General features: G+C 49.5%; 1 protein-coding gene across 1 annotated transcript; it reads right to left on the reverse strand.

Annotated features, from left to right (window-relative positions):
• Window positions 1-5205: 5205 nt before the first annotated feature.
• Window positions 5206-48089, reverse strand: LOC143435316 (collagen alpha-1(XIII) chain-like). Its single transcript, XM_076917227.1, has 3 exons — window positions 47274-48089; window positions 30193-30262; window positions 5206-5381 (listed from the first exon to the last, which is right to left on the reverse strand). Exons 1-3 carry the CDS (start codon window positions 47559-47561, stop codon window positions 5206-5208), a joined length of 534 nt encoding a protein of 177 aa, XP_076773342.1. The 5' UTR covers window positions 47562-48089.
• Between the last annotated feature and the right edge of the window lie 96090 nt (window positions 48090-144179).

Genomic DNA, 144179 nt, shown 5'->3' on the forward strand with positions numbered 1-144179 from the left:
CTTTGTCTCTCAGTTAACTACATTTCAAGCAGCTGTGTAATGTGCCCACAAGACCATAGTCAAAGTACATACATAGAACTCTGCACAGGGAGACCTAAAAACAACAACCCTCACTATGGAGGCTTGAACAGGAATGGCTCTCATAGACTCATGTGTCTGAATGCTTGGCCCATAGGGAATGGTGCTATTTGGAGGTGTGGTCTTGTTGGAATAGGTATGGCCTTGTTGAAGGAAGTCTGTCATGGTGCGGGCGGGCTTTGAGATCTCCTATGCCCAAGCTCTGCCCAGTGTGGAATCTTGTCTCCTCTTGGCAGCCTGCCGAAGAGTCTCCTGCTGCTTTCGGATCAAGACGGAGAACCCTTGGCCCCTCCAGCACCATGTCTGCCTACATGCTGCCATGCTTCCTGCCATGATGATAACAGACTAAACCAATGAAAATTAAGCCAGCCCCAATTAAATGTTGTCTTTTATAACAGTTGCTGTGGGCATGATATCTCTTCTAAGCAATAAAACCCTGACTAGGACAAAAACTTAAGACTTCCCCATCTCCCCCCCAAAGGTCCCAGCAAACCTTCTGAGCCTCACAAGTAGCCAGGATACCATCTGCTTTGTGTGCTACAGGAGGCAAGACTCTTTCCATTATCCATTTCTGACCTTAGAGGTACAACTTATCGAGTATTTTAACTTACAAATGAAACACCCAGACACCATAGAAGAAATAGCTGAGATTTATGCCTGAGCCTAGGTAACTGCAAAGATCATCCTTATTCCATGCCAGCACATTGCTCAGAGAAACAAGAGCCTATCCTTCCTCAGAGCCAGGACAGCTGTGTGGTAGCCATTGAGAGGAGCCCAACTTTTCATGTCAAGTCTACTCAGGAATAGCAAATCCTGAGTACAACCCACTAGAACCTAAAATAGGTCCCATGCAGACATAAGCAATCAATTTCATCAACTGCAATTTGGGCAGTCATAACTAATCAACCAAAGCAGCCATACCCGACTAGAGAGTCTTAGCACAAAAGTTCACATTTGAAGGTGCAGAAATTCTTTCTGTCCAGGGTCTGATGGCCAGTACATGTGATTGTCTTTGAACTGAGAGGGGCTTACGCTTGTGGAAGAAGAGACAGGGAGATGAATGGACGAGGCGGCACATGAAGCAAGGTAGGCAAGGACTGGACATCGGTGGTAAGGCTAGCTGTGTGACCTCACCATAGCATGTTGGGTGTGGATTTCTGGAGTGACTGAGGAGCCAAGTAACAGGGTCCATCTGAGCTGAAAAGAACAGAATCTGCATCTTCCACCGGAGCCTGCCAGCATGTTGTTTGTTTTCTGACATTTATTCATTGTTAAAATGGCTCTTTGAAGACATTAAAGGCATTCTGTGAAATCGTATTACTCCTAGTCCCACACCCTGTTGCCACTATGTCTACAATTTCTCCTGACCCTGGATGTTCAGAGATACTATGAGATCAGTTCACTTTTCTTTTTTTTCCCAAGGCAAATACATCTTCACATGCATGCGTCCCTCATGACTACCTAGGAGGCCTGGATGACAAGGACCTGGATTACATACAAGACATGAGGATCATGGTATCATAACATCCAGAAGAACAAAGCCACTCTGGTGGCTTCCCCTCCTGTCACACTGACTATGATTAAGAGAAGATGCTGCTCCGAGGAGATGAGTGACAAGGACAGTAGGGTGTGGTACCCTGGGTCAATTCCCATGAAGGGGCTCCTACACCTGACCCTCTGCTTTGCTCAGGCATTCCTTCCCACAAACTTTGCATCTGGACAGCTCTGGAGTATGGAAGCGTGAGAGCTGTGCGCACAGGAAGAGGCTGGATGGTCTCTGTGAGCTGTCTGCCCTAGGGGATGGGAAAGCACAATAAACAGGGTGAGCCGCACCAGACCTAGCACAGCCCTGACACAGCATCAGTTTGGCAATGGTGACTGCTGTCCGTGTTCCCCTTGGGCCTAGCAGCTCTCACTGTCCAGGAGCTAGGCCTGACAGGTTTGGGCAGTGTTGGGAGCCGACTTTTAGCAGAAGGCGGCTATCAGCTTTGCAGCCATCTTGAGCCATATACCCTGACATGAGACTTGTTTTTCAACAGCCTACAACAGCTGAAGCACACACTGATATCCCACATATTTTGTTTTGCTGTTTACTGCCCCCAGCTGCAAGGCATGCGGTTCACGTGCTATCCACGTGCTATCCATGCCATACATGCCTGTAAGGCACACGTGGTAGCCACGCCTGCAAGGCATGCAGTTCACGTGCTGTCCACGTGCTATCCACGCCATACATGCCTATAAGGTGCACGTGGTATCCACACCTGTAAGGCTTACGTCATATCAACACCTGCAAGGCACATGGTATCCACATGCCTACAAGGCACGTGGCAAAAGCGTATAAATACCCCAGATTTCCCTTCAATAAACCAGACTTGATCAGAACCTCTGTCTTGTCTCCATTCTTTGCATCTCTTCCCCTTTATCCTCTCTCTCTCTCTCTCTCTCTCTCTCTCTCTCTCTCTCTCTCTCTCTCTCTCTCTCTCCACCCTGACCGGCAGACCGGAGCGGCAGCTTGGGCCAGAAAACAGTGGCAGCCAAGCGTGGAGTGGAAAGGGCCGCAACAGGGCAGCAGGTTCAACTTCCTTCCCCATCCTGATGTTTCTAAAATGGGGTAGGTCAGAGTAGGCTACAGTGTAAGTCAGAGCAGTCTGGCCTATTGACCAGCAGTCAGGCTAGTCAGAGCTACTGTGTAACAGTTTCCTCTGAGATTGAAACATTCCATTCTACAGGGATGCTCCTTAAGCACAAGTTAAACAATCAAACAAGCTTCAGGAAGTCCCTGAAACTGACCAGATTCATTAGGCCCCTCCTTGCCAGAATAAGAAATAAAAGCTGAAAGTCCCTCTCATGCTAAAGGAAGCTGAGCTGCAAAGATAACTCCCAATCAAAGTTGCAAAGACTCTTAAGATCAGACCAGCTGCCTGGAAGAAGCAGAAGCCAGCTGTGCTGTCTGGTAGAGGTTTAGACCACCTGAGGTACCTAGAAAGGACTTTCTCCAACCCACAGAGCTGCCTACAAGCTATACAGTGTACTCCAGGTTTCCCAGGTGTCTTTGAGTCATTTCTGCTCCTATAAGTAACCCCTGACCTGTAGTCCTGCAAGTCACCTCAATAAAACTCACTGGTTCACCAAGCTGGACTCTGCTGGTATTCATACTTCGGCCTGTCACGGGTTCCCTTTCTTGGGTGAGTGTGTGTTCCATCTCCCCAGGGAAAAAATTTTGTCACAGGGCACCAGCTGAGGTCACTTAACCTCTCTAATTGCCTAGGCCTACCTATTTTCCTCCCCTGCCTTCAAAAAGGCATTGCAGACAGCAGGCAGTCAGGCTCCCAGCATCAAGAAGATCAGAACCCAGTCCTCTTAATAGTTAGTGACAGTTCAGGAGTCAGCAAACATGAATCACATCAAGTCAAGTCCTGCCCTGGCTTGACAGGCAGAGTTTCCCAACTGCAGCTTCCTCCAAATGGGGCTCACTACTAGAGAGACTCCAAAGGCCCCATGTTTGACCAGCTCCATGGAGTAGAGAATACATTCATGGCGTGGCACCCCTATGCTGGGAAGTTGACACATGCATTCCTAAGTCTCTCATGAGGTCCTTAGGAGATGTAGCCATATTCCCACCTGTCCCACTGGAGACAGAGCAAGACTTCCTGAAACTCTTATATGGCACAACTGGGATTCAAACTCATGGCTTGTTGATTCAGACGCTGCTGCTTGTAGTAGGCACTACCTTAGATTGCATAGTCAGAGCTCCCATAGAGCTCCAGGCTAAGAGTTCATGGATTACTGTAGATCTGCTTTAAGAAAGGTTGGTATCTTATTGTTGTCCTTGAGCCAGGGTATCATGTAGCCTAGGCTGGTCTTAAACTTGCTTTGTGTCTATGGATGACCTTGAACTTCTCAGCCTCTGCCTCCTGAATGCTGGGATTAATGGCATGTACCATGATGTCCGGTTTATATAATGCTAGGGACTAAAGTCTAAATCCAGGGCACTGTATTGGGCAAACACTCTAGGAAAGGTAGACAGCCTTTCAGATAGCCACGGTCCGACAGAACAGCTTCCTCCAGCTCATCCACTGAGCTCATCCCAGATGTGGCCCAGCTACTGGGCTAACAGCGGATGCTAATGTGTGTTATAATTACCACCCCTCCAGCTAATGGGGAGAGCGGTTAGTAAAGCATCATAAGAGCCAACCCACCTACTTTCCTGACCTCTGACCTTACACAGGAGCTAGTTGTGAGAGCACCACTGTCCCAGAAGGCACTGGGGTAGAACCCATGTTGAAAGGAAGCTAAATCAGCCAGGCAGTTCACCCAGAGCAAGGAGCCTGGAAGTCTGTCTGAATCATTGACATTCCTGCAGATGGGGTCCCTCAGGGATTGCTGCAGCCAGCCTCCCTGGTGACAGGTTGAGGGACTGTGGGAAGACTACAGGTAACATCATCCTTGACACAACACAAGTTGGCTTCTGAAGAAAGTTGGCTTTCTTGGCTACTAGGGTCAGAATGCTGAGCAGATAGGGGTAGGGGGTGGGGCGCTGTGCCAAGATCAAAAGAGGGAGAGAGAGGGAGGGAGGAAGAGAGAGAGAAAGAGAGAGAGAGAGCACACAAGAGCGAGAGAATGTCCTTTTCATGTCGTAAAAATAAATAAAAATGGAATCTTGCTATTAAGAGAGAAGAAAACCACAGCCTTCTGAAAGGCAGAGCAGAAGAGTACTTAGCTGGTCCCTAAACACAGGTATCCATGATGAGGGAGGGGATGGGATGACATGGAGTGACAGAGGTGGCATCCCAAGGCTTCCTAAAGACCAGGCTGGTGACTGGGACATTGTGAGGGGTGAGCAGGGGATTGCAGGGGAGGGCACTTTGTCCATCCTAACGGACCAAGAGAGGAGCTAGGCCTAGCCATGATTTCCATTGGCTTAGGGGTCAGGAATCTATCCCTGTGAGCGCTATAGTATACAGACTGTTGAGAGTTCAAGCTATTTTTTTCTTTTTAAATTTCACTGACTTGTTTATGTATTTGTGTGTATGAGTAAGTACCTGAATGTGGTGGTCAGGGGACAACTTTCGGGGTCCAGGCTGTCTGAAGCAGAGTGAGTGTGAGCCTTGTGTCAAGCCTCCAGCTTTACCCATCAGCAACCTCGGCTGCACTACCTCCATGACATCCCCGCTTCCAGGAAATCTCTGGCTGTACCCCACTTTCTTCTCCAGAACCTTCCAGTGTCTGCTTTGCTTTGCTAACTCCGTTCTTGAGCAGCCGATCAAGAGAGCCTCTGGTCAGACACAGGTGCCCAGGCACTGCTGAAAGACAAGCGAGGGCAGAGCTGGGGGCAAAAGGGTTACTTCCTGCCCATATTCCAAGCACACAGGGTCCCAAGCTCCTCTGGGCTAGGGTCCAGCCCTCTTAAGAGTGACCCTGGTCGGGAACTCTTTACTTCCTCCCTGAAGTCAGTCCCAACCTACCTTAGGGACCTTGGTGTTGGGAAGCTCATGAACTCCCTTTAGGTTTCTTGCCTGCCATGTTTTTGTCAGTCACAGATGAGAAGAGGAAATGGGCAGTGAGTAAAGCTTCCTTTTCTGCTACCCAGGAGGGGCCAGGTCCCCACCTCCCAGGGCTCCTGATGCTTCAGCCTGCAAGCGCCTGTCTTCTCAAGCTGAGATCCTGCAGAGCCCAGTCCTCGACAGAGACCTGTTATTTATTGGGAGGCTTAGGGACAGGACAAGGGCTGGAGGCCACAGAGCATCCTTGCCTGGGAGGAGGGAGGAGAGAAAGAACAGAAGAGGGGTGGAGGGGGGCGGGCAGAGGCACATGCAGAAAGAAGATAGAAGGAAAGAAACACAACCGTGTCAGGGGTGGAGGTGGGGCTGCCATGTATCTGTGCCCCCGAACATGATGCTTTCAAGGAGGCATCATTTAACAGACCACTGCTAGTGACAGAATTGTGAGCTGTTTTGGAGAAAGGATGGATGGCGCAGAGCTGGGCCTGCTCTTAGTCCCGGCCTGGCTCTTAGGGCTGAACTTATATACACAGACAAGTCCCCCACCCTTCTGGGCCTTGCTTTTGTCCTTAGTGCAACCTGGGTCAAGAAATCCTTTCTCTAAGGGTTTTGGGGGAACTGGGGTCCTGCCTAAGCCTATGCATGTGCCTTGAATACTTTAAGGCGTTCAGTAGAGGATGGCTGTAAGGAAGAGGTGGGGGAGGAGGAAAGGGAGGAGGGAGATGAGGATGACAGAAGATAGGAGAAGGGAGGAGGGAGAAGAAGAGAGGAGAGAAAGAAAGGAGGAAGGGGAAGAGGAGGTAGAGGAGGAGGGAGAAGAGGATGGGGATGACAGAGAGGATAGGAGAAGGGAGGAGGAGGAGCAGAGGAGGGCACAGATCCTACAGGCAAGGGCACTGAGAAACTGGGGAAATGGCAAAGGTTACAAGGAGCGTCAGAACTGGAGAATTCTTTGCATGGTACCTCAGGCTGCCTTCAGCATTCTTCAAGCATCTTGGGTGGCCCCACCTAAGGATGACAGCAGGTAAAGCTGGGACCTCTGAACAGCCAAGCTGTTTCTGCAGCCTCTACCCTCCCTCTCTGCACCCGCACTCCCCGCCCCCAATGCCTTCACATTGGGGTCCACCAGGACACTGCACAGAGGAACCTCCTGAGGAAAAATTCTGTGCCCAGCTCCCTCACTCTGGGAGTGGGGGTGGGGTGCTTAGGCCTCTCCAGGGACTCCTACTGAGAATTGAACAGCGTCCTGTATCTTTAAGGAGGCGCCAGTTGGGAGCGCAGAAGGGAGGAAGGTTAAGACGATTAGCGGGTGCTAACAAATTTAGGATGTGGAAGAAGTCTTTTCTTGGCTGTCCATCAAAGGAAGGATCGAATGTCCCTGAGTGTGGGGAGAGCAGAAGGGGAGAGAGAGCCGGGGGAGGGGGACAGGAGGGTGCCATCAGAATAGTGAAGCTCACTCCCTCCGCTGGCCTTCCCAGGCATTGGGCGTGCAACAAGAAAGGTGTGTAAGTGTGGCTGGCCGAGGCTGTAGGTTGCAACATGGCTGCCCCCATAGGCTTGTGTTGCCACTCCTCCCCCATGCCTAACCCCAGCTCAGGTTCTGTCCAAGCAGCTGGCTGAAAAGTGATCCTAGAGGAAGAGGCCCTTCCTGTTGATCAGAAACCGGGATGCTATCCCCGACCCCCCCTCCAGGCCCATCAGACCCCTCCCTCAATCAGGCTCCAGGGTTGGAGCCGCTGGCCTCCTTGTCCTCCAGGACTGGGCAGCTCTTCATCTGGGTCTCTCTCTGATCCTGGGAGACCTACACAGCTACCTAGAGAGACCACATACCATGCCAAGAGCCTTCCTGCAAGGTTATTTCCATCAAGGGCTGGGGGGGGGGGGGGGGATGCGGGCCATATCAGGTCCAGGGATGGTTCATTCATCCTACCCTGGGACTTGGGGAAACAGCAGCACTGTCCCTGTCCTCAAATCCCTGTCTAGTGGGAGAAAAGAGAAGAGAACAGAGACACACTCAAACGGCATACACAAGGCGTGCAGCCGCTTTTGGAACCCAGTGAGCATAACTGCTCTCAATGATTGGCTGAATGCGGGGTTCAAGGCACAGGCTTAGAGTGCCGGGGTGGGGGGCGGCAACCTGGAGGCTATGCACCTGTAGTTTTAAGAACATCGGGTGGGTCATGGTTTAAGAGCAAGTGTGGTGTCAGGAACCTGATTGCTGCTTCCTTGGGAGGAGGTGGGAGGAGGTGGGCGGCAGGCTGGGAAAGGAGACTTGGGAGTATGTAGTAGGTCCTCAGAGTCCAACACAGGGAGAAGGAGGGCTTCACAGTATGGAAAGTTTGTCTGGTTTGCCTAGTGGGGGTGCTGGAGTAGCAGTGACACAGTGGAGGGGGTGGATGGAGTGGATGAGGGTGGAAGGGGTTAGGAGGGAGGTGGGTAGAGGACAGCAGGGGGGTTGTAGTAGAAAGGGGAAGGGGGAATGTGGTGGGCAGAGCCTGGCAGAGTTGGAGGCAGGGCAAGAGGAAGGAAGATTTAGGATGTTTCTGGAGATGCTATGTTAGACAGCAAGTGATGTCTGACTGTCCTGAAACTGGGGACATACAAGGAGCTGGCTTAAGAGGAACACAATATATTTTCTCTGCAACCTAGTAATTGTAGCCTCTGTAGCCATCCTGATGGGGTTGGGGGGGGACAGGGGGTGGACAACTAGACCCCCTAGATCCACAATGCAAGGAAGAAACCTAAGCTCCAAACACAGATCAAGGAGATTGTGACTCTTAAGTTTATGAATTTCCAGATGTTAGCTATCAGCATAAGAACATCCAGCTGGGACACATCCCCAGGGACGTGCGTCGTGTCCTTCTGACACACAATGCATCCAAGATTTGAGACTTCACTTTTCTTCATCCTAATAATTTTTTTTTTTAAATGCTGATCACAAGTCATCAAATCGATTTCACAAGCCAGCAGGTTGTGACGCAAAACTGAAAAATATCCATCTCCATGGAGAAATGGGAGTCCCTAGTTGGGGAAGAAGGGGCAATGGGTTCACTGTGAAGAGGGGGTAGGAGGCAAATGGTGTTCTGAAAACCCCAAGACTTAAGGCCCTGGGGAGAGATACAGAGGCCTCAAAGACACCTGAGGAGGGAGACACAAGAAAGCCCCACAGCACCGATCTCTAGCGAGTAGGAAGGTTTAAAAGGAAATATGGACAACTGTGAGGTGTCCTGCAGAGGACCTAGATGCCAGTGGGATGTGGCCTGGCTGTCACAGACACCCAGAACTCTCAACTCAGGACAATCAACATAAGCAGAGGCCTCAGGGGTCCCCTGGAACACGCAACACAAAGGGAACTAAGTCCCACAGGAGGGTGTGGTCTTATCCAAGGAGGCACAGGACTCTTTCACCCCATGTCCCCTTCTCCCCTGGCCTGTGAGGACCCCATCTTACCCCATCTCTCAGTTCAAATCTCTGATGGTCTTGGGAGGGAGATGTATTACTCTCTCTACTCAGGTTGCCTTGCTTTGAATAAGACATGTCCCCAGGCTCAAGAGCCAGTCACCTCCGCAGAGATGCATACTATACACTTAAGACCTACTATGAGCTAGGCCTACAGGGTGAGGGATTTAACTTATCAAGGTGGGGGTGGAGACAGCACTCCTTGAATTGGAAGTGTGTTAATCCTGAAGAAAAGAGATGAGTGTCACAGGACATTGGAGCCCAGGACACTGGGTCTATGGGGATTGACTGAGTGGGCCCAGGGAAGTGGTAGAAACCGGAGATGTTATCCCTGGCTCCAAACACTGATAGTGGACTGAGGAACCAGAGACAGGAAGTGTATGATAGCTCAGAGGGACCCAAAGCTGCTTCTGCAAACAGCACATCCTTCCAACCTGGAGTTGACTGCCATTCATGATTTCTCCTGTGACCCACAAGCTACAGAAGTCAGCCAGGGGCCTGCAGACAGAGCCTGAAGTCTGCTCTACATGGCATTCTCTAAGAGAGGAGCCCTGGGAATCTGGGGGCACCCCTCGGGAGAAACCATGGGTATCTTCCACTGGATACCCCATGCTGCACAGAGAGACTGAGGGTGGAGGCTCACCACACTTACACCTGGCCTCTGCACACATGTGGGATGCTGCTGGCTAGCCTTTGTGGGAAGCCTGAAGTGAGACTGCATGTGTACTTCTCCACACCCATCTAGTGAGACTCCTGTTGGTTACATTAGCGGGTGGCACATACCCATAGTTCCAGAGTTAGGGAGACTGAGACAGGAGCATCTTGAGTTCAAGAGCAGCCTGGGTTATGTGATGAGACTCAGTCCCAAATCAATAAATAGCCATAGTGGCTATCACTGTGGCTATTATTTATTGTGGATAGTTCATGGCAATCATTGGTAGGGGATATTTCAGTGCAGATGAAGACTCCATGCCTCAAGAAACTAGAAAGTCACTAGTCTAAGCGTGTCTGGTTTTGACCTACCCCTCAAGTCCCAGTGTCCTTTCTCACCTAGAGTTGATATACAGAGCAGATAGAGAATGAATTGCCATAAGTATCTTCATGCAGTATGGGCAGGCAGTCAAATACTAACCATATGATCGGTGGGAAGGTACTGGTTCTTTGGACCCTCCTAGACTCCCATTCTGCTGTGACAGTGGGGGCTGGAGGAGACAACACCTTCCAACATGGACATCCTAGGAGCCACTGTTTCTCCCCAAGAGCCTTTGATCCTAGGCTTAGCTGCAGGAGAGCATCAACGGTTGGTTTACTGCATTGCTATGAGGATTTAATTTGGCTGGGTCTTGGCACCAGGTTCCACCCACATGGATCCGAGGAACACTTTTCTGCCATCACTTCTGCCATGGAGTCCCAGCAAGGTCCAATGAACCCTGTCCCACCCCATACGGCAGGGCCCAACAAGCATGGCGGGGAGCCTAGCTCTCTACTTTCAAAGGGGGTGGTCCCTGAATGCTGGGGTCTTGCACAATGAGTTCTGGGGTTTGTTTGGACACCCACAGCCTTCCCTGAGTAAAGAGAGGTTGTCAACCTATGAAGCAGAGCAGAACAGCATTCAAATTCTGCCCCTATCTTCCAGTACGTGCATGCGTGCGTGAGTGCGTGCATGTAGGATAGTCAGGTCAGAATGTCCCATGCGCATGAGCAGATCAGGTTAGGGATGGATCAGTCCTTCAGGGGCAGAGATCCAGTGTAACAGATCCAGGGCGCCAGTACCCTACAGGGGCTAAGCATCAGATGGCTTGGGGTCTGGTCCCTGCACAGAACAGAAACTAGTCTCAACTTTCACACCAATGTAGTCAGGTCATGGCCCTGTTTATTATCCCTCAGTGGCTCCCTATGATTCTGAGAACAAAGTTCCACGTGTTCCAGCTGCTGCCGTCCACTGTTCCCAAGTTCCCTGCTCCAGCCACCGAGCCGCTTTCTGACCCTCATTTTCGCTACCATCTTTCCAGCCTCAGGATCTTTGAAACATTGTGTTTCCTATTCCCTTTGCCTGGCCAACTGCTATTTCCATCTCAGCTCTCTGATTGAGGGCCACTTCCTCAGAGAAGCCTTCCAGGACCTCTCTCTGAGGTTTTTTGTTTGTTCGTTTTGTTGCTTTTTTTGTTTGTGTGTATTTGTGTGTATTTTGTTTGTTTTGTGTATTTTTGCTTGTTTTTTTCCTTCTTAGCTTCTTGTGACAGCACACATGTTCTCTCACGGTGCTTGTCAGCACTGTGATCTTACATTCTCTGGAGCCATGGATAGAGGATCCCCTCCTTACTAAGTTAAGTCCTGAGAGGGAAAAGATTGTGTCCTATTCTCCTAGAAGTTCCAAACACCAAGTCAAAGGTGCACCAAGACAGGTGTTGTTGAATGCTCACACGAGGGAAAGAAAAGATGCCACTGGGACTGGGTCAAAGGTAAGCCATTCTCTAGGCCTGATTTAACCTTGAACTTGGAGAGGCTTACACTAGGCCGGGTGCTAGAGAAGTCTCTGTACTGTCTTGTCACTGTCCAGCAGGAAGCATGCTCCCTCGGTACAGCCGGGTAAGGCTGTGCTCAGGGGTACTCTGGAAGTTTCTAACAGTGAGTGTCATGTGACCTAAAGCTGGGGAAGAGGCTCCGGACTGAGAGGTAAGGGCTACCGCCTAAGACGTTTCAACTAAGTTCAACTAAGGCCCCATCTGAAGGGTGAACAGAGCTTGCAGGCAAAAGCGAAGAAGAGATGTACCTGGAGCATCAAAGAGTGGGTACAGACACCTCAGGGGTGGAGGCCAGTTGTCTTAGTCCTACAATGGCTGGGGGGTAGCCAGGTCAGCAAGATAGGGCCCGATGGGGCTGCCATGGCCTGGATTAGAAGCCCGGGTGCCACTGTGGGGTTTCAGTAGAGGGGCGATGGAAGAGAATACTTCCTAGGGCAGTCTGGGTCCCTTCCAGCTCTGGCGCCTGGGGTCTGGGAGCCCAGGCTGGGCTCGGATATGAAGGTTCCCTCCTCACTGCCAACAGAGGCCCCAGGAGACTGATTTTCCTCCTTGACGTCAACTGAAAGGTCACAGAAATCCCAGCTTTCCTCTCAGGGCCACTCCAGGGTCCCTCAATCTGTTCCCTCACCAGGGTCTTGTAAGCACTGCAGAGACACCCGGGAGAAGCAAAGCTTCCTCCAGTTTGTCCCAAACTCACCTCGCTCAAGTTTCAAAGGTGGCCTCATCCTAGTATCTAGGGGTTGGCTGGAGGAGGAAGGGCAGCCTGCTCTCTGCCAGGATGGGAAGGGGATCTCAGGCCAGCCCCTCCAGCCCTCCACATAACAAATGCCCCTGGGAATGCAGACAAGCAGCCGGCACTTTCTCCCTGGCCTGATCTTATGAACCTAAGCCAGCATGTGCTGATGACCTGGAAGTGAACCAAAGTGTTCAGCCACTGACTACTTCCTCTCACAAAAGGATCCCACAGCAGGGGACACAGCCTGCCAGACCTGGAAGACACCAGCCACTTCTATGCTGCTCCTGCACCTTCATATCCAACCAGGGTGCAGTTTCATCCCTGCCTGGAAACCTGCTTCTACAGGTGAGATAGTTTCTTAGCCATGCTCCCTCATGCTCCACTCCCTGACGCTCTATCTCCACTTAACCCCGCTCACTCGAGGGTGCAAGTCTGAAGGCTGCAGTCTATTTTTCTGTTTCACTGCACAGCGAACACTCTACAAGGTCTGCCAGTGCCACCTGAAACCACTACTTCTTGAGTCTCCCTCATCGCCCACCCGTGGGACTTTTCTCCCCACTCTGCTTGTTGTCCACTCCACCCATGTTAAAGGAACAAGAATCAGAATCAAGAGTCTGTGGGTGTCTCCGTGTCCCTTGTCTCCTCTTAAAACTTTACAGGGCTTTCCTGGTTCACAGGAGACATTTCCAAACTCCACAGACCGGATCTCCACTGACCATGGTCGTAGGGCTGGCCCTACCACCTCTGAGGGCCCCTAGAACCCCTCATCCCCACTATTCATCTCCCCAAACCTTTCTTTCCTTCTTCAGACATGCGAAGCTAATTCCTACCTCAGGGTTTTTACGTGAGCTGTTTCTGCTGACCCAAAACTTCCAGATACCGTGCTTGGATTCAGTTATCTGACATATTTGACCTTCACAGTGGCTCACTGCACATCCCACTCCCCGCAGGAACTTCTCACAGCCTAAGAACATCTGTTAACTCTTGGAGTAACGGGCTCACTTGTCAGTTCAAATGCCCCCTTCTTGTGGATTTCCCTGAACACTGCCCAACATGAATAACACTATGCCCCAAGACACCCTGCTGGAGTTTCCGCTTTGATCCAGGTGCAAACTTAAATATATACAATGTTTATCAGCCAACTGTATTCCAACAAAACTAGGGGGAAGACATGAAGACCTTAAAAGGAATCCCCTTGGCTGGTATTTTCCCCAGATAGTCAGTGGTATTTTTCTCTGCTCTCCCATCCCCTCCCTCCCTCTTCCCCTTCCATTTAGTTCCCCACCTCCCGAAAAAAAAAAAAAAAATCTCATATAGCCTAGGCTGACTTCATAGTTATGCAGCTGAGGATGACCTTGGATTTCTGACCCGCTTGCCTCTGCCTCCCAAGTGCTGGAATTATAAGCACGTACTGCCAGAGTCTGTCTATGTGATGCTGGGTATCAAACCCAGGACTCCATGTATGGACAGCAAGCCTTCTGCCAAAGGAGCTCTATTCCCAGCCCCACCCCCTCTTCTTTCTTGCTTGCTTATTTTGTCTGTCTCTCCTGCTAGACGGATGGCGGCTCCAACAGGGAAAGCTGTGCTCATTGAGCTGGTGCTCAGAACCCTGGTGCCTAAAGTCTCCTCGTGGCAGGTGTCGACAGATTTTTGCCCAGTGACTAAATGAAGTGTCACCTGCTGCAGGGCTGCTGCTGCGGCCAGAGCTCTCAAAGCACCACAGCTGCCACGCACAGACTACAGGATATAATTGGTGAGACATTTCCGGTGGACACTGCTCAGAGGCCCAGTTGGGACGGGTTTCTATTAGGCACGGGTCAGGTCTTGTCCATCACCCTGTAAATAACAGCTGGCCCATTTGCCGCAATCCAGTTTAGGTCTTTCAAAGGTGCTTAGCCCTTGTGAACTGACTTGCCTCTCAAAGCTACTGGCTGAAGCTGACGGAGCCCCCATGGCTAGCTCCAGGAACCAGAGGTCACATGGTGCTGATGAGATCCAGGCTTAGCCATGTCTCACGGTGTAGACCTAAAGCCTTTACCAAGGCCCCATCCTTGTGAACACCCTGTTCTGTGGTCAACAGGCTCTGCATACAGCTGTCTTTACTACAACCAACTGGCAGCTAAGAGGCTCTCTTGCCCAAATAGAATGTTCTGGAAGGTCAGTGTCCCCAGAGCCAAGGTATTGTCAAAAGCACAGAAAGAAAGGCAGGAGTAAGGACAGAAGACTGAGCTGGGGATCAGCATCACTCAGTACCATTTACCAGGTACCACCCATGTTCCAGGCTGACTTCCTACCCCCATTTAACAGATGAGAAAGCTGAGACTAACTTACTTATCCATAGTAGGACAACCTTGATAAAGCCCCTCATTTCTTGCCTGGGTTTAGTTCCTACCAGATCCAATCCAGAACTGTCCAGTTCTGACAGAGTATGATAGGGAAGGCAGCAAGCTGTAGATACTATTGGTTCCAGAGGACCCTGAGACAGAGGAGAGGCCGCTTGGATGGCCAGAAAGGGGCAGATGCCTCCCTGCCCAGGACACTATGAGTGAAGGGGAAACCAACTCCCAGGGCCTCAGCTCTCTGCAGGAGCTGGATACAGAAGGACCAGGAGAGTGTAAGTTTTCCAAGACTGAAAAAGTGACTCATCAAATCCCAGGGATGTTTGAGGGCTCCCAGATGCTCTGAGTAACACAGCCCCGCCCCCACCTCCACTCCCAAGGCCCCAGCCTGAGCTGCCTTAGAATAAAATCTGGTTCCTGGGGCTTGGTTGGTAATATATACTTGCCACACAAGCACAAGGTCCTGAGTTTGATCACACCCATATTAAAAGCTGGGCGTGGTGACTCCTCAGCCCATCAGCATAGTCAGGGAGCCTCAAGTCTTAGTGAGAGATTCTGTCTCTGAGAAAAGGAAAGGAAAGGAAAGGAAAGGAAAGGAAAGGAAAGGAAAGGAAAGGAAAGGAAAAGAAAACTCACACAGTAGACAGTACTTGTGGAATGATACCTCTGCTCGCTTGCGCTCTCTCTCTCTCTCTCTCTCTCTCTCTCTCTCTCTCTCTCTCTCTCACACACACACACACACACACACACACACGCACACCTGGCTCTCTCCCCAGATGTCTATTGACTTCATTTGCTCTCTGAGTCTTTCTATAGACACATGCTCCTAGCACCCCAGGCCCAGCCACAGGGGTGGGAGTGAAGAAAGGGTCAGAGTCAAGGCCAAATAGTGTCTATCCAGGGACCTGCTTTGCTCCCTGAACCCCAGCAGATGAGACAGAGGATTGACGGACAGTAACAGGAGAGATGGCTGGCTAGGACTTCACTCCTAGAAATAGTTGCTGGGTAGGTGGTAGTTTCTGAGGCCAACTGGCTTCAGGGATGTAGTAGTGTCTTTACCCAAGGTGTCACCCATCAGGAAAAACAGACATCCAGGGGACAGAGGAGCCTGGAACCAATAGCCTGGCTTAGCCCTAGGAACCATCCAGGGCCTGTGGTGCTGGCTGACCCCAGCTACTGAATTGTCTCCATTTTTCATCCAGTTCCTGCCACCATGAGACTCTCACACTGTCTCTGGCCATTTCTGGGACAAGACTTGGTGGAAAGCCTTGTCAGATTAACACACACTTCTGTCCCTGTCTGGCCACTGGGTGGGAGTCCCTTCCCTTACCTGGCCACCAATTCCTGTCAAATGCAAATGTGGATGGCACCTGTGAGCTCTGTATTACATTCCCTGCACCCTAGAGCCGTGCACAGATGCACACAGGGAGCTCCTAGTCCCATCCTAACCAGGGGTCTGCTCTTACCTGTTCCTGCTATACATTTGGGGCTTCCTGTAAGACATCCTTTGAAGAAAGGCCTTATCATGGTCCTGTCCTGCCTGAGATGACCTCTGATGCCCACCTGGTGTTCACAGTCAGAAGTCCACATCTGTGAAGAGGCTTGTGCTCTGTGGATCCCTGTGGGACTTGGGGGGGAGGGTCCCTCCTCCATACTGGCCAGAAGGGCTATTTGGAGCCAGAATGAAGGCAGCATTACTCTGTCATCACTCCCATCTCCTAATGAGCAGTTTGGGTAGCCCCTGATCCTTCCCCAACCAAACTGGGGGGAGGACCTAGCAAGTTACACTGAGCCAGACAAGGCTGGGAGCTGGATTCTTCCATAACAGATTCTCATCTATGCACCATAACCCCTTCAGAGTTGAATGACCTTTTCAGAGGGGTCGCCTAAGACTATCAGAAAACACAGATGCTTACATTATGATACATAACCGTAGCAAAATTACAGTTATAAAGTAGCAACGAAATAATTTTATGTTTGGGGGTCAGCACAGCATGAGGGACTGTATTCAAGGGTCACAGCACTGGGAAGGTTGAGGGCAAGCATTGTTCTAGAATTTAGTGGATCTCCCAAAGTCAGTTCTCTTGCTCTGATTCTAGTTTGGTGAAGGAGAAATAAGAAAAGAGGTGTTGCTGGGTACCAGACAGTGAAGCCTCAATTAACCAGAAAGGACACAGTTCCCTGGACCACCACCAGGATGTGCAGCTATGAGGCCCTCTTCCACATCAGGGTGCAACTCTGGAGTACACACAGCCAGTCTGCTTGCACATGCTGCCTCCAGGACATCCAGGCCCTGCCTTCCCCTCCCCGACCCTCCCTGATGCCAGCTTGTGATAAGATACTAAGTAGGTAGCTGACATCTGCTTATACCCACTGGGCATGCTATAGTGAGTGCCAGACTAGACTTTCCTCCCTCCCAACTGGGGTTTAAGGTGGTCTTCGTGGAGACAAAGATTCTAGTGAGAGTCACGACCTCAGAAAGATAAGAGGGTGTAATGAGCTGGCAAGGTGCACACTAGCCACCAGCAGAGGCCACAAAGATGCCGGGATGACTGAAGGAAGTGGGAGCAGCTGAGGTCAGAGGTCAGCAGGGACTCTGACTGGAAGTGGGGACAATGAGGGAAGCTGAGCAGAGTTGGGAGCTATGCCAATGTGCTAGATGCACCCTGCCTGTGGTCCCTTGTAATCTCCTGAGCATAGGAGGCCCCTGGACCCAGAGAGAGTTCCTTTAGTGTCACTGTGGGAGCCTTCCCTGGGGACCCTGTAGGGGCAGAGCTGGCCATGACCAACAAGGTGCTCTCCGCTGAGTCATAGCGGGGAGCTTCTTGCTTCTGCAACCTGGTGTGAGTGCCATAACTTCTGCGGATAGACATGGCCCTGGACCCCTGCTTGTGAATGGCTTCGCGAACAGGAACGTAAACGAGAAATGAAGCCCACACTGAGTGAGGCTGTGGGTCCTCAGCTGACAGCTGCTTTAGACCATTTTCTCTCCCGGAACATCTGCCCCCCATGACCCCCAGCATCTCTACCTGTGCTTGCTGCATTCCCTAACCCTGACCTCCAGCTTGCTCCAAATCCAGCCCCATAACCTCCCTCTCTGGCTCCCCCATTCTATTCCCTCTCCCCTGAGGGCAAAGGTGCTTCCATGCTGTGTTATGGGCCTCAGCCTGGTTCCGAGTTTAGCTACGCACTTGGGTCATCTCATAACTTGTGACGCTGGGCCTCAGTTTTTTCAGCTTTGCATAGCCTACATCACAGGGTGATGGACTAGAATAGAATCAGTGGTGTGTTTAGAGCAAGAAGTAGGAAGTAGTCATAGTTAAATAGATACCACAAGAATCATGGCTACTCAGGCTTCCTCGCCCACACCTAACAGGTGACCAACGCCTGCCAGTTCTCTCTCTGAAGTCCCCTCACCATCTTGTCATCTCTCCCATATGCCAGATCTTCTTCTGGTGGGACCCTCAGAGTCTTGTTTTGTTTTTGAGACAGTCTTATGTAGCTGAGGCTGGCCCCAAGCTTCCTATTTGATTCAAGATGTCTCCTGATGCCCTGCCTCCACCTCCTGAGTGCTAGGATTCCAGGCATGTACCACCAGGCTCATCTTCTTTCGTAGCCTCTTGCTGGCTGCTCATATTGCTTCTTCTCATTCTTGCTCTTTTCTATAGTTACAACTGGGCCATGTCTCATCCCTCCTCAGAGACGTCCTCTGGATCCCACTGCCAACCAAATGACAGTCACTTCCCAAGATGGTCTCCAATTCCCTCCACAGCCTGTCTCTTCCAACATCCAATATGTCTGTGTGGTCCGGGCCACATACTCCACCACTGTGCGGTACCCCAGCCCCATATGACTGCAATCTGTCTTGTCTTTCAAGGCTTGCTTCAACTGTTGCTTCTTCCTGGAGGTTTTTCCTGATCCCCTTGCAAGAGGGACTAGAGAGATGGCTCAGCAGTTAAGGGCAGACATTGGCTGCAGTTCCATAGAAGCCAGGTTTGGTTCCCGGCACCTATATGGCAGCTCACGGATAGCTTTAACTCTTGTTCCAGGGGATCCAATGGTGCCTTTTCTCCTCTGTGAGCAGCAGACAGGCATGCACATGGTATGCAGACGTCCAAATCACCTCTCCACACTTAAAAGGGCCTATCTCTGCCTCTGATTTGTACCTGCTAAACCCTGTTGAGCACAAGAAGGACTGACTATCTGGGTGTCTGCTACAGAAGCATCGAGCATATCCTGGATCCACTCTGTCTCCACAGACTGGCCTGGGTAATTTGCCAGTGCTGCTCACAGGTTGCTCGCAGCCAGCTTAGAGCTCCAAGAGTACATAGGCAGGTCGAGTCCAGCCATGCACTCCTGTAGTGTCCTGATGGGTTTGGGTGCGTGGGTGGCAGGAAGGAACTCATGCTGCATTGGCTATAATTTCTGCCCTCACACTGCAGGGTCTAAGGCTCCCAGCAGGTAAATGTGACACACACCTGTGGATTCCTAACAGGTGCTGGTCCTTCCTCAGTTGTGGGACAAAATGGCTTTTCTGTTCTCCAGGCATTTCCCCCACTGATCTCTCCAGGTAGGAGCTCAATGAACAAAGAGACTCACTTGTGAGCTCACCCACAGCGAGCTGTCAAACTGGTCCCTGTGACTCTCAGATGTTCTAAGACAAAGGGGTTCTACAAAAACACCATCACACCCATCCTAACAAATTGCTGTTGAGAACTTGGCCCATGGCCTCTGTGTGAATAGTAGGTCTTCAGGAAGAAGGGTAGGGAGATGGCCTCTGAGGATACCCTGTCCTCCAGAGGCCCCCAGGTCATGTTGTAGCTGGAGGGTAAAGAAAAGGGGGGGTCTTTCTTCATAGGCCAGGACCTCAAAGCCCCCAGCCTAGCTAATCAGCATCAGTGAACTCCGATGGAGGTGTCAACTGGTACCCTTACTCATTAGCACAGGATCCTTTCTTTGTTTCCCATGGCAACCTACAGTCTATCTTCTACTAATAGCTGGGATGTAGCTGAGTCTCCTCTCCCTAATACTGCTCATGTGCACAGCACAGCTGGTCAGGAACTGTCAGTCAGAGCATATTAATATGCAAAGGATGGAAGCTCAGAGAGGAAAGTAGATTTTCCAGGATTGGGGAGCTAGAGTCATGGAACCGAGACTCCAACAAGGGTGCCTCATGCCACGGCAAATGCCACTATCCCATCCTGGAGAGCAGCAGACATCTCGCATGCTCTAGCTCTCGGACGGTGCCTTCTAAATGATCTCGCCTCCAAAGGTACAGAGAAGGAGAAAGGAGTGAGCTGGCAGCCGCTTGGGCAGCCTAGACCCTGTTTTTCCACTCAATTCTGTGATAAAGGTAACCCTGCCTCACAGGACCCCGTGTGGCTGGATGCAAGTGGACAAAGGCTGTATCTTCTCCTTGTGGCTCCGTGTTACCGGAAGCTTCTTTGAACTCCTACCACCATCAGCCTCACCATCATGCTAATTAATTTCTTCTTCCTCCTCCTCTTCTTCCTCCTTCTTCCTCCCCCTCCTCCTCTTCCTCTTCATCATCATCATCATCAGACATTGCCACCACTGTTGAGAGCAACAATTATTCAGAGTCCAGTATCTGTCAGGCTCCATGCTGACACCGGCAACCCCAAAGGTTCTGTACTGTCACATTCTCCCATTTTCATGAAGTCTGGAGATGGACTCACTCACAGCCCCAGGACTAAGAGGGAGTAGAACTGGGGTTCTGAGATTGGAATGCATGGTGTTGGAGGTATGAGCCCTCACTCCCATTGCTACCCATTGCCACTGCCAGGCAAGCAACATTCTATAGACAGCATAGCACTCACAGGACCATCCTCTCATATGATGGGCCAGCCAAAGACACTCAAGCAGGCCCTTGCACTCATTGACTACTGCATCCTAGGCTACTGGCAGGTCTCGGTATCTTTGTCTCGACAATGGAGACTGACGCTCACAGACATCAAGGACCACACTGTGCTGGGAGACTGGCTGGCTGTTCCCTCACGTGGGTTCAAAGCACCACTGAAAGGCATCTATAAGCAATCCAGGAGGCAGAGGCACCAGCTGTGCCTGGAGGATGGTACAGAATTCAGAACCTTAGAGGTAGTAATCCTGAGCAGAAGAAGATGGGTGGGGCAGAAGGGGGCCCATGTTGGGGGTCTGCTGAACCCAGGCCCAATTTGTCCCCTGGCGTCACCAGCCCAAGGTGGAAACAGAACCCAAGCCCCAAGATGGACACACATATCATGCTTGTTAGAGGATCCCAAGGGAGTAATTATTAATAATATCCACTAATCCAGTAATATTCTCTAGTCAACCCTTGGATAATCAATGTTTTATCTTGAAATATTTCAGCTAACCAAAGAGACTTAAAAACCATGCAAGGGAAGTCCTGACATTGGCTACAATGTGGCTAAACCTTGAAAAAATATTACATCAAATCCACAGTGGCAGGAAGGAGGCACAGGTAAGGAGAGCTGAGGGGGGAGGGGGGAAGAATGATGAAGGACTGAACAAAAAGGCTTCTTTTCATGGTGATAAGAATGTCCTAAAATTGGTTGCAAAGATAAAGACAGAACTCTGCAACTATACTAAAAAAATGTCAAATTGTACAATTTTTTGTTTTATTTTTCGAGACAGGGTTTCTCTGTATAGCCATGGCTGTCCTGGAACTCACTCTGTAGACTAGGCTGGCCTCAAAATCAGAAATCCGCCTGCCTCTGCTTCCCAAGTGCTGGGATTAAAAGCGTGGGCCACCACAGCCAGGGAATTGTACAATTTAAATAGAAAAATAAGAAAATACTTAGGTAAGAGCTCTGGAATATTTAGCACCCAGCTAAACAGTCTTCTAAACACTGAGTTCCTGGGGTCTTCAGTTCCTACCATGTCCCCCCTTTGCCAGAGTCTGAGACTTATCATGATACACATTTATTTATTATTTTTTTGAGACTGGGTCTCCCCAAATTGTACAGGCTAGCTTTAAAAATCACTCTGTGACCCAGAAGATCCTAATTTGTAATCCTGTTTCTGCCTTCCACTCGCTAAGATTCCAGGTGTTAAGTCACAACACTGGGTTACATGAAATAGTTACACATTTATGACATACACCTATGTACACTGTGCAGTTTCTGACTTTATATAAATACCTACTATTGTAAGCCCCCTCCTGCCATTTATTTTATATTGTATCATAAGATCCATCCCTGGAACGGATTGGATATAGGTCCAGCTGACTCATATTCTCTGTAGATGCCATCTCTTTGATGCCAGTGTTACACTGTAATACTCTGACATCTCTGGACACTCTCTTGTCAGATCATAGCTGCCCTCTCTCCTGTCCTTTACCTTGCAGCAGGCACGGTGGGGCCTAGCAAGCGTTTCCTCTCCCACGCATGCGCACTTTTCTCTTCAGAGACTTGGTAGAGAGCTGCTGTCATACACATGCGTACTTCTCCAGGTCATGCCTAGGAGGGGAGCCAGGCACGCCTTCCCTTCACCAAATGCTGACAAGTTAGGGCTCACCATCATCCACTCTTCACACACACACACACACACACACACACACACACACACACGCGCGCAGGAATGCACGCACGCGCCAAGGTCCAGAGACAGAAAGCTACCTGAGTCCTTCAGGATCTGGAACAAGCTTTCTGGGCTTTTTTCCCTAGTACTTTCTATTTTGTAATTTTTATTTCCTTACAAATCTCTACAACCACCCAGGTGGACATTATCAGAAGTGATCTAGGAGAAACACAGTATCAGTACCGTTTAGGGAATCTGGAAATGCTTTCAGGAAGAAATGGTGATGAAATGAGCCTCAGCGGATTCCCCCAGAGGCCTTAAAATAGGCCAAGAACAGAGGGGAAAAGAGCAGACATTGCACTCTTGCAGCTAGGCACTCAAAAGCTGTGGGCTGCTGGGGCTCTCCCACGCTGACCTTCCTCTCTATGAGCGGGACAGGAGATGCTACTCGAGGGCTTCTGTAGCACAGAGCCCTTTCCACACTAAAAGCCAACCTCCTCAGGGTCCATAGGGCTGGGACTGACATAAGGAAACATCTTAACTTTGCACCTGCTTTCTGGGCTGGTCATCTCTGAGGCCCGGCATCCCTGTTCCAGGTGGCCAGGGCTCCACAGCCTCACCACTCTCAAGAGTGGTCAGGTCATCAGGAATACAAATGTCCCCAGGGGCTTGCTGGGAATGCATGAAGGACAAGGGTTAAGGATACTGCGGATATTTGTCGCTATCCTAAGGGTCACGTGGGATGCTGAAGTCTGGGTTAGCGAGAGCTGCGCGTTAACCTTAAAAACACCATCTGGCTTCTGTGTGATGTGGGTGGGGGAGTGGCAGGTAGTAGGTTCCTGCAGTACATGAGGTGTCACATAGTGGCATAGTCTGGACAAAGCGGTGCATGTGGATAGGGAAAGATCAACAATGGAACCAATGGTTCTTTTTTTCTTTGAGGTACTGTCTCACTCAGTAGCTTAGAACTCACCATCAGCCTGGAATGGTCTCCAACTTGCAGCAATTCTCCCTGAGTGCCAATGCTACAGAATTATAGCCGTGGGTCACCAGGCTATCCTTCAGTGGCACTTGTGACTGATGGGATGTGAGGAGGGAAAGACGTCCTCCAAGAGCTGTCCTAAGTTCAGCAAAATGGCTCAGCAGGTAAGGGCCGTGATCAAGACTGATTACCCGAGTCTGGAACCCCGAGACCCATGTGGTAGAAGGCGAGAACTGATCTCTGCAAATTGCCCTGTGACTTCCACATCACGGCGCATGCATTCATGTACACGCACGTGCCTGCAAGTATGGGTGCGCATGCGCACACGTGCATTCACGTACAGGCACGTGCGTGAGGGGGGTGCGCATGCGCACATGTACATTTGTTAAAACCTGCTTAAATATTGGGTAACTTGCAGAATTTGGGGGAGACCTGATGTGGGGGAAGATGCTGACTGAAGCTGTGCATCCCCTGTAGAAGAATAGCCTATGAGGCATGGCTGTGCAGTGCTGAGGAGGCCGCCAGCATGATTGATTGGCTGGCAGAGCATCTCCCAGGCTGGGAACCCATCAAAAGGGCTCCCACTTTATCATCCCCATGCTGATATTGCTCTCAAACCTCTATAGCGCTCACATCAGACAGCTAACGAGCTAGTGACTGTAGCCTAGGAGAAACCACAGCAGGCGTGGGCCTCTGGGTCTGTTTATGATTCGTGTTAGAGACACTTAACTGAACATGCACCAGGTATTCAACATGATCACACAGAAGAAGTAAGGGACAGGGCTGAGGTGGGAGATGATGGATGGAAGGGGTGATACTGCAGGATGGGAGGACTGAAGAGCACAGCAGGGTAGACGTAAGAGAAGAAGCAGAAGGCGGCAGGCAGAAGGCAGGGCGATGCAGGGGAGATGCAGGGTCCAGCAGTTTCAGCCCAGGTTTACTGATAGAACAGAGGAATAGCAGGAGGCTGGCAGAGCTCAGGGTAGAGACAGAAAGCAGGCGTAGCACTGGGTTATGAGTGCAGGGCAGCCACAACCTTCAGGCTGCTGCAGAAGCAGGGCAAGTTTGAATATCAATGGTGTCAGCAAGCACTAGTAGTGTTCCTTACTAGCTGAGCTCAGGGGAATCGCTTCAGGACCTAAGATGACTCAGAGTAACCTGGCAATTATTTGCAGGCTCAGCAGAGTTTTGGAGCTTCCGGAAGATAGCACCTCTCTAGTTTGAATGATCTCCCTGGTACAACCGCCCACTCTACACTCATCTTTTGCAATCGTGCCAGAAGATCCTCTGGTCTCTAGTCTACCATTTCTTGGTTAAGCTAAAACTGAAATAAAAGCCTTGAAGAGAGGGCCCTTGGCTGTGGATTTGCTCTGCTGCCACTCAGAGGTGGTGACAGGAACCTAGTTGAGACCAAAGCCCTGGCCACAGGCTCTACCCATTTTGGCTGTTTGGGGTAACAATCGGGAGCCAGAAAACAAACAGGGTAGGCCTGGCCAAAGAAAAGGTTTAGGGTGTGTGGCAGCAGCTGTCACCACCCATGGAAAATAACCAAGGCTGGGGTGGTGGTGGAGGCGCACTTTCCCGAGCCAGGCACAAATAAGGGGTCATGAGAAGACAAAGTCCTATTCCTAGGATCACAAGTTTTGGTGCTGGAAGGGGCTGTTCCTGCCTTGGAGGCATCATCCACAGCACAACAACTTATTGTTCTGAAGTACACATTGGACTGGACCACATCCTTCCTCCCCAAACCTTCCCTGATGCTACATTCATGCTCTGTGGGAAAGCACAGCCTGAGAGCAAGATGCAGCTAGTCACCATTTCTGCACCCACAGCAGACATTACTAAGCGATTACCACATCTTCTGCTAAGCAGACATTAAGTGATTACCACACGTTCTGCTACTCTGGATGCAAGATGATCCAGCACTGGCTCTGGTTTGGATGTGAAGTGTCCCCAGTGTTTAAACACTTGGTCGCCAGCAAATGATGATGTTTGGGGAGGTTGTGAAACCTTCAGGACGTGGACCTATCTAAAGGAAGTGATTTAGTAGGGAGTGGGCCTTGGGTATTACAGCCCATTTTGATACTTCTGCTCTCTCCATGTTTGGGCCAATGCCATGTGAACAGGCAGTCACTCCCATTCCTGGTGCCACCAAACCTCTTTAGCTGCCAGGCTTTCCCCACCCTGAGGGACTGTGTAATCCTGAACTGTGAGACAAACCAAAACTCTCCACTGTTAAGCTGCTTCTGTCTCATCAGAGAAGGAAAGTGAGTAACAAGCTGTCAATCACCCCCCACATAAACAGTATCCGGACAGAGCCTGCCTCTTTGCAGCTCTCTTTCTACCCCATCCCTGCTCATCTGCTTCCTATCACCACTCAGGGCTCCAAGTTCCTTAAACTGCTGGTCCGCTCCAGATGTACCTAACTCCCCCTTCTCCTCGAAGCTTTTGTTCTGTGTGTTCCCTACAACATCCTGTGATCTGTTGGTGGATCTTCAGTGTTGTCTCTCCTACCTTCATGGAAATACAGATTTACTTATTGCCTTTTTGAGACAAGGGCTGGTCTTGAACCCCTGATCCTCCTACTTCTGCCTCCCCAGCGCTGACAGTAAAGGCATGGTGTTTAAAAGGCTTGTCTGTACATAAACTGCCTAGTAGAAGTCTGGCTTTCTGTGCTATCCCATTACTAAGGTCTTGCCAGAGGTAGGTGAACAAGATTGGAGCATGGCTCTTCCTCAACTTCCGACCATCTACTCCCCAGCCATCCCCCCCTCCCTTCATGCTGGCAAAAGCCCAAGAACCTGGCATACTTCAGAGAAAAAATGACAGGACACAGACAGCAGAGCCACCTCCCTGCCCTGCACCATGTTCCTGTGACACACTCAGTGAAAGGCATTTACCCTTGAAGTCCCTTTACTTAGACTTTGGTCATGGCAGCAGGTGAGCCTGTAGCCTTACTGTGTGTACCCTCTAGCTTGCTTTCTTCGTTCTCTATGGTAAACTGCAAAGGTCACCTCCTAGGTGACATTTGCCCTGTGTTCCAGACCTCTCAGAGCTCTTCGGTACCTCACAGTGTTCCTCACAGAATGTCTGAACCTCTCGGTGGTGGCTGTGGCCCCATCCACTGGCCTGGCCAAATCATCTTTTCTTCTCCCCTTCCACCCCTCTTCTATGCATGTGCCTGTACTGGGGCTGGCAAGAACTACATCACCCTGCATTCCCACTGTTGCTGCCTGAACCTTCCAGAGTGATATTCATGGCTCTATCCTCCCAGTCTGCTAAGAGACCAGTCTAAGGCAGAGGAGATGGGTCCCACAGCGGCACTCCTGTCTCCAGCCCCACCCAGCCCCAGCACAACAACGACAGCGCTCCTGAAGGAGCTGTTTCCTTGCCAGCCGGAGCCTATATTGTCCCATTTCTTATTTGTTAGTAAGACAGAGAATGTATGAATTTCCCTGGTCTTTGTACTGGCTTCAAGTGGTCTAGGAAATTCCAGGGTATGTATATCTGTTCTCAGGACCCTCCCCGCTACTCAGTGTGCTTTGCAAAGGGTCCACACCCATTTCTCAGCTTCTGGCCCTCCTCCCTCAGGCTTGACCTCTGGCATCCTGCCCTGAGCCTGTGAGCCCATCACTGCCCTGGCAAACAGTGTCTGTGGCAGGATGCTGGGGGAGAGCTATTTTGGGGCAGGGAGGATCTCAGGAGGATGCTGGCAAGGTCAGTGTAGGAAGGGAAGGAGGCAGGTTTTCTGCCCTCGATTGTGAGTCCTGAGCCTTCTGGATGCTGCCCAGGGACCCAGGGCTGCCACAGGGAAGAGCACACCCAACGCAGGACTCCAGCTTTGGATTCTCTTAACCAAAAAGCCAAAAGGGGCAGGCATGGGTTTGGAGCTGTAGGATCTGATCCATTAGCCACTGTAGGCAGAAAGAAAGTGTTGTTTACTTGCTGTGACCAACAGAGAGAATTTTAGGGCAGGTAAGCCTAGAGGTATAGTGCAGAGTAACACATGTGAAGTATATTAATGGTGGGTGAACTATGGGAAAGATTAATAAATGATTAAATTAATATGATTAATAAACCACTTGTTTATGAATAACCATTGAGCACCTACTGTATACAGGGACAATATTAAGTGCCAGTAGGAGAATAGTGTGTAATCCTTTCTGTTTGTCTATTTTACAATTACAATATACAATCAGGAGCTATGGAGAGATTTGTAAACTCTGACCCCGAGACAGTGACCTAAACTGAAGGACTCAAGCACAGGTAGGGGTCAGGGAGGGCTTTCCTGACCCATCTGAGGACTTGCAAGAATCTTGAATGCTCAATTCCTCTTTTGACCATGAGTTCTGTTTTGTTCTTCACAAGAGGGTCTCATGTCATGAGTCTCAGGCTAGCCTCTCTGACTCACTATGAAGCAGGGGATGGCCTTGAACCCCTGATCCAGTGCTAGAATTATAGAAAAAAAGCCATCACACTGGATAGATTATATATATATAATATATATATATATATATATGTGTGTATATATATATATATATATGGATGTGTATGTATATATATGTACACATATATATGTATGTACGTATGTGTGTATATATATATATAAATCAGGTAGGAATATATGCTAGGAATATATATATATATATATATATATATATATATTATATTATATTGTTCATACTCATACATACACATACACATACATATACAGTAGGAATGGAAGCCAGGGCTTCATGCATGCTAGGCAAGTACTCTACATTCCCAGCCATTGTTTTAGCGTCTTGAGAGAAGTTACCCCCCCATATGAAGTGCATACTGTCTGCACACAGTAGGTGCTCACCTGGGGATAGTGACAGGAATGGCTGTTAGGTAGAGGAGGTGTGAGGTTCCTATCAAGGAAATTCTTTCACTATGGGTGGGATGCCTTTGCTTTCCCTAGTCAGCAGGGGCAGGTGACTACCATGGCCTTGAACATGCAGCCAACACTGCCCCCAATGCCAGGATATGGCAGTTTAGAAAAGAATTTTGGTATATCATTGACAGACAAGAGACAGCTGGGGAAATAAATGATGATGATGATGGTGGTGGTGGTGGTGGTGGTGATGATGATGCTTCATGGCAAAGATAACAAGTCAGATAACAAGCCCATTGATCTCTCCCACATATTTGTCGGGTGGCCTTTATCCTTGTTTCAAACAAAGCAAATGAGGTGCAGAAAAGATCACAACTCTGAAGGGGTCTACTCAGCTGGCAAATGGCAGAGACAGAATTCAAACCTGTCTTCCACAGGTCCACTCCTGTCTAAGACAACAGACACAGTCACACAGAACTTGTGTATCCCCAGAAACCTGTCCAGAGCCTATCACCCCACCATTACTGGTGCCTCAGCTTGTTAACCTTGGCAGCACATGCATCTAGCAGAAAGCTTTCTTGGACTTCAGGGCCCAATCTCTTGAGCCCAGAGAGAAGAGCTGGCTTCCTAGGGCTCTGGACACCTTTTTAATTAATCCAGGCAAGTAGCTTGTGATGGGACCAGTGACCCTTATGACAGCCTCACATCTGGATAGCGCACCAGCCCATTCACACCTGGCCGCCATGAACCTCCACTGCACGTGTGTGTGTAGCAGGCTGGCTAGTTATCACTGTCTAGTGGGTTTAGAATCATGAAGGTAGGGGAGTGGGAATCTCTGGGTGTATCTGTGAAGGCATTTCCAGAGGCTCAGCTGATGAGGGCAGACCCTCCCTGGGCTTCATCCCACAGACTAGAATGACTAAAAGAAGGAAAAGACAAAAAAGCAAGTTGAGAACTAACTTTGCTCCCTCTCCGCTCTGCTGAGATGTGACCAAGCAGTCACTGCTGCCACAGACAGGGACTGAGTCTGTGATCGAGCCTTGCCCATCATGATAGACTGTACTTCTTCCTACTGTGAGGCAAAACAAGCCCTTTGTCCCTTAAAGTGCTTCTTGAGAGGCATTTGGTCACAGCAAGGAAAAAGTCGAATAACACACATCTGCCCGACTGTCTTCCTTGGCTCACGGAACCTGTGGAGGGTTTCTAGGGGGTTCTGAAGCCAGGGGAGGACCTTCCCCGGAGCTCAGAGGCAGCCTTTCCAAGGGCCATTTGCCCTCCATAGTTACCTAAGAAGCTTCAGTATGCACTAGGAGATCCTGAACAGGGCAAGGCCTCTAGCAATTATGTAAGTACGTCTCTCTGTCGCTCTAAAATCTTTTTCTTTCTGTTCCTTCAAAGGGTTATAGCTGAGTCCAGTTACTCAAGCAAACAGTGACAATTCACCATCTGTCATTAGCTTAATGAACATGGTCAGAAGCCTGAGGAGTCTTTCGTACACACACATACCAATGTTTTTCACGGGTGACAGTGCACTTGAACCCAACACCAAATATGAAGTCTGCACTGACCAGGCACTCTGTGCCCAGCTTTGAACACAGAGGGAGACAGTTGAGGAGTAGACTGTATAACAAGGCTCCGTGGCATCCCAGATCTACTCATGCAAGATCAGAAAATAGCCAAAGCAGAATTTGAATCCAGGCTATACGTTCAGCACCACAGGGCCATCCATCCATCCATCCGACAGATATTCTTGTATACTTATGGTGCCTTAAGGAACTGAAGATACCACAGTGGTGTGCTATGATGAGGTCCCATATTTGCTGGGCTGATTTTCCCTCGGCCTCTGTCATGAATTTCAGAACGTGGTGACATCCACCAAACCATATCACTTTCAACGTAATCACTTCAGAGACTGCCGGGTGTGCAGAGGAATTAATGAATGGGTGTGGGCCGAGATTAATGAATGGTAGATGGTGTATGAATGGGTGGAGGGGGAGAGGAATGGAAGAAAGGAGGGATGGAGGGAAGGATGAAAGACAAGCAGCCGCATGCACGAGAAGATGGAAAGTAACCAAATGAGAGGTGGTAGCCTAGCTGGGCAGTAATACAAGGAGGACTTCTGAGAGGTGGTACCTGGCCAAGATCGCCGGTGTGACCTCAATCATTTGCAGGGCTCCTTACCTGGTGGGCAGTTACATCCTGGAGGCATCTTCGGGGCCTCCCGGCGCCTGCGTGAGTAGAACTTCCATTTCTGCACAAAAAGACAAAGAACAATCATCAGGAGCTCATAAAGCTACAGCCTTGAAAATCCAGCATGAACGGAAGTGCATGGGGGGAGGGGCCAACCAAGGGTGCGAGGGTCAGGGGTCAGGGGTCAAGGGGAAAAAGCCTGGCAGCTCATGGTCCTCCATGGTCCACATGAACAGTCCTGATAGTCTTCGAAGAGCTCTCAAACGATCCTCACATAGAAGACAAGATACAGGATAAGGCTTCTCATGGTCATTGTAGTGTCTGATATCTACAGCAGGCTCTGCCTAGGGCCCTATAAACTAGTCTCCTATGGTGACTTGATGGCACATGTTCCTTAACTCCTGGCTACTGTTTTCCTCCTCCAGCTGGGTACCTGTGCAGGGACAAAGCCTTCTGTTCTACTCATCCCCACAAGGCTAGCCTAGGCAAGAGGACAAGGGTGGGTGATGGTGGGCTGGGGGCGCAGAACAGCCCTAAAAAACCCCTCTTCATCAAACCTCTTGCATCATACTTTGGAATCACAGACTCAATCAGGAAGGCCCCAAGAGATGGGATACCTCAAACCCCAAGAAGTTGCGTGTGCATGACAACAGTGAAACATGTTTGTGCAAAATGGCTGCGCACATGGTAGACTGCTTCTGGAGGTCAGTATGTGTGTGCCCCCTCTGAGGAGGGGAGTGTGCTGTGTGCTTTACCTGGGGCTCTTAAGGGAGCCTTGTGCCTTAAGGTTTCCATTGCTGTGAAAAGATGCCACAATGAAGGCAGCTCTTAAAAGGGCAAACATTTCATTGGGGCTGGCTTACAGATTGTTGAGGTTTGGTCTTTTGCTAGCTATTGTCATGCTAAGTACGGCCCCCAAGACCTGGAGTCTGTAAGTAGCCCCTGTGACCATGGCCCCAAGTTAATTCTGATGGCAAAAAAATATGTCAACAGCTAATAGCTGGGCAGAAGAGACATAGATGGGGTTGAGGTTTCCCAGGCTTGGGGTTGGAAAAGAACCATGAGGAAAGAAGACAGAAGGAGGGAGGACAAGCCATCATTGGTTAGGAGTCAAGAACAGCCCAGATAAAGCAGTAAATAATAACTCGGGGTTATCAATAGGAAGGTAGATTCTAACAACATACAGGTGTGTGTCTTTTACCTGGAACTTAGTGAGCTACGGCGGGGTAGAAACCCCGGGGTTGGTATTAAATAATTTTTAAGAAGAAGACTGTGTGCCACACTGAGCATAGCTTGAACATGTGTGTGTGTGTGTGTGTGTGTGTGTGTATTCTCAAAGCCTGTCTACCCAATGACATACTTCCTCCAACAAGGCCACACCTCCTAAAGGCCACACCAATAATGGGCCAGGCATTCATATTCATTCATATTCATATGAGTCTATGGGACCATTCCTATTTAAACCACCATACCTTGCTAGGAGGTTGGCCTGAGTAGCACAGGGAATGATTGAGGCCCCTCTGGAGGCTCCATTTCTCCAGCTCTGCCATTCACAGAACACACAGTGAATTCCATAGACTTACACCCGCTCAACACTACAGCTGCTTCTGTCCTTGGCGGTCATCCCATGGCCCTGGCATCTCCACAGGCTGCACCTTTACCAATGGCCTGGGGTCCCCTATAACCCCTTCAATCCTAGGGTCTCCGCTACAACTGAGGCTGCACCTTCACCAATGGCCTCTTCTGGCCTCTGCTAGTAGTCAGCCTTAGATGCAATGCTTGGCTCTGTGAATCCAGAAGCTCCCATGTTGCCAAGGGCAGCCATACGCGGGTGACTCTAATGCGTTCACCCAAGTTTGGCTGCCAGGATGAAGTGCAGCCTTGGCCCCCTCTGGACAGTCCCCAAAGACAATGCTGGCTCTTCTTAATGACTGCTACTTTCTCAGCTCTAGCTAAAGAGCTTCTATTGTCTCCACGAGATAAAGGTTTCACCTTAGTGGTGCTTTAATCACAGCTGACCAGACACCAAAGAGAGATGCTCAGTCCAAAGTATCACAGGAACAGCACCGACACAGGGTCTTTGAAGAACTCACACACTTCCCTCTGAAACTTCCCAAACTGGCCTCCACTGTCCACACTGGCATCATCATCTCTTCTGTGCCCCTCCCTCCACAGAACAGCCCCCAACAACCCCACACAGAACAGCCCTCCAAACTACCCCACACAGAACAGCCCCCAACAACCCCACATAGAACAGCTCTCCAAACTCCCCCCCACAGAACAGCCCCCAACAACCCCACACAGAACAGCCCTCCAAACTCCCCCCCCACAGAACAGCCCCCAACAACCCCACACAGAACAGCCCTCCAAACTCCCCTCCCGCAGAACAGCCCCCAACACCACCACACAGAACAGCCCTCCAAACTCCCCGCACAGAACAGATCGCTGAGCTCAAGTATTCAACAGCTTTTCCAGCTCCAAGTTTCAAACTCCTGTCCCACGAACCTGGCAACAATGTCTGTCCTGGTAACAGTGTCTGTCCTGGTTTGCTTTGTATTGTGGTCAACATCTTGACTGAAGGCAACTTGGAGAGGAAAGCTTTTACTTTACTTGTCATCATGAAGGGAAGGAAGTCAGGGCAGAAACTCAAGGTGGAACCCAGGGGCAGGAATGGAAGCAGAGACCCAGAGGCAAGAGCTGATGGAGAGGCCATGGAGGGATGCTGTTTACTGGCTTGCTCTTCCTGGCTTGCTCAGCTTGCTTTCTTATAGAACCCAGGACCACCAGCCCAGGGATGGCCCCACCCACAAGAGGTCTCCACCATTGATTACTAATTGAGAAAATGCCTTACAGCTGGATCTCATGAAGGCATGTCCTCACCTGAGGCTCCTTCTTCTCTGATGACTCTAACTTGTGTCAAATTGACACAGGAAACCAGCCAGTACAGATGGCTACCTTCCACCCCTCCCCACCTGGTAGAGGCTTTCCCTCCAGTGGCTGACCAGCCCTCTGGGACGCTGAGTCTGGTGGTCAGTCCTTGTCCTCCTGACCTGGGGCAGTATTTACACACTTCTCCTCTGTATACTTTCTGCACTTGGCTCCCAGGAAGCCACACTTTGTACATCCCCATTCTTCCACTCTGGCCAGTCCCTCTCTTTCTCTTTTGCCAGTCCCATCTTGTCTACTCACTACCTAAATGCCGAATGCCATAGGGCCATCCATGGTCGAGGGCCTGACCTTTGTCCTCTACACATTGGCTCTCCAAGACCTTGCCTGGTCTAAGACCTTCAATATTGTCTATCGATGGATGCCTTAGCCAGTGTTATTGCTGTGAAGAGACACTATGGCCAAAGCAACTCTAATAAAGTAATTTCACTGGGAGGGGGGCTTGAGTTTCAGAAGGTTAATTCATTATCATCAAAGAAAGCATGGTAGCAAGCAGGCATGGTGCTGGAGAAGTAACTGAGAGTTACATCCTGATTTTGGGGGCGGGGAGGAGGAGAGAAGGTGGGAGAGAGAGGGGGGAAGAGAGAGGGAGCACCTGGGCTTGGCATGAGTTTTTGAAATCTCAAAGCTCACCCCCAGAAACACTTCCTCCAATAAGGCCACACCTCCTAATCCTTCTAATCCTTTCAAATAGTTCCAGTCTCTGGTGACTAAGCATTCCAATATTTGAGCCTATGGGATCTATTCTTATTTAAACAACTCTAACGATCATAGACAGTCCCATACCCCCATCTCTAGCCTGGACCTTCCTCAGGGGTGTATGACCAGCTGCTTTTCTGACAAGTGACTCTTTGACATCTTGGAAGAGGGTCCCAAGACCAAGCCCCCAGCCTGCAGCCTGTCCCTCTCATACATGTCCCTCAGAGCCAGCTCAGTTTCTCCCCCTGCCTCACTCAGCCAGCAAACACCTCCATCCTGACTTGTAGACATGGAGCATCAGAGCCCTTTCCCCAGCCCCAGTGCCACCGCCGGCTCCAGACACAACTGGACCTCAGTGACCTTGGTAACCTTCTGCCCACACCCTAGATCCAACCTGGGCCCAGCAGCCCCATTCTCAACCATTGCTAGAGCCACGATCTCTCCAGGCTTTCCCCTACCCCAGGGACTTTGCACTAGTGATTGCTCCCTTTCTAGAATGTTCTTTTTCTAGTTGTCCACTGGGCGTGCTCCTGATGAGACCCTCCTTGCTTCCTGTCCCCTTCCCTACTTCATTTTCTCCTTTATATTTTCCTCTCTCCTTTATTGCCTCCCCTTTGCCAACAGAAGGTAAATTCTACAGGAAGAGGAACCATGTGCTCTGTGTTCTTCATCACCGTGCGCCCAGTTCCTGACATTCAGTAACCCCCGGCTATTTACAAATCAGACTTCACAGTAAGCTTGACTCAGGCCCTGTTGCGGTGGGCTGTGACTCACTCAGTCAGGTGCTGTGTGCCTGCCAACCCCTCTCAGATGGGAATGAGTGACCCAGGTCACCAAGGCACACCCTCCAAGTGGCCAGCATTGGTTGCTTAACTTCCTAGCTCTGGCCTCTTGGTATCAGAGTTGGAGGCCCTAGTGAGAGACTCCAGACTAAGGCTGGAGGTGGGTGGGGCACTCTGCAGTCCTAGTTGTGGGGGTGGACTCCGGCACTCTACACAGAGGGGGCCCTTCTGCTCTCCTGGCTGGTAGCCAGGGCCTCCTGGAATGCCCTGTGTGGCCAGCGCTGAAACATCACCGGCCTGATGGGTCACAACAGCTATTAAAACACCGGTGTCAGTATCAAAGGGAAGATGCCAGGCAGCCACTTGCTTCCCTAGAGCCCCAGCTTGGGTTTAGGGGCCAGTCACTCCCACTCCCAGTGTCCTAGCTCAGGACCTTTAAAGGGACCAGGCGCCTGCCCAATCCATGCATCTGTTACACATGAGTCCAGATGGCAACAGAGGGGAGTGAGGCCAGGGGCCCAGTGTGACTGTCACTCCAGTGTCTGCCCTCAGGCGGAGGCTACAAAATAAGACGTCACCTCCTGTCAACTGCCCAGGTGCCGAGGTAAACAGGGCAGCAAAAGAACAAGCATCAGGGATGATCACCAGCAGCCGAGAAAGACACCTTCCTGTGCTAGGCTGTAGCTCTGTGGCATGAAGTGTTTGCCTGGGGTATGCATGAGGTAGTGGTTGACATCCTCTGTGCTAGAAAGAAAAATTAAAAAGCCAGGTGCAGTAGGCGTATGTCTATAATTCTAGCACACAGAAGGTAGAGGCAGGAGGATCACTGCAACTTGGAGGCTAGCCTGGGCTACAAGATGAGACTGTCCCCCACAAGATGTCAACAAAACAACAAAACAAAGTGGGTGGGGTATAGCTTTGTTTGCAAAATACTAACACGTACACGGTTCCATGGAACATGTGCATATAACAGGCACGTACAGAACCTTGGGTTAAATTTCCAGGAGGCAATAAACTGGGTACAGTGGTCCACGCCTCTAACCCAAATACTCAGAAGGCAATAGGATCAGAAGTTCAAGATCATTCTCAGCTACATACCAAGTCTGAAGATAACCTGGGCTACATGAAACCCTATTTCAAAAATATTTGAGACCAGGCTTGGTGATGGAGACAGAACCAAGCTGTCTTTGTGATTTCAAGGCTAACCTATAAAGCAAGTTACAGGTCATCTCTCAAAAAGATTTATTTATTTGCTTACTTATTTATGTACATATTTATTTAGTTAGTTTTTTTTTTTTTTTTTTTTTTTTTTGAGACAGGGTTTCTCTGTGTAGCTTTGGCCATCCTGGAACTTACTCTAGACCAGGTTAGTCTCAAACTAATGGAGATCCCTTGCCTCTGTCACCTAAGTGTTTGGATTAAAGGTATTCACTACCATCACTTGGCTGAATTTTTTTTAACGACCCATATTAAGCAATCTACACTACCCATAGTGATAAGCATTTTAGAAGAAAAATGTCACATAATAATTAATTTTGATAAATAATCGTATGGCTCCTACCAGCCCTTGGGACTACCTGGAGCGGGCACAGACTCCAGTGAATAATCTATTCTCTGTGGGGCTTTGTGGTGTGGATAGGAGTGTGAGGTGAGGTGGTGGGGCCCGGCTTGTGCATCCCACCCCAACTTCCTCATTAACAGTTCTCAGCAACAAATAAAACATCTGGGCTTCAATACACTCAGCCATAAAGTGGCCTTAATTATCTGCTGCATCAACGGGATGGCAGAAAGGACACCAGACAAGAGGAGACACTGGCCTTGGGGGGAGCCTAGTTACTACTCAGCAGGTGTGGTGTGAGCACCTGTCCTGAGCTGACATGGGTCTGCCTCTCCTGCCTGTCACATAGGGGCTAGTATACCCATACCACCCATGGGTACTGACGGGGTGCGTACTGAGTTGTCCTGGGCTTGCCATGGCCCTCTCCTCCTGGGGAAAAGAAGAGGAAGATGATGCCCTGCCTGTGGCCCTCCTGTTAACTCTGGGTATCAGAAGAGAAAATGGCGGTGGACAAGACCCAGTTAGGCATCTCTCTTCCGGACCTGGTCCCTGTGGCTTTGGGCTAGGCCTGGGCTGGACCCGGGCAGTACCCACAGTGAAGAGCAGAGGTTCAAACCAGCAGCCCAAAGCCAGCTGTGTAGCCCAGTCCCAGAACAGCACGGGGTGGGAGTGGGAAACAGAAGAGGGCTTGGGAGGGAGAGGCCCAAAAGATGGTGGGGGAGGGGCATAGAGAAGGGTCTAGAAAGGGAGAGGCCCATGAGCCGCTGCAAGCCCTGGGGCTACAGCCGATCTGCTAGCTGGGTGAAATCAAAGCAGAGGAAACTCAGACACCCACACACCCACTCAACCCCAAACAGACTCGCCCAGGCCACTCTAGAACTGGGGGGTGGGGGGGGGGAGCGCACAAGGAGCTCAAAGAATTGTCTTCCTCCCTCCAGGCCGTGTAAGAGCTGGGTGCCCGATCACGGATGACGGACTCCAGGGCTGGGAGGCTAGGCGCAAAGGTCTCTGGGTGCTGGTGGCAGCCTCTTCCTAAGCTCAGGAAAGGGAGCTAGCTGCCTTGTACCTGTGTGTGAGAGCATTCCAGACTTGATATAGGGAAGTCCTTCCGTCTAGCTAACCCAAGGTCCGCCTGCTGCCTCTGGGGAATCAAGGAGCAACATAGGTCCTACAACTGGCTGTGAGTTGTCTGTGGATTGTCTTGACATGGGTGTGCAGCACCTCAGGGACCCAGAGAGATGAAGCCAGGCCACTGAGGGGCAGGTCCAGGGACAACGGTCCTGGATATGGGGAGCTGAGACTGCTTTTCATGACCGCTCTTTTCTCCCTTCCCCATGCAGGAAGGGACTGGGGTGCATCTATGTTCTTTGTAGAATAGTCAGAATCAAGTGGACCCAGAGGCGGGCCCGGGGCGCCGATACAGAGTGACACAAACTATCCACAACCCCATTGTTATCGTGTCTGTAGTTGAGAAGAGTGAGCTAATCACAGACCACGTGGCTCGTCACAGGGAGGTGACACCCGAGCTGAGGCAGCCGGCCAGGTGAGGGCACTGGAGATGACTGGACGCCAGCACCATGTCATGCGTCTCAGAAACCACGCAAACTTCTTGTCTAGTCATTCGTTTGGCAGATCTCACAACCCATTTCACAAGCAGGAAACTGAGGCACAGAGGGTTAAGTAAGAGGGCCAGACTAGAGCCCAGGAAGCCTGACTTGGAGCTCATGTCTATCCATGTCTGTGATAGAGGGAGATAAAAATATCTGTTAGCCAAATACCAGGAGTGTCTCAAAACACATTCACTCTGTGTGAGTGATTGTGTATGTTATATATGTGTATGCATGTATGTTTGTACATGTGTGTATATATGTATGTATGCATATACATGTGGGTGTGTATGTGTAAATATGTGTGTGCATGTATGTTTATACATATGGGTGTGTACGTATATATATAATGTGTTTGTGTGCACATGTTTGTACATATGACTGTATATATGTATATATATGTATGCATGTTTGTACATATGACTGTGTATATGTATATATATGTATGCATGTTTACATATGAGTATATGTGTATGTGTATATATGTATGTATGTTTGTACATGAGTGCATGTGTGTCTATATGTATGAGTGTATGTCTATACATGAGTATGCATGTGTATATGCATGTATAAATATATACATACAAGTGTATATGTGTATATGTAGGTGTATTTGTATGTATATATGTGTGTGATTATGTGTATATGCATATATATATATATGCGTGTATGTGTGAATGTGTATATGTGTGTGTGTGTGTGTATGTGTGTGTAGGCACAGGTGCATGTGAATGAGTATAAAAGACCACAGGCTAACACTAGTGGGGTCCGCAATTGTTTTCCAACTTACTTTTTATGGAAGGTCTTTTGTTGGACTTGGGGTTCACTGACTTGGTTAGGGCGGCTAGGCAGAGACTCTAGGGATCTGCCTATTTCCAGTCACCCAGGGCTGGTGTTACAGACACACTCCATCATGGCTGGCTTTAACAAAACAACAACAACAGACAAACAAACACGGCTGCTGAGCAACCATGTTTTCTTGGCAAGCACTTTACTGACTGAGCCGCCTCCCCGGCTCCTAATTTTTAAGTCTAGGACAAGCCCTTGTAGGTGATGCTCTTATGATTATCATCCCCATTCTAGAGAGGTGCATCTCAAGGCACAGAGAGGTCTATCGACTTCCTTGAGTTCACACAGCCCAGCTGGACTTGAACCCACTCGTCTGTGAGTCATGTCTGGGCTGAGGGCGACGGGACTAAACTGTATCAGCTGTGACAGGATGTGATTTTTAAGGATACGTGTGGCGTGAGCAGGTGAGTTGGGAACAGAGCTGGGCAGCGCAGTGATGGGGGAAGATAGAAACAGGTCTGAGGGAGGCTGGAGGCCAGTTGATCACAGAGGAGCATCCTCTGTAAGGGAGCAAGTCCCCTCTCCCTCTGGTTAACTTTAGATGCTTGTCATCCATGCTAGCAATTGGTGGTGGCAGATGGGTCTGGAGCTCTGACAAGATGAAGGACCCACTCCAAGTAAGATTTGACCAACCCTGGGAATAAAGTCCTAATAATATAAGGTAGTGAACTCCTCATCGAAGGGAGAAGGTAAGCATGAGAACCAAGGCTTCTTTCCTTTTCTGTGTGAAACTTGGGATGGGTTGGCCTTGAGGCAGCAGACTCTTGGTCCTCCCAGGTAGCCATTCCTTTTTCAAGGCCAAGGAATCTTATCACTGTTCCAGAGGGCAAGGGAAGAGAGGTCCCAGTGAGTTCCTTTTCACCCATTCTCTTCAGCATCCTTGTCTCTACAAGCCATCCAATCAGAGCCTGACTCTCTGCAGCCGCTCTGTGAGAACACCCAGAGTGCAGCTGATAACCATGATTGGACTCTCTGGGGGGTGGGGGGCTGTCAGAGGCCCAGGACTGCAGTTGGGGCATCCAGGCCTCTCTGTGGTAGCTTAAACACCAGGTAAAAATGAGAATGTCTGAGGAGGCTGACAGGTAGGGAGAGTCTGAGAAAGGAGAGTCAGGAGGAGGGAGAAGACAGGGAGGAGAAGGCAGAAAGACCAGGCTGCCTTCCTCAGAGGTCATTGAGTCTGGGGTTGGGTCAGGAAAGGAAGGGGCTAAAGAGACCCATCCGGAGTGGACTCCAGCCACATGGGGTTTCCCAGAACCCCACAATAGCCTCCAGAAGACAGAAAGAAGTCTAGTGTTCCCTAGGAGGCTGGGCCTGCCTCTCTCAGGCAGTTCCGCTCCTTTTGTGCCCAGCGGCAGGCCCAGGGAACCCAGCTGCCAGCAGCCCCTTTCTGAGTGTTCCTAGCCCTCCCCAGCCCTGGGCCTCAGTTTCCCCCGTGGGAGCCTGTTTATTCCCCTCACTGGCTGAGGAAAGACCAGCTGCTCAGGGTATATTCAGAGAGAGAGACAAAGACACAGACACACACACAGAGACAGAGAGAGACAGAAAGAATCAGGGAGAGACAGAGAGACAATCGGAACTGGGAATGTGGCTCCAGCCATCGGGTGAGCCCACACTTGGGATAAAGCAGTTCCTGGTGTGAGCAGTAAGAACCCACCCTCGAAGAGCCTAGCACGGCTGAGGTCAGGACAAGATGAAGACACTCCTAAGGATTTTCCTTACCAAGGCTAGAAGGAAGAAATAGCACCCGCCCGTGCAGCCATTCACTATGGCCAGTAACACAAGCCAGTTCAGTCCAGCCTCTCCTCTGTAGGGGCCAGAGCCGCCGAACACCTCCCTAGTCTTCTTCGTGCAGGCAGGCACATGCTAGTGGCTGTGCTGTCTCATCACTACTAGTCAGGAGCCACGTGACCCTGAGCAAGTCACTTGACCTCTGTGGGTTTTCAACTTCCCCTCGTCTCTGAAAAAGGAATGGCGGACTCAGAAAACACAGGCGGGGTTCCTGCACAGCTTCTGGGGATCAGTAGATGCTAAGCTCCGAGCAGCGAGTGCCAGGTCCACAGTAAGTCCCAATAAATGTAACTATAAATGCAGAGATTGGCTGCGTCGTCTGTCTAGTCACCCTTGATGGGGGAGGGGGGTGTCAGTGGCTAACACATTCAGCACGCCTGGATAATTTCACCCGATCATCCATCATCTCCGTGCAGAGGGCTCTGCCATCTGTATTTTCCTAATCAGGATCCCAAGGTTCACCCAACTAGTGGCTGGGGGCCCTGTGAGGCCAAATTCTGCACCCCTCCCCCACCCCCTGAAAAATGTTGCCAAGCAGCCTGGGAAGGAGTAGATGGAACGCTTGACCTTGGAGGCTGGGGGTCAAAGGTGAAGCTGTCCAGCTGCCCCATGCAGGCAGAACTGATCATGAGGAGCCATCCCCAACCTCCAGCCAGGGTCAGGCATGCCCCCCCCCCAAAAAAAAAACGGTACCCTCGGCTGACTACTATGAAGTCCCTCTCCCAGGACACTGTGGGAGCAAATGCTAAGCCACGGCTGGGCTGGAAGTATGCGAGCCTCAGTTGGCTGGAACATTTTCCCCAGCTTCTAGCAAGACACGGAATCTCAGTGGGGAGAGCTCAGGTGCTAAAGTGTTGTTGTAAGCACGAGGACCTGAGATCAGACACAGGGACTGGGTGTGGGAGTGTGTGTTTGTAATCCCGGTGGAGGTGGAGGCGGAGGCTGAGGCAGGAGGATCCCTGGGGATCAGTAGCCAGTCAGCCTAGCCTAACTTGGCTGACTTCCAAGCCAGTGAGAGATCCTGTGACACACCCAATACACATACACACACACACACACACACCTGAGGAATAACAGGTTGCCCTCTTATTTCCATATATGTATAAACCTGCATACACATACATGTGCACACACACACGTGATCTTTAATCAATTGGTTGGTGAAATCTGCCTACCACTTCCAAAGTCCCAGACCATGGTCAATAACAAGCCTGGAGACAAATGAGTCTCTGGCCCTCTTACTAGGTTGTGTGGACAAATGGAGAGACAGGGCATTTAAAGGTTATGCAGAGGGGGACACTTGGCCCACGTGGCTGGGGCTAAGTCACAGTTGGTCGGTAGATTTTTCCTTGTGTATTGGCTTCAATGGGCTGGGGATATAGCCTGGTGTCCTGGATTGGAGAAGGACTGATAGGTCCGACCAGACTCAGGGAAAGCTAATCATTGAGTGATTAGTAATGTCTGCCACCATTGGACAGGGAAGCCAGCACTATGTGCTATGTCTGCTTTTTCTTTCTCTGCACTAAATGTCATTTTAGGCCCATCCAGGAAGTGCCCCTGGGGCAAATGAGAGAGGAAAGGGAGTTCTCATGGCTTCAGAGATCTCTCCAGAGGACACTGAGAAGAATCTAGAAGGATGTGGAGTAAGAGGGAAAGACATCTTCCTGGGAGTGAGCAACAGGCCTTTGTTCTGACACTTTCACTTCTTGCTACCTCCTGCATGGGCTAGCTACCCGGTGAGCCTTCATTCTGCCTGGAGTTACCTGAGAAGTCTCTGCACACAGACGGTGAGAGCTCTCCCTGACTTAATGCATCCTACTAAACTTGCTATTTAAAACAAAACCAAGCCGGGCGGTGGTGGCGCACGCCTTTAATCCCAGCACTTGGGAGGCAGAAGCAGGCGGATTTCTGAGTTCGAGGCCAGCCTGGTCTACAGAGTGAGTTCCAGGACAGCCAGGACTACACAGAGAAACCCTGTCTCGAAAAACCAAAACAACAACAACAACAACAAAAAAAAAAAAAAAAAAAAAAACAAAAACCAAACTTCAGGTCACAAAATGGCTCTCTTCACATTGGGCGCCGACTCTTGCTAGCTCTCCGAAGCTTCCTGGAGAATAGCTGCAAGACTCAAGGCCCCGCAAAGCTTGATGGGAAAGCATCCTGTGATCAATGGGCCATGTCTGCTGAGAACCCTGGAACTGGGGCTAGACACACATGTAACATGTACTGGTTACCAGTGACCTGCCAATGAGCCAGTAGTTAACTGGAGAACAGAGTGAGTACCACGGAAGAACAAACCTCATAAACCTCTCCAACAGGATCCCATCCTGATGCTTTGATGTAGTAGAGGAGAATCTTCTGGACCTGTCTCCCCATTGCAGAGGGCCCCAGGCATATCACCCCCCCACACACACACACACACAAAGGGAGGCATGATTTGGGATGGACTCAGTGGTATGCTGGCCTTTGAGGATTCCCTAAGACCTGTCCTGAGGCTCAGCTGTCTGGTACCCAGGACACTGCTGCACAGGCAACCCACCCTGTGACACAGCCTGCTCCGTTCAGAGCCCACCTCTCAGTCCACAGCCTAGTGTATTAATCTTCCTGCCACTGCTTTGATCTCTCCTCTCAATAGCCCAATAAAAGGTCCCTGTACACATACCCTATAGACGTGAGACATTCTCATAAACGGGTCTTTCTAGGGGTGGTGGGGGGGAGGTCTGCTGGCATTCTGTCAACATCTTGTCCTGGAAGTTTCTACTACTTCCTTTCCCAGGGATTCCCCAAGGTGGAAGAAATGAGTCACAGGGAGCAGGAGGGCAGTTCAGCGACACTGGTTTCTTTATCTATATAGTGGGGTAGGATAGTGGCAGCCACTGCAGAGTGGGGAGGATGGGAGGTGCCATCCTGGCCATATATGTGGCCTTGGTATATCCTATGAGCCACTCCAAGGGACAATACAACAAGGGTACTGGGAGCAGCATTGTAACTGGGGTGGGAGTCTATCTGGCCTCCTTCAGAGTCCACAGGCCAGGGGCTGCAAGACAAACTGAATTTGGCTGTTTTTAATTGCAATCCTGCCTCCCCTCCCCCACTCCCCTTTCCCCTCTCTCCTCCATCTCCTGCCCAGTCTAGCCTAGGTGTCATCTGATTTTCTCCATTTGGGACATTCCAGTTTCTTTCTTCACAGCAAGGAAATCAACTGTCAGGCAGCTGGAGTACTCATTAAGGGTCCCACACCACAGAGAGGTGCTGGCGGGAAATCAAACCCAACCTCCCAATCCCCAGGTCTTCTCCTAGTGGTGACCCATCCACCAGTGGCCGGGAGCCCCTCGGATCTGACCTTACGCACTTCCACCCAAATGTCCTCTCCTACTGGGTCCTTCTGCTTGGCCTACCCTGCCAGCCCCCTCCTTCTCAGACCTACAAACCCAGTCTCTGTCTTCTTCATACTTCATGTCACCCTGGATTTCAGGGGACCAGCAGATCATCGCACAGGCCCCTTCTGAGGTCCCTCTCTCCTTTAAGGAGGGGCTCAGGCCCATCTGCTCCAGGAATTGCTACCCTAGGACCCTGGAGCCCTTCTTTGGGGCATCATCACCTCCTGCTGGTGGGGCCATTCCTTCGTGCATCTTGCTGTCTGCCACCTTCTGAGGGTCTCACAGCAGTCCCAGGGTGGACTTGGAGCCCGGATTTAGCAGCCAAGAAACCTAACTGCAGGGGGTGGTGAGGCCCACTCTAGGCCCCCAGCAGCAGGGGATTTAATCTTAGTCCCTAAGGCCTCTAGCTCCTTGTGTCAACATAAAGGCAGGAACTCCCCAACCCTTTCACAAATCTGTTTTGAAACGAAACTACATGGCCCTCCCTCTCTCATCCTGGCCTAGCCTTGTCCACTTTTCCTTTCATTCATTTTTTTTTTTTTTAGTTAAAATTATTTATCATCACTGTGTGTGCACACAGGTGCTCTTGTTTGAGTCTGTATACACATGCATTCCTGTGCTAGAACATAAATAAGTCTGTGGGTTTAAACTCAGGTCTTAGGCTGACTCAGCAAGCCCTCCCACCCACTGAGCCCTCTTGTCAGGGCTCACCCTTTCCTCTCTTGTTCTTTGCTTAGAAGTGGGAGAATAACCATGGGGAAGGAGAGACAAAGGGTGGGTCCCCCTCTAGTTTCTCTGGAGACACTTCCACGGCCGGAAGCTGCATATTGTGTTTAATCTTATCAACCTGATTGAGTTGAGAACAGCCTAGAAGATTGAACCTACCCCCACCCCCACCCTGTGTGTCTGTGAGAGTGATTCTGGAAAGGGTTAAGTTAACCCAGAAGAGCCTGACAGAGCAGCACCTGCAGCTGGAGGGGCACAGAGAGTTGTTCTGGCCCCTCTTACCAGAGACACTGAAACCTCCAAACTGTGAGCCAAGGCAAGCCCTTCTCTCCTGTGTTGCTCTGGGCAGGCTATTTTTTGTCACAGAAACAGGAAACTCTGCTGCCCAGCCAGTCACCAGCTCTCCCATGTGCCAAGTGCTTTCCGTGAGACTAGAGTGTGTGACGGACTCCAGTCTGATTTTTTATTTAATTCCAATAGAATAAGTCACATAGGCTAGTGATTACTGTATGAGGCCAGGTGGCCTCTGAGTGCCCCTCCAGCAGCCCCCAGACTGCAGACCCTGTATTTGCCAGATTCTGTGACAGGAAGCTCCCTCCAACACTCCCAGATGACTGCCTCCAGGTGTCCCCTGCAGCTACCGGGTCCACTTAGCCTTGTCCCCAACATCACCCCCATCCATGGTCCCCAAACAGCATCCTGTCAGCCTCAATCCCCATTTAAGGGACATAAACATCCTCCATTAAATCCTTTGATAGCTCCCCATTTCCCCAGCTAGCAGTCTCTAAGGACCTTGGGTTGCCCATCGCATCTTGCTTCAACTTCCAACTATGCCCATATGATGGTCTCCCCAGCTCCCATCACATCATTCACGTCATTCACAGCCCCAAAGCAGCCCCGCCCCCACCTCTAGCTCCATCCTCCTGAACCTGTTCCCTGAGTGGTGGTGGAGTTGTCTTAGCACAAAGCCTGATGCTTACCCCCTTGCACCAGGCAAACTCCTACTCACGCTGGGTCTTGCCCTGAAAATCACTTCCTCAGGAAGCCCACCTTACGTTGTATATAAGACATTTCCTGGTCAGTTTTCCTCCATTATTGTAACGTTTCCCTCCAGACACGGTGTCTGCTCATTTTCTTTCTATGTCCCACTCAAGTTCCGGAAGACTGAAGTGCTCCTCAGGGCAGTTGTCCCCCACCCCTCTGCAGCTAGCTCTCAGCAATGGATGCAGGGTAGGGAGGCTTAGCTCTAACACTGGTGTTATCATATAGCCCTGAACAACCTGCTGCCCATCTCAAGAACTCGGTTTTCCCCTCTGTAAAATGGGTTCACTTCTGATCATCTTTGGAGTGCTTCTCAGTTCTAGAGGCTAGGGTCAAAGAGTCAAGAGGGTAAACACGAGCTTTTGCTTGAAGCAGGGAACTCTACATGAGAGGCAAACGGGAGGCCTGGAGACCCGGCACAGGGAGGGGTGGGTGCACATGAGGAGGTGTTTGCCACCCTCGACATGGTCCACACGGTGCCCTTCCCTCACTCAGACAACTAGCCAGAGCCCAGCTACTGCCCCCAAGCCCAGGGAACTGTGGGAGGCCTGACTGAGCGTTCTTAGTTATGGCCAGTCATGGCAATGGGCTGTAGCAGCAGGCATAGGGCACCCTCTATGCTGTGGCCTGTGACTTCCCCCATGGGGCCATCTAGGGAATTACTATAAAAGAAGCACCCCAGAGAAACCTAACTGCAGGATCTGGCCAAGGCTTGCCATCATTCTGTAAGCTCAGAGAGGTTAACAGTATGTGTCCCGTCCCAGTTTGCACAGCATCCAAATAAATCCCAAGCTGGGTGCAAAAGCCCAGAGTTGCTTGCTGGCTTTTCAGCTGCACCCGTTTGGTTGGGCTCCCACACACCTCCCACTGTGCCGTTCAGATTCTCTTCAGCTGGCTGCCACTCCATCTTGTGGTGTTCAGCTTTGCCTCCTTATCGCTCACACCCACACTCCGCCCCACTAGAGTCTGCGTTTCCCGCCTCCCCAGGGAGGATGCCACTGCCATGCCCACTCTCAGGATTCCCCCATTGAAGACACGCATTAGTAACTTGTGAACTACCTGGGAAGGAGGACGTTTGGGGACAAAAAGAGAGAGCTGCATCCTTTCCCCAGTTGCAGGGATGGAGTTGGGACCATTTCAGAGGCCACAGCCGGAAGAACCATAGGTTAACGGGACCCTGAGGAGGACGGAGCCAGGCAACTCACACTTGGGTCCCAGGGGACAGAAACAGCAAACAGGGACCAGCAAAGAGCAATCCGCTTCAGAAACTGTCCCTTTAGGTCCTTAAATGGCTCACTCTCTTGCCCTGCTTTCCAAATGTGACCATAAAATCCAGGCAGCACCCACCCTCGTGGAGCGGACAGGACCATCAGAGTCCCCGCCAGCGTACCCCAGACTCTTTCCTGCAACTAGCCCAGGCGGCCTCTGCGCACCTTTTGCGCGCCCTGCCTTCCGCCACCTGACCGCCGCGCGCGTAGGGCGCCCCCAGCGCAAGACCATAGGTCTCCGGGAGCTGGGAGGTCCCGCGTATGCCTATTTCTGGCAGCTCAGCTACGATCCCTGCCCGCAGATCTAGCACAGGCAACCTGGGCGAGCGTGCAAAAGAGCGCCAGCCCGCACCGGCTCGTGGAGTCCCGGGACTTCGGGAGAGGGCGCCTCGGGGTGGGGATAAAAGGCAGCAACAAAGGGCACAAACCTCGTCCAGCAGTTGGTTGACTCGTCCCAAAATAGCTTTCTCCATCTGCTGCTCCCCGCGCTCCGCTTCCAGGCGCAACACTCGGGCCTGCAGCTCAGCGGTCCGAAAGTGGGCGAGCAGGCTGAGCGCCAGCGAGCACAGCGCCAGAGCCAGCAGTCCGCAGCACCCGGGGCTCGGCAGCCTAGCGCACTGCTCAGCCAGCGCCACTGTCCCGGGCCCTGGTGCGCCCAGCTCCCCCGGCCCGCGGTTGCCAGAGGCTGCCGCTTTGCGGGCGCGCTCCGCCACCATCCCCTCGGGACTTGAGAGCCAATAAATAAATAAATAGAATAAATAAAAACGAGATCCAAGAGGCGCGATCCAAACTGATAGGCAAGGGGAAAGGGGGCTAGCGTGGCTAGAGGACGTCCCTTTCCTTTGCTCGCCAAAGAGGACTGAAAATGAGCAGTCGGAGTGGGGGGAAGCCAAGAGCCACCAGCAGACGCGATCGGGGTACGTCAAAGTAAGAAAAAAGTTATTTCGAAGAATGTTCCAATCCGGAGACCTGGCCCCGCTCCCCGCTCTTTGCCTTCTCGCCTCTGCAGAGTCCTCGGGCTGGTGCGACGCTCGGGGTCCTTCTGGGTGTTTGGTGTCTTCGGGGAGAGCGGGTGTCAGTCCCCGGGCGAAGGGGCGCGCATGCAGGGCCCCATGGGCAGAGGTGGGTTGTGGCTGCAGTGAGCCGCGCTGGGGCCGATTCCGGCGCCTCTGTAACTTGACACAGCCGGCGCGGCCGCGCGGATCGGATGAGCGCCGGGCGCTACTTCCCAAACTAATCTCCCGCGCCCCTCCCTCGCCCTCCTCCCGCTCCTCCTCCGCCTCTTGCGGGGCCGCGGCTGGGGTTTGTTTATTTATGCAAAGTCGCCTGGGGTAGGGGCGTGGTGTGCGGGGGCCCGCCGACCTCGGTAGCCCCTGTCCCGGGCTCCTGGTGCCCTTTGAAGTGACACTTGGGGTTATTTATAGGCGGGAAGGGGGTGTGGGGTGGAGCGGGGGCTGCACGCCTCTTCCTTTCCAAAGATTCACACTCAAGAAAGATCTCAAAGACATAGGGACCGGGCATCATAGCATCCCGCTTTCTCGGGGCCTCGGGGACCCTCCTGGCACCCAATGCACAGCACCACAGCACTCCCCTTTCCCAGGGCCTCGGGGACCCTCCGGCAATCTGTTGAATCACTGCCAGGGCGCCTGCATGGTCCTTTAAGTCCCGAGTTGGGAGATCTAGCTACAGCAGACACCTCTCCCTCACCGTTTCTATCCAGGTCTCCGCTCTTTGCAGGTGTCTCTACCGGGACCTTGCCACCAACCACAGATTCACTCAGAGTAGAAAACCCAGAGCCCCGAGGCAGCGATATTCACGCCCCTTTTCTCTTTCAGGACTAGACTTAAAGAACTACAGAACGGAAGTTTATCAAGAGTCACGCCCACCGCCCAGGTTTATCCTTTAATGTCCAACAGGCGGGGGGTGGGGGGGCTCTCATTTATGTTGATCTGAGACCCATCGCAGACTAGTCGACCTAGGAGTGCAAGCCATCAAAGGCAGGCAATTCTCATACATTCACGCGCCATCTCCCCTTATCCCCTTCAAAGCTAACACTATCCCGCCTGTGTGGCTTCCTCGTCTGTAGAAGAGCTAGTGGCCTTTGGTGTTTCTCCCCCTACCCCTTCTTAACCTGCCCGCTACTACAAGTGACCTCTGTCAGTAGAGTTATTTCCTTTTGCCTCTAGACATTCCTGCAAATGAGGCTGAAGCATCGGGCAGGGGAGGGTAGGCTGGCCCTTGAACTGTGAATCAGAAGTGGGGGGTGGGGGGGGAGGGAGGGATGATGACAGAGGTGTGGGAGTGAGCGTCCTTTCCTAGTAACAAGGCAAACTTTACATTTTGCATGTTGACCAGTGAGAAGGAGCTTTATATGCAATGCAAACATTAGTGTGTTGTGCACATCTACGGAATGGAAGCTACAGTACTTATGGAGGCTTAATGTGAGACTGACTGCTAGGTAGTTAGATACTACGGACAACTACAGGGCTAGAAAGCAATGCAGCGGACAGGACTGCTGCCCAGGAAGTCTCAGTGTCAACATTTCCTTGATGTGTCTCATTAACAAACAGGCCTCTAGGGCCCCAACCTGTTCAAAGGATATCTGCTCCCAGCACGAATGCCTGAGGATACAATGCCATTCAGGACCACTAGGGGGCGCTGGAGAGTTTCTCAGCTGCAGGAAATTAAGCGAGTTGAGGCTTCTTCAGCACCCTGTCCCAGTCTGTCTGAAAGGCAGCTTGAACTGAGGTGTTCAAATCACTGAGCTGATGCAGCAAAACAGAAAACATCTGGGGCTGCAGTATTTTTGAGATTGGGGTTTCAAGGCTCAGATAGCCTTGATATGGTAGCCTGAGCTGAGCCCAGCAATGAAAAAAAAAAAAAAAATGTCAAAACCCAAGGCTCTGAGAGACCCCATGCAGTCAGAAAAACCAACGAAAAAAGCCCTTTTCCGACAGTGGGTTTAAAATAAACCAGGTGTAGTGGTATAAATCTGTAATCCCAGCACTTGGGAGACAGAGGCAGGAGGATGGTAAATTCAAGGCCACTCATGGCTACATGGTGAGTTTGAGGGCAGCATGGGCTATATGGGATTGTTTCAAAGAAAAACTGGGTTTATAATAAAGGATCTAGATTTTTAGGAGGATTTAAAGAAGAGGTGAATGTAAAGCAAACAGAAGGCACTCCGTAAGTAAGTAGCATCTCACAGGAGCTCATGGTTGCTAGTGCTGACTGACACACACACACCCCTGCTCCCTCCCGCATCTACAGAATGGCAACAAATTGGACCCAGAAGGACAAGATGATAACAGCTTCCCACTCTCTCAGCGTTTATTGCTTACTCTGGCAGGGAGGGGCCTGGTGAATCTGATCAGTTTTAGGGACTTCCTGAAGCTCATTTGAGTTGTTTACCTTCCTGATTAAAGAGCTTCCCTGTAGGATGAAATGTTTCAATCTGGGAGGAAACTGTGTTACCCAACAAGGTGAGCCTGCACCTCTCCATAGCTGGAGGGAGTTTTGCAACAAGCAAGCCTTTGCCTTACCTTTTCTTCTGCATTGTTTCAATGTCTTCCTCTGGAGATTGTGTGTGTGTGTGTGTGTGTGTGTGTGTGTGTGTGTGTGTGTGTGATAGTTTGGTTTGGTTTTGGTTTTTCATGGTAGGCATCACCCCCTCGGATCAATGTTGCAGAAAAATTAGGCTTGGTTTGTATCCTAGAATCTAGGGAGTTGGAGGTGAGAAGCAGCAAAGCCATGTCCACACACAGCTGATACATAAGGCTGGGCAGTGGAGAGAAGGCACTGAAGAAGGACCTTTAGGGATGTCCAGGCAATAGAACAGGAATGTGATGGTCCGGAAAAGGTCCCTAGGAATTTCAGCTTTGCAGCAAAATAGGAGCCTCCACTCCTAACCAAAGAACTTGACTTTGATCTGGAGTCACAGCTTGTTGGGTAACAATTTCCTCCCAGATTGAAACATTTCAGGTTAATAAGGAGAAAGCAAGCTGATTTAGCTTCTTGACTGGACACAGTGTGACTGAATGCCAAATGTTCTTGCTAGCATGCTTTCCCTGACATGATGGACTAGACTCTCAAAACTCTGGGCCCAAACCAAACCTTTGTGTCCTTAAGTAGTTGTTGTCAGGGAGTTTGTCTGCAGCCACACACACACACACACAAAGTAAGGAATATAGGAAGTAACCTTCTTCCTTGGCTACAGGGATGGAGTCCAAGATGGAATCAAAGACTGGCCAATTCAGGTCCACCAGAAAGAGGTGGGTGGAATGGGTGGGGCAGAGTTTATTTGGGAAGAACCTGAACAGACAGCCCTCAGGATTTCAGGGTGTTGTGGCCCTGGCTAGGTAAGAGGAAGCCAGGGTTGAGAACCTCACGCTTGAGATATTCGTTGAGTCCTTGGTCTCTACTAAACTCGAGGTTCATCCATGCCTGAACTCTCCCAACTCTGGGCCAGGTCTGCTCAAGCCAGTTTGAGCTAGATTGCACAGATATGTCCACCCACCTCTGCCTAGGAAAGTCTTGGCAGACCAGAAAGGCCCACATTCCCATCATGCTCTTGGAAGACCCCACTTGTCCAGGAATTGGAGGGGTCTTGATACTCTGCCCATCCCTCACTGTGGTGGGGATGGGGGTTAGTTCCTATGTCCTCCTGGGCTGGTTTGTGTCCCACAGAACCCCCAGTTCACATGCCCCTGTTCCTCTCACCCAGCTGCCTTCCTGGCTCTCTGAGAGCTCCCCTTTCTCTCCTCCACTGAGCCTCTTCCTCAGTTCTATCTGCTTTTCTTCCCTCAGCTGGAGCCATCACCAGTGCCCCGTGGCTCCTGCTGGATGCTTGATCTTGGCCCATGTGGCCCTGGTGGCTGACATCACTTGATTTGGCCCAAGCCCACTTTTCACCCAGGGCCCAACAGTCTCCCCTGTAGTACCCATGTCAGGCTAAGCAAAGCTAAGCAGGAGACCAGACTGAGAACTTGCCCAACCTTCTGGTCCATGTTTCTTTCCAGGCCTCATGTTCCCCAGCAGAGTCCTATGTGGAGGTTACATGGATGAACATGGATAGCTTTGTGGTCCTGCTTCCAAGTCCTGTGTGGGGTGAGCCACAAGGGAGAAAGGGCCTGGATCCTGTTGGCTTTGTGGAGTTCAGTTACCAAATGAGATGATAAACTTTTACCTAGCAGGTGGGAGCCACTGTCTGTGGCCTAAATTCTATCTGGCTTAGGGTTTTACTACTGTGAACAGACACCATGACTCTTTTAAGGACACTATTTAATTGGGGCTGGCTTACAGGTTCAGAGGTTTAGTCCATTATCACTAAGGCAGGAGCATGGCAGTGCCCAGGTAGGCATGATGCAGGAGCTGAGAGTTCTACATCTTGTTGCAAAGGCAGCTAGAAGAAGAATGGCTTCCAGACAGCTAGGATGAGGGTCTTAAGGGCCATGCCCACAGTGACACACCTACTCCAACAAGGCCACACCTCCTAATAGCCACTCTCTGGGCCAAGTGTATTCAAACTACCACACTATCTTAACTTTTCTAACTCCATCCATGTCTGGCTTCTCAGAAGTTGGGAGTTACTAAGTCAGGCAGGTGGGTCCTTAAAGCTCACCCTAAAAAGAGTGGTGGGCTTGAACAAGAAATCAAGTGGTGCATGGGTGGGTGAATTTGAGTCTCAGCTATCTCCTGGTGCCTCTGTCCTCTCATGGGACACACTGGTTGAGGACAGAAGGGGAAGGACAGTGGAGTGGATAGGAACCAAAAATCCACTCATCCACCAAATATGCATGGAGCCCTTTTTGGGGCAGGGCTCTGTGATAGGGTTGGAGACACAGCCATGGATAGGATGGATCAATGTCTGGGTGAGACCATTGGATGTGACAAGGCAGGACACAGTGGGCTTGGGAGGGACTGAAAAAGAGGGGTCCTTGTAAGACTTGCAGAGTAAGAGCTGAAAAGTAAGCAGAATAGCCCCCCAAAGGGGCACAGGGAGAGCATAGCAGGTAGAGAGGCCTGCCTTGCAAAGGCCATGGGATTGAGGAGGTGCCTGGAGCTTTAGGGAAACTAGGCGGCTCTTTGAGGCTGAAGCTAGCACGCAAAAGAGAAGGGACTGAGAGAACCAGGCATCTGGAAACATCTCAGAACACCCACTTCTTTCCCACACAGCCATGTGGACCAGGTAATCAACTGTGTCCAGAACAGGCTTGCATTGAGGGCCAGGAGCTCAGGTACATGGGGAAAGAGGTCCAGCAACCTTATTGAATGAAGCCATACTGAACTCCAAAAGTTAAGAGCAGAGTCGCATGTGGAGGTTACATGGATGAAAATGCTTGGTGCAGTTGGGCATTTATGCCTTCAGGGAGTGTGGGTGCATGTGGGGGTGACCCTCGGCTGTCACTTAGTTAGGCTCTTGCTACATGTTCTTGTCAGCTGTGGTGTTTGGGGATTGTGGTGGTTTAAATGAGACTGACCCCATTGGCTTAAATATGTGAATGCTCGGTAGAACTGTTTGGGAAGGATTAGGAGGTGTGGCCTTGTTAGAGGAAGTGGGTCACTAGGGCTGGGCTTTGAGGTTTCAAAAGTCTGTGTAATTTTCTAGTCTCTCTCTCTCTCTCTCTGCCTTGTGCCCATGATCAGCATCGTGCCTGTCTGCTGCCATGGTCCCTGCCATGTCTTCATCTACTCAGCCACAAAACAATGAACTCCAAATTAAATGCTTTCTTTTATTAGTTGCCTTGGTCATGGTGTCATTTCATAGCAATAGAAAAGTAACCAGAGGGCTGGAGAGATGGCTCAGTGGTTAAGAGCACTGACTGCTCTTCCAGAGGTCCTGAGTTCAATTCCCAGCAACCACATGGTGGCTCACAACCATCTGTGATGAGATCCGATGCCCCCTTCTGGTGTGTCTGAAGACAGCTACAGTGTATTTACATAAAACAAATAAATAAATAATTCTTTAAAAAAAAAAAAAAGAAAGAAAGAAAGAAAGAAAGAAAGAAAGAAAGAAAAGTAACCAGAATAGGATCACATGCATTTCTGCATGTACATATAAGCAGACATGTGCAGGATGAACTGTCTTGACTCAACAGGTACACAACAAACTTTCTTTTTCTGTGTGTGTGTATCTGTGTGTGCATGCACATGTGTGCGTGTATAAATGTGCATGTACGTGTGTTGGGAGTACACTCATACACATTCACAGAAAGGACCTCTGTGCATATGAACTTTGAATATCTGGAGTCTGCTTTGGGCCTTCACATGCTCTGTGCTGACCTCTGTGCATATCCTGCAGTGGAATACATACATAAGCAAGAACATGTACCTGCCTCTGAGCGGTCAGGAATTAGCTGTGTCAGGAATGAATGAGAGCAGAGAGAGAGAGAGAGAGAGAGAGAGAGAGAGAGAGAGAGAGAGAGAGAGAGAGAGAGGGAGAGAGAATGGGAGAAGCAGGAAGAGCAGAAGCTCTCGGTTAGATGAGCTGGATCAGGAAGGAGCATGCAGCCGGCCAAGGAAAGAGAGGCCCGATTGAAACAGGAAGTAACCGGGGAGTGCAGAGGGAACTAGCCTAGTCTAGCATAGGAAATAGATTAGGGATAGTCGCCCAATAATTGTGCTAAAGCTGATTAAGTAAATCAACAGGACTCAGCCTCCATTACTGGGGGGGTTTGCAGGGTCATATTAAGAACTAATAGAATCAATAGCATTTACAAGAACAGTGGAGATGTGTAGCTGGGGGTGACAGTTTAGAAAGGCTTCTGGAACAGGAGGTCCTGAGTTGGGTCTTGGAGCACAGCAGGAGGAGACTGGGAGAAGAGTTCAATGTTCCCTTCCTACCAGGGTACATCACATGGCTTCTGGTACCAGGGGCTTCAACCATTTCTGTCTTCCATCAGTCCTTCCTCAGGCGGGATGGCTGGATATGTTTAGTACAAATGCTAACACTCTTATTCCTACACCATTGGCAGACATCACTAATCAACTACGGGGTAGCATTCTCAACATGAATGCGGACACACACACACACACACTCACACACACACACACACTCACACTTGGGCTTTTCCAAATAAGAGGCTCTTACCGATCTATTGAGGTCGATACTGGAGATAAAAACATTATGTTGATTCAGATTTTGTTTGAGACATGGCCCCAGGTCTCTGGGTGCTGGCTTCTGTCTCTTCTGACCACGTACCTCTCTTCCAAGTTTGGCCTGAGCACACAGCCTCCTGGCTGGCAGGAACGGGGAAGAGGCCCTAACAAAGCAGAAAACCCAGGAGAGAGGATAGTAAGATCTGCAGACATTGGGACCCATGAGCAAGTGCCTCCACTGGGCTGTTCGCTGCTTTTCGGAGGCAAAACGATCATCGTGGAGTTCAAGAGTCCAGATCTTCAGAGCTGTCCATCGGCTTTTAGGAAGGGCTTAGAATCTAAGCACCCCAATCATGGGCTCTGAAAAGCAGCCCAGAACTGAGTGCTCCCTGACAGACAGGAGGCCTGTGGGAGGGACAAGCAACTGGTGTTCAAGACACAGATGTTTCTGGCCGAGGACAGACAGCTCACAAAGAGCCCGATTCGTGTGCCGCAGCCGATGAGTGTTTACCAGCATTGGGCATTTCTTGTCTTTTACCCACCCTACATTTCCAGAACCCTTTGTCTTGAACATGAACCCAGCCTTTGTGTCTCATCTCAGGGTGGTTCTCCTTTGAGGTGCCCAGAAGCACCTATCCAGAGGCCATTTCTTGTGGGGGTCATTTCTGAAGTGAGGAGGGAGGTCGTGTTTATTTTTCTTGGGCCCCCCTCTGCCCCCTCCCCCATCAGGGTCTTCCTTTCTGAAGCCTGGCCCGTTTCAGAGGCTAGCTCACTGTCGACAGGCGGGTCTGCTGGAAACAGATTAGCCCAAACTCTGCCTCCACTTTAGAAGGTTCTGGGACAACATCTGGAAACAGATGTTTGCTCAAAGATGGAGCAGGAATAGGAGGCACAAAGCCAAAAAGATAAAGCTACAGTCTCCTGGGAGAGGGGCCTGCGTGGTGAGGGCTCTGGTGAGGCCTGGGCATTGGAATGGGGTGGGGGCTGGGCACACATGGAGGATTAGCTCTCACCTGGGCTATGGCATAGTGGCTGTTTGCAAAACATTCTGGCCCATCAGAATACAACCTGATGGTTTCTAAGGATGCCAACCTTCCCATAGCAGAGCTATAGGCCTTGAGCCGGAGGATTCACTTTTCACTCCTATCTGACAGTCAAGGACCAGAGCCCATCTCTTTGAGTCAGTTGCTCTGGCTTCCTGGAGCCAGTGAACTCCTGCAGGACTAGAAGGCTCATCCACCTCGAATCGGTTGCGGCTCCAAGTTTGATGCTCAGGGTTGGGCATGTTGTAGAGCTCAAACGAGTGGTGAAGGTGGAGGTGATGATGCTGGAGACGTGATGGTGATGGTGGCGGTGATGGTGCTGAGAGTGGTGAAGGTTGTGGTGGGAAGATGCGGTAGACGTAGACAAAAACTAGGGCGACTGATTATTCACCAACTTTTCCCAGTTGCCCTGTGCTTGCTAGGCACATGACTAGGTCAGATCAGTCAGGATCCCACACATTCTGGCCACTGTGATAGACCAGATGGTGTGTACGCAAACGTCAACAGTGACTACTTTTGGGGGGTTTTACCTTGGCGCCTGGAAGATGGAAATTAATCTTTGAGTCACTATGCAGCCAGCATAAGAACCCATGAAGCCCGTGTGGACCAGTTCTGGGTGCAGAACAGGATGGAGTAAACAGTGGGGTTAAGGTTTGATCTGTCACCATGTATTGTGATGCTAAGTGTGGCTACCCCCAAGACCCGGCTACCCCAGAGACGAGAGAGTCCACACATAGACCCAAGTGATGCTATGTGATCTTGCCCCCAAGTTATTCCTGATTGATGAATACAGATTCTGACAGCCTATTGCTGGGTGGAATTGAGTTAGGCTGGACCTGATGTTCCCAGCCTAGGGGTTGGAGGAGACCACAGGGAGGAGAAGAAGATAGAGAGAGGAGAAGAAGAAGATAGAGAGAGGAGAACGACACCATGGGTTAGGAGTCAAGAAAGCGTGGCCCTAAGTGCTGGCCAATCAGGGTTTAGAGCAGCTCATATGAAACATAGAAAGTAATAACTCGGGGTTATCAATAGGAAAGTAGATTCTAATAGCATAGAGGGTAGACGTCTGTATGGCTCTAGTGCTGATTATGGCTTATTGTAAATAATAAAAGTTCTGTGTCTTTTATCTGGGAACTGAATGATCAAAGGTGGGACAGAAACCCCAGATTGAGATTAAATATTTTCTACAAGTATAGAGGAGAGATGAGAGACAGAGTGGAGTAAGCTTCCTCTTGGGTTTGAGTGTTCGACCCCGCTTGGGCAGTCATCCATAGGATGCCTTTCCTGTCCATTTTGGGCAGTGAGCCATAAATCTCAGTTATATCTTTCTTGGATTAGTTGACCTGAGTTTCTGTCTCTCGCTAGGAAAAAGTTCTGACCGATCCCAGCAACTGCTGTTCACAGGAGTGTCCAGATGTTCTTGAAATGGCAAAGATGGCGGAGAGGAAGAAGAAAAGACTGCATCAATATGGAGGGGGCTGTGGGGAGGGATAGTGCTGTCGCTAACAGAGGTGACGTGGATGATGGTTTGCTTCTGATGGTGACATTGACCAGAATGATGATGGTGATGGTGGCAATGACCATGAGACCAACAGTCCAGTCAGGATAGGTCTCTTAGAAGCATGGGCCCTGCACAACTGAACAAAGATCCTTAGAAAAGAGTCTGGCATAACGGTCATCTGAGGAGCTCTACCCAGCAGCCAGTGGAAACAGATGCAGGGACCCACAGCCACACATTAGCTGGAGCTGGGGCAGTCTTGTGGAAGAGTTGGGAGAAGGATTGAGGGACCTGAAGAGGACAGGGACTCCACAGGAAGACCAACAGAGTCAACAAGCCTGGACCCTTGGGGGCTCCCAGAGACTGAACCCTCAGCCTAAGAGTGGGCATGTGCTGGACCTAGACCCTTCCACACATATGTGGCAGATGTGCAGCTTGGTCTTCACATGGGTTCCACAACAGCTGGGGTGGGGGGGTGTTTTGTGTGTGATATGGGGGGAAGGGGGGATCACCCTGTCCTCTGAGAAGGGAAGGGAAGACGGGAGAGAAGATCTGTGTGAGGGTGTACTGGGAGGAGGGGGCTGATACTGGGATGTAAAGCAAATAAATAAATTAATTATTAAAAAGGAAAGAAAGGGGTCCTTGGCAGAAGCAGGGACTCTTCCAGAAGGTCTGTTGCTGTCCCATTTCAAAGCTTGGTCACTTCTACTTGAAGCTGACCCGGGGAGGTAGGTCACTAATGGTACTCTGTGCAAAGTTTCTAGAATGGAGATGCTTGCTTATCAGCCCTGCTAGGTCCTTTGGAGGATCCCAAGAACCTCTAGTCAAGAAGAGTAGACTGTGTCCGGACATCAGGCAAGATGATAAAGCTGGGGCCCACATCTTGTGTCCTGGCACAGATCTGTGCAGTTTGTCCACTGCATTCTAAATGGTAGAAGTGAGTCACCCCGGAGAATAATAATAATGGCCCATTTCTGTGAGACCTTGACTACACGCGGGCACTGTTCTGGACACACTATCACATGTGTCATACATAGAACATGATGAAATACTAACAGTAGGTTTTTCTATGCTCCCATTAGACAGATGAGAAAATCTTAGGTATGGAGGCTACACAACCCACCAGGGTCACACTACCAAAAAGAGGAACTGGGAAGCCACGTGGCCATGGGCTTAGGATCTCAGCTCAACACTTGGGAACAATCCTCCCAGACCCACAGAGCAATGCTCCTGACCCAGCCTTTTCCTCCTCCTCGGCCTCTTTGCCATCCCCTGCTACTAGGAAGAGAGTTTCCCAGAAGGAGCCTGAGGCTAAACTGGGACAGGAGGAAGAGGCTATCTGCTTTGGGGAACTGACTGGCCCTGGTACCCTGCATCTCTCATATGGATGAAGGATGCTGAGGAGGGCGGGGTGGAAGGAGGGGCTCAGCATCCCTTGGAGTTCAGTCTATCCTGCTATTCACAAGGATTTAGCCCACAGCGGTATGCACAAAGCTCCAAAACTTTAACTTAACCTATGACAAAGTTAAGTCTGTGGAGTCAGGGGCTGGAGAGATGGCTCAGTGGTTAAGAGCGCTGACTGCTCTTCCAGAAGTTCTGAGTTCAATTCCCAGCAGCCACATGGTGGCTCACAAGCATCTGTAATGGTATCTGATGCCCTTTTCTGGTGTGTCTGAAGCTACAGTGTATTCATATAAAATAAATAAATAAATAAATAAATAAATAAATAAATAAATAAATAAAATTAAAAGTCTCTGGGGTCAATCAAACTGGTGTAAGTCTCCATTTATCGCTCTGGGCTAGTAACTAATTATCTTTGACTGGATTATTGCATGTGTAGAGGTAATAATAATAAGATACTGAGAGAGAGAGAGAGAGAGAGAGAGAGAGAGAGAGAGAGAGAAGACCACAGTAAGCACTCAATAAATGTCAACCAGGGTCACTGTAACTCTGTTTTAACTCTCTGGACCTCAGGTCTTTCCCTCTCCAACCCTCTCCTGTATGAACAGGTTTCTCTCCTCTGCCTAGGGGAGGGGCCCAGTGAGGAAGGATCAAAGAGTGTGGCAGCACAGATCCCACATTAATGGTAAGTGGGAGGGTCACTGTGGGCCTCTGAGCGGATGACATTTCACAATGGAAAATTTTCTTTAAAAGAGGAGAGAGAGAGAGAGAGAGAGAGAGAGAGAGAGAGAGAGAGAAGAGGAGAGGAGAGGAGAGGAGAGGCGAGAGAGAGAGAGAGAGAGAGAGAGAGAGAGTTTTCTCGTCTCCCCTGCTGAGAGAGATAAATCAAGCCATTTGCTCAGACACACCCAACCCTGTCACTGCCCTAGCTTTGTTGGAGACTTCCTGTGGCCCCAGGAGCCCTCTCCCCAGGCCTCCTCCCCTACCCCCACCCCTAGAACTAGGGTTACTGTAGGGTTATAGTCCTTTGTCCCAGGAAGGGTGTCCCACCTTCCTACAGTTAGGGGGTATATACACACACACACACACACCATATATATATATGTATATATATGTGTATATATATACATATACACACACACACACACACACACACACACACACACAGAGTCTTCTTGGTGCCCTCTTCAGGTAGCTACAGGCACTGCATTCAATCTTTTTTTTTTTTTTTTTTTTTTTTTTTTTTTTTTTTTTTTTTTTTTTTTTTTTTTTTTTTTGTCTATTCCCTTGATGTTGTCAGGGACTCCGCCAGGTGAACATACTGGTTTGAAGTCAATCAGCAAGTGGGCTGCAGAGCCAAGGCGAGAGAGGGGTTTGGTTTCCTGGCCCAGGCACCTTGCTTTATATCCACACCTTCTGTACATCAAAGCGTGAGCTCGGAAACTCTGACCTGCTGGCTGGGGATAGGGTGAAGAGTCAGAAGCTGGAGTCAGAAGCCAGAAGCCAGAGAGGGCTCTGGCTGCCCTGCCCTCTCTGTACCCCCACTCCTCACCCCAACCCCCTATCCCCTACCCCTACCCCACCACCACCACAGCCAGAGCTGAGGGGAAGATTTCATTAATATGTAGGGAGTGCGAAGGGCCTAATACATATGAGGGAATTGACACAAACCATTCTCTGTTCTCAAGGGAAGATGCGTGAGTCTTTGGGTAAGCCATTCATTTACGTGGATATTTGGAGTTATCAGTGTTTTCCTCCTTAGCGAGGATACATTGCTTTTTTTTTTTTTTTTTTTCTAAAAGGGGGGTTTCTTGTTGTTGTTGGGGTTTGTTTTATAATTTTACATAAAACCCAAACGAGGTATGTGCTTGTTCTCAACTACATTGTTTTTCTTAGTGCTATTTTCTGCAATCCAAAAAGAGAAGTACCGCCATGTCCTGAAAATTGGGGTTTCAGTCCGCATATAGGAAAGGGTGTCCTGGACATATATCCTCTCACGGTGTTCGGGCTGCCTTTGTCTATAGAATCACACTCTAGGACAGCCGCAGAATGGGTGTGTCATCCAATGACACAGTTCCCGGGACATCCTCACCATTAAGGAGACTAAACTGAGAATCTGGTCTGTAATAACGTACCATGTGGACAATCGCCTGCTCACCTGGGGGCCAGAGCTTGAGTTCTGAAGAAGACAGGTTGAGACAAGCTGTACATGCAGCAGAGGGTGCTGGGAAATGGGTGGGACACGGCAGAGGCGTGTGTGTGTGTGTGTGTGTGTGTGTGTGTGTGTATGTTTGTGTGTGTGTGTTCTTTTAATACAGTAACCAGAGAGATTTCAGCCAGTCTCTGGTGCAGCTGGGAGCTCAGATGCCCATCAGGCCAACATAAGAGTGGTTTCTAAACCTCCACCGTGCATCAGTCATGGGAACTGTAACCTTGGGCGAGCCCACATATGAGCTCCATCCCATCAGTTGTATCACAGGATTCCCTTTCCTCGACTTCCCCTTCTGTGTCATTCAAAGGACACAAGAAGTGGAGGTACAAGGCTGCCTGGGGAAGCAATTCTAACTGTCCCCCCCCCTCCAGGCCACAGAACCCTAAAGGAGAACTTTTTGCTGGACATCCCTCAAATACTCAGATACCTGCGGTCCCTTAAGGAAGCTCCACCTCTCTCACACCTGGAACCCCTCCCCAACGCTGAGGGGCCGCCCTCCACCTCTGGTCTGTTGGGATATACGAATTAGACATCCCTGGATGGAGCAGTTCCCCAGGCTGCCCAGACTTGGAAACAGCCCAAATGTGATTGTGTGAACTACTAGTCATTGATCTAATGCTGTAGGTTATTGGTTATAGAAAGCCTAAAGCCATCTGGTTGGAAGAACAATGGGAGACATTTATTTAATTAAAAAAAAAAATCAACTGAATCTGGAGCTTATTGATTAGGTGCGGTTGACGGGCTGGCAGCTCTAGAAATGTGCTGGTCCTCCCACACAGCATTGGGGTTGCAGTTGTGGGCCAGCATCAAGTCTTTATGAGGATGTTGGGTATTCAACTCAGAATCTCACCCTCTTGCTTGCATGGTACTGTATCAGTTGAGTCATCATCTCTGCACTCCCCCAAACCACACTTCATTTCTGTTGGATTTGAACCTGGGTTTTTGGTGCCCTGAACACTTGGAACGAACATTCAGAGGGAACACGGCTGAGACATAGGCCGCAACTGTTTCCTAGCAACCATGACACCCAGAGCAAGCTGTATCTGAGGGTAGAGGTATCCTGGACAGTTTAGAAATACGTTCCAATTACTTCCTCTTTTGCTCAGGCCTAAGGAGTCACCTCAGCTCCTGGCAATTCTAAGTCCTAACGAAGACACTGAGCAACCAAGTTAGTCCTCCCTAGATGTGATGGTTTGTATATGCTTGGCCCAGGGAGTGGCACTATTAGAAGGTGTGACCCTGTTGGAGTGGGTGTGTCACTGTGGGTGTGAGCTTTAAGACTCATATCCTAGCTGCCTGAAAGCTAGTATTCTGCAAGCAGCCTTCAGGTGAAGATGAAGAACTCTCAGCTCCTCCTGCACCATGCCTGCCTGGATGCCGCCATGCTCCTGCCTTGATGATAATGGACTGACCCTCTGAACCTATAAGCCAGCCCCAGTTAAATGTTGTCCTTTAGAAGACTTGCCCTGGTCATGGTGTCTGTCCACAGCAGTAAAACCCTAAGTAAAACACTAGAATAACCCAGACCAAAAACTCCTGGTTGGTCTTGTACAGGACTCCAGCACTCAGGGAGAAAGTCACTTTCTGAGTCCACAGGAGTCAATGAAGGAGAGCAGTTGTCATTGTGACTGAACGAGTCAGGCAGTTCCCTGGCTCCCCAGCTATGGAGGAACAGGTTCCTTCCTGCAGTGTACAGGGTTGGGAGATGTGTAAAGGGAGGCAGAAGAGAAAGGCTGAACCACCTCCTCATGTGAACATCGCAGTGAGGGTGGAGTGCCCTGTGGGTCTGTCCCTGGGGAGATGAAGCCTGAATTCTGGGAGTGTTTCCCAAGAGAACACGCATGGTCTCCCTGCTCATTCCCACCCAAGCCCTTCCTCAAATGGCCAAATCATCCGAAGGGCCTTGCTCCATAGTTTTCATTCCACATGCCATTTGCCTGGCCTGCTTGTTCCAGACGGCCAAGTTCAACACTCCGGAGACATTCTTCAGCTGGAATTCACGTGAACAGAATTCCGTCACTCAAGGGAGGTGGCAGCTGCAACTCTGGGAGCGCCAATGATATCGGATCAGCAGGTGTGTCTCCCAGGTTGTTGTTTTATTTGTTTGTAATCATTATTAGAGTCCCAGAGCTCTGTCCAGCGTTAGGCTGTGAATCTCTGCAACATCGTCTGGCCTCAGTGGGAGAGGATGCACCTAGCCCTGCAGAGACTTGGAGGAGAAGGGAGAGGAATATTGTGTGAAGGGGTATGAGAAAGGGGGCAGCAATCGGGATGGGAATTGAATGAATAAAAAAGTGGAAAAAATTATTACATTTGAAAAAATTATTTAGTTAGTGGGGGCGGGGTGTAAAATGCCACGGCTCACACGTGGAGGCCAGAGGACAATTGTAGGATGAGCTGGTTCTCTCCTCCACCACATGGCATCTGTGGATGGAAGGAACTCAGGTCAGCTGTTAGTGGTAAGCCTCTTTACCTGCGGAATCCTCTATCTGGACCTGTCTCCTTCTGCTCCAGTTGGGCCTTAGGGCTGTCAGGACACTCTGTGACTACTGATGGCCCGTTAGGCAGAGGTGAAGCAGACAAGCAGCTATTGTAGGCAGGGAGAAGGAATTGACACCTTGTGTATAAGGCTCTTGAGAAAGATAGAAGCAGCCTTGGCAGGATCCGTGGGAGGTCCTTCTTGGGACTCACTCACTTCCAATGCTGAGAGGTTTGCCTCTGGAAGAGCCTGGGAGGTTCACTGAGCTGAGGGAACCAGGGAGGGTTGGGATTAGAGAAGTAGAGACCAGAAGGTGCAAGGCTGTAAGGTCGTATTTCCTGTTCTCTCCCCTTGGACTGTGTTTCTTGTGGCTGTTTTTGTCTCCGAAACTCAAGAGGGGCTTTGAGAGCATCAGACTCCAGGATTAGCCATGGAAACGGCCTCTGTGTGCAGATGACAGCCTTTGGCTCAATTGTGTACATTTTTTTTTTAATGGCCAAAGTTCTTTCTTTGAAACAATCTGACAAGGTCACAGCAAAGCCAGGAACCTCGACATCATGGTTTCTAGAACACACTACTGCACAAGCATCTGCAGTTGGACATGTGCATTGAGGGACCTCATTCGTCTCTATTGGCCAGTCCAGGCGAGTTAATCATAAGCAGCCGTGTCAACACTTTTCACCAGGAGTTAAGTAAGCACACGGGATCTGAGAAGGAAGGCTGAACCTGTTTGCAAGAGATGGTGTTGGGGGCAGAGGACTCAATTGGTAAAATGCCAGCCATGCAAGCATGAGTTCGGAACCTCAGAACCCATGTGAAGGCTGGGTGCATGTTCCAGTGGCATGCATCTGTAACTCCAGCATTGGGAAGTAAAGCCCAGCACTGGGGAGGCAGAGACAGGAGGATCCCTGAGACACGAGGGCCAACCAGTTTAGCTAAACTAATGAACTCAGGATTGGTGAGAGATTCTGCCTCAAAAAAATAAGGTGAAGAGTAATCAAGAAGGGCACCCAGTGTTAACTTCTGGCCTACGCATGCACATGAGCACGGACTAACACATGCATACACACGCATAGGTACACACGCACACAGAAATGCATACACACCACACACTCATAAAGAGACGATGGATGTTGAGGCCTGAGAGAATGAAGGCAGGAGTTAATGAAGGTGTGTCCCAGGAGGCAGAGAGGCTCATGGGATGGCAGCATAGCTTCAGGAGCTCTACATGGGAGTTAGAGGCTAAGAAATGTAACAGTGCTTAGTAGCTCTACGGTATAACTTGGGAGCTGCCACTCAAACCTTCTGTGCTTCCTTGAGGAGGGATCCAAACACTGAAAGCTCTGAGAATAAGGAGGGTGCTTCAGGAGAGCACATACACTATCATGACTTGACAAAAGCCTGTTGGTTTTAATTATTTCATTCATTCTTTATCCATGTCTGTGCATCAAGATGGTTGGTAGCTGGGAGCCTCTTGGGAGGTGGCGGTCGGATCTGACCTCATCTTAACATTTGGTGGGCTGCTTCAAAGATCCATTTCCAAGACGGCTCAGTGGCCTCAGTGGCAGGACCCAACGCCACTCCTCTTAGGTCTCTCTATGTGGTTGCTTAAGCATCCGTACGACGTGGCCTTCTGAGGTGGAAACTTAAGGGGTCTTTGAAAAGTCAGTTGGGTGGTGTTTTGCTGGGGCAAACATGTGAAGGAGTGTTTTCCTGAAGTGGACACAGGTGTGAAAGGCTAAGGCAGACTCATGAAGGAATGTTTAGCTGAAGCAGACACAGGAGAGAGGATATTCAGCTAAAGCAAGCACATGAAAGGACACGTGATAAAGAATTCTTTGCTAACAACATGCATGTATTGGTCTGCCGTACATGGTGTAGTTGAGCTCCATTTGTTTCTAGAGAGAAACTTACCAAAAAACTTTTGATGGTGTGCTGCAGTTTCTTGCTGCTCCCGCAAACTTGGGCTGATTGGCAGAGTGATGTCAGCTGAGGCAGACGCACATGCTGAGGCAAGACCCATAGAGGACACGAGATGTTTGGAGGGTATACATAGAACTGGACAGACAGTGATGGAGGAGGCTGAGCTTAGCTTGCTGGTGCAGCTCGCTGTGCAACGCTTGTGGGTCTCGAGTCTTCACTGATCTTTGCTTCCCCGAGAGAGGCACAGCCAAGAACTTCTCCTGGCCTTCCTCCTGGTCCCTCCTTGCTGACTTGAGCTGAGCCTGAGGCCTGGCTGTCTCTGCTAGGTGCCACCATTGCTGATTGATGTTTGCTATCCTGACTCTACTGAACTGGACTGCTGCTGTATCTGTGAAGTGTTTGCTAGTGGATCAGGCTGCCGCTGCTTGCTAACCTGGGAACTGAACTGCCGATTTCCAGACAACACAGACGGGAGTTTCTCCAAAGAACCTTTCTAAACAGGTCCACTTCCCCCTTATTTTTTTTCTGTCCCATCACCTCTGGTGGGTAGTGGGCTAAAAGGGAGGTTAAAGTGTTTAAAAACCATCACTAAAAATAGGTTTTGAAAAAAAAAATCAAAGTTACAGCCTCCAGCTTCCTCTGGTGGGAAGGATCTAAGTGTACCGTGGTGGAGAGCTCTGACACCTCTGGAGTCTGCCTTTGGCAAGTATACTCCATTTTCTGCTGTGGTCCATTGATGACAGACAGGTCAGTCTTGATTTCATGTGGGAGGTCCCACCAAAGGCATGTACACCAGGCCATGAGGCCATAGGCACCATCTTGGACGCTAACTCTCCAGTGCTTCTCAGCTCAGCCTGTATCCCATATCCTTCCCCCAGTGTGGTGTCAGCACTGTATAAAGAGTCTTGTCATTCACTGAAGATGTGTGTGTATGTGTGGACAAGGCTCTGAGGTGTGTCTATGGGAACTGTGCAGAAGATGCTGGAGTATGAGGAGCCAGGGCAAGGTGGGGCAGAAGACAAGGGAAGGTCATCTTGTAGACTGTAGTTGGTAGAAGGCTCACACTTGATGTCTGACTATAGGGTGAAGTGACCAATGTCAGAATCCATAGACCCTACTGCCTTGGTGATCACCAAACACAGAAGACACACCATGTTTCCAAATGCATCCTTCCCCTCCCCTCCCCTCCCCTCCCTTCCCTCCTCTTTCCTTCCCTTCCCTCTCTCCCTTCCTCTTCCCCTCCTCTGTCTTCCTCTTCCTTCCCCTTTCTTTCCTTCCCCTTCCCCTTCCTCCCCCTCTCCTCCTCTCCCTTCTCCTTTCCCCTACTCTCTCCTCCCTCTCTCCTGTTGTTTGAGACACTTCAGGCTGACCTGAAATTCACTATGTGGCTAAGGCCGTGAATTCCTGATGCTCTTGCCTTTGTCTCTTGAGTGCTGGGAACACAGATGTGCACCACCACAATGAAGCATTTTGTACTCTGTTGCCTCATAGAAAGTCTGAGAGAGGAGCTGAGGGGTCCGGAACCTTCTTACACAAGAGATGGAAGAAACAGAAGATCCTTTCTAGGGGAGACTCATGGAGGAAGGGCTTGTGTGGGGGTCTTGTTCTGGGACTTCCTGTAGGACAGAAGAGACGTGGGAAGCCAGACTTCAGCCCTCCTGAAGGAAAGTCTTAAGGCTTCTGTTTGAACACAGAAGGCCTCCTTAGGGCTCCTGAGTTCCCCATCAGAGGTGTAGCAGGGTGCGGACGAAGTCTTGGTGACACAGACCTTGGCGGTCTCTGCATCATGCCTCTTCACATCTGCTGAGTTCTGGTAGTCCCCACTTCGTTCATTTCAATCTCACTAACTCATACCTTGTGGCAACTCAGACAGGTGCTGTCTGGAGACACCACAGACGATGAAAAATGAGCCTGCTGAGATATAAGAGCACATGAGATCATGGGGTGGAGGTGAGGCTCACCCAGCTCATGAGAACAGACTGCTCCAGCGCCTCCCTTCACCTGTGAGCAATCACCTCGATAATCAACATCATGGTGCACAGAGCTCACTGAAACCCTGCCTCCCCAACTTCCCGAGAAAATTGAGGCCATCGGGTGTGAGCTCCCAGATCCCAGGCATCCTCACCCTTGGGCCTCGCCCCAGCCAGACTCACCCCACCTCCCCCACGGCAGCCTCAGAGGATGAGGTGTCTCCATGCTCAGAGCCAAGCAGCCCACCTGTGTCCTTGACCTTCAGTCTTCCTGTCTCCTCCACGAGATAAACTCATCCATCATCCCTCTCTCCTGAATCTTCATCTCTTCCAGCCCCACTGGCTGTTTCTCCTCCATCTAAAAATATCTTCAGCCTTTTTCTGTCCAGAACCCTGAGCGTCTCTAATTTCTGTGCAGATGTCTGTTCTTCTTCTTCTTCTTCTTCTTCTTCTTCTTCTTCTTCTTCTTCTTCTTCTTCTTCTTCTTCTTCTTCTTCTTCTTCTTCTTCATCTTCTTCTCCTCCTTCTCCTCTTCCTCCTCCTCCTCCTCCTCCTCCTCCTCCTCCTCCTCCTCCTCCTCCTCTTCCTCCTCTTCTTCCCCACCCCTGTTTCTCTTGTAGTCCATACTGGTTCTGGTTCCCTGGCTCCACAGCCACTCACATCTCTCTTCTCTGTAAACTGGTCAATGAGAGTTTCTCTTAACAATTCCAAAGATCCAAAGACCCTAGTGGACACGTTAGCAAGCATCATACTCTGCTCATGGAGGTATTGAAAAGTACTGAATGCTTCTCCTCTGAGATGTTCTCCTTTGTCCTCTGATACCAGGCTTTCTAGGCTCAATATCAGGCTTCATCTTCCTTTCTGTCTCTCCTTGAAGGGATCTATGATGTCCTGTTTCCACAATGGCCCTCGAAGACGCCCACCTCCTGGGGATAAACTTACATGGTCTCCTTCCATTGTGCCAGGGCTGGGGCACGTGAATAACAAATATGGTGTTGTAGTAAATATTTAATCTCAATCTGGCCTTTCTACCCCACCTTTGATCCTTCAGTTCCCAGACAAGACACACAACTTATATTTTTATAATAAGCCTTAATCAGTGCTAGAGCTGGGCAGATATATACCCTTTATGGATATCTACCCTCTATGCTATTAAAATCTATTGCCCTGAATTAAAATTTGCCATGTTCCATCTGGGCTGCTCTTAACTCAGTTGGCCAGCCCTCGTAGTCATGGCCCGCCTAACCCATGGCATCTTCCTTCTCTCTACCTTCTCTCTCCCCCTCCTTGTGATTCTCTGACCTTGGGTCTGAGAATCCCAAACCCCACCTATCTCAATTCTGCCCAGCTATAGACTATGGGCATCTTTATTCAGCGATCAGGGATAACTTGGGGGGCAAGATATGTGAAGATTAATACATATCAAAAGACCAAACCTCAACATATGGGCGTTGTGACGGCATGTCAACTCCAAGGTCAGGTGATTGAAGATGCAAAGTCTTCATCTTGATCTTTCATTCTGCCTCACAGTTGCTCACTCTAGAGGAAACCTACAACTATACACCATGTGTGGTCCTCCCTTCTCCTTGGGGTTGTTGGCTACCAGACTATGAGGATGAAGAGAACAGAGTGGAAGAACAGGTTTTTGGATGCCCTGTGAGTACAACGGAAATGACTACTGGGATCAGCTTCAGAGGCAGCTCAACTTTAATTGGGGTGAATCAAGGGCTATATACTTTGGGGGGAAAGGGGAAGGGATTTCTAAGGTGGGTGTGTATCTTTGGCTACAGCTTATGGTACCAGATAACACTTTATTTGCATGAAGAAGCATTTCAGGAATTCCAGGTGCTTGCTGGATGGTTTCTTATCAGAACTGATGTTGGGGTTTTGAGATCCCCAGACAAGGTCTGAGAAGGAGAAGCCCTGCTGATAAAGGGAGTCTTCTATTTTATGAGTTCAAGAGAGCTCTCTGGACAATGGTAGACTTTGACTGTAATTAGCAGGGCCCAACAACTATGAACGTTCAGGCTGTCTGTGAAGAGTCTTACTTGCCAAGAAACAGAGTCTACTGATTATTATCCAGTGAGGACCTGAGGACACTAGCCAATAGCTAGTGAGGATCTGGGGACACTAGCCAATAGCCAGTGAGAACCTGAGGACACTAGCCAATAGCCAGTGAGTAAATGAAGAACTGAGGACCCCAGCCAGTAGCCAGTGAGGAACTGTTGAGGACTGCACTGCCCCACGCTTTGGCGCTACTGTGTTGCTGTCCACACTGCCCCACACTTTGGGGCTAAGTGCTCTGGTCAAGAGAGAGAGAGAGTGGGGATGGAGGGGCAAGAGACTCAAAGAATGGAGACAAAACAGAGGATCTGTAGTCAAGTCTCGTTTACTGTCTCCCATAGACTATATTCACCTCCTATTGACCTCTCCTATTGACACTATTACAAGGAAATCCTGGGTATTTATAAGCACAAGCAGGAGAACACAGGTGAAGACATTTTACCACGTGCACCGTGCAGCTGGGGTCACTAAACAGCAAAACAAGCTATGTGGGATAAACAAGATGTTTGTCAGAGTGTGCTCAGCTGTTGTAGGCTGTTGAAAAACAAGTCTCTATCAGGGTATATGGTTTGAGATGGCTGCAAAGTTGATAGCCACTTTCTAGCCGCTTTCTGCTTAAAGTTGGCTACCAACAAGGAACTGAGGCTCTTAGCCAACACTCAATAGGAGAACTGAGGTCTACAGTCACCAGCCAGTAAAGAATTGAGTATCTAGCCATCAGTCAGTGAAGAACTAAAGACCTCAGTCAATATCCACATTTGTGAGCTTTCCTGAGATGACACCTCATGAGACACTTTGAAATAAAATCATTTGGCCAATCTGTTCCCAGCATCCTGACCCTCAGAAGTTACTAGAGAAAAAATGTTTGCTTCCTGAAACTGCCAGGTTGTGTGGCTTAGAAACAAACTAGACTCCCTTTCCTTGGCCCTATAAATAAAGCTCTATGAAATGACAACTCATGGTGTTTTCTAGGGTAAATTGAACACTGTGGGGTTACCTATCCAAAAGTCATTAACCCAATCCCCTTTTTTTCTTTCATTTTGAAAATTTAACTCCCATAACTGAGGGTAAAAATACCACACACATGATTCTTTACTAGCTTCCCTTGCAGCTAGATTCTCAGCTGATAGAATTAAAAGGTGGCCTGATGGGTATTAGGAGAAAGGGTTTTCTCCCTAATTAAAGAAAAAGAAACCAGGAATAAAGCCCCCCTTTTTCCTTCTTGTTCTTAAATGTCACCATGAAAGGTATGATGCTCAGAGCAATGGTTACTTTCTATTGCCAGCCTGAGAGTCACCTGGGAAGAGGGACCCTCAATGGAAGAATTTCCCTAATCAGATTGGCCTGTGGCCACATCTGAGAGAGATTATCTTAATTCAAGGTTGATATGAGGACGCTTGGCCCATTGTAGGTGGCACCATCACTAAGAAGGTGGTTCTAGGCTGTATAAGATTTCGGGCAGAGAGCAAGCCAGGAAGCAGAGTTCCTCTGTGGTTTCTCTTTCAATTCCTACCCTGAGTTCCTGTTCTGACTTCCTCCACTGATGGACTGTGACCCTTTCCTCCGCAGGTTGCTTTTGGTTGTGATGTTCATCACAGCCACAGAAAACAAACTAGAACACACAACACTGGCCATTTTAGGTAGCTCAATCTCCCTCCTCCATGGTCCCCATTGTCCCCGTCACAAGAGAGCATGGGAAAGTGTGCCCTCCTTGAACACTGTACTAGTTACTTTTCTCATGGTCTAGACAAAATGCCCAATAAAGGCTTCTTAATGAAAGAGGAGCTTATTCTTGCTCACAGCTGGAGGTTAGAGTCCATCAAGGCAACCAGAGTGTAAGGCGGCAGGTCACATTGTAATCCAGTCAGGAAACAGAGTGATGAATGTTGTTGTTCTTTCTTTTTCTCTGAGCCTCAACTCACATGTGGGCTGGGTCTTCCTTTCTCAGTAACACCAACTGATAAACTCCCTCATATACCTACCCACATAAATGAACTCATGAGGTGACTGCTAATCTCAACCTTTACAGATGCTGAGTGTTCGTATTAGCCTGTAGACTTTGGAAAGGACCAGGCCTGGAGAGAGGTCTCAGCAGTTAAAGCATGTACCCCAGCAAGTGAAAGGACCAGAGTTTAGAACTCACCTTGTAATTCCAGTCTCAGAAGACAGAGACAAGGGATCCCCAGAACAAGCTGGCTAGTAAGACCAGCTACCTTGGCAAGGTCTGGGTTTTATTGAAAGAGCCCGACTCACTTAATGAGACAGAAAACTATTTTAGTTTGGGTTTCTATCGCTGTGATAAAACACCATGACCAAAAGTAACATGGGGAGGTAGGAGTTTACTTCCGTTTACAGTCCCATATCACAGTCCACCATGGAAGGAGATCAGGGCAGGAACTCAAGATAGGAACCTGGTGGCAGAAACTACTGAAGAAGCCATGGAGGAGTGCTACCTGCTCAGCCTGTTCTCTTATATACTCTAGGACTAGCAGCCAAGGGGGTGGTACCGCCCACAGTGGGCTGGGCCCTTCTACACCAACCGTGAATCAGGAAAATGCCTCACAAGCATGAACATCTGGCCCTGGAAGCCTGATGGGGCAGTGAGGGAACAAAGAAAGGACCAGACACATAGACAAATGTATAGGAAGTAAAGTGGGTAAGTGCTCTCTGATGGAGTGACACTAACTATACAGCAATCCAGAACCTCAGCCTGTTTATTATATACAGCATGACAGGGAGGACTAACTAGCCTCTATAGGAGGTCTCTGTAAGTGAGCAGTCTTAGGCTGTGAACATCCAGGAGGAGGAAGGGGCAGTTGCTAATTTTTGAAGACACTGTCAATATTCACTCTTGGACCAAAGGAAGGTGATGCCATCTGTCTGTCACTGTCGAGGGTTAGGGGTGGGTGGGGAAAGGTTCTGCCAATGCCCATGGATCTGAGGTATTGGTTCTTGATATGCCCATGACAGCAATACACATTCACTCTGGATTGCATCTACTCTTTACACATTCATACTAGGTGGGTCTTGCTTGTCATGTGTGCATGGGCATGTGTATGCAGTCATGTAGGCATGGGAATGTGTACATAATCATGTGTGCATGGCATGTGTACACAGTCATGTGTACATGGGCATGTGTACACAGTCATGTGTGCATGGGCATGTGTGCACAGTCATGTGTGCATGGGCATGTGTATGCAGTCATGTGTGCATGGGTATGTGTACATAGTTATGTGTACATGGCATGTATACACAGTCATGTGTGCATGGACATGTGTGCACAGTCATATGTGCATGGGCATGTGTGCACAGCCATGTGTGCATGGGCATGTGTACAGTCATGTGTACACAGTCATGTGTGCATGGGCATGTATGCACAGTTATGTGTGCATGAGTATGTGTGCACAGCCATGTGTGCATGGGCATGTGTTCACAGCCATGTGTGCATGGGAATGTGTACAGTCATGTGTACACAGTCATGTGTGCATGGGCATGTGTTCACAGTTATGTGTGCATGGGAATGTGTACACGGTCATGTGTGCATGGGCATGTGTACACAGTCATGTGTACACAATCATATGTGCATGGCATGTGTACATGGCATGTGTACACAGTCATGTGTGCATGGGCATGTGTACATGGCATGTGTACACAGTCATGTGTGCATGGATATGTGTGCACAGTCATGTGTGCATGGGCATGTGTATGCAGTCATGTGTACATGGCATGTGTACATAGTCATGTGTCCATGGTCATGTGTACACAGTCATATGTACACAGTCATGTGTGCATGGACATATGTACATGGTCATGTGTGCTCTGTTATGTGTCCATGGGCATGTGTGCACAGGCATATGTGTGCAAAGGTGCATGCACACATGCACGCGCACACACACACACACACATATACACAAGAATGGAAAAAGAGAATAGAAAGCCTAATTTTTAAAGCTTAAACAAATACCTTTCAAATTCAGAGCTGTGACTTTTCCCTTCTCCCAAAGCACTGACTTGCAGACACAGCAATCTTATCTACTGGCTCCTGGACACCACTGGTGCCTTTTATTTTAGACATACATTTTAAAGTTTCTGAATTTCTCTCTTGCTGCCTGTAGTTCCCATCAGGAACTTTAAGCTGCTACAGGAGTGGGGTACTGCCCAGGTCAGATTGGCATGTGAAGGCCACTGGCTCAGATGCTAACTGGAAATATAGTATCTAATAAAAACTGGCAAAGAGATCCACCTTCAGCCAGGCCTGCTGGCAAGTATCTGTAAAGTGAGCGCTTGGGAGGCAGAGGCAGGGAGATCTCCATTAAGTTGAAAGTCAGCCTGGGATACAGAACAAGATCCTATTTCAAAGAGCAAAGAGGGAGGAGAGGAAAAGAGAGGGAGAAGAGAGAGAGAGAGAGAGAGAGAGAGAGAGAGAGAGAGAGAGAGAAAGGAAGAGAGGGGAAGAGAGAGGGAGAGATGGAGAGAGGGAGGTGTCTCTCACTTCATTTAGAATTTCTAGCAACAGTCTTGCCAGCCGCACCATCAACTTGATCCTGACCACAAGGCTCAGATCTTTCTCCCATTGCATTTAATTAAAAGAAAATTTCCCCATCATCGCTGGCCTTTTGCAACTTGATTGCAATGTGCCTTCCAGTGGTTTTCTTTGTATTTTTCCTGATTGAAATTTGTTTGAGGTTGTTTTTTAAAAGTCTATGAGTTTCTGGTTTTTATCAAGTTTGGAAAATGATTGACCATTGATTTTCAAATATTTGCCACCGCAACCCTCCTCCTCCTCTAGACTCCGTATGTATTGAAGCCAGTTTGTCCTGTGTTCACTGAGTCTTCAGTAGTTTTTCTCAGATGCTTCTTTTCCTGCCCTTCAATTTGCCTGAACATTTACCGATCCTTCTCTGTCGGTAGAACCAGCTATTTAGCCAGCAGATGAAATCTTCATCTTAGCTACTGTCTTTTTTACTTCTCCATGATTCTGTTTGCTTTTAGTACATTTCATTATTTCTTCATTGTTGCCCTATGTTTTGTTATTTGTTTTTGGAGACAGAGTCTTTCTGTGTAAACTCAACCGGGGCCTTGAACTATCGGTCATCCTCCTGCCTCAGCCTCTCTAGTGCCCAGGTTATAGATGTTTCCCACCATCCCTGCCTTGTGTTTTTCTTTAAATACTTCAATCTATTTTCTGTTTTAAGGGCCTTACCTACAAATTCCATTTCTGTTGCTGTGATAAAATACCTGGAGAGAAAACAAATCAGGAGAGAAAGGGTGTATTTTACACTCATCATCCATTTTCAACAAGGTGGCAGCTGCAGAAACCTGGGGGACTTGGTCATATCACATCTGTAATCAGGAGTAGAGAGGAAAGAATTCATGCATGTCAGGGCCCAGGTTGATTTTTCCTAGTTTACACAGTCCAGGCCTGAGCCTATCAACTGGAGCTGTCGACATTCAAGGTGGGCCTTCCCACCTTAGATAAGAAAATCCCTCTGGATCATGCTCATAGGTCAGTCCAAACCAGATGATTCCCCCTTGAGACTCCCTTCTCTGGTACTATATTGTATCAAATTTACAGTTAAAACTATCACACCATTTATCTATCTGTCACCCCAGGGTCTCTTTCTAGCTGGTGACTTTTCTCTTGGGTTATGATCATTGGATACAGTTTCTTTGTTTTTAACTAATCTATTTTATGTGCATTCATTGGTGTTTTATCTGCATGTATGTCAGTGTGAGGGTGTCAGATCTTGGAGTTACAGACAGTTGTGAGCTGCCACTTGGTTGCTGGGAATTGAACCCAGATCCTCCGGAAGAGCAGCCAGTGCTCTCAACCACTGAGCCATCTTTTTAATCCCTGGGTACAGTTTCTCATAGCCAGAATGTTATGCCATTGGTGTTGAGGTTTTAAAAATTCTCTCTTGAAAGAGTATTGAATTTTATTCCAGCAGTTTTCTTGAAGGTCAGCTTGGTCCTTTCAAGGCTTGCTTTGAAACCTTCTAGAATAGCCTTCGATCTAGGAATTCTAGGATTAACTCTGATAAAGTTTGGCCTTTCTAAAGTTCCTGCTCAGTGCAGGTTATGATGGCACATGCCTTTAATCCCAGCTCTGGGGAGGCAGAGGAAGGCAGATATCTGTGAGTTCAAGGCCAGCCTCGTCTACATAGTTCTAGAACAGCCAGGGTTATGTAAAGAGACCTTGTGTCAAAAGGTAATACATGAATAAAGTTTCCACTGAACATCTTCATTGCTCCCCAAGGCCTCTCTACTCTGGCTGCCCTAAACCTGCGCCTAGCAGAACACTGTTCAGTTTACAACTCCTTAGTCATGAATAGTTCTTTGATCTTAAGGGCACAAACGTCATCCACACGGTTCAACTTTACCATTGACTCAGTGACTCACAAACAGGCCCTAGGCTGTCTGCGAAGCTCTGTCCCTGTGTCCGATCCCAGCCACTTCGATTCTCTGAGCTCTCATCTGGCTCGAAATGCTTTGTGGATTTCTACCCCAGAGCACAGCCTGAGAATCCCAATGGTCACATAGTTTATCTTACTGTTTTCATTTTCTCAGGGATCATTGCCTTATTCCGGTCACTCGGCGTCTGGAAACAGATGTTTCTGATGTTGGATCGTGCTTTCTCCTTGTGTGTGGTGGTTGGAGCCTCGTTCAGTATCTATCACTCCATCAGGGCCTGAAGCAGAAGGTCCACCCTGGGCAGATGTCAACCAGCCTTTCTCCCTGCAGACGTTTCTCGAAGTCGCCTTGTTCCATTTAGGGTTAAGAATTCCCTACCTCCTCCAACCCCACAAGTACTAATTAGTGGAGATTTAATTTCCTCCTACGCCCCCTTGTTAACCAGCCAATTCTTTTATGAGCCTAATCCTTCTTTGTGCGTCTTGCCAAACATAGCCAAAGGCAGGCATTACATCTATTAAGGAATTGTTTTCTAACTTCCTCCCCCGGAGTTCACATCCTCCAGGTACTTAGCTTGCCCTCCCTGTCCTGCAGAACAGACGCATGCAGATGAATGGAGGTGACAGAGTAGATGTGTGCCCGGCTGTGGCTACAGCTCAGTGGTAGAGCACTGCCTAGCGTGTGCAGGGCTGTTGGTTTAATTCTCCACCCATGACAGTCCCAACCAACCAAAAACCAGTCCAGATCCGGGTCCTGGACAACATTGCGATGATGGCAAAGCTTGACAATCACTTGTATAAGAAGTGAAAAAGGTCAGGGTCATTCTCATTAGAACCACTTTTGTTTTTTTGTTTTTGAAACAGGATCTCAGGTAGCCCAGGCTGGCCTCAGGTAGCCCAGGCTGGCCTCAAACTCAAAACATAGCCAAGGATGACTTTTAAACTCCTCATCTTCCTGCCTCTATCTCCTGAATCAAGTGTGTGCCACCACACCCAGTTGTACGGCATGCTGGTGATCCGGTACAGAGCTTTGTGTGTGCCAGGCAAGAGGTCTACTAACTGAGCTACCTACATTCCCTATCCCTAGAGTTATTTCTAAGAGTGTTCTGTTTCCTGTAGCTTAAACTGTCCTGGAGGGCACATGGCTGCCCCCGCTTCTGTAGCTTCTAAAGCTCCTACCTCAGACCTTCATCTTCGACCTAGAGCAGTGGTTGTCAACCTTCCTAATGCTGCGACCTTTTAATACAGTTCCTCATGTTGTGGTGACCCCCCAACCATAAAATTATTTTTGTTGCTACTTCATAACGGTAATTTTGCTACGGTTATGAATCGTAATGTAAGTATCTGTGGTTTTGAGGGTCTTAGGTGACTCACGTGAAAGGGTAGTTGGACCCTCCAAAGGGGTCATGACCCAGTGCCCTAGCTTGTGTTCCAGGCCACCTGCCTGTTGGTCACACCTGCTAAAAAAGTCAGTCTCCCTGGTCTCCATGCCCATACCTCCCTCCGACTCAAACATTTCCTTCCAGAGTTGCTGTCTCCAAAGTTCTCTGTTTTAGTCGGATACCACCATATCCTTGTAAACCTAAACTGTAGTTCTGGCAGCGATTCTAAAATTAGCCCTCTTCTCCTTACTGACCGCTGTGTTCTGTTTTCAGCCTCCAAACATCTATCCGCTGTACATGGGCATTCCTGTTCCTCATCATGGCCTCATAGCCGAGCTCATATGCCCTTCTCCCAACTCTGCCCCCAATCCCAGAGCCTCCAGACAGCCTTCATATGGCTAGCGATAACGTCATTGATGCCCACGTGGCTGCGCAGAATCTTCCCGAACGTCCATCATTTTTGTGAGAAGCTCAAACCCTCATGAGTGTTCACAGGCCGCCCGGGCTCCCCCTCGCTGCCTGATCCCATCCCCACTCTTGTTGTTTCCCATCTTCTGGGTCTATCCCAGCCTCACAGACAGACTCCAGTTCTCTGTCCTTCCGCTGTCTCTACCCTGTGCCCGCTACCAGAGTGCCTCCCCCACAGCTCTCTCCCTGTCCCAGCTTTTCTACCGAAAGTATCAGTTTCTCCTTCGGGGATCCGAGCTCCTCAAAGGCCTCGCCCCTCTTCAGTTATCTTCCCCAGGAACTAACGCTACTTGCTTCTCTGTCGTGTCCCACCTCCCCTCTGCTTTCTCACCACAGCCTGCGTCTGTCCCCAGATCTTCAAAGGCAGACATGAAGACCAAACCTCTCTTGTTCCTGGGGCCTCAGCCATCCATGGTGACATGAATAGGCAAATAAGCCGCAGGCAGCTGGTCCCCTGAAGATCGTCCTTGTCTTCATGCTCAGTGCTAGCCCTTCCTGGTAAATGGATTAACTCAAAAATAATAAAACCTCGTTTCTCAAAGCCATTTTTTCTTCGAGCAGCCGTGGCTTTAATTAGCAGGACGGGGAAGGCTGAGTGTTTGTGGGAAGGTTTCCATAGCGCTCTCGGAAGGCCTATCGTGTTTCTAGAATCAAGGATTTATGCTCGGGAAGGCAGACTGGTGACAAGAACACATTGAATCCAAGGAGCTGCTGGCAGACCCCGAGCATCAGGATGGGTCATGGCAGCCATGAAAGGCTGAGTATGCATGAGGGGAATTTGGTATCTGATGGCCCCCTGTCCAGGTGCCACTTGGAGAAGAATTCCACCTTTAATTGTTCAGAATTTCTTTCTCCTGTAAGCATTTCAATTTTATTATCGCATGTGGGTGCATGTGTGCGTGCATGTGTGTGTGTGTGTGTGTGTTGTTCATGTATTGAACATTTTTGTTGCATGAGTATGTAAGTAGAGACCAGAAGTTGACATCAGCTGTCTTCCTCAGGGACTCTCACAAAACTTGGAGATCTCTGGTTAAGCTAGGCTGCTTAGCCGACAAGCCCAGGGAATCCTGTCTCCAACTCCAAGTGCTGGAATTATACATATTCCCTAGAGATCCAAACTCAGCTCCTCATTTTTAAACACAGGGTGCTTTACCACCTCTCCAGCCTTCCTGTGAGACTGTCATCAGCCAAGCTAACTGTGCTAGAAGTTTCTCTCTGACTCTTGCTCTTCTCCAAACCAGGTCCTGCCATGGCCCCCATTGAAGTGTGGTGTTTCTGATCTGCTTGGTCAGAGCTTTGTGTGCTGCCACAGGGCTTGGTCTGTGCCATGAGAGGGGTATGTATGTGCCCATTAGCCATTGTCCTAGGATAGTGAATAACATGGTGGTGGCTCTGAGGGCAGTGCATCCCTTGTAGTGAGCAGGCTAGAGCAGAGCCATGCAGCCCAGCCTAGAGCATTGAGCTTCAGGCAAGCTCCTTGCTGTGTTAGAACAGTGAAGTCAGGGTTATTTATGCAGCAGGCATGGCGATAGCTAGCTGATGCCTCTCTCTTGCCTGAGAAGCAGAGTGAAGGACTGAGCAGATGCATGGTACTTGCTGGGTATTGGTTATCAGTGAGTCTTCTTGGTAGGCATCATAAATGAATTCTAGGCTGTCAGAAGAGGAAGAGCCCTGAGTGAAACAATGGGGGTGGATGGGTGGGGTAACCATGTCAGACCGGGGCTGCAACTTACCCAGAGCCACACAGGAGTCTGTGACAGGGCTGGATGTGGCTCAGTAAAGTGCTTACCTAACATGGACATTAGGCCCCGCATAAGCACCATGCAAGCTAGGCTTGGTGGTGCATGCCAACAATCCCAGCACTTAGGAGGCAGAGGCTGGATGATCAGAAGTTCAAGCCCATCTTGAGCATAAAGAGTTCAAAGCCGGGGCTGAAGAGATGGCTCAGCGGTGCAGAGCACCGACTGTTCTTCCAGAGGATCCTGGTTCAATTCCCAGCACTCACATGGCATCTCACAACTCCCCAAGATCTGACACCCTCACCCAGACATACATGGCAAAACATCAATGTACATTAAAAAAAAAAAATCCCACTTCCAGTCCAGGCTAGAGAGACAATGGCAAAGCAAAGACTCTGTGGCCCAGTTTAGTTCTGTAATCAGAGACAGCTGGTTCTCACCTTTCTTCCAGACTTCCCCAGTCTACATCAAACTCGGGCTAACTTTGTCCTCTGCTTCCTCCGTAACCATGCGTGTTGCTTCTGTGTCATCTGGCTGGGGATGAAACCGTGGCAGGGAAGAAGCTGCAAAGAGGCAGGAGGAGGGTCAGGCAGATGCAAGACTCTAGACACAACAGGATATTCTGTCTGTCCCCGTGTGCCCTATGTGTCATAAATCAGTGATGGAACCCCCAGCCTTGACCCCAAGCTGCAGCACCTGGCTGTCTTAGTCAGGGATGCTACTGCTGTGACAAAACATCATGACCAAAAGGCAAGTTGGGGGTGGGGGGGGAAGGGTTTTTTTTGGCTTACACTTCCAGATCACATAGTCCACCATGAAGTCAGGACAGGAACCCAAGCAGGGATGGATGCAGAGGCCATGGAAGGGTGCTGCTTACTGGCTTGCATCACATGGCTTGCTCAGCTTGCTTTCTTATAGAACCCAGGACCACCAGCCCAGGGATGGCACCACCCACAGCGAACTGGCCCTCCCCCATTGATCACTAATTGAGAAAATGCCTTACAGCTGGATCTCATGGAGGCGTTTCCTCACCTGAGGCTCCTTCCTCTCTGATGACCCTGGCTTGTAGTCAAGTTGACAAACAAAACCAGCCAGTACACTGGGAGCTTGCTCTCCAGGGAGCTTGCTCTCCAGTGCTGGAGGCTCGTGGCTGCCTCATTATATTGACATGAATTACAGGCTGACTCTGGAACCTTAGATGTGACATGTGAACATCACAGGTATAGGGGGGCTGAGAAAGGAGAGGAGCAGGGGTCCAGGGAGACAGCAACTTAATGTCAGTACCTTCTAGAAGATGCTGTTTCTGGCTTCAGGGCTGGAGAGACATAGCCAAGACCCTAGCCTTCCTAGGCTCTCAGCTCAAGGGCTGGGGAGACATGACCAAGCCTTTACCTCTCTAGGCTGTCAGTGGAAGCACCTGCGGACACTTGCTAAGGACAACCCATCAATCTCCCAGCTGTGTTAGGTGCTAAAGGAGAGACACACGAGGATGAAGATGCCTCTCTGAAGCCACCACACCAGAAAACCTAGTTGAAAGAGGAGAGGAAACCAGCTGGGGACTTTGACCTTGTAGCTCACTAGCAACCCACATGACCTTCCCATATCTGGGTTTCTTTCTTTTCTTTTGACAAATGGCTCCATTGGAAGACTAGTTTTAGATGAAACTTCAAGTCTAATATTGGGGCTAGGGCTGGGGCGGTCCCTTCCTTCCAACAGGAAGATGATAACAGTTGTTATCAGCCCAGCCCTTGGCATAGGCTGAGTTCTAAGATCCTGCACAAGTCAGCTTGGTTCAGCCTTGAATGTGGCGGGTACTGTCTCCATGGAAACTGGAGCCCAGCATGGCTCGGTAACTTGCCTACAGACACATAGCTTGTCAGGGTGGAGCTGTGGTTTAAGCAGGGCCATCTGACCCTAGGACTAGCTGTCATAAACTCTCCGATGTGTCCCAAGGAATAGAAGTTGTCCTCTGGTCCCTACCCTGAACCCTAAGCTTGGCTTCCTGTAAGTTTCCATGGTCAGGCATCTTCTCTATCACGGTGATGATACAGTCTAACCCATCCTTGGAGGGGAGGCCTCCACTGGGACAGATGGAGGAGGGTCACTGCCATCAGACAATATTTGGACAGCCTGTCTGGGGATTTTAAATAGGGACCTCCCCTCCTCCGAAAGAAGCTAGTCCCTTACTTGTTGGCAGTCACTGGCCAGGGGATGGAGAAGCAATCATGACAGCCATAGGACAGCCCTTTTAGCTTGGGAACCTCAGCTGCACTCTGGTTATGCAGGAGCAAGAGAAGGTGCCAAGTCCCCTGGGAGGAAGAACACAGCCGTGCAACTCCATAAAAATAGCTCTCTGTATATTGGTGGTGATTACTGGGTCTTTCAGGCATCGTCAATATGGAGATGAGAGACATGTGTTGTAGAAAATATTTAATCTCAAATTGGTGGTTTCCACCCCACCTTTGATCATCAGTCCCCAGACAAAAGACACAAAACCTTTATATTTATAAAAAGTCTTTAAAGCAGTATTGCTGGGCAGATCTACCCTCTATGCTATTATGTCTACTTCCCTGTCAATAACCCCGAGTTATAACTTGCTGTGTTCTATCCAAACCTCTCAACTCCAACTGGCCAGCCCTCGTGGCCATGTTTTTATGACTCACCTACCCCATGGTGTCTCTCCTCTCTTTACCTTCTCTCTCTCCTTCCCCAGGGCCTCCTCTCTCTGACCCCAAGCCTGAAAATTCCAAATCCCAGCAATCTCTCCTGCCTAGCTATAGGTCATAGGCATCTTTATTCACTAGGGATAACTTGGGAGTCACTTGGGTCTTCCAGCTGATTCGCTCCTCCCTGGGGGCAACCAGGTCTTAAGGGCCAGTATTTGGCATTATAATAATATACAGCAAAAGACCAAATTTCACCAGACTTGCCTGGAGGGACCTGGGCACTGGCTCTTAGGCTCCTGCAGTTTTTTCTTATTGGTGTTTTTTACATGTGTGTTTGTGTGTGTGTGCTTTGTGCATACCTCCCTCAGACACAGAGGTTAGAGGATGACCTTGACATGCCCTCCCCTTCAGCCTCCTTTGAGGCAGAGTCTCTCTCATTTGCCTCTGTGGTAAGTACTATAGGCCAGCTGACCTGCCGGTTCTCCTGTCTCCAGCTCCTAGCTTGCCAGAAGACATTGGGCTTTTCCATGAGTTCTGGGAATCCTGACTCAGGTCCTAAGGCTTCCATGGTAAGCACCTTTACCCAAGGAGCCATCTCTCTGGCACTGTTATTTAGTTTTTGAGATAAGGTGTCTCGCAGCCCAGGCTGTCCTTGAACCAGTTATGCAGCCAGCATGACCCTTAAACTCCTGATCCTCCCTGTCACCAGTGCTTGGGGGTGATAATTCCAGGCTCACAACCCCTCAAGCAGCTCCCAGATTCACTGCTCTCTAATGCCCTTCTAAAAGCTAAGCAACTGCCCAGAGCACTCCAGCACTGTGACTCCCTTTAGAGGGAGCACAGGGAGCCCACAGGCTGAGTCTTCCCTTCTGCTCTCCTGGCCTTCTGCTCTTCTGGTAGCCTCTGGAGCCCAAGAGACAGCTATTCTAGAAGCTCCTGAACCCCACTCCTTCACCTCCCCATCCCCCACCCCCATCCCCCATGCCACCACAGCCAACCTGATCTGCCTAACTCTGATTCAGCTCCTACCCAACTGGCCTTGCAGCTTCCACAGCAAGCTCAGTGGAACTCCTGGGAGGGGGCAACTTCATCCTGGATCTAGAACAAGGCCACACCCACTCAACAAGGCCACACCTCCTAAATTCATTCTAGAAGCTCCCCTTTTCATTCCTGGGTCATTCTACTTTTTAAAAAAGAGCCAGGCAGTGGTGGCATATGCCTTTAATTCCAGCACTTGGGAGGCAGAGGCAGGCGGATTTCTGAGTTTGAGGTCAGCCTAGTCTACAGAGTGAGTTCCAGGATGGCCAGGGCTACACAGAGAAATCCTGTCTGGAAAAACAAAAACAAAAACAAACAAAAAAAAAAAAACCTGGGGAAAAACAAAGAAAGAAAATGAGAGAAAGGAAAAAAACAGGGAAGAGAAGGGAAGGGAGAGGGAAAGAGAAGAGAAGGGAGAGGGGAGGAGAAGGGAAGGGGGAGGGGAAGAGAAGGGGAAGGGAGAGAAATGATAGGATAGGAAAGGTGTGCATTGGCCAAAAACTTGAAATGGGATTCTTTCCTCTTCTCCCCTCCCTCCAAACGCAGAAAGCCTTGGACTCTGCAGTGGAGGGTGAGGACCACCCTGCTTGTCAGAAGCTCCACTTGGGAGGGCAAGGATGACAGGCTTCAGCGACCACGACTGGGCCTCTCTGGAACACTGACGAGCACAGACCCATCCACGCTGCTGAGTGTTTCTGCAGTGTCTCTGATGTCGCCTTTACTATTCAGCCTGCTGCCTCTCTACATCACAGAGAAGGAAAGAGACAGGCCGGCACTCAATACAACTCTGTCTTGGTCTTTTGCCACCTCTCTTGGTTTACTGGTATAATCCAACTCCCATCACCAGGATGTGACCCCATGAGGCAAAGAATGGGGGTTGTCCTAGTTAGGGTTCTATCACTGTGAAGAGACATCATGACCTTGATGTCTTTTATAAAGCTAAACATTTAATTGGGGCTGGCTTACAGGTTCAGGGGTTTAGTCCACTATCAGCATGGTGAAAAACATGGCGGCAATATGCAGGCAGACATGGCATTGGAGAAGGAGCTGAGAGTTCTACATCTTGATCCATAAGCAGCAGAAGAAGACTGAGTCACACTGGGCACAGTGACACACATCCTCCAACAAGATCCCACCCACTCAGCAAGGCCACACCCACTCAGCAAGGCCACACCCACTCAGCAAGGCCACACCCACTCAACAAGGCTACACCCACTCAGCAAGGCCACACCCACTCAACAAGGCCACACCCACTCAACAAGGCCACACCCATTCAACAAGACCACACCCACTCAACAAGACCACACCCACTCAACAAGGCTACACCCACTCAACAAGGCCACACCCACTCAACAAGGCCACACCCACTCAACAAGGCCACACCCACTCAACAAGACCACACCCACTCAACAAGGCTACACCCACTCAACAAGGCCACACCCACTCAACAAGGCCCACCTCCTACTAGTGCCACTCCTATGGGCCTACAGAAGCTGTTTTATTCAAACCATCACAGAGGTCTTTCTGATCCCATTGTCCCCATGACACCTTCAATGGTGCCTGGTTCTAGGACTGAGTGGATAGAAGACAGGGGTGGAAGATGCCAGCCACAGTCACCAAGCCTCTAAAGGCTGGTGTCTAGATTCTTCCCTACATATAACACATAGGGGCATATGGACTGCATGCATGCTCACACGCACAAGCCATTACATACACATATGCAGTCACACTCCTTTATACACACCCAAGTGGAGAGGCACTTGCCTTCTCAGCCCTAGAGAGATCTGAAGATGGAGTTGGGGCAACAACTGGCCTAGTATCCTGGACATGATGCTGAGGTTAGAGCCCTCTGCTCAGGACCTTTGCATGAGGAGCAGGAGAGACTCAAGTCTCACTAGGGTCCCTCAGCTCAAGAAAGTACAGAGTAGCTGTGTCCAGTCTGTCTGTTCTCCCATATTCCCAAGAGCCCATTTGAACAGAGTTGAGGAAGTACGGATGGCATAAGGTACCCACAGCCCAGGAGGGAGAGACCTAAGCACAGAGGGCAGCCGGTGGCTCAGCCAAGAGGTTTCTCCACTCACTCAGCTCCCTGGCCACTTCTTGCCAGTCTTGGCTAGGAGCAAGACATTGTTCAGAGGAACAAGTCGAGTTTCTGCCAAAGTCTGTCTGGCTGAGCTGCACCAAGTCAGGACCCCCATGAGCTCCTCTAGCCAAGAAGTGTTGAGTGGTGGCCAGCTCTGCCAGAGGCCATCCCAGGGGATTGGGGAGACTACAGATGCCCCTGCTACCTGCTGCCTGCCCCTTCCAGCTGGCTCTGCCCAGTTTATTTCCTTTACTCCAGCTAGGGTGGCCACACCATGCATATATGAATAAACAGGGGCTTACACACACACACACACACACACACACACACACACACACACACACACACACACACAGAGGCGCACACACATGCTCACACACCGTGTGTGTCTGAGTTTACTGGATCGAGAGAATCCCATGAACTATATTTCAAATTCTGCCGATGGGGCTGTTTTAACAGGTGTGGATCTATGGTAGGAAAAGGAGGGATTGGGGGTGTTGTATCGTGTGATATCCAGTGGAAACGCAAGGAGTGTTCCAGCTGGGATTCAAACTCAAGGTGGCCAGTCTTTTTGGCTCATTCTCCTTCCTGTGTGGGCATACCTCCTACTGGCCAGGTTCGCACTTGGCACAGAGACTTCACTGCCGCATCCACTGCCTTGCCAGCAAGGCTAAGAGGGGAGAACTTGGGGAAGTAGCCCCTGGCTGGTCCCCTTTCCCAGCCACACTGGTTCACAGGGCCAGGAGGCTCAAAACACATCCTTCTCTGGGCTATCCTGCAGCCTCATTGCAAGGGTCTCTGCTGGAATCTGAGGTATCCCCACAGGCTGTTTTATGCCTTTGCTCCCCAGTTTGTGGCTTCTCTTTTGAAGGCTGTGAGGTCTGGGGGATGGAAGAACCCTATCTGGGCAGGCTTTTGAAGGTTAGACCTGCTCCTGCTTCTGATCACAGACTCTGCTCTTAGTAGGCTACTGTAGAAGAAGCCTCCTCCCCCTCCCCCTCCCCCTCCCCCTCCCCCTCCCCCTCCCCCTCCCCCTCCCGCTCCCCCTCCCCCCTCCCCCTCCCCCCTCCCCCTCCTCCTTCACACACACACTCCTGATGCTACACTGTCACTCCGAGGTGAGCTGAAATCTCTTTGAAACTGTGAGCTGAGATTAAACTCCCCAGCCTTGTTTCTTTCAGGAATGACAAAGGTTCCTAGCAGTGTCTCATTTCTTTTATGTCTTCAAGGCACAGATTGCCTCTTAACTCTTTCTGCTAATAAATCAGGCAGACTCTGGTGTCTACAGCCACTGTTCCTGTCTCACTTTAAGACTCCCCTCCTAAGGATGCAGGGACCGGTTTAAACCAGTGCTTCTGTGACTAGAATCAAAGGGCAACTTCGATTCTTCTGAGACCAGAGACCAGAGGAAGACCAGCTTCTATCCCCAGCTTCCTTGGATCTTCCCCAGGCCTCAGTTTCCCCACCTGGTCCAGCATCCTCCAGGCTGACCCTGGGGGCTGGCCACGCCCATCACATGCACCCCAGCCTCACTGAGCATCAGGCTGACCCTGGGGGCTGGCCACGCCCATCACATGCACCCCAGCCTCACTGAGCATCCGTTTTCCCACATCAGTGATTCTCAGCCATGCTTTGTTCAATATGTGGTCAAAGCAAAGAGCGGGCGGGGGCCCAGGAGTCCCTGCTGACAAGCAAAACAGACAAACACCCAGAGAGGTTATGTGACTCGTCTCAAGTCACCCAGCAGCTGCAGCACCAGAGTTCTGCTTCCCTTTGATTGTGTTCCAAGTGACTAGCTTCAAATTGTGGATGTGAGGGAGCCATGCCAGGGGCTAAAGGACATTCATTCCTGTCCCTTTCACAGGGCTGGGGGCTCGCCAGCTAAACAGGGAGGGGAGGAGAGAAGGTTAGGCTGGGGAAGAGCCCCAGAGTCTGAAACTCAGCTGTCACCACAAGCAGTCAGTGTAGAGTGTCTAATGACTCCAAGCTGTTCTGGAACTGTTCTCTCTACCCTGGGGAGCCTCAGGGCAGTCTGACTGCTATGCACAGCAGCTGTGTGGGCTGCCTATAGGCAGCAAGCCCAGCCTCCAGGGACCCCAGTGACTACAGCCCCAGGCCACAGTGGGCGAGGGGATGGCAATGTTCTTTCTCCTCTGCCAGAGGAGTGGAGGGCAGGGCTATGTGATCAGAGGGGCCAGAAGCCAGCTCTGTCTTTCCCTTCCCCTCCCTCCAGGCTGGTAGAAGGTACTCAGGGTAGGGCTGAGAGGAGCTCAGAACACATCCCCCCACACTGAAACAGCTAAAGACCCAAGATGGATCAGCTCAGGCTAAGAGGAGCTGAGACCCCCTCCACACCCTTCCTTCCCTCAGCAGCTCAGGTATTAACCTAAACACTGCCATTTGTGAGCTGTGTGACCTTCAATAAGTTCCTGAGATCTCTGGGCAAATCACTGAAGTGGCTGGAGCAAACACCTAGCTCCCCAGGTCTCTGTGAGGAGTCAATGAAAAGAGACCTTGGAGCAGGGGGACTGCCATCAGCCCCTGCTTCCTTCTGCTACATCCATCCCCCCCTCCCTCCTCCCCCCCCCTCACAGCCAACCTGAGCTTTCCCCATGTCAAGGGAAGGGATAGGTTTGGCTCAGACCTCAGGGATGCAGCCAACACGAGGAGACAATGGGCCAGGGTGTGGAGCAGATATATCGACTCACACAGGGACTGAGAGGAGGAATGACTAAAGGTATCCAGGGTCCTTCTCTCATATGCCAAATAAAAGGGGGAGAGGGGATATCAGAAAAAAGAAGTTGGCCAGGCAGGCAGGCAGACAGGGCAGGAGTACTGGCTGCTGGCTACCTTGAGGCTCCTTGGGTGCTATCTTGGGGTTTAGGGGGAGTCTCAGGCGTTCTGCTTTCACCACTGGGTTACTCTGTGGACCTGAAATATGAGAGCATGATTGAGAAGCAAGAGGAAAGGGAAGCAAGGCCTCGGGGGGAGGAAGCGGGTCCCTGGGGAGTGTTCTGGGAGGGTCTCCCTCCTCTAACCCTGCACTGTCTCTCTCCACTCCTTCTGGCAGTCATGAGGTGAGCAACTTTGCTTCAACCACGTGGCCACGCCTCCATGATGTCCCATCTCACTTCCAGGCCCACTCCTCCTTCAAAGAGTTTCAGCTTTTTACTACTGTGACAAAAAATGTCTGATTAACATAGAAAGTGTCAGAATATAGAGAGCCCATATATGATATGCATATGCGTATCTCTCCTCTCTCTCTCTCTCTCTCTCTCTCTCTCTCTCTCTTTCACACACACACACACACACACACACACACACACACACGCACACACACTATATTAACTCTGCTCCCCAATTAGATTGAGCTCGCCACTCACAATGCTCACCTGCAGGAAGCACACTGCCCAGCAACCTTCTGCTTCTCCTTGCTCATCTACCAATAACCATCCCCCTCCCCCAAAACAAAACCTTACACAGGGGCTCAGCGATGTGACTCAATTGTTAGAGAGCTTGGGTAGAATGCATGGAGACCTGGGTTTGATCCTCGGGCTCAGGAGGTAGAGGCGAGCAGGGTGGGGAGTTCACGGTCATCTTTGGCTTAGATAATGAGTTGAGGGCTAACCTGGGCTACAAGAAACACTCTCTCAAAACAAAACAACAAACAAGGTAAACAAAGAAACCCTATGTGGAAATTATCTGGAATATTTAGGAAAAGGCATTGGAAAGGCAAGGCCCACAGAAGGAACACCTATCCATCCCCTCTTTTTCCTAAGTATAACAAGGAACCCCAGCATCCCCAGAGGAGCAGATCCTAGCAGTGAAAGCTGAAAAGAAGGGTGGCTGCCCAGGAGAGGCAGCAGCAGCCAGGGGAGCTTCCTGAAGGACATAGGCAGGGAGCAGGCCTCAGGGATGGGTTGGAATAAGATGGAGGGTAGGTAAAGCTCATGGGTATCAGTGGATGCGAGGTCCTCTTTCCAGGCAGGAGCAAAGGAGAAGAGAAGGGATGCCTGTGCATCCTGGGATGCCCAACGGTGCTGCTCAAGGGCTCATGACACTGGTCAATAGCACAGGTTTTCTAAGTTTCACCTCCTCCCTGTACAGTGAGCATCCCAGACATGTCTGCCTCTGAGGGCAAAAGAAGACCATACAGGCAAAGGCCTGACCCAGAGGGTGCAGGTGGGGTCCAACAGTTGCTGTCTGGTGAGTGTGGGGATTGTAATTGAGTCTGTCTGAGTGACTTGGCAGTAGTACGGCCTTCAGGTCAAAAGCTGCCGGGACAGCCCCTGAACTAGGCTACCCACCACTCCTCTCAATCCAGAGTCTGGGAAACTCCATGGTCTCTAGAAGCCGCAGGACCCTCATCATAAGTAGGATTCAGATCTCGGCCGCATTGGTCCCCAAGGCTCTAGGGAAGAAATGGATGTGGACACCGGCAGGAGAGATAGTTTATAAACTGTTGAGTGTCAGCACTTTGCAGAGATTAAGGAGGGTGACTGTGGAGCTTCAGGTTCAAGATGAGAACCCCGCAGAGATTTATCCGACAGATGTTCCCAGAGGGGTCAAGCTGAAGAGGTCAAGAGGGGAGAACTCTCTAGACCAATCCCCACATAAGACCTGTTTAGTAGATGCTCAAACCAAGGCCTGGAAAAAGAGGAAGATCCTCCCAACTCCCCCAGTCAACAATTGTCAAGAGACAGAGCCAGGTCATGACTGAGGCTCCTATGGCCAGCCTGTCCAGGATTCCTCCAATCCCTGTACAAAGAGACCCTACCAAGCACTCCCTCTACTTTCTTCTATTCCTCAGCTCTGCCTGGTTTTGCCCACTCCACCCCACCCACCCTGTACAACTTCCATGCCCCAACAGCCTGGTCTCGTAGGCTCTGCTGTGTTTGTCTTAGGAAGTTGTGTTGCCAGGGCCCTGTTTGTCAGACTCCTCACCTCTGTTTACTGGTGTTTATCCATGTATGTCCCATCCATCCTGCCAGCAGCAAAGCCAGAAATGCAGGTCCTGCTTTACAACTCCATGGCCCACCCTCTGGGAGTGGGGGGCACTGACCTCTGTGACCTGTGACCAGTGTGAGGCCCCAGCCAGCTTGACATGGTGCCTGGACCTACCCCAACGATGGCTAGCAGGGGGAAGGGCTGCAGAGAAAGGGGGTTGTCCTCTGGGGACAGGATGGAAGCATTCACTATCACTAATGATTCTGGATATCACATATTCTAGATAATCACATCCAGGATCAGGATAACTCAGTTCCAGGCTGGAGAGATGGTTTTTCAGTTAGAGCTTTCCCTCAACAAGCCGGGCCTCAGTTTGATCATGGCAAAACCATCAACTATTATTATTGTTTGGTTGCGGACTCAGGAACATGGGACTAAAGTGCATATTTTACATATCAAAGCAGACCTGGCCTCCAGGTTTTCCCAGCATCCCTCAGTCCCTACCTGGCATACCCTGCCAGCTCAGGGGCTGGCTGGGCTGCCCTTCCCCCAGAGGCTCCTCCCTACATAATCCAGACATTTTGGTCTCTCTCTTTCCCCCCTTCACCTTCTCTTCTCTCTCTAGGTGCACACCCCCTTTCTTTTTCTTCCCCCCACCCCCTCCTCACATTGGTGGCTCTCCTAGTCTCAATCCTTGGGACCAGTGAACCCCCCAGAGAGCAGCTTCCCAATAAACCTGCCTTTAATATAATCTAATCTAGCTTGAATCGGCTCATTCACCAGCAGAGAAATAACCTATCAATTATTATTATTGTTATTATTATTTATTATTATTATTACTATTATTTTTTTTTTTTGTATTGTTTTTGGTTTTAGTCAGGGTCTCACTGTGTAGCCATGGCTATCAGGAAACTTGGTTTGTAGACCAGGCTGGCCTCAAACTCAGGGATCTGCCTCCCAAGTGCTGAGACTAAAGGTATGTGCCACTACTCCCAGCTTAAAACAATTATTATTTAAAAAGAGTTTTTATATCCCTCTCATTCACTGCAGAGACCAGAAGAAAGACTTAAGCCTTGGGATCCCTCTGTATCTGAATGATCACTTCATTTCCCCAGATAAAAAAAATACGGGAGCACATACGTGGAAAGAGCTCGAATGCTTCAAACTCACACTTCTTGTTTGAGCCACCATAGTCAAACTCTGCCACCTCTGACTTATACACACCTAGCTCATGCTTCTCCACACGGCTTATTCCCCCAGCGGAGCATCCTGGGAGTATGGGTCCCTATCAACTTGAGACCCCCCACTAGGAAACCCCTGGGGCCCCTCAATTGTTGAGCAGACTCTGCTCTTCTGAGGTTTCAGTCAATTCAGAGATTAATTTGGCCAAAGGCAGCAAACATTTTAAAATCTCATAGCCCTCAACCGGGCCACACTCCTTCCCGGTCCCCCACGGGGAGTCTGAGACTTAACGACTGTACAGATGTTCACAGCAGTGACGGACAGGCGTGGCAGCTCATACTTGCGTTCCCTGGGGCGTGGCTCCGTAAGCCCCCATGTACGCACGGGTGGCTAGAGGTGAGGTGGGAGGGAATGAGGCGGGCTTCCGGGAACCAACTCGGGAAGGGCTCCAGGACATATGGTAAGCAGGAAAAAGCAGGCTGCGGAACGCTCTGTGAGGTATGTTCGCAGAGGGCCTACAACAGAGCCGATGACACACGAGCGTAAATAAACAGCAAGAAAAACAGGCCCCTAAGATGCATGTTCCCATGTGAACATGGTTACTCCAAGGAGAGACGGGGGTTCTGAGTATGTGATTTGGGGTGGACTCTTCCCTGGTCGTTGCATACTGGGGTTTTGAGAGGGGTTATATTTCTATATTTAGTGGAGGTGGGGACATGTAGGGGTCAGAGGACAGCTTTCAGGAGTCAGTTTTCGGATCCAGGAATTGAACCCAGGTCATCTGGCTAAGCTGCAAGTGTCCTTAACCCTTGAATAACCTGGTCTGCTTGAGCGTAGTCTTTTTCTTCCTCTGAAATGTGTTCTCCAGCCTAGTTAGCTTCAGCGCGATCCTCCTGCCTCTGCCTCCTCTCAGGTCTTTGGAGTACACCATGGCTTCCAGTTTTTTTTTTTTTTTTTTTTTTTTTTTTTACCTGAATTTGGCTTTCAGGCTTTGGCATCACGGGCCTTTACCAGCTGTGCCATCTTGCTATTGCTTGTCCCTTTCTTTTCTATTGAGAATGTGCCTGTGGCTCACTCAGGCAGCAAGCAGAGAGCTTGCGTCTTTCAGCCTTTGAGGGCAGTGGGTGGGTGATATCTGAAGAGATGATCCAGCCATCAGCCAGAGCCCTTTCCAGACCTGATGCTGCATCCCAGAATAGCTGCCTGATATCTCTGGAGGGTTGTCCTGCCTGACTGCTGCGGGTCTCCCTGACCTCAGTCTGCCTTGTCTGAATGAGTCTCTTGCAAGAGCCCAGGCCACCCTACAGATGAGGCCACCCAGAGTCACAAAGAGCGAGAGGGCAGGGCTGGGCAGATCAGAGAGGGCAGAACCCCAGCGAGGGGGAAGGAAGCAGGTCTCAGTCACCTAGGAGACCGAGAAAGAGTCAGTCACCCATGCAAAGACTCCTGGGAGAAGAGTCAGGCACTTCTGCATCGAGCTGAGGAGGGTCCTGTGGTGTGGTCAGCCCTTCCCACGCTCCATGGTCTCATGAAGGCATTGAGCAACAAGCCTGGCAGACAAGGGGCGGTTGGGTCATAACCAACAACAAGGTGAGGAGACTTTTGACAATGGTTGCTTCCTGGATGCAGAAATGTGTTGTGGCCCGAGCTGCCTCACATTTGGGGGCCAAAATGTCACGGGCCGCTCTATCAATGTTGGGACCCGAACTGCCAAAAGCCTTGGGGACTAACTTGTTAGAGCCTGCACTGCCCCAAGCAGCTCCGGTCCGCGGGTCAGGGTTCAGCAAGAGAGAGAGTGAGGACTGATGGAGACCAGGTAGAGTGTGATTCAATCCCGTTTATTCTTCAGTCTCTCTTCTTCTCTCCAAGTCCCAAGTCTTTAGTTCCTAGTCCCTAGTGCCTCCAAGTTCCAGGTTTCTTCTTCCAAGTGCTAAGTGCCTAATGTCTAATAACTAACTCCAAATTGTTCTCCTAATGCCTAATTCCTACTCCCAAGTTGTACTCTCTAACCTAATTCCTAGTTCCAAGTTGTACTCCAAGTTGTACTCTTAGTCTCTCTTCCGAGTGCCTAATAATCTGTTGCTTTCTTTTGTCTGCCTCTCACCTTTTATATGTCTCACTTCTAAGCCACACCCTTAAGTCACACCTTTAATCATGCCCTTAGGTCTTGTCTCTAAATCTGATCTCTAAGTCACACACCCAAGGGAAAATCCTGGGTATCTAAAGCAAGATGTTATCAGAGTGTGCTCAGCTGTTGTAGGCTGATGTAATCAAGTCTCTGGTCAGGGTATATGGCTCAAGATGGCTGCAAGGATGATAGCCGCCTTCTGTCAGCTCCCCACAGAAATGAAAGCTCAGAGAGGTACTATGCCTTGCCTGAAGTCACACAGCTGGTCTCAAATCTCCCACAACCCCAGACATCTTTCTTCATCTTCTAGAAAAATACCTTCACTTCCCCGATCAGATCCCCTTACAGGGTCTTTCTGAACGAAAAGCTTAGGTTGAGGCATATTCAAAAATACACCCACCCCCTAGAGGGGTGGTCCTACTGAGTGCTGAGAGCTCTTTGGGAAGTCCAGGGATAGTCACAGCAACAGGGCTAAATCAATACCATGGCAAACGACACAATTTCACTTTCTCGGGCTCCAGGGCATTGTAGAAATGTGAATTTGAGATTGTGGGTCTGCTTTGTAAATCCCTGAGAGACTCAGATTATTTCCCACACCTTTCCCTCTAAATTACCCTTGGCTGCACTGAAACTCTGAAAAGAAGGTGCTTTTGTTCCCCGCTTTCCCAAGTGAAAGCTCAGAGAGGTAGTGTGCTTTGCCTAAAGTCACACAGCTGGCAGTGTCACTGTCTAGACTGGGACCTGGGATCCGAAGTTTATCTTGAGGAAGCAAAGCTGGACAAGCAGAGGAACTTCTGTCTTTTGGCCACATCAAGATCCCTCCTCCCCAATCCTCCCCAATCCTCCCCCCCCCCCCCCCCCCCCCCCCCGCAGCCAGCATAACTCCTTGGCCCAAGCCCAGGAAGCATGAGGCATGTGTGTGCAGCTCATGGCTGCTCCATTCAAGCTACTCACTACACATGTAGCCTCAGACACCCGGCCCCCAAGTCTCCCTGTCTGCCTGCCAGTTCCTAAAGGTGACAGTAATGAAGCTGTAATGGATGAGTTTTCACTATGCCCAAGTGTTCTCACTTCAACCGTTCAAGCCAGATAGTTTCTGGCATCTGGGTCCAATTGCAGGCGGATGGGGGTGCTGCCGGCGGCGGTGGCGGAGGGGAGAAAGACTACAGAAAGCGAAGGCTGGGCTTCCCAGTCCCTCCTCAGATGTGCCCCGAGCTATGACATGCCCTATCCCCTTTCCAGTCACTGCAGCCAAGACCAGGAGGAAGCCGGTCGGGCGCCAGGCCAGCCAGATGAAGTGGACAATTGGAGTGGCAGCCTTGTGTGTAGACAAGGAGGAAGCTGGGCAGGCCTGGTGGTCTGTGTGGGGCCGTATCCTGGAGTAAGGTGACTGTTGGTGGAGGCGGCTGGGTCCTAGCCTGGAGTCTCTTAGATGGACAGACTACTCCCTGGAATAAATGAAATATACTTGGGAGTCACTGGGTTATAGCTGAGTTGTAGGGACTGGCTGGGCTAATTTACACTTCCTCTAGGGAATCCCAGGAAGCTGGGGGTTTATGCTGAAAGCCCCAGAAGTGTCCTGAAGCCTGTGCCCTATCTGTGCCTCTTCCCTACATAGGGAACTGCCACAGGTACTCAGTTCTCTCTCTAACCCGGCTCTGTCTTGCTTTATAGTACAGGATGGGTAGAACTGGACCGAGGTCCTCAAGAGTCTGTGTGCAACTTGCCCTCCATGCCCCAGAGTATATTCTCTCGGGAACACCAACACGCACCCTGACAGTCAGCAACAGATTGTAAGGTGACCTTGTGTACTGTTTCAGAACGCAGATCTGAATGACCTTTGAAGTCACCCAAGTCCCTGGACCAGAGATTCTAACAAGTGGCAGCAGTCACCTCTCACAATCCTGTGCAGAATGGCTGTTTGACAGCCAGCTCTCTACAAGTCAAAGCTACCACCATAGTAGCCCAAGCTGGGAGAGGCCCTGAAATCAAACAGAACACTTCCCACCTCCTGCCCACGTCCCGCTGATGTCACCAGAGACCAGACATGGGAAGCAGCATCTTTGGCATACAGCAGGTCCTGGTCATACCTGCTCTCCACCAGTCTTCCTGTGTTCCCTCTGCTCATCCCCTGGCTCAGGTCCATCTCTCATAGGCTTGGCCCTTCAAAGCTCTCACGACCTAACACTAAATAAAAGCAAAGGAACCAACTGAAAAAGAGGTGCTACCCTTGGAAAGAACGTAGACCTGTGTAGAGGGTAATTCAATTAGTCTGCTCCTATAAAGTGAACATTCACAGGCTGGGGATGTGGCTCCGTCTAGCACACATGAAGCCCTGGAACTCCACCAGGTGTGGGTGCGCCAGTATGGTGCTGATGTGTAGTCCCAGTACTCTGGAGATGGAAGCCAGAGGACCAGAAGTTTAAGGTCATCTTCAGTGACTCCAGTGGGCCACTTCCCAGGTGTTTTGGATTTCCTAAAGCCTGGCTGTCCATCCCTACCTCATAACTTCCTCCTGGCATTCTCTTCCTCTCTCCATCTCTGGACCAGTCTTGCTGTTTCTCCAGTCGCCGGAGTCTCAGATTCAGTCCTTTCTCTAGAAGCTTCTGGCTCTGCTGGAGTTTCTGAAAGAATTCCTCAAAATTGACTCATGTATTAGTTACTTCTGTGCTTAGTTGCTCCCCCCCCCCAAGCCCAGGATTTCTTCTTCCCTTTCTTTTGGGGTGTCACTTGATCCTAGACCCTGGCTTTGTGGAAAGACAGGTCTATCCATCTCTTCCAATGTCTCCTCTGAGTCCTGCTCTTGCATTAAGTGGAGACACCACAGCTCCTCAGAATATATCATTATGGGAAAAAAACATCTTATCCGCTTGGACAGGAAGCCAATATTCTACAGAATATTTTTATTTTTACAATTCCTCTGTATCCTGCTACCCCAAGCTCGAGCACCCACCAGAATGCAGAAACCAGAGCCAAGGAGACAGCCCGGTCCAGATACACTCACGCCTCTGCCGACTGAAAGCAAGGGAGAGAGATGGAGAGGTGAGAGAAATTGAGGGTGACAGAGCCAGGTAGGGTGAGGCTCAAGAGAAATAGACAGATATGTAGCAGGCAAGTGTCCCCATCTCTCTCCTGAGTCTTCTGCACTCCCCAGTAGGTGGTTCTGGTATGCAGGTTCCCCACACTGTGAGTCTGAGTCCATAGAGGGACTTCCTCTAAGCTGGCTCTGCCAGGTACCAGAAGATTCCTTTCCAACAACCTTAGCCCCCTGATCTAGTCAACAAACATGCACGTATATACCCGCACTGCCAAAATGGAAACACAGCAAACTGTATTTGAATTTTCTTGTTCTCCTAGATTCTGGTCCTAAATAAAAGCATCTAGAGATAAACCTTCTAGAGTATTCCATGGGATTCTTCTCTCCGGTTCCCCCCAGCAAGAGCTGCCTCCGTGAATGTTTTCAGTGTGTACCTCTCCTACCTGGGTCCAGGCATGTCCAACCTCCACCCTGTTGTCCCGTTCCTGTCCCCCTCCCCCACACAGTCTACTTGTTAAGCCTCCATGTCTAACCGATTATGCCTAGAGAGGTCAGGTACCCCGCCTCCTCGCCACAGAGCTACCAGTGTGCCCTCAGATGTCACTCAGGAGGCAGGCAGCCACATCTGCTGCTGTGGACAGTTGAGGAAAGCAGTTTATGGCCTCCGTGTTCTGCTCAATTAAGCAAGCAGTCTCCGGGTGTTTTGAAACCACAGCCCAAAGTCGGGAACTCACTTGGACTAACTGTTTACGGCTGCAGACTTATTTTGACTATTGCCATTAAGATGCTGGAAAATATCTTCCCTTTAAATATACAACTCAGCTCTGGGAGAGGGAAAAAAAAAAAAAAAAAGTCATCTCATGACATCTTGGAATGGCAAGTTTCCTTCCAGAGGCATCCATCGCTAATAGGACAATTAAAGTCGATGAGAAATTTGAATTCAATATGCGCAAACTGTGGAAGCTGACTTTCCTTCCTCCTGGTTCACATCTGCTGGAACCTCCCCCCCACCTCATCCATTCTCCAGACCCTTTGGCACTGAGGGCCACTGCCAGTCGCTTTCTGGAACTTTAACAGACAACCGTGAAATCCCGAGTTTACCTCCGGAGAGAAAAAATGGCCTGGGGGGAGCCTTGAGGATTCAAGACACTGTATTCTCTTCTTTATATGTTTATAATTCATTTGTTTAGTTTTGCAATTCTAGGGACTGAAGAGAGTCTTGTGCATCCCAGGCAGGCACTCGACCGACCCCTTAACCTCTTTATCTTGACAAGAGATCTCATTAAGTCTAGCCCTGAATTTCCAATCCTCCTGCCTCAGCCTCTCAAGTCGATGGGAGTAAAGGCATATGCCACCACACCAGCTTCATTCAAGTTTGAATGTAGCCAGATTCTCACAACACAGGCTCGGTGGGGAGCCTGGGATGTCAACTGAAAGCTGGCAGCAAGCTGGATGGACCCTTATCCACCTCGTGTGTGTGTGTGTGTGTGTGTGTGTGTGTGTGTGTGTGTGTGTGTGTGTAGAGAGAGAGAGAGAGAAAGAGATCAGAGCACATACTTATTACAGTGCATGTGTGTGGAGGTCAGTTCTGTTTCTCCTGAGGATTTCCAGGAGCAGAACTCAGGTCACCAGGCTTGGGCAGCAGGCACATTCTTATTTATTAAGCCGTTTTGCCTGTTTCAAAACACCTCTGTTCTTTATAAAGCTCTATGGTGTGTGTGTGTGTGTGTGTGTGTGTGTGTGTGTGTGTGTGTGTGTAAATGTCATGGCCACCTTTTTGAGAATTTTCTGGCTTTTTCTATGACTTATGCAATTTCACCAACTTCATCCTCAGGTCTAGAGTCCCCAGATTCCATTAAAAACAAAACTAAAATAAAATAAACAACAACAACAAAACAGAAACAGACACCCAGAGCTGGAGAGATGGCTCAGTGGTTAAGAGCATTGGCTACAGGTCCACAGGTCCCAGGTTTAATTCTACAATGAATCTATAAATAAATAAAACAAAATACAGACAATAGACACACTCCCTCCAACAAGGCCACACCTCTAATCCTTCTAATCCTTTTAAACAGTTCCACTCCCTGGTGACTAAGCCTTCAAATATTTGAGCCTGTGGGGGCCATTCTTACTCAAACTACCACAGTCTTCGAAACATGACCTTTAATTATACAAGTGTCACGTGGGCACACTCTCTGTTTTAAAATATGAAGGAATTACACTGAGGGTGTGGCTCAGTAGATACAGTGCTTGCATAGCACACAGTCAGGAGCTGAAGGCAGGGGGATTAAAAGTTCCAGTTCACCCTCAGCTCTGCAGTTTGAGGCCAACCTGGGCTACATGAGACCTTGTCTCAAGAAACAAGTAAACAGAAAGAAATCACAAACAAAGCCAGAGACTTTTGTGTTCTTCACCCAACCGTGTCCCCACTTCATCTTTCTGCCTTCTGCCATCTCCACAATGATCTCCATAGGTGTAGGCTACTAAAACAGTGCAAATAAATGAGTGTGTTTCCTTTGCCATATAGACTGTGTGTGTAACAGAAGCTTTGACTGGGAGCCAGATGAACATTTTCTCTCTTAACTTAAACTTCTTACAGTGTTTTACCTCAGCAACAGGAAACAGAGCTGAGATACCATCTCAGGACCATTCAGGAAAAACCCAGTGGAGTCACTGGCTTATATAATTTATTGAGCAGCTGTGGCAAGCTCAACAATGGTGATTTCTGAACTACACAGTATCCGAGAGAAGCAAATCTCCCTCTTTTTAAACTACAACAGACTGTAAATAAGCAAACGCTTATTTAAAAAAGCAAAGGAATGCTGACTGGGTTAGAATATGTGGGCCTGTGGCTTGCCCCACTCAACGGCCATTTTGAGATCTAGCCATGGAAGGACGCGGGGATGTGGGGATGTCTTTTAACTAACTGCAAGATGCACTAGACTGCAATCTGGCTGGGAATATTTGATGTCCTCACCATTTCTCATTTGCTGGTGATGAACTCCCTGTACACATGGTAGTATTTCTTTTCCTTAATTATTGTTGTGTGTGTGCACCTGTCCATGATGTGTGTGGTGGCTATTCTTGGTTGTCAACTTGACCACTTCTGGAATTAACTAAAATCCAAGAAGCTTGTGGGGTTGTTGGAGTAGGTTTGGCCCCATAGACTCCAGTGTTTGAATGCATGACCCATAGGGAGTAGCACTATTAGGTGTGACTCTGATGGACCAGGTATAGCTTTATTGGAGGAAGTGTGTCATTGTGGGGGCGGGCTTTGCGGTCTCCTATGCTCAAGCTCTGCCCAGTGTGGCACACAGTCTCCATCTGCTGCCTGTGGATCAGGATGTAGAACTCTCAGGCCCTTCTCCAGCACCATGTCTGCCTGCACGCTGCCATGCTTCCCACTCTGAAGATAATGGACGGAACCTCTGAACTGTAAGCCAGGCCCAATTAAATGTTTTCTTTTATAAAAGTTGTCATGGTCATGGTGTCTTTTCATAGCAATAAAACCCCAACTAAGATAGCTAAGTGCACCTATGAGGAATTGTTCTTGATTAAATAATTTGAAGAGGGAAGACTCACCTTTAATCCAGACCTTTTGAAGTGGGAAGATCCACCTGTAATCTGGGCCACACCGTCTGCTGGCAGCTGAAAGGACATGGAAGAAGGAAGCTTTTGCTTTTTGCCTGCTCACCCTCGCGCTCTCGCTGATGAGTTCACTCCATCACCGGCATTAGAGCCGACTTCTCTGAGACTCTGGTGTGTACTAGAGAACAGCTGAGACATCCAGCCTCATGTTCTAAACAACTGCTGGGTGCTTGGACTTTTAGTTGGTGGACAGTCACTGATGGACTACCTGGACCACAGCCTATAAGCCACTCTAACAAATCATATGTATGTTATATACGTATTAAGCCATTCTAGTAAATCCCATATATATTTATATATAAAATATGTGTATTATATATGCATATATGTGTGTATATATATTCATACTATCAGCTCATATATGTATTATATATATATTCATCCTATCAACCCTAATATACTTTGTATCTGTTTATGCGATACAAAGCGCATGTGAGAGATCATGCACGTGACATCTGCTGTCAAAAGCAGAGATCTCTGAAGGAATACATGCATTCTAGGGCCAAGCTCACGCTCTGTCTCTTTCATTCCGTCCAGGACCTATGAAACAGTGCAGGCCACATTCATAGTGAGTCTTCCTGCCTGCCTCAGTTAACCCAAATAAAAAGGAAGATTCTTCCGCCTTTCTGTGGGTTCTGGGACTGAACTCAGGCAGCCTTACTCACAGGCACCTTTACCAGCTAAGCCATCTGACTGGCCCATGTGTTAGTCTTTCTCCAGAGCAGGTGTCCAGAGCATGCTGTGGTGGTTTGAATATGTTTGGCCCAGGGAGTGGCACTATTAGAAGGTGTGGTCTTGTTGGAGTAGGTGTGTCACTTTGGGCATGGGCTTTAAGACCCTCATCCTAGCTGCCTGGAAGCCAGTCTTCTAGCAGCCTTCAGATGAAGATGTAGAACTCTCAGTTTCTCCTGCACCATGCCTGCCTGGATGCTGCCATGTTCCTACCTTGATGATAATGGACTGGACCTCTGAACCTGTAAGCCAGCCTCAATTAAATATTGTCCTTGTAAGAGTTGCTATGGTCATGGTGTCTGCTCACACCAGTAAAACCTTAACTAAGACACATGCCTAGAGCAGTCTCTAGGCATTTTGGGGGTTATCAGATGCACACAGCTGTGTCAATGACAAATGCCACTCAGGAGTGTGCCTCCTCAGCTCCACACACAACCTTCTCTTTGACCATTTGAGACCCAAGGGCTTGCTAAGTTGATGCACTGCATTGGGTTTAAACTCTCTTTGTTTCTAAAGGGTGGCTGGCTTCTGGGGATGTGCCAGTTGTGTGCAATTCTTTTCTCTTGGCAGTTTCTATTGAAGGCCTCTGCCTGTGTTTCATTTGGACTATTTGTCTTTTTCCTTTTGATGCATATTTATTTGTCTGTTTACAGTGCTGGGGATGGAACTGAGGAACTTCTGTATGTCAGGCAAGCACTCAGCTACTGCACAATACTCCCTGCCCTGTGGCCTGGCTCTGTAACAGGATCTGTCTTTTGCTCTAGCGTATATGTTTTCAAGTCTATCCTTCGTGTGTGCTGTTTGTCTGAGAGTTGGGCCCTGTGGCACAGATCCTGCTGACTCCTTCCGTTTGCCAGAGTCTTAGATGCCCAGGCTTTTCTGTCACCTAGTACTGCCTAAATAGCCTCTCCTCCCCAGCCTGTACCTGGTCCTGCTGTTCGAGAGGAGAACCACAGTTTTTACACTCACAGCTCCAGAAATCCTAAGTTCTCTCTGCTCTGACCCAGATCTTCTCTGTGCCCTTGGGCAGTGTGGTGGTTTGAATATGCTTGGCCCAGGGAGTAGCACTATTAGGAGACGTGGCCTTGTTGTTGGAAGAGTGTTACTGTGGGGTGGGCTTTAAGGCTCCACCCAATGTGGAAGAGACAGTCTCCTGGCTGCCATCAGAATCAAGATGCAGAATTTTCAGCTCCTTTTCCTGCCTGCATGCTACCCTGCTTCCTGCCTTGATGACAATGGGCTGAACCTCTGAACCTGTAAGCCAGCCCCAGTTAAATGCTGTCCTTTATAAGAATTGCCTTGGACATGGTGTCTGTTCATAGCAATGGAAACCATAACCAAGACAGGTAGGCTGATTGACCTCTTTGGATTCAAAGAGCTCTGCTCTGGAAGGGAGGTTTCAGACCTCACTATCGAGGAGGCCTTGTTTCTGGTGTGACCAGTTGCCTCACTCTTCCTCTGTCCCCCTACCTCAATTCTCTGGGGCAGTGTGGGTGTTCTACGTTGGTCTGAAACCCCTCGTTCTGGGGATCTGCCCCTGCTCTCGCTCCTAGACACAGCCTAGTTCTTCATCTCTCTTCTGTTTCCTCCTCTCTCTGTTGCTTCCAAGATGTTGCAGCCACCAGCCTGAGGGTTGGCCCTAGAGCAGTGGTTCTCAACCTATGGATCACAACCCCTTTAGGGGATACACCGACCTTTTCACAGGGGTCGTATATCAGATAACCTACATATCAGATGTTTATATTATGATTTATAACAGTATCACGATTACAGATGCGAAGTAGCCAGGAAGTAATTTTATGGTTGGGCATCACCACAACATGAGGAACTGTATTAAAGGGTCACAGCATTAGGAAGTTTGAGAGTCACTGCCCTAGTGGGAGCAGCCTCTGTCAGAGGTCTCAAGCATGTATGCGCGTACACATGCACCTCCCTCCGGGGAGTCACATCAAGACTGTTCCCTCCAGATACTGTTATAGCACACTGTATCTCCCCAGCAACCCTACCCCAGAGTTAGTTTCCTCTTCTATAAGTACATTGTATCTTCTTGTTATTCATTCACTTGAATTGAGAGTAAGCTCACTGCAGACGTGGTAAGGGGTTTATTTTTGTGGCATAGAATGAACAGCGACACGTTAGAGAAAAACGTTCATGAAGGGCATAGCATTCTCCCACTCTCATAAGGGGAGGCTCAGGAAGGTAAAGCTAGGTGCCTAAACTCAACATTTTAAAGGCTCAATCCCAAGGCCTAGACATTTACCCAGAGTGCTCTGTGGGTTCTCAGAGGCAGCCTCCCAGGGACTTCAGACCCATGTTATTATTCTCTTGGGCATTCTTTGCAGAAAATAACAGGTGTACAAAGTCTTGAAAAGCTGTGTGACCCAGGATGAGTCGCTTAACCTCTCTGGGCCAGCTTTTTCTGAGTCATACATGGTTCATATCAGCTTCAGGCTGGAAGAGGGTGATGACAATTCTGCTCCCCCAGACTCCCAGGTGGGATTCTAATCCATATATACACAGAGCGGGTCCGCCAAGCCCAGACTCTGTTTCCCCTCAGGGGACGCCATCTCTCTGATCCTCACCTATTTGCCTTGGAAGAGGAAACATTCTGTCCAAGGAATCCAGCCAGATAGGGCTAGCTGGTGGCCCCCCTCTCTCTGTTTTTTTCCTTTTGTCACCAATAGGTGTTGTCACATTCTGGAAGCAGCCTCAGGTCTCTCATGTCCTATTTCTTATGGTCAGTCAGTTGCCTGACCTTCGATCAGTGGAATGGAAAGAAGGCCTCAGTCAGGCTCTGCCTGCCTGCACTTAGGAACTTAGCCCCAGGAGGCTCTGGCCTGAGGAAGGAAGCAGCATGGACAAAGGTGGGAGTGAGGCCCACCAGCACCCTCTAGCACATCTGCTACCTGACAAGCTTGTTGTCTGAGTACAACCTCCCAGGGCCGCAGGCCTGCACTGACATGCTCCTGGCCCAGCTGACATGACTGTGTAGGAGGCAGAGACTGAGAGGCTGAGAACTTTTGTTTACTGATCCAGTAATGGCTCATGGCTCACGGAACAGGAGGTGCCAGGCTGTGTGTCCTACCCAGAGGGACAGGCCCAGGCCCTGCACATAATTTTCTTCTGGCTTTCATGATTTGATCCCTCTTTCCCGCTCCCCATTGCCCCTCCCAGCTCTGATTGCTTAGCCAGCTTAAGAAGAAGACAACCCACATCAACATGTTGTCAGATATGCATCTTTCACCCCTGGGAGGAATGTGGCATAGTCCCTGCCTGTACAATCAGCTGGAAACACTGGAGTACATGGCTTCTAAAAGATCCTGAACTTCTGGCTATGCTCAGGGTTAAAAGTTTGGTAATTGATTGGTGATGTCTGCAGTGGGTATAGAAGTAGGATTGATTAGTGATGTCTGCAGTGGGTATAGAAGTAGGGAGGGAGAATACAGATGCCATGGAGGACTTATCCCAGTTCAAAGTGTGTCCTCCTCAGAGGCACAGGGCAAGTCTTCTTCTCTACTGCTCTTGTAGTGCCTGGAATGACACCTGGTGCTTAGCAACTATTCGTGAGATAGGTGAGAGCAAAGAATGGTGGGCATGTTGAGTTCTAGCAGCAAGGGGTGAGGCTTGTCCAAGGACTCAGTCAGTCAGTCTCCCCTGGCTACCCACCCTCTGTTATCCTGTTGAGCCCCATGCTTTCTCCACCCACTCAGTGAGTGTGACCTTAAATCTACCAAATGCAGTGGCTTAGAGCCTCTACTCTCATTCTTTTTTTGTGTTTTTGGGGGTGGGGGTCAGTAGTTCATGACTTTTATTCCTAGCACTTGGGAGGCTAAGGTGGAAGGGATTGCTTTGAGTTCAAGGCCAACCTGGGGTACACAGTGAATTTCAGAGTAAACCTTGTCTCAAAATAAAATAAGATGGGGGGGGTGGGGGGGAGAGGAAGGGAAGGAAGGACAACTCTTGAAAACATTATTGGCTGTAGGTTGCACTTCCTGGTGGGCACTCACTAATTAATCTAGCTAGTCTCCCCAGCAGAATGAACAGACCTGTCTGCCATGCCCTTTTTCATCTGTCTCTGAAGACTGTAACCTGTTTTTTTCCTTAGCACACAACACGATGCGTTTCATTACATTAAATGGCTGAGGTACATATTTAACATACCAAAGCAGACGCTGGCTACCAGGTTCTCCCAGCATCCCACAGTCCCTACCTGTTACATGGTCCTTCTACAGGCATACCCTGCCCCATACCCAGGGGCTGGGCTGCCCTTCTCCCAGCTGCTCTTCCCTGTATAATCCAGACATTTTGCTACACTGTTCCTTTTACCCTTTTGGTCTCTTGGTTAACCATCTTGATTGCCTAATCACACACATTCATATACATATACACATTCACACACACACATAAATATACACATACACACATTCACATACATATATATGTACATACACATTCACATACATATACACATTTATATACATATACACATTCACATACACATATATATTCACATTCATACACATATATATAACATGTATATACACATTCATATACATATATACATACACATTCACACATACATTTATATACATATATACAAACTTACACACACATACATATACACATATACATTCACACACACATACATATACACATACACATTCATATATATAAAACATGCATATACATATTCATATACATATACACATTCACATACACATACATATTCACATTCATATATATATATATAACACATATATACACATTCTTATACATATATACATATACATTCACACACACATTTATATATATATATAAACATACAGACATATACACATACACATTCATATATTAAAACATATGCATATACACATACATATACACATTCATATACATTATATATAACACATATATATTCATATACACACATATAACAACACATACATGTTCACATACACATACAGGTACATATACATTGTGCCTGGTTCATACTTATTTTTCTAATACCTCAACCTCTCCTCCCCATTTTCACTGGCCCAAGGACTATTTTATTTACTTACTTATTTATTTATTTATTTATTTGAGACAGCCAAGCTGACCTCAAGCTTGCTATGTAGTCAAGAATGATCTTGAACTTCTGACCATTCCGCCTGTACTTCCTGAGTGCCAGGATTATCATGCCCATTTTATGTAGTATTGGTCAACCTTCTCCCCCATTCTAACCATGAGTCTGAAAGTCAAAGCTTCAGGTAGCCTGGACTTGGGGAAAAGCTGGTCACCAAGTCCTCTACCTTCAGGATGGGTATGATGGATTACACATTGGACTCCTTTACAGAAATGTTTTCCCAGTGTTTGGTTTTTGACCTAGGACAAGGGACTGAGGTGCGTATTTTACATATCAAAGCAGACCAGGCCTCCAGGTTCTCCCAGCATCCCTCAGTCCCTACCTGGTGTGCCCCACCCCAACCCTGAACTTCCTAGCCCAGGGGCTGGACTGCCCTTCCCCCAGAGGCTCATCCCTATAATCCAGACATTTTGGTCTCTCTCTCCCCCTCCCCCTCCCCCTCCCCCTCCCCCCTCCCCCTCCTTCTCCCTCCCCCACCTTCTCCTGCACTCGCCCTTTCTCTTTCTCTTCCCTCCATACCCCTACTTCTCCCCATGGGGACTCCTCTGACCTCCTTTCTTGGGGCCAGTGAACTTCCCCAGCCCGAGAGCAGCTTCCCAGTAAACCTGCACTTTATATAATCTAATCTGGTTTGAGTTGGCTTATTTCATCAGCAGAGAAATAACATCACTCAGGCCTTCAGGCTGCATCCAGAGAGACTACAAGATGGCAGGCCATTCTCCTAATATCTCCTAAAGGAGGGACAGTCTTGAGGCACACTACCCAGCCCTAGACAGATCACTACCCATTCCCTCACCCCATTCTCCAAAAACCCCAACTTTAGGGCCCATCTGGCCCAAACATTCTGAAAACAGAAAGTTAATGATGCTTTTAGAGAACACTTCCCAGCAGCCAAAGAGGAGGAGCCAGCCCCATTCCCAACACACTCAGTTCAAAGGCATCTCTTCTGGACTTTTATTCTTCCGAGCAACTGGTACCACTCTTGAAGCAGGAAAACTGATAGAACAGGGCTTAACCTGTTAAATAGCTGAGTCTAGAGATGGAAAGTGCTGTGATTGATTAGTGATGTCTGTCGTGGGCAAGGGTAAAGAAAGAGAAACAGAACCAAGCTGATTTCTTCACAGGACCTTGGCTTTCCTCACAACAGTTGCCTGTTAAAGGACTCGAGGATTCAGTCCTGGAACAACTGAGAACTGTAACAAGAATGAGGGGAGGCTAAACAAGCCTTGGGGCCACACCCCAGCCCCTCCCTTAAGCTCTTCATCCCTGGGGTAGGGCCCACAGCTGTCCATCTGTGCCAGGACACATCCATACCACCCACAACTGCGTCTTCCTTCCTTCATTTATTTTTAAATATTTTGGGATTTGTTTTTTCATCCTTTATGTTTATAAGGGAATCCACATAAACAGTCTGGGAAAAAGGCCGCCAGCTCCAGCCAGCTGCTTAGGTTCAAGGCCTAAGGGCTGTATTTTGGGGGACGGGGGAGAATGGGTCTTTCCTCCTGCCTTTCCCCTCTCTATCTGACCCCATTATTTAATGGACCAGAATGGGAAGAGCAGGTGGCATTTTTCTCTCCCCACCCCCACCCCAGAAGACGTAAGGGGCTCCATTTTACACACAGGGAAATTATCTTATGGCGGGGCACTTGGCCAAAAATGGAGGAGTCTGGATTTCAATCCGGGCAGTTAAATCTCTATTTCTTTGTTTAAGTGGCCTTCTACAGTGGGGCTGGGTTTCAGGGGTAGGGGTCAGGTGGATTTAGGGAGCAGAGTAGCAAGGCATTTCTAAGAAAGGGAGTGTAAGCCAGAGAGTCACATCCTGTCTACACCGCAGATTACTGCCATGCACTGTAACACACACCTCTAGGGCACACACACAGTCTCTTCAGAAACTCCTTTGTCCTCATTCCTCCATAGACCCACCTCACACAGGACTAACATCAGGACATACGGGGTCCTTTAGTTGTAAGTAGCCATGGATCTTGGCCTCCAGTGCCAGGCTGTACTGACCCACATGCTGGTTCTCCTGGCCCCCTCCTTGGATGACAAACCAATCCTGCGCTCTGAAGCTCCCACCCACCAATTCATCTGTGACTGTGAAGGTGTCAACCTGGGACAGGACAGTAGCTATTCAGAGCTATGGCCACCTGGGCTGACATAAGCCAACCCAGAGTGACCTCTGGCTCTTTCTGTAAACCTCTGGCAAGCGCCAGCCCCTCTCACATTGCGCAGACTCAGCTGTTTGGGGAGGATGAGAAGCTCTGGAGGCAGCCTCAGGCAGCTTTCATAGGAAGGGTGTCACTGTGGCCCCCAAAGCCACACTGGCTTTAGATGCTATGACCTAAGGTAGGGGTGGGGGCCTAAAGGATCTAAAGAGTACATTCATTGTTGGTCTGTTTCAAATAGCCTGGGACTGGGGAGATGGCTCAGCCAGGCTCTGAGTTTAATCCCTAGATCCTAAGTAGAAATAAGCAGAGTAAACCGGATATGTTGATACATACACTTACAATTTGTACTCTGATAAGGCAGAGACAGGAGGATTCATGTGGCTCATTGGTCCCTCATGTGTCATGACTCTCCAAGTTGTCCTGTGACTTCCATGAACATCTGCCTGAGCATAGCAATGCAGGAGTCTGGATGCCAACCTGGGCTGGCAGAGGATTCTGTACCATCCAGGACTCAGTGGGTCCCTAGGTGGGTAGCAGAACCGTCTTAAGCACACACAGGGCCGTTTGCAAAAATGCTTCATAGCAAGGCTGAAGAACCCCACAGGACCCCAGGCTGTGTGATATCAGGCATGATCCTTGACGTCTCTGGGCCTTGTTTACCTCCTCCGTGAAGTGGAGCTAATACTTTGTCACCATCACATAGGACTCTGAGGATTACCATCCCAAGCGGCTGGCAGATGGTCAGTGGTCTACGAATTAGCTGTGATTGTTACAAGGCCAGAGTTAGTAGGAAGATGGGCTTGCCAACCCTTCCCACACGCCAGCCACTTACCTGCACTTGTCCCCAGACCTAGTCACATTCTTACTAACAGGAGCCCTCAAGAGTGGCCCGAGTAGATTTGTCCTGACATAGGTGGACCCTTCTCTGCACCAGAGACAGTCCCTCTATCCCTAGTAGCCACCCTGTCAAGTTGTCCTATGGAAGATTGAAGGCTCTTACTAGTCTCTGCCCCAAGGCATGCCTGGACAGTTGTGGGCATCACAGATGCTGGAGCATAATCACAGAGAGAGCAGAGGGGCAGTTGGCTAGCCTCCTGACCAGTCCTCTTACCCTGAAGGCCTGGCACCAGCTGTTCTACTGAGAGTGGCATCCATGGCAGGGGCTGGCCGCCAGAGAGGAAGCCCAACGCATGCCAATCCGCCTGAGGTCCAGGGCAGAGGTTCAGCTTGGCTCTACTGCCACAGCTGTTCTGCTGGCCTGTCCCCAAGGACTGTTGAGTGCACAGTCACTCCAGCTAGAGCCAGGCTGTCCACTCGGAAGGTCCTGCTGAGTCTAGCCACCTCCTCTTCAGTCTCAGTCCTTTGCTTGTCCCTAGCTTTGTCTCAGGAAGCAGAGGCAGGTGGCTATCTGTAAGTTTGAGCCCAATAAGTCCCTGTAATAAACAAACAATCAAAGAGAACTTGTGGCTGAGTATGAACCTGTAACCCCAGAATTAGGGAGATGGGGGAGGGGGGCAGGGAGAGCAGACATTTGATGAGATCACGAGACTCTGTCTCCAGATCTAAAACAACAATGAAAATTACTTAGGATTTTACAAATGTGTTGATTACTAGAGCCAGAGGACCACAACTTTGAAAAAAAAATTTTATTTTATGAACATGTAGTCTGCGTATGTGTATGTGCACCATGTGCATGCAGTACCGAAGGAGGCCAAAAGAGGGCACTGGACCCCTGGAATGAAGTTAGAGGTGGTTATGAGTTGCCATGTGGGTGCTCAGAACAGAACTCATGTCCATCATAAAAGCAACCTGTGCTCTTAACCACTAAGCCATCTCTCTAGCCCACGGACTACAACTTTTATTATATCTGAGGTATTATGAACTCAGCCACCTAGTACAACATTGCCCCTCTTGATGGTTGCCTAGCACATGATATCTGGGCCTCTTCTCTTCTTGTATGTAAAAGATTAAAAATTCTGACTGACTTCGTGACACTGAATGGTTGTGAACAGAAGCCAGGCAGTGTGTCTGCATATGCAAGTCTCTCTCTCTCTCTCTCTCTCTCTCTCTCTCTCTCTCTCTCTCTCTCTCTCTCTCTCTCTCTCTGTGTGTGTGTGTGTGTGTGTGTGAATCTGAAGTTCATGCATGGAGTGAACTCTGAGTTCTCCTGTGACACCCAAGTTAGGGATCAGGGAGGGAGGCCTGCTGCCTCACTCCCTCTCCTCCTGTCTGAAGTAGGACAATACAGGAAGACAAAACCAATAATATTTCTGGCATGCTGGTATGGTGGTGCACACCTGCAATCTCAACATTCAAGAGGCTGAGACAGGAGGATTGTGAGTTGGATGTGAGCTTAGGCTTGGTTTTTAAAAAGTTGTTTTTTTTTTTTTTTTAAAGTTTTTTCAAGAAGAAACTAAAAATGCAAAGAGAACATTTCTGGCCTGGAGTCACCAAGTAGAAAAGAACCAGGGTTCAGCCTCAGAGGCCACAGGTCTGGAGTGATTTCCTGGAAAATTCTCATTGCGGGGTTGTTCAAGGCTGCTGCTGGGCCCCTCCTATGATCTAGGGCCATCTAGGGGCTGGACTCCCCACTTGTTCCTTGAGAACTTGGCCAAATGGGCATTAGCCAGCAGCTCTGTGGCAAGCTTGCCCTCCAGGACCCTGTGGAGCAAGCTGAATCCAGCCTGACTGATGAGGACCTGGTCTCTGGTGGCAGGAACGTGGGGCAAAGACACAACACATAGCTGTTAACCCTAGAAATTAAGCATGTGCTCGCACACACACATACATACCCATACATACACACATAATGCATACACACACATACACACTCACACACATATATACACAGCATATACACATGCATGCATATCCACACAACACATGCATACACCTATACATTCATATATACATGCATACACACACATATACACACATACATATATATGTACATATATGCATATATATACATATACCTCACACATGCACACATGCATATACATACACAGACACATGCGTACACACATTCATGAACATACACACTCATATACTCATACAGTCATACACATACACACATGCACACGCGCACGCACACACGCGCACACACACTCGGATGCCCAGTACAGTTTGGAGGACAGAACCTGGATCCCGATGGCTACAGCTCTTCTGGGATCCAGGGTTGCAGATGCATACTGACCCACCATCATGGTTGGGGCAGCAAAGACAGGGTGACAAAACTCCTCCAAGATGAAGGCCTCGAAGCACTGCTCAGGGAGACACTTGTCATCCTTTGCCATCAGATATATGCAAACAACTGTGACATATCACTGCTCCCAGGGACAACTCAGGGGTCAGGGGAAGACAGAGGAGGCCCCACTCTTAAACATGACCACTGTGTAGAGCCTTGTAGAAAGCCCTCCATGGCAAGCGGTCAGTTCTCCCTCACCTGATCTAGAACAACTCAGAGGTGAGGTAGGGCATTTCAAAGGATACCAGAGGATAGAAGACAAGGCTGCGAGACCCACCCTCAGCCAGGAACCCTTTTTGTTATCCCACCAAGAAACACAGTATTCCCAGCAAGGAGAGGGGACTCCAGGCCTGGATGGAAACATTTCTCAATCACGCTTGATGCTTGTGCTGATCTGGCCCCATAGGCTCATAGATTTGAATCCTTAGGAGGTGGCACTATTTGTAAGGATTACGAGGTGTGGCCTTGGGCTGGAGAGATGGCTCAGCGGTTAAGAGTACTGACTGCTCTTCCAGAAGTCCTGAGTTCAATTCCCAGCAACCACATGGTGGCTCACAACCATCTGCAGTGTGATCAGATGCCCTCTTCTGGTGTGTCTGAAAACGAGGTGTGGCCTTGCTAGAGGAAGTGTATCACTGGGGGTGGACTTTGAAGTTGCAATGGTCCAAGCCAGGCCCAGTGTCTTTCTCTTCCTGCTACCAGAGGATCTGGATGCAGAACTCTCAGCTCCTTCTCCAGCACCATGTCTGCCTGCATGTGGCTGTGCTTCTGCGCCACATGCAGGCAGTGGACTAAATCTCTGAAATCTGAAACCGTAAGCCAGCCTCAGTTAAACGCCTTCCTTTATAAGAGTTGCCATGGCTACAGTGTCTCTTCACATCAATAGAACACTGGCTAAGACAGTACCTCAGTTTCCCTCTGGAAACAGGGTCACTTTTTCTTGATGTGCTCCTCGTTAGGAAGCTGTGGACTCTGGAAAGGGCTCAGTGCACACACGGCCTGTCCCAGTTACAGAGCTCAGTGCTCTTCGGCTCTTCAGCCTAAGCTCAGTAAACTCGTGCCCACCTCTGGCCTAGCACGTATTTTTGGAGCTAAGCAAGCCAACAGAGGGTGTACCCTGTCATGCTTAGAAGCCAGAGACCACAACCTACTCCCATTACTGACCCCGAGGACCCTCATCTTGCCTTCCGCTTGTCCTGTCTGAGAAAGGACTGGGCCTCTCTCTAGGCAGGGATGCAGCCAGGCTGCGGAGGGTTTGCCTTGTGCTATAGATGGTTGCCATCCCAATGCTGCTGGTAGTGGGGGGGCTGTCCTTTAGTTGGGGTAAGGATGGAGAGAGAAGACCCCACAGGATGACACTGGGAAGGAGGAGGCCATAGAAGGAAAAGTTGGATGCTGTGTGCAGCTCTGTGCATGGCCCCATTTCACCTAGATCCACAGGTCTGAGGACTCCCCTGAAATAGGAGAGATAGCCAGACATAGCTAGCACACCCCCCCCACACACACCTCTGTGATTCCAGACCCCAGGCCCCTTCCCTGTTTTCTGCCACTAATGGTTGTTGGGGTCTGTGGCTCTGCCTATGAGGCCTGGGGGTGGGGTGGGGTATGGGGGGAGGTCTGGGCAGGGACAGCCGGTCCAGCTTCTTGTCTTCTCTGTGTCAACAAAAGACTTAAAGGCTTAGGGACAGAAAAATAAATAGCCCTGCCTGCCACAGCCAGCCGGCCCTGGGAGCTCACTTTTCCTTTGGGAAAAGAACTGTGGTCTCGGAAGCCTTCAGAGGAGTGGCATCTGGCCGGCCACCCTTCAGCCTGACTTGGCTCTCCGCTGTGTTTCCTCCTCAAACCCAACCAAGGAAATAGCCTTTTCCCAGGAAACCACTCTCCCTACGCAAGGGCCACTGTAGGTATATGATGTTGAGTGAAGCGGTTCTGGGATTCCCCAGAGATCCTTGTGTGTGCGTGTGTGGGAAGGGGGGACTTTGTGGGACAAGGTAGCGGTACAGGGATGACATGCATGAGTTCCCATCTAAGCTTGATACTGCCACTCACTGGGTGAGCCTAAGCCAAAGACATAACCTCCCTAAGCCTCAGATTGAGAACTGTCATAGAATCTTCCCCCCACCCCCTTTTTAGGGTTATCGTTAGGGTTAAATGAGATACTATGCAGAAAATGGAGCCAGGTATATAGGGACTGTTTGAAACAAGGTAGGCCAGCCAGGTAGGGGCTCAGTTTTGAGCCAATGCTAGCCCGACTCCCTCTTGACATGAGCACGATCGCCTCACACAGGTGTCTGATCTCTGCCAACACCCAGCACTGAGCTTTAAAAACATCTGCATGTGCATTTTGGCTTTCTTCCCTGTCCAGATGTTTGGGCAGTTTGTGAAACACCCCTTTCCGGCCTCCCTAGGAGCAGGGTAGGGGCTGGGATGTTGCTGGGAACATCTGTGCTTACCCCAAGCCTGGCCCAGCCTTCTCTGAGGCAGGCCTCCTGACTGGGACCCCCTACCTGGGAAAGCGGAGGAGACCTTGGCTGCCCCTGAGGATACTGTCGTCTGTGAGCTGGCCCCTGGGTCATACAAAATGGAGAATCAGCTAGCTACCTTGGGATCAGTCAGGGATGAGCAAGCCTTTATGAACAACCTTGTTGGGGTAACAAAATGCATGGGGTCTCTGTGGACCTGAAGCCTGGAGACAGGGTGTGAGAAGACCTGAGCTCTAGTCCTGTCTTGTCCCTGTGTGTTCTTGGGAGATCACTTTCCCTGTCTCAGTCCTGACTCCTACATTTGGGCATCTGTGGAATAGGCTAGCGGGAATCCCTAAACTGTCTGGTGATAGGTTAGGGCCCAACAACCCTACCTGTTTTCCATCAGCAGAAACCCTTTCCCCAAGTCTGCGCTGGGAACTGGGTTTGTTTGCTTGGTTGATTGTATATTCTGGGGTAGGGTACACCTGGGGTTAAATCCAGGGCCTCTTTCCTGCCAGGCAAGCACTCTCTCACTGAGCTATAACCTCGGGCTATTTATTTATTTATTTATTTATTTATAGGCAGAGTCTTGATAAATTGCTAAGGCTGGCCACAAACTCAAAATCCTCCTGTCTCAGCCTCCCGAGTAGTGGGTATTATAGGTGTGTAGGACCATATCACACACCACCATACAGAGTGGTTGCTTCTGCAGGAGGATCGGGAGTTCAAAGTCACCCTTGGCTACAGGGCAAGTTGGAGCTAGCCTGGGCTATAAGATACCTTATCTATTCCTTCACTCTGCCCCCAAAAAGGCAGGCAAGGTGGCTCCAGAATTAGGTAGAGGCGATTGCTACCAAGCCTGAGTCTGACCCACACCACAGAGGGTACTGACTCTTGCAAATTGTCTCTGACACCCACGTATACTGCTGCACAAGCACACACACATACATACATTTTGATGTCATGCAAATAGGTAAATAAGGCTGGCAGGATGGCTCAGCAGATAAGGTTTGCCCAGAAAGCCTAGTGACCTGAATTTAGTCTCTGGAATACTGCAGTTGTCTTCTGACGCCACACACAGCACCTGTTGTGACACGCGTACCCACAAACACACATCACCCACGCACACAGTATTAGTAATAGCTAAATAATAACCAAATAATAATAACCAAATAGATAACAACTAAAGAAGCCTAACTCAAGCAGCCAATAGTCCTTTCAGATGACCTGGCGAAGGCCAGGATGTATAGCTCAGAGGTAGAGAACTCAACTGGTGTGAGCGAAGTCCTGGGCTCCATCTTCAATACTTTGTAAAAGAAGAAGCCGGGGAGGAGGAGAGGAGGGAGAAGAGGGGAAGAGACAGAGGGGAGAAGAGAGTGCGGGATCAAGAGGAAGGGAGGAGGGAAAAAGGGCGGGTGGGAGGAGGGAGGAGGGGAGGAGAGAGGGAACTGTGGTAACTGCAAAGAGAAGGCAATAGGAAGAGAGAGAGTGTCCAGCCTTTAGACGGTATTGGTACTGATATAAGTAGTTATCTTCTTTAATTGTTCCCCTTATCCCTCCACACACAATAAATACACATGAGGGAAAATGTATGTGGCATATGTGTGTGATACACATGCACATGCAGAGGCCAAAAGAGGACACTGGGTATCCCAGACTCTCCCTCTCCACTGTATTCTTTTGAGACAGGGTCTCTCACTGAACCTTGAGCCAGGCTCTTGGTGAGCATGCCCCAGCGACCTTCCTGCCTCCCCCTTCCCCATAGTGATGAGGTTACCGGTGTGGTTGTGGCCATGCCAAGCTATTTTTTTTTTTTTTTTATGTAAGTGGTGAGTTCTGAACTCAGGGCCTTGTGCTTGTGCCCAGGCACTCTCACCTGTTGCTGAATCCTCTCTGCAGCCCCTCCCCCAGTCTTTTTCTTGCAGTGAAATTGCTCACAGTGCTCACAGAGAGCTAGTCACCAGCCTCACTGCTCCATAAGTGTGTGGGTTGTGTGTTCACAGTATGTGTGAGTTCTAGTTTCATTTTCTGTTGTTGGATAAAATATCCTGACAAAAAGCAACTCAGAGGAGAAGGGAGTTCATTTCAGCTTATGATTCCAAGGTGCACATCACCACTATGGAAAAATCAGGGCAAGAACTTCAAACAGCTAGCCATGTCACATGCATGAGCCAAGAGCAGAGAAAATGCATGTATGCTTGCTATTTTAGTTACGGTTTCCATTGCTGTGAAAAGACACTATGACCTAGGCAGCTTTCATAAAGGACAACATTTAATTGGGGCTGGCTTATAGGTTCAGTCCATTATCATCATGGCAGGAAGAGTGGCAGCATCCAGGCAGGCATGGCGCTAAAGGAACTGAGAGTTCGCATCTTTATCCAAAGGAAGCCAGGAGCTTCAAAGCCCACCCCAACAGTGATGCACTTCCTCCAACAAAGTCACACCCACTCCAACAAGGCCATGCCTCCTAATGGTGTCACTCCCTTGGGCCAAGCATATTCAAACCACCACACTTGCTCACAAGCTTGCTTAAGCTTAGCTGATTTCTCCACTCTTACGCATTTCAGTACCCTAGGGAATGATGCCACCCATGGTGGGCTGGGTCTTCCCACATCAGTTAACTTAATTAAGACAGTTCCACATAGACATTCCTACAGTCTTCACTGTAGATAACCCCATTGATTCTTGTGTCAAGTTGACAATTAACACTAACCCTCATAGTATCTCTTACCATCATCCATCTCCACTGTTTTTCCATCTTGCAAAAGTACATCTCTGTTCTGTCAAGGTTAAATAACTTCCCAGGCCCCTCAGTCTATTCATTTTCTCTCTCTTCCTTAGCTGTCTACTATAAGTGGAACTGTGTAGCATCCTGCATGACTCTGCTCTTTCTGTCATTGGTTTCTTTTCCCAGTTAACACAATGTTCCCGACATTAGCCCATGTGGTAACATAGGTCAGAATGTCTTTCTGTCTAAGTCAGGATCCTATTTTGTTACACGCAACCTTCCTCTTGTTTCACAAATTAGAAAAACAAGACCCTGAGGAGTGAAGTCACTTTACAAAGAAAAGACCAAGACAGGCGGAGGCCTACAAAGAACCCATGGCATCAATGACCTCCGATCTCTGCTTATTCATATCATGGCTGCAACAGTTAATTTCTGTTGTCAGCCTGATGTTTTAGAGTTGCCTGGGGGAATGGGGATAGCACATGCCTTTAATCTCAGCACAGAGAAGGGGGCACCTGGATTTTGTGAGTTAAAATCCACCCTGATCTACATAGCAAGTGTCTGGACAGCCAGAGCTACATAATAGAGAGACTGTGTCTAGAAATAAACAGAAAGAATTGCCTGAGGGTTGGTGTACTTCTGCTTGTGTCTGTGATAGTGTTTTAGAGAAGGTTCAATCTTGAGGGCTCTGACCTGGTCAATGGGTTCATCTCTGGATAGATTGTTATATCATTGGGAGGTAATGAAGAATAGGAGGTGGGGCCTAAGTGGAAGAAGTTGGTTACTGAGGGCTATATTCTGTCATGGTCCCTTCCTGTGTCCTGTTTCCTGTCCATCATGATATGACCATCACCATGTGGTGAGCCTCTATGCTCCACCATGGCTTCCCCAGCTTGACAGAGTGACAACTCTGAAACCATAAGCCAACATGAGTCTTTGCTCCACTTTACCTGTTCTTGCAAGTATTTTGGCCACAGCTATGCAAGCATAGCTCACATCATCCCCTTACCCTGGGCAAAGGAGATTCTTCAGTCCTGCAGAGCAGAAGCCCAGCCTGGTCCAAAGCCGGATGGAACCCATCTCTTTCACCATCTCAGCCCCTGCCCACCAGGACTAACATGAAGCTGACTCACAAACAGAACAACTGGTTTGTGAGGTATCTTGTTCCTGTTGAACACTCCATTAAGTGAATATCATACCTAATAGTAAGGACCTTGTGGTGGTTTGAATATGCTTGGCCCAGGGAATGGCACTATTAAGAGGTGTGGCCTTGTTGGAGGAAGTGTGTCACTGTAAAGGTGGGCTTTAAGACTCTCATCCTAGCTGCCTGGAAGCCAGTCTTCTCCTATTTGCCTTCAGATAAAGATGTAGAATTCTCATCTCCTCCTGCACCATACCTGCCTGGATGCTGCCATGCCCCTGCTTTGGTGATAATGGACTGAACCTCAGAACCTGTAAGCCAGCCCCAATTAAATGTTGTCCTTCTAGGAGTTGCCTTGGTCATGGTATCTGTTCACAGCAGTAAAACCCTAACTAAGACAGACTATATCTACAGGAAATCATGGAACCCTCCATTCAGGGAGCAGGTGCCAATATCATCATGCATTATCATCAGAGTCTAGGGAATGCTGGGGCACAGAGAGGTTAAATATTCTCTGCACAACACACAGCTCATGAGTGAACAAACTGGTTTGTTGTGTCCACACTGAATCCTAAAGTGTCTCATCCAGAGGGTGAGACAACCAGTCCTACACATTCTGCTGACCTGCTCAGCACTGGGATGGCATCAAGTTAGCACAGGGAGCCAGGGGCTCCTCTCCTTGCAGAACCAGAGAGTTGACAGTTTGGGGAAGAAGCAGAGAGTGTCCGGAGATGAGATAGGCCTGACAGGGTGTATTCAGTGGGGGCGGGGTAGTGGAGCAGGCAGAGGAAGTATGTGTTGTTTGTTATTCTGGAGGTGCTGAATGGGAAGGTGGCAGGGCCCTGTGTGCGCGCTCATGTACACACACACACACACACACACACACACACACACACACACACGGTGTCTCAGTTGACAGGAAGAGGAAATGCCTCACATTTTCCAACCCCTTGTCCCCAAGCCAAGCCTAAATACCAGCTCTAAAAATACAGCCTGGAAGCAGGGCAGTACTGACAGCTCCCTCCTGTCCCTGTCACCCCCTCTCCTTATCCCTCTCGGGTTTATTTTTGAATGAGGACTCTGTAGGGAAGTAACCTGAGCTATGGCAACCTGAGCCCTCTCCTTTCAAGTCTCTCTCCATTCATGTTTCGGGAAGAAGGAAAGGAGGGAAGAAAGCTGCCTCTGGCGGCAGAAAGAAGCTGAGGGAAGACACCATGGACCCTCTCAGGACAAGTCTATGGCTGGGTGAGCTGAGCGCCGTACCCAGCTGAGTCACTGGGGAGTTGACCACTGCTGCCATCAAGACAGTGGCAGCCTTCTTGGGGGCTCCCATGAAAATACCAGAAAATATAAGCCCCCCCCCCCCCCAGCAATACCGCATCCTTCAGCCACGCACACAGGTGAGACTCCCTCACTCTTCCCCAGCATCACCCTGTCCAGGGTCACCGAGGTGACACAAGCCAAATGACAGTGAGACCAGTAACCTGCCTGCTTCCCATGCCTCGGGAGGAAACAAGAAAGCCCACCCTTCCTACTCCAGTTGGGCTTTCTCTGGGGTTGAAGCCAGAGCAATAAGACAAGAAAATGAAATTGAAAGTGTCCAGAGTAGAGGGAGAGAGACAACACTTTATTCGAGGATAGGGTGAGATCCTGTAGAACCACCAGTCTAGAATTCCTGAGGTAGGAGATTATAGAATTCAACATTAGGATACAGAATTGAGCTGTGCCTTCATCCAGGCAATCATTTATAAAAGTGTAAAAAGCAGAAAGCATATGGGATAAGTCTGAAAAAGCATGTGTGAGGCTTCTCCATGGAAAACCACAAAACCTAAGAGGTTAAAGGATTAAAGCAACAGAGAGAGAGTCACTGTGCTTGTGGATTGGAAAACATAAGGTCATGACAACGTCATTTCCCCCAAGATTGATGTATGGATTCTCCAATCAATCATTACATCACCTGAAAACGCCCAGTCTCTTCTGAAGTAGAGACTCAGTGAAATCCCAAGCAAAAGCTCACCGGATTTTTTTTTTTTTTTTTTTTTTTGGTAGAAAATTACAAATGGGGCCAGAGAGATGGCTCAGTGGGTCACGGTGTTTGATGCTTAAGTCTGGTGGCCATATAAGATGGAAGGCGAGAACTGACTCCCCCGAGTTGTCCTTTGACCTCCACATGTACATCAGACATGTGCATAATAATAATTAAGTTATTAATTAATAAAATATAATAAATAAAATGTTTAATTAAAAAGAGAATTAAAAATGGATTCTAAAATCTTATAGAACCACAAAAGACTAGACTAGCCAAGAGAATTTGTGAAATGGAACAACACTGGGAGACCTGATTTCATGACTTATTATACAGCTATGATAAACCAGTATACTTGGTGTTGTAATCAAGGCAAATAGTTCAATGGACAGTAATAAGAAGTCCAAACACAAGTCCACAGGTCCATGCTCAGTTGATTCTCCACAGGCAGGCAGGCCAGACAATGGGCTGGGTTGATCTCTTCAAGAGACAGATGATGAAGCAATTAGATGCCCAAATCCAAGCAAGGGGGCAAGGAAGTGGGTGAGAAGGAAAGGGAGGGGAGACAAGAAAAGAAAAGGAAGGAAGACATCTTGTCTTCTTAACCTAGATCAGATACAGAAATTCCTTCTAAGGATCTTGGGCTTAGAGGTAAGCATTCAGTTTATAAAACTGACAGGAGAGATCTTAGTGACCTTGAGTTTGACAAAAACAAAACAAAGCCTCAAAAATATGGAGCAAAGCAAATCACAAATTGGGCTGGAGCTGGAGAGGTGGCTCTGAGGTTAGAGCACTGGCTGATCTTCCAGAGGACTTGAGTTTAGTCCCCAGTAAACACATAGCAGCTTGTAACTGTCTGTAACTCCTCTTCCAGGGGATCCGACACCCACGCACAGACATACACGCAGTCAAAACTCCGATGTACATAAAATAAAAATAAATAAATTATATTAAAAAAGAAATCACAAACAAATTATACATTTAAAAAATCAGACTGCATCAAAAATTTTAAAGTTTGAGCCAGGCACGGTGGTACACACCTTTAATCCCAGCACTCGGGGGAGGCAGAGGAAAGTGGATCTCTGTGAGTTGGAGGTAAGCCTGGTCTACAGAGTGATTTCCAGGACAGCCAGAGTTACACAGAGAAATCCTGATTTGAAAAAAAACAAAAGTAAATAAGAGTAAAAAAGTTTGCTCTTTTCAATAGACAAAAGTCACAGAATGAAAACAGAAATGTAAGTCAGATACTGGGAAAGATTATTTGCATTGTGTATTTATCCATCAAAGGCCTTGGGTCAAGTCTATGTAAGGGATCTCAGGCTTGGGGGATGGCTCAGTGAGTAGAGCACTTCCTATGCAAGCATAAGGACCTGAGTTTGAATCCCCAGAATCCAGGTAAATTTGGATGTTGTCCCGTACATATGTAACCCCATGGGAGGCAGAGGCAGGAAAATCCCACAGAAGCTTAAGGACCAGCTAGCCTGTCCTTTATACAGCAGTAAACAAGAAACTCAGTTTCAGGGCTGGAGAGATGGCTCCATGGTTCAGAGCAGACACTGCTTTGCAGAGGACCTGCGTTCTTTGCCTGGAACCCACATCGGATGACTCACAAGTACCTGCAACACCAACTTTGGAGGGATTGAACTCCCTCTTCCTCTTGTGTAGACATTGCATTCATGTGTATAAACCACCACATATGCACATGTGATTAAAAATCAAAATACAATATGAGAGAGAGAAAGAGAGAGGGAAGAAGAAGGAGAAGGAGGAGGAAGAGAAGGAAGAGGAGGAGGAAGAAGAGGAGGAGGAAGGGACCCTGTTTCTTGTTTTTTGTTTTTGCTTTAGTTTTTGTTTTGTTGTTGTTTTATTTATTTAATTTTTTTGTTTTGTTTTTCGAGACAGGGTTTCTCTGTGTAGTTCTGGCTGTCCTGGAAATCACTCTGTAGACCAGGCTGGCTTCAAACTCAGAAATCCTCCTGCCTCTGCCTCCCAAGTGCTGGGATCAAAGGCGTGCGCCACCACCGCCCGGCAGGACCCTGTTTCAAACAAGGTTGAAATCAAAGGCCAACACTCAAGACATCTCTGACCTTTACATATGTATATGTATGTCTGTGCTTACATGCAGGAAAACATACACACACACACACACACACACAGAGAGAGAGAGAGAGAGAGAGAGAGAGAGAGAGAGAGAGAGAGAACTCTTTTAACTTGTGAGAAGAAAAAAATGACCTGTGTTTCCCAATGGGTAAACATAAAACCGAGCAGGCCACTCACCAAGGCTAAACACACAAGCAAGCCCATGAGAAGATGCTCGGCATCACTTGCCATCAAGAACACGCAAGTCACTGCACGGCACAAGCTCATATTCAGCTGCTACCTTGACTAAAATTGGCTCAGGTGGGCTAGCCACAGCCATTGGACCTCTGGTGAGAGGCTAGGTCATAGGCCACTTCTGAGAAAAGTGTAAGGGTCTCTTTTTACACCTAGGCATTTACTCAGGCAAAGTGAAAGCGCACGTCCCCACGAGTAGGCCCCCTGTGTGGTCATAGCAACAGATGTCATAGATGTGCAGATGGTGGGACTTCCACTTGTTAATAAGAACTGATTAACTATGGATGTAGGCAATGGCCTGGAGACTGTCAGGGTCATCAGGCTAGACCTGGGGAGGCTGCTCTGTGGGTAAAGTGCTGACTTTGCAAGCTTGGGTTCTCAGCATCTGTGTGAGAGCACCACGTGGCTGCAAACAGTGCCACTCCAGCGTTGGAAATGGACAGATCCCAGGGACTCAGGTTCAGCCACTCTGGCTGAAACAGGGAGCCCAGAGTTAATAGGAGACTGTCTAACATTCTATGGTGGAGGGTAAAGACCCTTGCCCTTGCCCTCTAGTTTCCACATGCACACATGTGGGCATGTACATGTTCACACACATGTGCATACACACACACTTTTTTTAAAAGGGGATAATTAGGCTGAGTGAATGAAATCAGACTCCCCCACCCCGCAAATCAAATCAAAAGTACACTCTGTAGGGTTCCATTCATAGAACATTCTAGAAAATGTAAACTTAGCCTATACTGGCAGAAATCAGCATTTGAGGGCAACAGAGAGGTCCTTTGTTTTGTATTCAACATTTTATACTATTGACACCAAATCATGTCCAGTGGGGACATTTTGGACACGTGAGATTCATGTTCACCAGTCCATGTCTTGGGGTGACTTGTGTTTGCTTGGTTGACTTGGTTTGGCTCTGGCCCTCTGACCCGATGGGAAATGCAGACAATCAGACTTGCACCAACCCCATACAATTCCAGGTGGGTTTGCCAGCAGCCTCTCGGAGGCCTGTGGAACCCATCCTCAGACCTTTCATATCCTGTCTACAGTACTGTAGGCTGCTTATGTGCTAACCACCTCCCGCCCAAGGAACTGAAGAGACCCTCTTCGTGGGTACATTTACATGGTCATCTTCCTCCTCCTCTTCTTCCTCCTCCTCTTCTTCCTCCTCCTCTTCTTCCTCCTCTTCTTCCTCCTCCTCCTCTTCTTCTTCCTCCCTCTTCTACCTCCTCTTTCATGCAGAGTCTCATGTAGCCCAGGCTGACCTCAAACTCTTGATTTTCCTGTGTCTACCTCCTGAGTGCTGGGAATACATACATACATTGTCTTACCACCCCCTGGCTAGGGTCAAGCCCAGAATACTGTGCATATCCTTCAGATACTCTACCAACCTTGACCTGGACTTTAAAAACAAACGAACGAACAAACAACCTAAGAAGCCAATATTCATACACTAGGGTTCTGTACCCTAGCATGGTCTTAACAAAGCAAGCCCAAGGTACTGGTTTAGATGTCTTGACAACTGGCCATGGCCTGCTAGCTTGTAAATCCTAAAGACTCAGAGAAGTCATCTTGCTGACTTGGGGGGATGGATGGATAGGGGATGGGCTATTTTTTCTCTGTCATCTTCTCCTACCACAGGCCTCCTGTACTTGCTGAATTGCATGGCTATGATCTTGACTGAGAGGTACCTGGCCCTGGCACTTACCTGGTGACTGGCCCTCCATGCAAGCTGACCCCTGCCTCTGTAAGAATGACCCTAACCCTAATCTCCAGACTGGATTCTAAGTCCCACTGCCACAGATGCTAAACTAGACTCACAGGGACCCAGGGTCATTATGCATAACAGAGCATGAGCTGTACCGATCAAAGCAGGAGCCTCCTGGAGACACAGGAAAAGCCAGACTTCAGACTTCCATTTGTAAGCACGAGACACTGTGGTTCGATGATGCTGGTACTGATGGTGCTGATGGATGGATGTGGAAGAGGAGGAAGAAGGGGAGGCACTCAGTTCCCCTGTAAAACCATAACCTGTGACCCCTTGTCTAACCTGGATTTCCCATCTGTGGACTGCAGAGTCTGGTAACAGAAAAGAGACATGGGTTGGGTTTCCCTGGCTTAACCTCCGTCAGCATGCTTTGAACATTTGGAAGCAGTATTTGCCTTTCTATCTGCTTCCTCAGAATCCTAATCCCTTCCCTCCTGGGACTTAACGGTGAAATAGCTCCAGCATCCAGCAGAGGGCGCCCGGGGCCTTCTAGCCACACCATTTCCTGGGTGCCCAGATCAATGTCTGTGTCTGCTAGGCTGGTGGTTAGAGGCGGCGGCTCATGGTAGATTCACTCCTGAACCACCCTCCTGGTCTTTCCTGAGCTGTGAGCTGTCTGTGGCTTAGAGTGGGTGGTGGTGAGCTTACAGAGGTCTTGGACTGGGGGCTTTTCAGGTTGGGCACCCTTCCTTGATATCCTCAAAGTGCCTGACAGAGAGAATGGACACCCACCCAGAAAAGCTATAATGCTTTGATCTAACTCTCTACTCTTGCATCTGAGATCAAGAGCCCATCTTATGAGGATTTTACTAAGTATCTTCAGTCATAAGAACATACCTGCACAGGTAAGGGAAGTCTTCCTGGTACTCCCATCCTGACCACCCATCAGTAAGCACATGCCCAAGTCTAGTGAACTGAGATGCTGTGGCCTGGACCTGCTGTTTGATTTGGGTCCTGGGGTCTAGAGGCTCTGCCAAGTGATCAGCTTTGGTCATCCACCCCTAGGCAAGGGCACAGGTGTGGTCACATAAAAAGTATCGGAATCACCTGGGACCTGGCTACCAATGTGGCCTCCGTTCCACTCCCAAATCACCAGAATCAGAAGCTGCGTTCAAACAAGGTATCTGTGATTCACAAGCCCACTGACTTCTGGGAAATACTGGCCCTTGAAGGTGTGTATCATGGCCTCTTAGCTTATCTGGCCGTTACAGGATAGTCAAGCCTTTGAAAGACCAGAACTGCTGTGGAGCCATGGGGTCAGGGTGGCTAAGGACTGGTGGGCTCTGCAGGCTGCTGGAGGAAGTGGGATTTTAGTAGCCTGGAGAATAGGAGTACAAAGGGGATGAAGAAGTATTTTGGGAAGGCCCAAGGCAGGGAGGCGGGTGGATGCTGAGAACATCAAGAGGAAACCACTTAGAAAGGACCCATAAGCAGAAGATCCTCTTGCAGGGGGAGTGGGAGATGTCAGAGGAGTTGGGGACATCACACAGACCAGTTACAGGCTTGCTTTCTAGCTTGGTTGTTTGTTTTGCTTATTTTTTAGAATCATTTTTTAATTATGTGCACGTGTAGATTCCCTCAGAAGTCAGAGACTCGTGGGACGTGCATGACCCCTGTGGAGTTCGAATGACCCTTTCCCAGGAGTCGTCGCCTAAGGCCATTAGGAAACACTGATATTCATATCATGATCTGTAACAGTAGCAGAATTACAGCTGTGAAGCAGCCATGAAAATCAGTTTATGATTGGGGGGGGGGGGGTCACCACAGCAGGAGGAACTGTCACAGCATTCGGAAGGCTGAGAACCCCTGCCCGAGAACTCAAGTTATAGGTGGTTGGAAACTGCCCGGTGTTGGGGAATTGAACTTGGGCCTTCTGGAAGAACAGCAAAAGAAGAACCGCTTTTGGTCTGAAGCTAGCACTGTTTAAGTTTTCTAGGGAGTCTCATATAGCCCAGACTGGCTTCCAACTGCTGCTGATGATTTTTTTTTTTTAATGTATTTACTTTTAGTGTATTGTATTTACTTTTATTTACTTTTAGTGCATCTTTTTAGGCAAAGATGATTGTTTTTTTTTTTTTAATTTATTTACTTTTAGTGTATTGGCGTTTTACCTGCATGTATGTGTTGGTGTCAGATCCCCTAGAATTAGACTTACAGATAACTATAGCTGCTGTGTGGGTGCTGGGAATTAAACCCAGGTCCTTTGGAAGAGCAGCTGGTACTCTTAATCACTCAGCCATCTCTCTAGCCCCACCAAGGATGATCTTAAATTTCTGATCATCCTGTCTCCAGCAGCTGGCATTACAGCTGTGTGCTATCACATCTGGCCTAGACTGTGCTGGCTTATTCTTGAACCCAAGGCCTTCTGCCAGCTAAGCAAGTTCTCTGTCAACTTAATTACACCTCCGGCCCTGAGCCGAGGGTCTTCAGAAGTCAAGCGGGGCCACTGATGATTCTTGAGCAACAAAATACCCTAAATACAAGCTCTGAAATAATACACATAGAGAAAAGATATATGTGTGGGAGACAGGGTGAGCAGGAAGGAGTCAGGTGAGTAGATGGTCCATCCCAGAGCATCTGGTATACCTTCCACATCTGGTATAATGTCCCCAGAGTCTCTGTAACTGGGAGAACAGGAATAACCTGACTGAGAACAGTCAGGCAGACTCCATTGGAGTTCTAGATCTTGCTAGCGAGGTGACATGGACCAGCAACTCCACCTCTCTGGAGTTTTCCTTTCCTCCTCTGCAAAGATGGGTTGGCCGGAATGTGAGAAGTAAATTAAATTAATGAATGAGAAGTTAATTAATGAGAAGTTAATTAATTAATTAGCTAATGGCATAAGAAACTCAGGAAATGACAGCCATGTGGCAACCTCTCAACAAACAGTGGCTACAGTCAGTGCTGTAATGAGCATGTATTCCTGGCCCCGAATGTGACGAGCCAGCCTGGCCTTCAGAACGGAAAGGCTGCTGAACAGGTGGAAGCTTTCAGGATATGACAAGCCCGTCTCTAGAGAGGAAAGGTAGGCTGGGCTTGGAGACAGGTCCCTCCATCAGCCTCCTCCCCGAAGTCCTCTAGCTCCCAAATCTCACTGGGAGTGGGTCAAGCATGCTACATGGTAACTTCCTTGCCTGTGGTCCTGACTTTTGGCTGTCGCATACAGGGGACGCCCCTTGATTCTACTCTGCCACCCCATTTCTAGAAAGATCAGACAAGATAGTGCCCCCCCCCCCCCCACCTCTCCTACCTTTGCCACAGTCATGGTTCAGCCCTGCCCTTCCACCCCCGCCCCAGTATGCTAATATACCTTTCAAGGCCCAGATCCTAAGAGGTGCTCCCTGGCCCAGTGTTCTGCATCCTAACTTGCACCCCAGGGCGAAGCTACTAATAGCCCTGACGGGTCCTCCAGCAAAGAGGCATAGCTGCTCTCTGAGTTGCCCTTCCAAGGCTTCCAGAACAGATAAGCTCACTTGCTGAGGTTCGAGGCCAGCTGAGGGACTGAACTCAGGATTCAGCAGGACTGAGCTGCCATCAAAGGCCTCCGGGAGCAGCCCCTGTGTGACCAAGTCAACCTGCCCCATCCATCCCCAGTAGCCGGCTCCCCTTCGTGTCTTCTTTTGTCTTTGACTTGTCATTGGAGTTTGGGGGTTCTCCCTAAATTCAGGATGACCTCACTTCGAGATCCCTAACTTAATGCTATATGCTAAGACCCTTTATCCTAATGAGGTCACGGGCACAGCTCGGGGAGTCAAGATGTGGGACCGACCATCATTCAAAGCGCTACGTCTCTTTTCCCTCTGTTCTTTCTAAAATGTCCCATGCTTTGGCCATGAAGCGGTGCTCTGCCTTTCTTAGGAGCAGTCATTAGTTTATAAAGAAACTAGTTTGATGGGAGAGAACGGGAGAATTGCACAGTCGGTAAAGCGCTGGCTTCTCAAGCATGAGGACCGGGGTTTACAGCCCAGAACTCACGAACCCCGGGACCCATGTAAAAGCCTGGTGGGCGTGGCAATGCGCGCCTGTGATCCTATTGCTGGGAAAGCAGAGACAGGAGGACCCCTGGAGGGCTCTGGGCAGGCAGTCTACCTGAACTGCTGGGCTCCAGGGAAAAGTGAGATACCTTATCTTGAAAATCAAGGTGCAGGAAGAACTTCAACATGCACATATGGGTGCGTGCATACACGTATATCCTCTCTCTCTCTCTCTCTCTCTCTCTCTCTCTCTCTCTCTCTCTCTCTCAGAGAGACAGAGACAGAGAGATAGAGAGACAGAGAAAGAAAGACAGATAGAGGGACAGAGAGGCAGAGGTAGGGAAACTAACTGGGTAACCACTTGCTAAACTCCCAGGAGACCTAGAAGCAACAGTGGACCACTCTGTCTTGTCTCATGGGAAGAGAGACTGGAGCAATGAGTCCAGGGTCACTGGCCCAGTCCAGACCAGGACTGTGACGTCCTGACAGCCTGCCTCCTCCTGTCACCCAACTAATTCCTGAAGGGTCACCTTCATCCTGGTCCCCAGACAATCTGCCAATGGCCTCTTTGACCCGATCATCCCATGTCCCCCTCACAATAGTCTTGTCTTGTCTGAAGAGAATGTCATCCAGGCTGGCCACGCACAGGGACAGCTGCACTGGGCCCCTGGAGACCCAGAGAATTAGTAATGAAGGCCGGGTGGGGGCTCAGTCCCCAGGGCTAGAGAGGGATGTGGACACAGCCATTGCTACATAATGGTCCCTGCGGGCCCACCAGGCGGGAGATAAAAGGCGAGGAGAATAAATAAAGCAGGAACTAAAAGAAGTAAAGCTGGTGGTAAGGAATAAATCCAGGTCCTGACAGGCTCCTGTGGGAGCTGGAAGGGGGGAGGGGAAGGAGAGGGCAGCGGAGGGGACGGGAGGAAGGGCCATCAGTAGCCCTCTACCACCCTGGTCATGCCAAACGTCACACTCATGGAGGTTGAGGGGGAGGAGGAAGGGCCCTAGACGTTGTTACGTCAAACGTCATAGAACTGAGGAAGACACCCTTTCAGTCTCAGCTTCCTCTGCAGTGAGATACTTGGTGAATGTTTCTGGAGAAGGGTCTAAGGATCACCTGAGCGGTGTGACCAGGAAGCCTGTGTAACATGCAGCGTTCTGAGCCCTACATGGACTCTGTGAATCAGGAAGGCTGAGGGCGGGCCCATGGCCAGCGTGATTGACAAGCTTCCCCACCTATGAGAGCTGCTGAGCCAGCAGGACCACTCTGTGATCCCTCCAGCTTGGAGGTTGGAGGGAAGAAGAGGAAAAGTGGATGGATATGAGGAAGGAGAGAAACAGAGGAGAGAGGGAGAGAGAGAGAGAGAGAGAGAGAGAGAGAGAGAGAGAGAGAGAGATTGGAAAATGGAAGGAGAGAGGGGAGAATAAACAGATGCAAGGAAGGATAGACTGAAGGAAGGACAGACAGGTGGATGAAAGGACTGAAGAAAAGGATGGAGGAATAGAAAGAGGGAGGGAGGGATAAAGGGGAGGAGGGAAGGAAGGTAGATAGATGGGAGGAGGGATGGGTGGATAGGGAGGAAGGATGAAGAAAAAGACGGAAGGAAGAGGGGTGGAAAGAAAAACAGACAAATGGGAGACTTAATGGGAGAAAGAAGGGAAGGATGGGTGAATGAACAGATGGACAAAAAGATGAGTGGAAGTTGAGGGTGGGCAGCTCATGCATGGGTAACAGCCGTCTGTGGCATTTACTAATGGCTTCCTATGTGCCAGGCTGGAAGTTTGCTTCTGTCTATCCAGTTCCGTATTCCTGGCTCACAGCAGTTCTATGTCACATGGGTTCTAGAGGACCCTCATTCAGCCCCAGGCCTGTGAGATCCCAGAGTCAGTATTCTGGATTACCATAATGAGCCGCCCCTAGTAGCAGATCCTAGGGGATCCTCCAATCAATGACTACAAGTCTGTCTCTTAAAGTAGCCTGGTACCCCAGAAGTCGGACACCCCACACCCCACACACACATACACACAGGACTCTTACTGTCTTAGTGCCAAAGGGTCAGAGTGGCAGAAAGAGATCAGGAACAGGATGAGGATGAGGTGCTTCCACTCTGGTCTGCCCTGGAGACGAAGGTGATCCTGAGACCTCTGAGCACCTCTTCCCGAGGCCCCTCGCATCCTCACAGCCCTGGAAAGCTATCTTGGTTCCCTGATGCTCTCTGACTCCTTTGCTACAGAGGATCAACTCCTGGAGATCCCTTCCTTCCCTAGCCGTACCCTATGCTTGCTTGTGCTCTGATGCAAGTCTTACCTGCCTGCTAGGGTCTCCCCTGGGAAAGGGAGAGCGAGGGTCTTAGGAGAAAGCCCCAGGTTGATCCAGAACCAAGAGGAACCTGAACTTGGCCTTTGGACTGTTTGCACAGAGCTGTAGAGAAAGGCTTCACTCAGCCTTGCCTGCCTCAGAGGGAAATGGAGACCAGATGTGCTGGCCTTGAGGGGAACATCTAGTCAAGGCTCAGCCTTAGCACCTCATCCCCACCGTCCTCGGCCCTGGCTCAGGGTCCCAAAGAAGGCTGAAGTAGGGAGTCCTAACTGCCTCTTTCACTCAGATGAGATGAGATAAAGAGAACCTTCCAGAGCAGTGGAAACTCCGAGCCCTCTGGGAAATCTGGGCTGAGCAGACAAGCCCAACACAGGAGTTCTACAGCTCCTGGCCAAGACACAGAGGCCCGAGGCACGAAATTGCTGGAACAAGATCACATAGCCTTGCTGTGGGGAAGAAGTACGACCCTCATTTCCCGGCTTGGCCCTCTGCCGCTGTCGCTCCTTTGCGGCAAAACACAGCCCCAAACACACACACACACACACACACACACACACACACACACACACACACACACACGTGGAAAGGCGAAGCTTGGAAAGCTTGATACTAAAGCCACATACCAGCAGTTCCCCAGAGTGCAAATTAGAGGGTCCCGGACTCCTCATGTGAAGGTGGGGGTAACCTTCCAGCATCTTTTTTTTGGGGGGGGAACAGGAACATGAAAGCTAGCTGCCCCCACCCCCAATACTGTTCATCCCCACTGTCTTGTGAAGGAAGGAGAACGTAGTGCCATCCACCAGGCAGCCCTTTGCCTGACATCCGACCTCTTTCACGTCCCATGATGAGCACTTCAGTGATTTACTACCACAGACACAGGGGACAGGAGGCTGTGTCAGACAGACACGGGCTGGCAAGCAGCCTGACCAAACACACAGAGCATCAGCGGCCGCCTGGACCCTCCTGGAGTCACACGGTTTTCAAAGATGCATTAACTGAACATCAAGAGAGATGGCTTGTTTTGTTTTTAATAACAAGTGAGGCTTGTTCTGGAGACTGGGAGCATATGTTCTCAGGGGGGCTGGCCCCGGCTGCACCTGCTCACTCATTGCCAAGGGCCCCCCACCCCGTCTTTGCCGCCCTTTCCCACAGTCGCATCTGTGTCAGGCCCACAGTGCCATCGGGCGCACAGAGGTGCAAACTGGTGGAACTGGTGTGTTCCTTTCTCCTCCTTCGGCAGACTGACCTCAAACCTGCAGCTGACAATAACCTTGAACTTCTGATCCTCCTGCCTCTGCCTCCCGGGTGTTGGGATTACAGGTATAACCTGTCATCCATGCACACAGTCTAGAGCCCAGGTGAGTTATAAGCAGGCTTGCAAAATACATCTGAGTTTGGCAAACACACTCTGGCCCAAGGGAATCGTCTGCACTGACACCATCCATGGGACCCACAGGTGCTTTGGGGGAACTGAGATTAAAGCCGGATTAAATATGGGGTAGGGGTTTGCCAGAAGCACCCTGACTCCCATGTCAGTTCAACTCATCCCTGGAGGTAGCCTCCCCAGCAGAGGCTCCTGAGATGCCCAGAGCTAACACTGAATAAAATGTGAGCTCACAACAAAAAAATTACCCAACACACTGGGGCTGGTGAGAGGGCTCAGCAGGGAAGGGGGCTTGCTGCTAAACCCAATGACCTGAGTTCTGGCCCTGGGTGGCGCAGGGCAGGAGAGAACTGACTCCTATGAGTTGTCCCCCGACCTTGACCTGTGCACCATGGCACAAAGGCACCTCCACCACGCCCCAAATGTGCACGATAAATAATTAAATGTGAAGACATTTTTGAGTGCCCAATACACAGAAATGCAAGTCACAGATTGGGCCCTAAGGACCTCTCTTGTCTGGCTCTTTCCTCTTGACTGAAACTCTGAAAAGGAGCTTTTTCAGACCAGGATACCCAGAAAATTATAAGGTCAAGTGGCCCCCTCCTAAGCTGCTGTCTAAATTCCTTCCCAGGGAACACACAGAGCATACACAACATCTACCTCTCCGCCTAAGATCCCGATGGTAAACTGAGGCACGATTCCACCAAAATTCACCCTGGAGAACCAGTGAGTTTATTGGACTTCCGTACAGAGCATAGGTAAAGGCTTACTTACAGGGGTATGGGTGCTCCTCCTCCTACAGGCCACACCTGGAAAGCCTTTAGACAGTGGGGCGAAGGCTCCCCCATAGCGGCATAGATAGGGCCCTTCTGCAGCCTATAATCCCAGCCACTCCCAAGGCTGCATGCAATTAAGGCAGAGTTATATGTAACAGGTGGTGGGAAGCGACTAGATACTCAGGTGAGAGTCCAGTGCTCCTCTGGATCCATCCATGAGGGAGTGTAAACAGTCAACAAGCCCATCTGGTTCAATCCTTTTCGCAAGGGTACCCAGCTGAACCCCACCCCCCGAGATGGCAATTGCTCGGCTGAGAGGAGAGTCGTTCACAGTCCAAGGCTATATATGCAATAAGCAACTCTAGAAGGGAGGGGTACTCTTTGCTGTGGCGTTGCCTACACAACATCAGGCAAGGAGCTCCAGGGATGTAGATTAAGAGTTGTCACCCATGCTGGGGTAGACTTGTTGACAATGTAACTGTCTGAGAGTCACCCATGTTCCTGTCCGTAACGTCTTACATACATTTCTCTAAGTAGCTTCCATAAGCCAAACTTGGTGCAGAATATTCATAGTTATGCTGTGGCCCCATCATCACAGGGATTGCAAAGGCTGGAAATCTTAGAGATTGGTTTATTTCTGCATCTGTGTGCACGCTTGCCTATATGGAGACACACCATATGCATGCAATGGCAGTGGAGGCCAGTAGAGGGCGCTGGATTCCCCAGGAACTGGAGTTGTGAGCCACCATGTGGGTTCTGGGATTCTGGGAACCAAACCTGGGTGCACTGCAAGAGCAGTCAGTGCTCTAGCCATTGAGCCATCTCTCTAGCACCCACAGGAGTAAATTTTATGGGGCCTTTGGATAGGGTTAGATCTCAGGGAACGTCTGGCTCTGGGCAGTACTGCCTTCGAGCACGGGCTGCGATGTATTCTTTCCTCTGCTGTCACAACTTTATGGTGCTTGAGTTTGGACGGCAACAGAAAGCAAATGCCATGTGCAAACCATTGCGGTACAAGAGATGAGGTGCCGGATATGAGTCCAAGGTTTTCAAAGCCCTGTGGTACCCAGCATACACCCCATTAGTAAATAACTGTGGTTGTGTAAAACTCAGATATAAATAGTTTCCCTGCAATTTGTGTGTATTTGCGTTTTGTGGGTGACTGCAAAGTTAGTACAGACACGCACACTAGGTTAACCAAGGTATCTTTTTGGTGTTTCTTTTGGCCCAAGGGGCATGTAACTAAAAACATCTCTGGGACAGAAAAGTGTCATGAACAGAGGGAGTCTGGGGGTGGGGCGGGGGTGCATTTCAACATTTGCACCCAGCCTTTTGGCATCCACGCAGATACATGCATCTCCTCCATCACTAGGACTTAGTGGATTTCGCAGCCAATCAGTGAAAGTGAGTGAGTCCAGAGGGGAGGAATCCTACAGCTGGTCAAGTTCAGTTAGCCACATTCCATCACATCTTGGTTTAAGAGTCCCAGCGTGGCGGAAGTCTATGGCTCTCATAGGCGCCGGCCTCACCAGCCAATAGTCATGGTCTGGACAATACTCTGCCTTTCTTGAGCTATAGGCATGGCGTGGTTTGTGATGCATGGATACACCAGAAATCCTCAATTCTTACCCCATTAACCCCTCTGCTGGCCCCTGAATTTTTACCACCATCCCTATAGACACTTTGAAAAACAAAACAAAACAAGATAGTGGACCACTTTAGAAAGGGACAAATGAGCTGTCGTCAACCATGGATATCTCTCTCATGTGGGTTCTTTGGGTCAGTGTCTTCTCTCTCTCTCTCTCTCTCTCTCTCTCTCTCTCTCTCTCTCTCTGTGTGTGTGTGTGTGTGAGAGAGAGAGAGAGAGAGAGAGAGAGTTTGAGTTTCCATGCATACATGCATATGCAGATGTTTGCAGATACATGTATGTCTGTAGACACACATGTACATGTGTGCATGCAGAGGCCAGAGGCCAGCCTCAGGTGTTGTTCCTCAAACACCATCCACTTTATAGTGAAGGAAGGTCTCTCACAGGCCCAAGAATCTCCCAGTAGGGTAGGCTGGCTCACCGGTGAGCCCCAGAAACATGCCTGCCTTCTCTTAAATTGACTGAAGCCATCTCCCCAGGCTCCAACAACAACAACAACAACAACAACAACAACAACAAATCCCAAAATGTCAGAAGGGAATGGCTGAGGGCAAGGAAGGGGACCTAGGGAAGAGTCATTGAAATCAAACAGACTCAGAGCTGCTGCACAGAAACTTAAGTCATGAACCTCTGTAGGGGACACACCTACAGGGACCTCAAGGAGAAGGAAACACAAGGACTAGCTGATCCAGATGTGGCTGTAGGGTTAATGGCCCTTCAAGCTGTCTGTAATTAGGCAGGGGTAAGCCTCTGTATCTGGCATCTGAGAACTGATGTTACAGTGGAGAAGGTCCCCATTACACAGCTGCCTCCTGTGAGCTCCTGGCAGCCGGAAGTGCCCCCCAGTAGGAGACAGATGCATGCACCACCGGCAGCCAGCAGTGCCCTTGCTGGGGATGGGCGTATGGGACTCTCCAAGGAGACCTGGACAGAGGACTCTGAACAGAATGGAGGGGTCTAAATTTTAGATAGTGAGGTACAGGTAGAACCTGAGAAGGAAAGGCAGGCTGGGAGTCTTGAGATGAGAGGAAGTTGCTCCCTGCAACTTCAGAATCTTAGAACCAGGTGGTGAACTGCAGCCTCGGGTGTGGCTCTTATGTTGATTACATGTGACATTAGATTTCATATGATTCCCACATTTCCACCTGCTCCGGAAGATCAAAAGATGAAGATGGGGTGGGGCTCACGTTCCTCCAAGGCCCAAGCTGGCCTTGCTCACCTGTCCTGTGCACTCCAGTTTACCCTGGCTAGTCACTTGGTCTCAGCTTGGATTCCTCCAGAGACAAGAAAGTGGCTCTCTGCTCCTAAGGACAGCTGATTAATTTCATCCCAGCTAATTCTGCTAGAAAAGGCTTCCTCATATGAAGTGACAACCTGGTACCCTGGAGTGTCACCACAGTCCACACATCGAGTATCTGGGAATACCTGCTATGACCTACTGTTAGACTCGGGAAGCACAGCGAGGCAGGTAGACAGGGCTAATGTCACCTTCAAGAAGGGATGATGGACAGGAAGGAAATATTGGTCGGAACTGTGCTAAGGTCCCTGAAGGAAAACTCCAGTGTACCCATGTGCGTGTGTGGTGCGCGTGTGCATGCGTGTGCGTGTGCGTGTGTGTGTGTGTGTGTGTGAGAGAGAGAGAGAGAGAGAGAGAGAGAGAGAGAGAGAGAGAAAGGGACCTAGGCACGTATTCCAACCTAGTCTAAAGGGGTGGACGAGGCCCAGGAAACCTGAGAGAGAGTAACAGACTGAGGTTAAGGACAGGGCAGAGCCACAGAGAAACTAGAAACCTCATCTCAAGGCTGTGGAAACTGGAAGGTCAATTAGTAACATAACGGGGGTCATTCACTTCCTCTCTGTGTCTTTCTTCCCTTCTGGCAATCAACTTAACTAGTTTCATCTGCATGCAGACAAGATTGCCCTGAAGTCCCCTCTCTGCCGCTCTGGAACCTTCCTGGCTCCACCAACATTATGGCAGCTATGAAGCAGTCCAACTCTGTATGACTCCACAAGCCTGTGGGGCCTCTCAGAAGACAGAAGAACCTGCAAAGAGATGTTTTCTGTCCTCCATCCCCTCATCCTGCCCAGTATAGACAAAGCTGCCCCTGTGACAAGAAGGAGGGGGGAAGAGGATGACTCCGAGGCTGAGCTCTGGCAGGAAACTGGTCTGCCCTGCAACCATGAGTCAGCAGAACATTGGGGACCAATCTGGGAAATGAATCAGCATTTCCAGGAACTGACCCTTTCGTGGATCCCAGAGGGTTTGAGAAATCAAGGCAATGCCAGCGACTGATCCTCCCCTGATGTCTCCTGCTACTGTAGGAGGGCCTTCTGGAAGCCTGGCTATGGGGTGGCATGGGTTTCTAACACAGACCTGCTCACACACTAGTCTGAAGAAGACACCTTGCACGAAATACCAGCACCTACTTACATGCATGCATGTGTGCGTGGGTGTGTGTGTGCGCGCGTGTGCGGAAGGATGTCAGAGGGTAACTTTCTGGTACCAGTTCTCTCTTTCTCCTGTGTGGGTTCTGGGATTCAAAAATGATGGCAAGTACCTTTACCTGCCAATCCGTCTCCCCAACTGTCATGGTTTGAATATGCTTGGCCCAGGGAGTGGCACTATTTGGAGGTGTGACTTTGTTGGAGTAGGTGTGTCACTTTGAGTGTGGTCTTTAAGACCCTCATCTTAGCTGACTGGAAGCCAGTATTCTGCTAGCAGCCTTCAGATGAAGATGTAGAACTCTCAGCTCCTCCTGCACCATACCTGCCTGGATGCTGCCATGTTCCCTCCTTTGACAATAACGAACTGAACTTCTGAACCTGTAAGCCAGCCCCAATTAAATGTTGTCCTTTATAAGACTTGCCTTGGTCATGGTGTCTACTCACAGCAGTAAAACCCTAACTAAGACACTAACCAAATTTTTACTTCCTGATACCCTTGAAACTACAACCTCTCAGTGTGTGTGTGTGTGTGTGTGTGTGTGTGTGTGTGTGTGTGTGTTTCTGAAACTCTGGCTGCAAATCCATAAAAACCAAAGCACTGTGAGCCTTTAGCCCTTCATCTACCCACAGCTTGGGAAGAGAACCGAGGCTGGCATTGCTAAGTTGCCCTCCTTTATTTCCCATGGGGACGCCGCAGATGGAATTCTGGGGGCCATGGAGAGAGATCTGGATTCCATTCTTCATGAGGAAAACGAGATGGCCAGAGAGATCCCTGATGACCATCCAGGGCTGAGATTCTAAACCACCACCTGCTGCGGCCAGATATCATTACTGAAAACAAAGCGGGGTTCTGCTTTGATCTTCCCAGGCAAGAGCACAGGTTCGTAAATCTGGGCCAACAATGTGGCAGCATGGGCAGGAGGAGGGGGTGGGGAGGCTGTTCAGATGCCCAGAGCCCCAGACCTGGGCGAGGGTGGATGACAGGATGGAGGGAGGATGAGAGTTAAGACCAAAAGCTCAGCCAAGAGCTCAGAAGGGGATCAGCTGCCCCTGGACCAGTCTGTGGACTGGAGGGGTGGGGCGAAAATTCAAAGGTGAGAGCACACATGCTGGAAGATTTCCCAGGTACCCAGGGCAGGTTCTGAGCCTGGTTTATAGGCAAAGAAGCTAAGGCTCCAAGGGTCAGGGTTCCCCTAAGGATGAGAAGACATGGAATGGAACCCAAAGGGTCTCTTTATTCTGGATGGTAGTCATCTGATGTGTTTCTGCAGCCTTATCTCCGGGGTCACAGTCAGACCTTTAAGTCAGAATCTCAGAGGAGAGAGGTAAGTCCAGAAAAAGGAGGCTTCAGCCAAGGCCAGTTCAGCATGACCGCTGCAGACCCAAGCCCCAGCAATGTCCCCGATATTCATCCACCCCAGTCCTAGACCTCCTGGTCACCAGAGGGTAGAGGTCAGGCTCAGCAGAGTGGCTGCCTTAGGGCCCTTCTCTCGTGTCCCACTGATCCATTGAGACTGCTCTTTCCCCTTGTGACCCAAGTGGTTTAGCCTTCCTGTTCCCTCAGGTCCCCTCCCTCTCCTCTTACACCAGCTCTCTCCCCCCACCTTTTTCTGTCCCCTTTTTCTGTCATCACACCTATCTTACCTACAGAAGGAATTCTGGGTTCTAGAGAGAATGAAGGAGCCCCAACTCTCTGCTGTCCTTTCCCACTTGGAGTCTCAGGGCCTGATGCTCACACCAAGCTGTGTTGTGGTGGCGCTGGAGGAACAGGTAGCATCGCTCCTATATCCAGGCCATGTGTCCCCTCATGTCCCCTCTCAACTACCCAGGAAATGGGTCCCTCTTTGGCCAGCCTAGTGATGAGAATTCCATACAACTCAGGCCCCAAGGCAGTCAGCAACCCCTCCCTCTGGCTGTTTGCTGACAATCAGGAAAAGAAGTTAATCTCAGAAACAGCCCAGGTGGGAAAGGGAGTGAGGGGCAGCCGGGAGGGCCATATGGAACCTGTTTGAGGCACTGGGTCAGAGCCCAGCTACGCCTCCACGGGCTGGGGCGCCAGCCAGGTCTTGGCTTTACCTACTCAGCTCTGGCCAAAGAGGGGAAGGAGCGTGGGAGAACAGACAGGCAGGCCGTGTGGGGACAAGCGTATGCTACGTGTAAGCACCCAGCCGTTGTTCTTTAGGTGAGGACATATTAGCTCGCTGCCCATTGGTTGGAATAGGGGCATGGGGGTGGTTTTTACAAGGTCTAATGGCTCAGATGTCTGGGGCCATACGGGGTCAATAGAGTGGCATTTGGGGTCTCCTCAAGGCAACGGCAGGGTCTTGCCTAGGAATGATGATCCAAGCGGCTTTGCCATTCCCACTGTTGATAAAGATTCTACCAAAAGCTCTTGGGCAGTCCTTTGCCCCCAACTCCCAGGACACAGCACACAGCCAGCCAATCCTCTGCCTTCATCTGCATCTGCCTGTCACAACCTCAGTCACACACCTGGATGTTGGTCCTACTTATGCCCACTGGTCGGGCTGATGTGATGATGGGTCCCACTAAATATTTGACTCTACAGCTTGGACTCACCTTGCTGAACTCTTAGAGTTTGGATAGACCAAACTTCCAACTATGCACCTCAATCAAAGCTTTAACTTCTGTCTAGACTCCCAGGACTCTGAAATGAACTGAGCTTCTGATTGATTTTGCAGACGTTTTCACGAAATCTGACTGATCGCAATAGGCTCTGACCCAGCCTTCTCCAACCCTCCTCGCTTAACTGGGAAGCTCTACCCTGTTTTTTTTTCTGGGCGTTATTTTAAAAAACTAAACATCTTTACTACTTGAATGAACTTTCTGGATCCTCCTGCCCTGAGCTGGCCAAGCGATGACTAAACGCAAACTCAGTAACAGGAAGTCACTCCTGTGACGGTGAGGCTTTGATGACGGGCACAGGCACAGGATGCAGTCAGTCCCCACATATGCACTTGAGTTTCATCCAAAGTGTAAGAGGCGCCAGTGATGCCTCATATCCTTCTAGAAACTTCTAGAACCCTAGCACATTTTTATTAATTGCCACCTCCACTCATCATTCTTCCGCCCCAAACTGCCCTACTTCTTGAATATCCGTGTCAGGAACCCCAAGAACCACACTCTTGAATCATTTGCTCTGAGAAATGATTAGGAAGTCGTGGGAGACAGAACTCCACATAAACAGTTACCAAGCTAGCCCACCAAGGCTCAGACAGAGCTCAGGTCAGCCCACCCTAGCTCTTGGATGCTGGGGCAAGCTTACAGACTTTTAGGGACCTCAACCTTCTTACCTCCAACCTGGGCTTCATTCTGCCACTTGCCTCTTGGGTTGGTTTTCTGGTTCTTGGCACAAATACGAAAGATGCCTAGGGCTATCTGAGGAATTTCTCTGAGCCAGGAATGTTCTGGGGCCTTTTGCCATCTCAGTTCCTCTCTGGACCTTGCACACACTCAGAAGGCTGGCAGGTGACAGGATGGGAGATGCCAACATTCAACATTCAACCTCCAGTCCTGCCCCAGGCGCCTGCAGCATGCCTCCCACTGACGGTCTGGTGTGGCTAGTGTTGTTTCTCTTGTCCAACATGCTCCATGGGAGAAGAAAGCTGCTTTGGGGGTCATGTTTTAATGTTAACCGTGTACTTTACATTGTTATAGACGCACTCAATGTCTCTACCCAACCCCTGAGAGGTGGGGGGAAGGCTGGGGAGTCTATTTTTTTAACCATATTTGCTTTAGTATGATTTCTTCTATCTCCATGGGATTAAGAGTGACCAGGCCTTACAGCATTTGGAAGTTGGAACTTCCGAATGAAAAGTTAGAGGTTTTGTACTGGTTCCTTCTTCATGGCTAGGCAGGTACCACTGACTGTCAAACATCTAAACATAGACCCAAGGTTCTCCTGAAGCCTGGAGAAGGTTGGGCAGTTCCCAGGAAGTGGGTGGGTCATCCTCTTGTCCAGGGTCCTATTTTCCAGGTCAGACTCAGGGATGCCGCCTCTTCTTGGCATAGCATAGGAGGCACCCCAGTGGAAGTTTGGAAGCTTTATTAGGAAAAACAATTGCAGTAAGAAACGTGAGTGTGAGCCCAGTCCTGGCCATTCACTGGCATGGCGCCAGGTCTGTTTGCTTGTGTCTTTCTATGAAAAAGCTGAGTTTTGGCTCTGGAATGGACACACCACTCAGGGAAAGCCGTTCTGATGAGGTCCCGTCTTGAAAGCACTGGCCTGTCTGTCATTCTATCTACCCTCCCTGATCTCTACTGGCATGTGTTAGAAATAAGCCCTTAGAATAGTAAGACAAAGGGGTCCAGGTTCTATCCCTGGCACAGAATAAACATGTCTGTAATCTCAGCATCAGGAAGGTGGAGACAAGAGGTCAGAGGATCAAGGTCATCTTCAGCTAATGAGTTTGAGGCCAGCTTGGAATCCACAAGACCTGTCTTTAAAAGAATTTAAAAAAAAAAAAAAAAAAAAAAAAGGAGGAAGAGCAGGAGGAGCAGAATCAGGAGCAGGAGCAGGAGGAGCAGGGGAAGCAGGAGGAGCAGGAGGAGCAGAGGGAGCAGGGAGAGCAGGGGTATCAGGAGTAGGAGGAGCAGGAGGAGCAGGAGGAGCAGGGGGATCAGGAGCAGAAGGAGGAGCAGGAGGAGGAGGAGGAGCAAGAGGAGCAGGAAGAGCAGGAGAGACAGGAGGGGCAGGAGGAGAAGCAGGAGGAGGAGGAGGAGCAGGAGGAGCAGGAGGAGGAGGGATGCTCTTCCATTTACAGATGTTTCACATCTGCCCGCTGCCCTTCTAAGGTGTTTCCTGTATGTTACCTCATGCTGTCCTCTGACAATCCTACCTGACAGATGTTACTGCTCACCCTCCTGTCATTTTAGAGATGAGTGGCATGGCTCCGAGAGCTAACGTGATAGACCAAGCTGAAGGGATTAGAGAGCAGCAGATGCAGGTACTGAAGCCAGGTGGGGCTGTCCGCAGAGCATGCATGTTTAATGGCCATCCACACAGTCTACAGCAAGATGAAAGACACAGAGTCAGAATTTACAGCCTAGAGGGCAGACATGCTTGTTCGTGAGCTACCCTGATACAGGCTGGGGGAGCTGCCAGTGACCCACAGAGAAACATAACATCCCCTAAGGGCCCATGTTGGGAGAACCCTGTGTCCAGCTGGAAAGAGAAGCAGAGAGCTTTATGCAAGAGATGGGAGGGGGGATGACTAGGGAACAACAGAGGTAGTTTTGTGAGAGAGAAGGGAGAAGGAAGTAAGGAAAATCTGAGGAAAACCAGCAAGAGCTGAAATGTCCCCACGCTGGCTAGTTTTATGTCAACTTGATGCAAGATAGCATCATGTGGGAAGACTGAGAAAATGCCCCTGGAAGATCTACCTTCAGGCAAATTTGTAGTGCTTTATTAATTAATGATTGATGGGGAGGACCCTGGTGGTTCTAGGTTCTGTAAGAAAGCAGGCTGAGCAAGTCATGAGGGGTGAGCCAGTAAGCAGCACCCCTCCATGATCTCTGCATCAGTTCCTGTTTCCAGGTTCCTACTCTGACTTCCTTCAGTGATGGGCCGATGGACCACGATATGGAAGTGTAAACTAAACAACCCCTTGACTTCCCAAGTTGCTTTTGGCCTGGGTGATTCATCACAACAACGGAAACCTTAACTAAGTCAGCCCCCATCATTCTGACTGAAGATGGTGGGACATCCATGCCTGGGACGTGAGATATGTGTGCCCACGACCTAGCACTTGGAAAGGCTGTGGGGGGAGATTTGATACAAGTCTGAGGCCAGCTTGGGCTACATAGTGAGTTCCAGGTTAGCCTGAGCTACAGAGTGAGACGTGTCTCAAAAATCCGAGAGACAGTGGGAGGCACAGGTAACTGGAGAAGCACAGTTAGGATGTGCTTTGGAAAGTCACGCATAGTGGCTCCAGCAGGGGAGAGTGACTTAAGGCTCAATTGATGGGCAAAGAAACCTGGTGGTTAGGGAGAGGTGAGATGGTCCATCTGTGAGAGCCAACTCCCATCCCAAGGGACCCAAGAGACTCACAGCAATAAAGGCCAGAAACTTCATCAGTGGACCCAGTGAGAGAGGAAGACACCCCCACAGACACTGAGGACGTCTGGGGGGTGCAATCACTGCCATAAATATGACCCGGAAGAGGGATGGTGTAAGATCCATCATTTGACTCCCTCTCCCAGCCATTGTCATGGCAGAACTGACTGGAATCGTGCCAGCGTTAAGGGACTGGAGTCTGAGAGGCCATAGCATGGTGTGGAGAGAGAGAAGGGAGCAGCAGAAACCAGCAGAAGTAGACAGACTACCCAGCCCAGACTAGAAATGTAATTAATGGTGGTACGCTGAGCCCCAAACCAAAGCAGTGGCGGGGGTGGGGAGTGGGGGCGGGGAGGAGCTGAGGACAACCATGTTGGGGGAGGGGTGGCTTAGAGGAGAAAGATTGACAAATTGTGGGGAGCCATCATCTGCAAGAACAAGGGAAGGGGGTCTTTGGAACCTGCCAAGTGCTAGGTGTGCATGTATATTTTGAAGGTTGATCTAAAAATGAACTCCTCTGGGAGTTGACTTCAAGTTCTTAATCTGAAGGCTTACTGTGAGGAGTGACGAGCCGAGCAGGTGGGGAAATGAGTGATCGCCTGAGCTCAGAGTCCCCGGCGTCAAGCCCTTACAAAAGAATAAAGCCGCGAGGCTGTTGGGAGGGTATCACATGTACAGGCGCGTGGTGACACGATATGTCTCCCCCAAGACGGCCAGAACCACAGCCATGAACAAAGGCCACCGAAAGCGGCTGCTGCAGCTTCTGACAGGACATCGATCAGGGACTGCCGTCTGAGCTTGGCAGTAATACCACCTGCTTTATGAGCCCTTGTTGCCAAGGATGATTGATTGAGATAGCCCAGGTCACCTTCCTCATTTCACCCTGAAAGGCTTCCCCTTGCCTTGACCCTTGACCCTTTACAAAATATGTGTAGCCTTCTACGCATGTGTCTCTCTGTTGCAACTCTCTGCCTTTCCTAGGTGAATATATTTATATTGTTGTAGAGATTTTCCATCTGTGCTCTGTGTGGTGTGTGTGTATGTGTTTATGCACGCTCTCGTGTGCGTGTACACTCATACAAGTTCACACTCTTACCAATGATCGGGTGGATGTTGGTGGTCAGTGTGCAGGGTCTTCCTTGCTCTGCCACCGCCGCCATCTTATTTTTTGAGACAGTGTCTCTCGCTGAACCTGGAGCTCACTGATTGGCTAGACTGACTGGCCAGTGAGCTCCAAGCATTCAATTGTCTCCTGCAACCCCTAGTAATGAGATTACAGACATGCGTACCATGCCAGGCTTTTACATGGGTCCCAGGGAATCCAAACTCAGATCTCCGTGCTTACCCAGCAGGTACTTTGCCACCAAGACGTCTCCCCACCCCATACGTGCTACACGGCTTCTGTTTGTCACGGGCTCATCACAGAAGGGCCAGGACAGCATCATCTCTTTATCAGAGTTACCATTTATCCTGTCTAGACTTTCTGTGTGGGTCTTTCTTATTCTACGCAGTGGGTACAGGAAGCACAGAGAGTTTCAGCATTCTGGGAAGATCTCAAAGCAAGA

This window comes from Arvicanthis niloticus, chromosome 20, assembly GCF_011762505.2.
Source record: "Arvicanthis niloticus isolate mArvNil1 chromosome 20, mArvNil1.pat.X, whole genome shotgun sequence".
Lineage (NCBI taxonomy): Eukaryota > Metazoa > Chordata > Mammalia > Rodentia > Muridae > Arvicanthis > Arvicanthis niloticus.

Coding starts and splice junctions, on each gene's coding strand:
- LOC143435316 (XM_076917227.1), bottom strand. CDS start 47,561: ATGGTGGCGGAGCGCGCCCGCAAAGCGGCAGCCTCTGGCAACCGCGGG. Junction 30,263..47,273: donor TCAACCAACTGCTGGACGAG/GTTTGTGCCCTT, acceptor CTTTTTGTGCAG/AAATGGAAGTTCTACTCACG. Junction 5,382..30,192: donor AGGATGTAACTGCCCACCAG/GTAAGGAGCCCT, acceptor CTTGTCTTTCAG/CAGTGCCTGGGCACCTGTGT.